Here is a 144,179-nt window from a genome sequence, read left to right as displayed (position 1 = left end):
ATATCTTGTAGGAACCCCCATGGTGATCTTGCTTTCGTTGCTCAGAGCATGGAGGAACACTTCTCCATAGGGGAATTTCGGTGGCTTGTAATGTCTCAAGGAGATATGTTCCCCAATCGATGACGATACCGTTGAACGTTCATTGCCCGACCATGAAAGAAGTCAGAATAGTAATAACCTGGAACTCGAACCTGAAAAAACAACAAAGCTAAGACCCGATGGATTGCCATTGAGCTATTCAACAGGCGATTTCCTTTCGTGTGACACAGCACAAGCTGATATTTGGAGAGGCGAATTCGAGCTGCAGAACTGTACCAGAACTGGTACGAGTGCTTTATGATATTGACATCATTATGGCAGCGTAGCTGTCGCATAAATCCGGTTCTGTTTCTGTGAGAATGGTTAAAGAGCTGACAAAATGCTGGTTTGTGGTAGTGAACAGAAATATCCTAATCCGCATCAAACAATCCGTCACTCAGCGATGCTCTTGCCAGCAGTTTTGCTGCTGGACTAAAGTAAAGTTCTCTCTCGACGAACATAACAAAAACTCGCTAAACCACTCCATTATTCCCGTCCTGCTTTATGGGGTACAGAGGGCATGGACAATGGCAAGCATCCTGATAGAACCAATAAATATTTTGATCAAGCCTGTGATCATCGTCTTTCAAATAGAAATTGATTATGTTTGCAGCGTATTTTTTCTGTCAGTTCTCTCTTAAGTGTGATCTTTCCATCGGCATATTGAGATTTGGTTTCGTTTATTTTCCTCGTATTAGTTTGTGTGGTTGCTATTGCTTTCTTTAAATGTAGCCTTACCAGCCTATTGGACTTAAAACTATATGTAATAATACCCAAGCTAATTGTTGCGCGTTTCAGTCTGATACAAAGTGTAAACTATCGAACTTCATGGGAAAAAATCGGGGTTCTCCCAAGAATCCCACACTAGTTATTGCCCTTAAGACACTGGTCTGCCATTCAATCGAAGATGCAGTCTGCAAGTCTTTGGGGCGACTCAGCTCGCCTTTTCTCCCCTGGAAAATCATACTCCAATTGAAATGTTACTATTAATGTCTTTACGAAGTCTCTATAAACTTAGGTGTCTGGTGAGGTTCTGTGGTAGCGGTCCAAGCGTTCCTGATGAGGCCATTTCTGGATCAAAAACAACAGTTTAGTATCCATATTTCTTCAAAGTGATTGGTGAACTTCAATCACGACAATGGCGATGAAGACATCAAAGCGCCATGATAACTGTTGATGCTTGAAACTGAGCTCGTTATTTCAAACGACAATTTAGTTTCAACTCAGAAACAGCACTCCACTTCCCATCTATAGCAATCAATGGATGTGATGACGAACCCTTCTGGGGTGAATAATTCACGATTTTGGGCCGTTCGATTGTACCAAAGTTGTGTGATATCATGCCCTTAGATTTCTTTCTGTTGGGGATATATAAAATCGCAAGTCTACGCGCTGAAATCCCGCCTTTATTCGGGCCAGCAAAAGCTTCACGGGTGTCATTCACCAGACCAAATGATCCAACGAGTCATTGAAAATTGGACTCAACGGATGGACCAGTTGAAAGAGATAATTTTTAAAATATAAATGCCAAAGAATTTTCTTTTGAATAAAAGTGAACATTCCTCGTTAAAATTGAAGTTTCTCTGTTTTTTCTTAAAGAAGAAGTAGGAAACCCCGAATACAAGTCCACCAACCTATATAATTAATAATAATGAGGAACGAAGCCGAGTTGATTTGAAAGTCATGCCCATCCCAACTTTGCCTGCGCCTCGGTATAGGTAACTAATTCCCTCAATTCTTAACCTCCTCATATACAAGTACTCGTCTAATTTTCCCGCAATTTTTTTCTTTAAGAAGCTGCTCATTCTTTCGATAGAGACCATATAAAGGGCTCGAACCAAATCACGATTTTATATAGAAAAAATTACTGTCTTTTCTTCTTTAAATTACACACGAACCTTCTGACCTTTGGATTTAATAAAGTCTACAAGCTGAAGAACTTTTTTATTGCAGCTTCCGTTATTCTCTCCTTACTACCGCAACTTCATCTTTATCATCTCACCACTGCACACTACTCTTACTTAACCGGTTCTAACTCAATGACTACATGGCACGTATCTTAACTCACAGAAAATATGTAAAGCACAGCTTATTACAACAACTGTAATTGTTTTTCTCCTCATTTACGTACTCACTTCCTGAGCTTAATCCAGTTGCTTACGCGTGGTTCTGTTGTTTTATAACCACAACCTGCCATTTGTCTCACCAGCCTCATTCATATGAATGTGTGTATGTTTATTAATTCGAAGTGGCAGCCAGTCCCGCTTCGCTCCACCTGCTTTGTTCCAGTTATTAATCATCGCCGCCATGTGCCGGGTCCAGTAAAAATCGCCGAGTTTTCCTCGGTTTCACCATTCCATCGTGCCTGCTGTCGTTATGGAATTTCTGCCACTTTTACTTCGGCAATTTTGCCGCACGTGCAAAGTAAATTTCACTCGAGGGTACAAACACGCGCATACATACGTAAGCTATGCAGCAGAGCCTGGGGTTATAGAACCCTAAATGGTGCATAATAAAGTGCGCGAGTACCGGTTAAAACTAAGTAATGGTAAAATTAGCATATGAAAGGCTGTCGCGTGTAAAACGATGCCTGGCAGGCAGTGTTGCCACCTTGGCCAACCAAATATCAGAAATTAATTCGAAATGATTTTTCCTTCATTAGAAATTTTTCATCGCGCTCGTGACTGCGAACAGCCATTCAGCAATATATCACTGTAAACTCAGGCGAAAGGGTATCTAATTCTGGTCATAAAAGCTCAGCAGGAAGCTTATTAAGCAAACTCTAAAAGGTCATATCTCAGGGGCAAAAACCAAATTTAAGAGCTATGGAATATGGAAATGTAAATGAGTCCACATGTAATGGATAATGCATAGCCTACTCCATGAGAATTAAAGCAGGTGTAAGGGTTAAGTGGATAAAACTTAACTAACCTAAGAGTGACCAAAGAAACATACTGTTGTGTGAACGAGTAGAGTGGCATTTAGTTGTGAGAAATCAATTTCGTTATAAATGCATCAGTTATCAACACCGCCTTTAGCGAGTGAACCATGTCAGTAGTAGTCGTTAGGATGCTTTTTAACCACATGCTGATGCTACATTCTTAAAGCAGAGTCTCATATCCATTATATAAATGTGGTGGGTCTATAAACACATTCATTATACTCACATTCGGAAATAATTAAAGAAGCTGCATCGCCAAAGTCCTAAGCGTTCTAGTGGATGAACGTTCATCTAATCATTGCAGCCAGGATTCAGCTTCAACATACATCGTTACGATAGCCGTCTACGCCTCAACGAAAGAGAAGGATGATGGCGATCAGGTAATAATACGCAAAAGCGCCCAGAGCACACTTATGAGGATTTGCCCCAGGCCAATCATGAAATGACGACCACACGTCTCGATAATTACCTGGAACGATACGCGTATGCTCGAACTGAAATGATGACTCGGACAATATGCTTGTTGCCTGGCGAAGGCCACTTTCCTGCTGTTCGGCAAAAAACCGCTAATTATAACGAATAACCGAAGTATAAGAACTGTGGAACGTCATTTCAATCTCGCGCACCGGAACAGCCTCAAAACAAAACGGAACAGCGGTTTTCGGAAGCATAAACTGATGAGGGTGCCGTGTCGCGGTGGAAAACGAGACCTCGCCAGCTTCATGGCTGCATTACAATCGACCACAATAGGTGCGGGATGGACGATGACAACATCTGATGAGCCGGCACGATTTTCGAAAGAAAGGTTCTATGTAGTATTTATAGTCCTTTGCGCATTGAAAGCCGCTTGTAATCAATGGGGAACAATGAGCTGTACGAGATAATACGACGACGTGCTCATGGTCATTATAAGACTCCGATGTACAAAGATCATGTCTTCCGAATGGATGGCTGCATCCAACTCTGAAATTGATCCCGACACTTTGTACCCGCCGGAGAAAGCGTCACTTCGTTGGAAACATAAATGAAGAGACCCCGGAAGGATTGCTCAAAGTATTATTTTCCAGGACCTGAAATCTTTGGTGCCAATATTGAAAAATTCAAAGTCCATAAGTAAAGTTCCATTAAAGAACTGATACTGCACGTTTTCGGCGGGTTCGAAACATAGTTGTTTACCGAACCATGTTTCAGCATATTATGTTAGGTTAAGTAAATTATACCATCCATGAACTTCAAGGACAACAAAAAGCTATAAGGGAGTTGAAAATGAAAGCAGAATCATATTTTGGAACAAAGTAAAAAGAGAGACCGAAATAAATGTGTTTGAAAGTCTAAATTCCTGATGGGTGGGAAAGAGTACTTAAAACACCATCATATGATATAAGGACTAATAGAACTTCATGAGTAAAATTACGCCAGCAGCGTACCAAAGTAATTGAGTTGAGACTTCGACAGTCTTCTACATTTAGCGGACAAAATCATACTAAGACCGAAAGGCCATTTTACTAACATTAAACTGTGATACAATAAATCAAACATAAAGAAGTTTCAAGTAACAAAAGCACGATAAAAAACAATAAAAAAAATTAACTTCGGTTGCAATGAAGCTATAATACCCTTTACATATACAAAAGATTGCTCACAAGAACCTTAACCGGCCAATTTGTATGGAGTTATTTTTATAAGATTGTGATTCCACCATCTATTTAAAGCCATGTGTTCCTCCATTTAGGTGCGAGCTTAGATATCATTGAACCAGATTAAAGCCATTTTCGGAAGTCTAATGGTTATTATGGATTCCGAAAGATTCGCAAATTACTTCTCGAAGGAAGAATAATCTTTTTGTTTTTACGTAAGTACCTGCCGACGACGGCTTTTACCCATCATGGTGCTAAAAACATAACAAAATAATGCGTTGATCAGCTCCAAACAATTCCTGCTTTTTGCAAATAATATTGGTTCCAACTGGCCAGAGTGGAAGGGACGCCTTCTACCTTGGTCCATGACCTACAGCCGACCTCATTCAATGCCTATGGATCCAGCAACCGGCCGCAGTGAGACTCCACACTAAACTGAGTCTTCTATTCTGCCTGCCTTTAGGCTTAAACCACTGCCGCCACGAAGTTTTCAAAGGGACAAAGCCAATGAGCAGATTGAAGAAAGAGAACTCCAAGGGCTAACAGCTCTCCCGTGGTACCGATTTTAAGTCTCCGAGTCAAAACTTGTAAGCCACGAGTTGAAACATAAATCAAACACCATGACTGGTGACATTTGTCAGCTTGAACTTGAATTGTCTTTTCAGTAAAATCCAAGTCAAAGTCTATAATATCAGTGCAAGTTGAGTATTATAGCAATACTTCTGACAAGACTATGCTGAAATTTCGAGGCAAGTCAACAAGTCAATGGATTTTAACCCCTCTTACGACAGACTTATCCTTATCGGAACAAATTCTACCCACCGCCTACTGGGCGAACTTGTCGAAGGAAGTCGGTCCGATATTGGTCGTAATTTGGAATTTGGTCTCGAATCAAATACTTGCGTTACCAACTGCAGGCCTCTAACGACTCCGTCGACTGGCGCCGGTCGTCATATTAAGCAAATATATTTTAAATCCAATCACTTCCCAAATAGCTCCATAAATTGAGAAGTGTGAAAATATCAATAAAACTTTCAATGTTTACTCCAATTTCCATTTTATTTGACTGTGCAAACACTCTGCTGCGCGTTTTCAATTCAAAGCCACACCGTAATCACTGTATTAATACACTACACCGGCGCCATTCATAAATACTTTCAGTCCTTTCGGCTGTACACACATAACTGGTGAAAGCAATTGCTATTTTTGTTTACTACAATCGTTATTGCGTTGAATTTCACACCTCCAAATCGCTCGACGCTTTTGTTAGTTGTTGTTGTTAGCGATAAAAGGTTTACCGAAAATAGAAGCGGAAAAATTACAAAACGAGATGAGCACGAAATATTCATGCGTGCCACGTGCGAATCACAAACAAATTACGAGAGGAAAAATATTTGCCAAAAATAGCGAGCGATATGGGTAAATAATACGAGCAGTGCTCTAGGCTGTGCGGAGAGAAGGCATATACCGACATAGAAATAATATATGTGTGTGTGTAAACATATACATGAGTGTATGTGTGTGCGTGTGTGTGAATATTTCGCGGCTTTGTGGCATAAAAAGCATTTGGCGCAAAACGGAATTGTATTGAGACTGCCATAGAAAAGCGAACAACACTTTGAGATAACTTTTATTTGTAGGTGCGTCCGTAGTGGTTTAGTGTCTGTGTGTCGAGTTCTTTAGTTGGCATGCAAATTTTGCTATAAATATACCAAAAATATATTATTTTCGTTTATTATCATGCACATACCGCCGCACTATTTGGTAAGGTAATGTAACTTTGTTTATGTAACGGATTTTTTGTGATAGATGGAAGTTTATTTAACTGTACCGTCAATTTGTGGAATTTGAATGTTAGGTTAGGTTAGGTTTTATTTCAGATTTCGTGTTAGAATAAACTTTTTGCAATGCAGGCAGCCTGCCTGTGGTACTTTACGTAGTTTCAGTATGCGGAAAAATAAGTTTGCGTTGAAGATAAAGCTTTAAAGCAAATAATGAGGAGCAATGCGCTATGTATGATGAAACACAATCGCTATTATTCTTACCTCAAGATTGCTGCAGAAATCCAACACCTTGTCCAACACATATTTAAGTCTAAGAGGTTGTCTTGACTAGGTAACTTGCGAGTCGTCCATCAATATTATATCATTAGCACTGTAAAAGTTAAAGAAACAGTGCTTGAAAAGCGTTGTTGTCAAAGAGGCAGTAAGGGATCTCAACATCTCTAAGGGATCGACTCAACATATTTTGGTTAATGTTTTAGATATGAAGCATGTCATTGCTAGACTCATACCAAAGTGCCAACAGAGAGACCTATATTTCTCAAACTCATCATTACTGGTGACCAGACATGGATTTATGGATATGAAGTCGAAACTGTGCAACAGTCTAGCGAATAGCGCTCCAAAAATGAACCGAAAAAACCTAGTCAAAGTCGGTTAAAAACAGAATAATGCTCATCGTTTTGCTTTGATTAATGTGGTGTGATGCATCATAAATTCGTTCCACGGGGTGAAACGGTATCCTTGGTTCGTTTGGAGACATATTAATTGCAGCAACTTTTCGTCGTAAACGACCAGATTTGTGGACAGCAAATACTGGGATGATATGTCGTCACATGATACTAACTGACTTTTTGACTAAACACGAAACAACAGTCATTGCTCAGCCACCGCCACATTTGCCTCCCTGTGATCCTTGCCTTTTTTCGGAACTGTATATCCGCCTCGAAGGACGCTCCATGAGTCTATTGAACTAATCAAAAGTTATTCGCAGAGGGCTGAATTGGCCTTATAATATGTGCATGGAATATTAGATTAAGCGTTGTGATGCTTGTATTGGCCCAAAAGGAGCCAAACGATTTTTACGTGAAAAAGTATTTTTTTTTTTTTGGAAGTCCGGGTCAATTTGATCCGACGCTACAAATTAGCCTTGGTGGAAGCATTTCATGTAAGACTGCATGATTTAGTGATAAAACGGTAACTTGGTTAGTAAGCACGTCTACATCAGCAAGTAGGCGACAAGTTTCAACTAATTTTTGCCAGTTAGGCCTTCTTACCACAGATATCAAATTAAATGCAGATTCTTACACGTTACGATATATAAATCAAGAAATAGAGCATTAATAAAGATCTTATCGGCGTTCCACCGACAGTCGGGTCTACGTAAGCGAAGCGGACTCGGATTTCTAACCGGCCGAGTACTTTAAAACCGGGAGCATTCTTCCAAACTACTGCAGGAATGTTTTCTGCCGCTACAAAAACAACAACATCATGAAATAAAACTTTACACAAACAGGTGCCTCGTGGCGTGGAACTCTCATCACAAAATAGTCATATGCAAATAAAACCCTTAGAATTATAATAAAACTTTGAACTGCTGGCAGATTTTTCTCCCAAAATATTAGCTTAGTTTGCAAAAATGATTGTCTTGAACATGCTGTATGAAATCGGACCATGCATCGCCGTAACAATCATACAAGTGCCATCCTACTCGTTGACTGTAGGTTAAAAGGTTTCAAATATTCGGCTGCATCCGAGCTGACCTCTTCCTTACTTGTCTTTTGTGTGCTGTATTGCTTGTATTGCTAGACAGCGGAAACTACTTTGTACCACAGATGAAGTCAAAGCCATTCAAGTGTGCATCTGATTAGAAGAAAACTAGTGCGACTACATATTGTGAGCTGGCGATAAAAACGTGAATACATTAACACACAGATAACAACAAATACCTAGAGAAATAGTAAGTGTTGGAAAAAGAGAAATTTTTTCTGTTGCAAGAAAAATATAAAAAAGGGAGTAAGGATAAAGGAATAATGCAGTTCGTATGGAAATCAGTGGCACACACACTCACACACAATCGGTCTGCAAGAAAGTAATATACTTATACACAAAGAATGTGTATATATTCATGTATGTACATCAGCATACTCTTGAACCGAATTGCGAGAGCAAAATTTATTATATTTCCCACTTTTTATCGAGAAAATCACAAATTTGTTTGCATCCAACAATGCGAGAATGGTAAATATACACACATTCACACACATATATATACGCCCACGCCTACCGGAAAATCAGCTCAACTTACTTATGCACTCACACAGTCACACATATGCACAGATTGTCCCTGCAAATGCACAGAATGCCGACTAAAAATGCTAGTATGTACTGATATGCCTTCCAAGCGCCTGATAGTATGCTAAGCAAAAAGAAAAAGAGGCAGTGGGCAGCAAAAATATGACAAACAAAAAAAACAAATTCGAACCAAGCAAACACTGAAATTTGATTGAAATTTCAATAAGTTACGGCGACAGCAGAAAAAGCATTTCCCAAATGGTTTCATCCGCACAGCTAACTTGCAACATTTGCCTGCATTTCATTGACACAAATTCATATTAGCCGGACTGAACTTGATCCGAATAACTATGTATGTGCTCGGTGGGGATTTCGTATGAGGATTCTCACTACATATTTCGTTGCACACAGCAGCATATATGGTATATACTAACACACCCTAATATATTTGCATGCTTGCATACAAAATGCTGCGCAGTCACCTACCACACACACACACACACACACACATACACACACACACAAATAAACACTTGTGGCCTAACTTGGCAAGCAAAAACATTGAAATGTCCAATGGCAGATGAAGAAATATGTGAGTTTGTAAATTTGAAAGTGAAATTCAATTTCTTTGCTGCCGCCTGGCGCTCATAAATCATCATCATTTCCAGCAAAAATTTTGTCAGCATCATACGCATATGTACTTGTATGTATGTATGATGTGTGTACTTATACATATATAGTATACTACAATATAAGGCTAAACACGTATGAAAAGTTGTATTTGCGGAGTTGTGTATGTTTATAAAAGAGGATGAGGTTTTGAATGACATCGTACTCGTACCAGAGGAGTGCGAAAAGGCTCAATGTAAGAATCTGTGCACTTATAGGTTTATTTAGAAAATTATAGTAAACTTCACAGCAGTTATCCACATTTCGGCTTTGCATTGCTTTGGACAATAATCCAAGGTGAATTTTGTAACGTCAAATACGAAATTGGATCATTCAGTTTGTATGGCAGCTGTATGCTTTAGTAATCCGATATCTGCAACTGGAATGGAATGGAGTACCCAGTCTCATAAAATTTTAAATTGGAATAAATTTGCAAATTACAAAAATTCAGTAATCATAAGATGATAAACTTGTAATGTTGCTACCTAGTAAAAATTTAAAATATTGAAATACAAAAACAAAACAAGAAAAAACGTTAACTTCGGCTGCACCGAAGCTAATATAGCCTTCACAGGTGCATTTTTTTTTAGTAACTATGTGTTCAGTTTATATGGCAGCTATATGCTATAGTTAACCGATCTGACCGATTTCTTCCAATATTACGTTGTTGCCTTAGAAAATAATCTATACCAAATTTGGTGAAGATACATTGTCAAATGTGAAAGCTTTTCATACAAGAACTTGATTCTAATCCTTCAGTTTGTATGGCAGCTAAGTATATGTTACAGTAGTCCGACAAATGAGCAGCTTCTTCAAGAGAAAATGACGTTTGCAAAATTTCAAAACGATATCTTAAAAACTGAGGACCTGGTTCGTAAATATACAGACGGACAGACAGACGGACAGACAGACAGATAGACGGACATGGCTAAATCGACTCAGCTCAACATACTGATCAATTATATATGTACTTTATAGGGTCTCCGAAACTTCCTTCTAGGTGTTACAAACTTCGTGACCAACTTAATATACCCTGTTCAGGGTATAAAAAAAACGTTTAAGGACGTTAAAAATTAGTTAGTGGTTAGAATGAAATGGATCCTTATAAAATTTGTAATTAGCGAATTGTCTGAAAACTAAAAAAATGCAATATTTGCGTTTTTTGAAATAGTATTTTCATGAAACTGCCATAAAAAGGGGAGTGACTCAGCCGAGGTTGCTTTGTACCAGTCCTTCCATATGTCAGTCCTTTTCATATGGCGTGCTTTTTTTACGTGTCGGGTTTCAAACCCAGCGCACAACCCCGGGGAGGGATGTTTAGCCTTAACACTTTAGCTTGCCTTCAAACGGTTGTTTTTTAGCTACGCAGAGGGTGCTTGATCTAAGATTGGACTACGACGACTATAAATCGTAATAATTTCGTCAATCTTGGAACCAACACCAATAACAACGTCAGTCTCGAAATCTGACGCTGAATAACTCCTTCGGACTGAGTAAGCAATTGAGAAGTAAAGTCCTCTCTCGATGAACAAAAACCAAATTCTACAAGTCACTCATCATCCCCGTCTTACCAAATGGTGTGGAGGCATGGAGGATGACAACATATGACGAGTCGACGTTATGAGCTTTCAAGAGAAAGGTTCTGCGGAAGATTTATAGTCCTTTGCCTGTTGGCAACGGCGATTACCGCAGTTGATGGAACGATAAGCTGTACGAGATATACGACGGATGAAGAGACAACGGCGACTCTAGCTAGGTCATATTTTTGTGTATCTGAACTATCGAATTATTTAAAAAAATCGATTTTTCCAACTTTCTAGACTAGATTATCGCCTTAAGTTTGCCCCGCAGTTTGTAACGCTCAGTAGGGAACGTCGGTGATTTTATAAAATGTATGTATAAAAGTTCAAAGTGGCGATATGAACCATTTTGCAATATCTGTCTGTGTATTTTAAACTATTCGCTCAATTTTTGAGATATTGATCCGTAATTTTGGTAACTTTTTGCTCTCCAAGATTTTGTTTTGGAGCTCATTTTTCGCAACTGCCAATATCGGACCACTACTGGATGTAGCTGTCATACAAATCCGTCGATAACCATTTTAGATAATATACCCTTATAAAATTTGCCATAAAATATAAGCGATCAGTATTGCTTAAAGCTGTCATACAATTCACTGGTCAAATAAACATAAGTAGTTTTTGTATACCCTTAATGATGTAAGAAATGCAACAGTGAAAGGTATTACAAAGGTATGTTCCAAAGAAAACAGGGCTTTAAAAAAAAACAGAACAAATGGTTTTTTTTCGGAAAAATCAATTTATTTTATGCAAAATCAAAATTATCGCCATAAACTTGTTTCATCATTTAAAATATTTCGCTAAAAGTTTTAATAATTTTAAAACAAAATTTAATGTTGGCTCTTTGTTCGAAGCTCACTTTCGCACCGATAACACAAACATACTGACACTTAAAACGCAATAACTTCACTTCCAATTTATGAAATGTCATGAAATTCTCACTGGACAATCGATAAAGATAGCAGATTCTAACGCAACAGTCGACATATAGATGGCGCCACCAGGGGGCGCCAGATTCAAAAAGTTCCTGTTTACCTTGGAACGCAGCTTGTATAGCTTCGATGCAGCCGAAGTTAACGTTTTTTTGTTTTAATTTCTCATATTTTGCTCTCTATAAATTCTCCCATTTATGTGCAACTTTTTATTTTCCTTAGTTATTTTTTTCGTAATTTAAAACAATATTTCATTTATTTTTCAAGGTTATAGCAATAAGTAGTCTACTTTCGACATACCCTAGTAAATAAATAATGTTTTTAATTAAAATGTGTGTTAGGCAACTTTTCATCTAACATTCACGCAGTCGTAACTACAGCTGCTTTTAAATACTGCAGTGTTGGGCAACCCTTTATGTAATTTAAATGCGAAAACTTTCTAGGTTATCTGCCGTGAATAATTATAACTATTAGTATTGTTGTAGTTAATAGTAAAACTTTCTGTTATATTAATATATTCATAACAGCACAAATTAGTCCGAAATTCACTCTCACTTTTTCGCAAGTCTATTAAAATTTAACTATTTACCTAGTTGTTATAGTAACAACTTGACCGCAAACTATTTGAAAAGCTGAGAGTGCTCTGCGAGTTAATTTGTAATCCCTTCCTGCTGCCGTTTGATGGGTATGTGCATGTATCGCGAGTGTGTGTGTGTATATGTGATGATTTAAGGCGAGGTGAGGCGGCTGCGGGGTACATTCAAGTGACTTACTTATATTTGTGTTGGTTTACCTAGAGCCAACGAGCACCACATACATACATACTACTACGTTAGCTAAGTCGGCGAAAGTGACCTTTGATTTATAGCATTGCCGTTGTGTGTTTGCATGTGTGCGTTTTATCATAAACTCTTTATTATTTATATATTTTCTGCGACATAAATAAAGGCAGTTTTAGTTAACTATATTTTATTTTAATAATGGACAATAAATTATGGTTAATAAGGGTGGTACTTTTTATAGGAGAAAAAAATTTAATAATTAATGAGTATGCCATATACAATATTTTGGTAGCTAAAATGCAAAAAAATATATAGAAAAAATATATAAAAGGTGATCCATTTCGAGGTTATCTACTTAAAGAAAAAGCACAGAAACTTCAAGTTTGATGGGAATGTTTGATATCATTCAAAAGAACATTCTTTGGCATTAATTTTTTGAAGATTATCTCTTTCAAATGTTGACCGCGGCTCAGTGGCGTAGCTACAACTTCGGGCGTCCGGGGCCAAGGATGTTCTGCCGCACCCCTTTATCTACCTACCTACAAGTTGCAGGAGGTGGTTCAAACAAAAGTGAATTTTTACAAAATACCTTCGATATTAAGTATATAAAATTTAGGAACTAGAAGCCACGCATATTCTGAAGTTCCAAAATTCCCACAATACAGTTTTTGCGGAAATCGATAGTAAATTTACAAGACATCTTATTAAAAGCCATAGAAAAAACCCATTTTCCTATATCTTGTACACTTTTGACACAATTTACAGGAATTTTTGCCCTAATTGGAGTTTTTAAATACCATTTTGCCACCCTCCAAGACGTTGCGCCCGGGGCGACGGCCCCCTTTGAACCTTTGAATAGATATAATGTACTATAGATTCGGGTGTGAGTTTACTTTTTTCTTTCATTGCATTAACTAAATAAACTCTATATACGCCGCCTTTCAGCAAATATTTTGAACTCAACTATTTTCATCAAAATAATATTATTCATATTTCAGTTAGTGATACCGTAATCGACTAAAGCACCATTTATTGCCTGCGGAAATGGCACAAGTGTACGATTTCTTAATAATTTCAATTGTGTGCAATCGCACCACGTGTCAAGTGCTGTGTGGGAGTATTGGAAATCTAACAATCCATATCGACAAGCACTGCAACACTTTCGCTGCTGCTGCTGCCCGTGTGTTTGTGTGTGTGGCAACAACTTTTAATCAACAAAAAACATTCACCATCGATCATCGTGAGCCACCATTTCCACGACGAGTGAATGTCAAGTGACTGGTAAGTGTAAATAAAAATTCCAAAACCGCCAACGTGCAATACCATTGATATATGATCACACACTCCGCAACATAACGCCCACCATGTAAAGCAGCTGACAAACCTAGTCAGCCAGCGTTTTGATGTAACTGATGCTGGTGGCGCACATATTGGAATGTTCAATAAAAATGTTCGATTCAATTTATTGATATGTGCAGACAGACGTAATTATCACGCCATAAAATATGATGGCGAAAGGGGTGGTGTAAATGGTGGAGTTGAAAAAGCAAGGTTAGAAATCAATTATAATACAAGTGTATCAATCGTCATATTTGCAAGTACATCAAAAATAAATTTTAATTGAACAAGTATGTACTAATTCATAAAAATATTTCCAGCTAACGAATTCATTTTTTCACTTAACACAAAATTTAATTTTAATATTTACAAATTTATTCAAGTGTGCTATTGCAGTTTACAAGTCCCCTTAGGTTCACAAATATACATTTCAATTGGGTACATGTAAATCATTTTAACACACCTATGTGAAGGACATTTGTACACATGTATGCTTGGATGTACGTACAGACAAACACAATAACAGTTATTTATGGTCTTCTTGTTTTCCTTGTCAAATAACAATGCGGAATAATAGCAGCTGTTAATGGAGAATGTTAATTCTGCAAACATTTCACTCAATGTTAACTTGGTTAACAGTAAACTTGTACGTTTAACAGAGATGTTGCATTCGCATGCTCTGCTATTCACATTTGAGTGTTCTGCATATTCCATTTTGTTACCGTTACTGTTACTATTAATGAGCAGAATTTTTGATAAAGGGACAATTTTCTTCGAATATGGAGTCTGTTTGATACTTATCGCATGCAATATAAAGAGAAATTTCTACAAAATACAACATAGCTTATAAGTTATGGCAAATAATAATAAAAATTACAAGAGTTTTGAAAACCGGCAGATTTTGTCAGTCAAGTTTACATACATATGTATATCACAAACGAGTTTGAAAGAATATAAAAAGCTCAAACTGGCTGAAATGATTTTCGAATTTTACCATCTCGATATTAAACTGTTTCGAAAATACATATTATTTTGAAAAACTTGACTTGACCTAATTAAATTTGACCCGGTCCCAATAACCGGCGTGCGCTAAGGGATAAATAAATACAAATTTGTATACCATGAATAGGATACATTAAGTTTGCGGCGAATTTCGTGACACCTAGATGGAAACGTCTTTTAATTTGTGGTGTATTTCACGTGACAGGTCCGAAACACAGCGCACAACCCTCGGGAGGATCGACTGAGGCCCAGAGCATACTGATATTATCGAGAGAACACTTCTCCAGCCTTCTGAATGGCAGTGAAAGCATAACATTAGGAGATGGTGAACCTGACTCTCCAATAGATGACAATAAACTAATACGGCTGTGTAATCTGACGTTGTGCAATACCAAAAGCACCGTCAGGATCAGTGTATATATAAATGATCAGCGTGGCGAGCTGAGCCAATTTAGCCATATCCGTCCGTCTGTCTGTCGGTATATACGCAGACTAATCTCTCGGCTTTTGAGATAGCGACTTTTGCGCACGTCTTTTTCTCCACCATGCACCTTTAAGAATAATTGAAGCCTGGCGACCACTTAGTGTCGAGTTAATTTCCATTTATTATGGCTAATTTGCTTACTGCAAACTCCTGGTTCTACTAATTCGAAAAACTTTCCAAGTTCGTTATTTAATTTCTATGAAAACATTAACACTTACGACATGCACACACACACACACATTCAACTGTGAAAATTGAGAATTAGTAATTTTAATGCGTCGTCAATGCGTTAATCAACAGCAAAACCACAAATGAACTAATTGATTGGAATCGTGCAATAGGCCGTCACACATAACTGTATTTGTATATGTTTGCTGTATGTGATAATAATGAGCGAAATGTGTTGCATATCAATTTAACGAATGCAAAGCAATAACAAATATGGATCATATTCATGCCCAGGCACGACCGGTGCTTCCGATGGGGACATGAAATTCTCGCATGAATTGATGTTGGCATCACATGGCTTGGTGTTCTGTAATTTGAGTTCAATTGAAATTTGGTACATTACGAGTATGAATGGGAAACCGAGCACAGTGGCACTTGGGAGGGTTGACGAATTTGGAAAGCCAACAATTAAAAAAATTAGGAATTTCCTTAAGTTCGCCTGCAGATCGATACTATACCAAAACAAAATACACCTAAAAAAATAAAATTATCAGAAATATATATTTCAGTAATAAAGGAAATCTTTTGAAAATAAAGCGCGAAACTGTTACAGAAAGAAGCCAATGGGAATTTGACCAAAAAATAGTGATACATTTTAATGAAGTTCCATTGAGTTTTGCGTGTGGAATCAAATTCCTGGTGCCGAAACGTTCAGAATGTTCGAAAAGACCAACAAGCAAGTGTTTTTGATTGATACAAACTATTCAAGGAGGGTGGAGAACGCGTTGACGATGAACCACGTCCAGGGCGATCATCAACATCAACTGATGATCAATACGTCAATAAAATAAAGGAATGAAGGATGCTTGCTAATCGATGATTAACAGATAGAGATCCTGCTGGCATCGTCGCAATATCGGCAAGATCTGTGAAAACCATTTTAGAAGTGAAATCCCGATTGTTTTCAAAATCAAAAAATTTTTTCGGAAAACAGCGTCGCGTTAACGTCTGTAAAATAATGCCTTCCAACTACCAGGATATCATGAAAAGGATTATTACTGGAGATGAGTCTTGGATCTATGCTTAAGACCTGGAAACAGAATATCGTGTCAAAGTTGAGCCGAAGCTGAAAAAACTACGTCAAATCAGGTCAAAAATAAAGATTATGTTGACAGTTTTCTTCGATTATCGAGGTGTGCTGCACTCCGAATACTTTCCGACTGGACACACTGGCAACAAGGAATACTATTTGAGTGCGCGAAGCTATTCGTAGAAAAAAGGCCAGAATTATGAGCAGACGACTCTTGGTTTTTGCACTACGATAATGCATCGTCACATACGGCATTGATTCTTCGTGAGTTTTTCGCCAAATTTGTAACCACTATCGTGCCGCAACCACCGTATTCACCAGAATTAGCTTCCTGTGACTTCTGTCTATTCAGCAAACTCAAACGACCGTTTCAAGAAAACTGTTTGAGTCAAATGAAATCAACAAACGTAAAGGCTATTCCTGAAATTGACTTTAAAAACTGTTTGGTGTTTTAGAAAAAACGTTGACACAAATGTATTGGGGACAAGGGAGATTACTTTGAAGGGGTCAACATAGATTTTGAAAAACAAATTAAGAATTCTGAAATTAGGCACAAAGTCTTACTATTTTTTGCTCATAGTAGTATATCCCATCTGCTTCAACCCCTCTCATTGAAATTTTATGGGGTTGCCCCTCTGTGTATATATATGTACATATACATATGTACCATATAGTATAAAATTCCAAACATACCGAAAATGTCAAACTAAAATTAAACAACTGTTTTTATGGCATATTCAGGCGTACACAAACAGCGCAAACAAGACTACTACCATTTGGTATGTAAGTATGTATGCATGTGTGCACACATTAGTCATTTACTGCTGATTATAAAATGTGAAAATTAGTAGGTTCCGCTGCAGCATGCAATGAAAACGCATTCCGCTCATATATTCGAATATTAAAATGAGCGAATTTTTCAACTGTCAACTCCGCACTCACGCACACACGCACTCGGTATGCTACATAGCAAATGTACAACAATATTAAATTAGTGCGAACGCTGTTCCAAGTGAAAATGTGCGAATGTATAGTACATATGTATGTGTTTTACAATATTTAAATGAATATGTGTGTGAGTATACTTGTGCATGTGTTGGGGTCACAAAAGCTGTGCCAATGCGAGCGCTTAAATGCGTTTTCGTTGTCAATGCCATTAAGGGATTCAATGCCGGCTATGCTGGTACACAAGGCAGCATGGATACAATGCAACAACAAATGCATGCTGTACATATATACATACATGGTTACATGTTGCATAGTTGAAAGCGTGCGCACAATGCAGGAAAGGTGCCTTTTTGTTGTCGCATATTGTAATTGCCAGCATTCTCGTATGCGCAACCAACAAAAGTTTCCCAGCCGTTTCAACAGTCGTACGCACACAGGCACACAAACATTTGAACTTGCAAATGCGGACATGAATGCAATTAAAAAGTTGCAAAAGTAAATACACGAACGGATGTTTTAATTATATAGACACATGTTTTATATACTTTATAATTATATACACACAAACCAGGCGTCATAAAGACATACCTGCATACAAACGGGCTGATGTTTATTTTTAGGCTCACGTAATTATAATACTTGTACATATGTATATGTGTATGCGTTTGATTCTGAGTGTTGTTGTGTGAGTTTTTAAAAATAAAAAAAAAACAAGAAAAAACGTTATTTTCGGCTGTACCGAAGCTAATATACCCTCACAGGTGCATTAGGGAAGCTATTTGCTATAGTTAACCGATCTATCAACAATTTTTTCGGAGATTAGCATTGTTGACTTAGAAAATAATCATATACCAAATTTCGTGAATATATCTTGTCAAATGTGAAAGTTGTCCATACAAGAACTTGATTCCGATCGTTCAGTTTGTATGGCAGCTATATGTTATAGTAGTCCGATATCGGCCGTTCCGACAAATGAGCAGCTTCTTGAAGAGAAAATGACGTTTGCAAAATTTCAAAACGATATCTTAAAAACTGAGGGACTAGTTCGTATATATACAGACAGACGGACAGACGGACAGACAGACAGACAGACGGACGTGGCCAAATCGACTCAGCTCAACATACTGATCATTTATATATATACTTTATAGGGTCTCCGACGCTTCCTTCTGGGTGTTACAAACTTCGTGACAAACTTAATATACCCTGTTCAGTGTATAAAAATTCAATTATGGTATATTGCAGTAAATCAGTTCAGCAAGTACATATGTGACTATTCGCAATGGGTCGTGTATACTATTTCTGGAAGATCTAAAATGTAGATTAATCTACATCAATGAGTCCCCAATATTCAGAAATATCTTCAATATTGACGTAGACACCGTTTAGGCGGTTATAGCCGAGTTTACAACAGCGCGCCGCCGTTCTTACTGTTCGCAGTCTGAAGCCAATTGGAGATTCCAAGTGTAGCCTTCTCCCCTGGTCTTTTCAAAGGAGTGGAGGTCTTCCTCTTCCTCTACTTCCCCCGGCGGGTACTATCTTATACTCTCAGAGCTGCAGTGTTTTCATCCATTTGGATGACATGTCCTACCCAGCTTTGTCGCTGTCTCTTAATTCGCTGAATTATGTCAGTGTTGTTGTATATCTCTTACAGCTCATCGTTCCATCGAATGCGATATTCGCCGCTGCCAATGCGCAAAAGACCATAAATCTTCCGCAGAACCTTTCTCTCGAAAACTCGTAACGCCGACTCATCAGAAGTTGTCATCGTGTATGCCTCTGCTCCAGGTCGAAGTAGTTCCTGCTGTCAAGAATTATTTTCGTTGGATTTCGAGACTGACGTTTGTTTGGTGTTAATGTTGGTTCCAAGATAGACGAAATTATCTACGACTTCGATTTTATGACTGTCAACAATGACGTGGAAACCAAGTCGCGAGTGCGACGACTGTTGTTTGATGACAGTAGATATTTCGTCTTGCTCTCGTTCAGAACCAAACCCATTCGCTTCGCTCTTTAATCAGTCTTGAGAAAGTTGAACTAACGGCGCGATTGTTGAGGCCAATGATATCAATATCATCGGCGTACGCTAGCAGCTGTGCACTCCTATAGAAGATTGTACCTGCTGGATTAAGTTCCACGGCTCGAATTATTTTCTCCAGCAGTAGGTTGAAGAAGTGGCACGATAGGGAGTCGTCTTGCCTGAAACCTCGTTTGGTATCGAACGGCGAACTGACAAAGCTTTTGCTATAGACATATAGCAAAACAGACATAGCGGCATGAAGGCAGTTCCTTTTCGTGCTGTCAAACAGCTTTGAAATCAACGAAGAGGGGTTGTGTGTCGATCCTTTTTTCACGGGTCCTTTCCAAGATTTAGCGGATGGTGAATATCTGGTGAGTTTTTGATTTTCCAAGCCTAAAGCCACACTCAAAAGGTTCAATGAGTTTGCTGACGGTGGGCTTTAATCTTTTACATAATACGCTCGATAGAACCTCATATGGAATGTTGAAGAGTCTCCACTACCGTGGGTAGTTGTATTATGGGGTCTCCCTTTTTGTGTATTGGAAAGAGCACACTTAAATTGCAATGGTCGAGCATGCTTTCGTCCGCCCATGTTCTACAAAGAACCTGATGCATGCTCCTTATCAGTTTTTTTTTCTAAAAATCCATAGACTATTATTCTTATGTGGTGCTTACACATTGTCAATTCAGCTACTTTCTGCAAAGTGCTATGGCCTTTCACCCCAGTTTGGTGAACAAAAATCAGACATCAGACATTTTCAGTAGGTTCTCAATTGGGCTCGAACTCTACAAGTATTATCCTGCATTTGACATCATTTTACATCAAAAAAAATATTTTTATTGTCTTATTTAATTGTATAACAACTCTAAAATATTGTCTTAAATATATAATCCTACTGAATATGCGTTTTTCTCGAAATGTTGCCTATGTTTCCAAAGCCGGATGTCAAAACTTCTCGCGAACTACTAAACCGATCTTAATTTTACACCGGACTTTACAAGTTCTTGCACAAATAATCTCTTTTTGTTCAATTATTAAGAAAAAAAGGGTTTTATCAGATCAGATCACTTAGCATATAGCTGCTATGTATATAAAAATATCGATCAAAATATAGATAAAGATTTTGTATACTCTTTTATGATATAAGAAAAGCACCGGTGAATGGTACAATAGCTTCAGTGCCGAAGTTAACGTTTTTTCGTGAATAAAGTAATTTTGCACGAAATTAAAAATTAAAAATAATTAATTACTAACAACTAGATACAAGTTATTATTCTTAACTAATTGTACTACTTTTACAGTTATTTTTAATAAAAATAAATCAGCGACTTTGAAGTCAACAATTAGCAGAACAAGGTTTCGATCCTCGGACCTCTGGGTTATGGGCCCAGCACGTTTCCACTGCGCCACTCTGCTGCTTATCTACTAATCGGCAAACGGCAAACACGTTCCGCTAAGAAAGAGACGTGTATACACTTTATATAAACTGATCGAAGAGAATTTACTTTCATTTAAATTCAAGTAAATTTTTAGATGAATGAATATTCGACGTAAATTTCCTTAACTTCGTGAGGACCTTTCCGTTTCTATTATTCAAACATTGAATTTAGACTTTAAAAGGTTTTTAATATTAATTTCCCGAGAGAATAGCGATGCTTGAGATGTACGAGTGCTTCCATAAGTAAAGGCAGCACAAACATACCGTTATTAAGTATAACCTACAAATATTTACAGCACGTGGCCTTACAAATTCATAACTCATGATTCTAAATATTTGTGTGGGAATAGTTTTGAACTTGTAATGAAAATAGATGGGCGTGCGAGCACACGCTTAAGTGTGGCAGAGTGGGCGTGTGGGCGTGTTGCACAGTTGATTGCACGTTGGCGAAAATTGTGATTTCAATTTAAGTGCTGCAAATGTCTGCGTTGAAGCTACGACTGTGAATGGATGCAAGCATTTTAGATGCGATTGCAACGCTGAGTGGCATATAACGGATAACGCTGCTAAGTGCAACATTTGCGTGCAGTGAAGTGATAGTTATTGCTATTGTTTTTTCTTCAGAAATGCATTTGCACTGATTTGTAACGGCAGAATTGCTGCTGTGCCACCTACTTAGAGTTTAGGAAACCCACTTACTTCCGGCAAATGCTTTTATGATTTAAAATCGCATGCACTTACATTGTTGTTGTTGTCGTTCGAATGCTTGATTAGACGCCCAGGTGCAATTATTGGAATAATTTGCGTTGCAAGCGTTCGAATTAACATTAGTTTGTGTTATTTTCATATGGATGCATGCTATGAATATGTCACTAATACCACGTGGTGTACCGCATAATCCTCATTGTTTGTTAACCATATTAGTACTTTTTAACGATATTGTTGCAAAATAAAAAATCGCGATTCCGAAATCTACTATGAAGTTAGAATTAAGTTGCACTTGGAAAATTTAAAATTAAAGACTTTAGTGCAAACTCATGCTTTTTGCTACATTTGACGAACATTTGTTCTTATAATATTCTAAAATTTGAGGCAATTTAGTATTCTAAGAAATAACAACTTAAGTTCTTCGTAGTAAAAGCTTTTAAAATTAGAAATACAAATTTATTTTATTTAAAAAATATTAATTTTCGAAAGAAAATAATCCACGCTGTTTTCTTAAAGAATCGCATGTATACATACATATAGGGTGTGTTATTTGGCATGTAAACAATGTACAACGTTTACATGTACTTAAGATATGACCTTTCGACATGTGTGAAAAGCTCATTATATTGAATCGCTTCACACCCAAATAAGGTACAACGCATCAAAATAGGGACACCTCACCAAAAGACACCAAAAGTAACAGATCAAAGGCGGAGCAATATTTTCATCGTATAGATGTATATAAGTATAAGCTTAACCAAGGGCACTAAATTTAATAGATTGGATATATGAGAGAAAATTCTATCGGAGAGGCGATGCCACCAAATGATGGTATATCCTGGAATACAATGGATTACAAATTCACTTAAATTTTCTAATATAGCATACATACTGATCGGCCTTTACGTTATAAAACCAACTGGAAGTTTAAAAATCCTTCTATTGAGTATACGGAGACTAGACGAAGTATTTACCCGATTTTTTCCTTCTGGTGCCAGGCACTGTACTGTCAAAATAGACGCTTTGAACTAACAGATAGACCGATTATTTCGATGACTCGATTTCGATAATGAGTAATCTGTGGACACTGAAATGCGTTCAGCTTGATGTTATTCACCTAGTCTATGAGGTATTAATCTTTTTGATAATAGGCAATTTTGCTTTAACCCTTTGCAATCCGCTTGATTTTGGACGCTGGCTATCAGCTACTCAGCGCCACTTTAGGGCAGAAACAAACAAACATAATGAATAATCTATTATAATTTTAGAATTAAGTAACGTATTATGATGATGCTGGACTGATCGGAATTGGTTGAGATCGAGGAATGTTTATTAGTAAAAGAAATCAACATTATATTGTTTATAATTTTGCTGAGTATGATATATTTTAAAACACTCCCCAATATGCACTGCGGGCTGGTAGAATCATGTTTGACAATAATAATTTTTTTGTTGCCTACCACCAGATGTTTTCCCGTCAGCACATACGAGTACTATACAGTCTCGTTTTCTAATGCCGACCTTTTTGCTACAAACTTCCCTTATCGCTCTTTTCACGTGGTTCCAAGAAGTGCTCAGACTGTCGTAAGTAAGCGTCTCATCTTCTTCTTTAACACAAAACCCGCCGACATTTCTTGTTTATATCTCTTGGTAATTTTACGATATTTTGATATAATTTCTTGAGCTATTTCAAGAAGAGGATGGAGTCATGTGTAGAAGTTCATGCAAGTGAGGAAAGTTCTCTGATTGCCATTCACTTGGGAGTGGCCAGAAACTATTCTTCTTCTTTAACACATATGACTCAAACAGCTCACGACTTCCGGTCCTAGACCAAGTATCCTCTGAGTAGCCAAAGACCATCCGTTGGAAGGCGAGCTAAAGTGAGAAGACGAAACATCGCCTCCACAAGATTTTGTGCTGGGTTTGGGAGCCGCCACGAAAAGCACACTACCAATGAAAACTAATCAACAGCCTCAGATGAAAGACCCCTCTTTTGATGACGACCTTGGCAAACGAATTAAGGATTACGATTTGAGGGCATTTGATGCACTTGGAATATCGGGGAAGGTGCCCCTGCCCAGCTGGTTAATGTCCTCGTCCAAGAAATGCGATGGACGAGACAAGGACTGAGGCGAGTAGGTTCTTGTGGAATTTATCACAGTGGCCATATAAAAGAGCGCAAATTCGGTGTGCGGTTCATTGTGGGAGAGCGACTCCGTCGCCAAGCAATTCCAAAAGCTCCGTCAGGATCGGGAAGGACCCCTCCGAGCCGTTCGATACCAAACGAGGTTTCAGACAAGACGACTCCTTATCGTGCGACTTCTTCAATCTGCTGCTGGAGAAAATAATTCGAGCTGCAGAACTTAATCGAGCAAGTACAATCTTCTACAGGAGTGTACAAATGTTTTAATTTTATTTAAAATTCATTTTTCTATTTTAAAGCCAATAAATGTATTGAAAAGAGTTTGTTGCTTCGTAGGCCCACTCCGGCGCTACAATCTTTACAGATTTACATTTGCCAAGTTTCTAAATCAGGCCGACACATTACAAATCGTTCGCCCTTTTTAGGTTTATTTCAATTCAATTTAATTCCAGACAAATTGTCAAACAATTTACTTTGGCCCTTGTACATGACCTAAACCCAGCTAACCCATACCACAGCGAGCCACAACTACTCGTTCTTCGTTAGCCAAAGCAATCAGTCCAATAATGACAACAGCTGGCTGCGGCACATTGCAAATAGCTTACCCCAGCCGCTAAACACGAATACATACAGACAAACACACACATAGCGACACATTTATTTACTTAAACTTTTTGCTTTGCGCTACGCCAACGGGATACTATTTGCTCAGCCATTTGCTGTGCAAACTTGCGTGCCTTGTGTTTTTGCGCCTTTTCGCTTCCGCTTGTATTCCGTAGGCAACAACAACTACAAGCGCCTTTTAGCTGCAAACACAATGAGACCGTGTTGCGCGACCGGCGGCAAGCGGTAAGCGAAAGTATTTGTCATTGTCGCAGCCATTTTGCTATTTCTGCTCAGGCATTCGGAGGTTCGCAAGTTCGAAGCTTAATTGAGGGCGGCCACGACGCACCGCTTTCATGCTGTGGCGCGGCAAGCCACGCGGCAGTGCCAGCTGAGCTTCGCAGAACTTAAAAAGTGCAAGTAGAGGAAAATACAAAAAAAAGTGCCAAATCATTGCGCCAATTTCAGCATTGTTTTATCTAACTTTTTGTTAGCTTTGCTGAATGCCATGTTGACTGCCATAGAATGACCCTATCGGTTAAAGGCCGCAATAAAGACAAAACTAAAGGAATACCGCGAGCGCACAACAGTTGAAACATTCCGCAGACAAACAGACAAATCGCTTTATAAACAGACAGATCTTCCCGCGGCCGCGAAATGAAAGCTGAAATGCAAATAAATTCTACGAATGCCGACGAAGCGTCTAACAGGCAAACCGACACAGCGACTGACAAACTGACGCGACTGCCCGTTTACCCGCCAGCTTACAGACAGACAGTGATGCGCGCCAAAAGGATTCCTGCCAAAATTTGTCAACTGCCACCACCCGCCACCTGCCGGCCATATGCCAGGCCATTAGACAAATACGTTGTCATTTTGGAGATTTCAGGCTTTTGATTTACGCAGTTCCACAACAAATGAGGCAATGAGACAAATAAAAGGCGTTCCATGAATAAACAATGGTCACAGGAAAAAGCGCAACACAGTGGAATAGTGTTCGACATGATTCTGTACACCTGTTTTTAGTTAGTTGAGCTGCTGAATTTTAATGACCTTCAATGGTGACAAGCAGTTCACGAGCAACGGTAGTCGAATTGGAGTGTGTGTTTATATACTTAGGAACTGTGTTGACGAGGGATTTTTTTGGCCGACAATTCTTTCCTTTCAGTCAGCCATATATATAGTATATAAAAAAAAAAAACAAGTAGAAGGGGCTAAAGTTCGGGTGTCACCGAACGTATACTCATAAAATAAAGTGATAATCGAGATTTCATTATCCGTCATTTACATATTTTTCAAATACCGTATTTGTGTAAAGTTCTATTCCGCTATCATCATTGGTTCCTAATGTGTATATTATAAAGAGAAGGCATCAGATGGAATTCAAAATAGCGTTATATTGGAAGTAGGCGTGGTTGTGAACCGATTTCGCCCATATTTCGTACATGTCATCAGGGTGTTAAGAAAATATTATATACCGAATTTCATTGAAATCGGTCTAGTAGTTCCTGAGATATGGTTTTTGGTCCATAAGTGGGCGAGGCCACGCCCATTTTCAATTTAAGAAAAAAGCCTGGGTGCAGCTTCCTTCTGCAATTTCTTCCGTAAAATTTAGTGTTTCTGACGTTTTTAGTTAGTCGGTTAACGCACTTTTAGTGATTTTCAACATAATCTTTGTATGGGAGGTGGGCGTGGTTATTATCCGATTTCTTCCATTTTCAAACTGTATGTGGAAATGCCAGAAGGAAACGACTCTATGGAAATTGGCTGACATAGCTATAGTAGTTTCCGAGATATGTACAAAAAACTTAGAAGGGGGCGGGGCCACGCCCACTTTTCCAAAAAAATTTCGTCCAAATATGCCCCTTCCAAATGCGATCCTTTGTGCCAAATTTCACTTTAATATCTTTATTTATGGCTTAGTTATGACACTTTATAGGTTTTCGGTTTCCGCCATTTTGTGGGCGTGGCAGTGGGCTGATTTTGCCCATCTTCGAACTTAACCTTCTTATGGAGCCAAGGAATACGTGTACTAAGTTTCATCATGATATCTCAATTTTTACTCAAGTTACAGCTTGCACGGACGGACGGACGGACGACGGACAGACGGACGGACGGACAGACAGACAGACATCCAGATTTCGACTCTAACCGTCACCCTGATCACTTTGGTATATATAACCCTATATCTGACTCTTTTAGTTTTAGGACTTACAAACAATGTTATGTGAACAAAAACTATATGTCTCTCTCTTCAACGATTGTTGCAAGAAATTAACAATTAATATAACGGGATAAAACTTTGCACAAAGTATGCCCCCTTATGATATTTTAATGAAACTAAATGGACAAGTTTTCTTAAAGATTATGTGGTTTAGTGCAAAATTCCATGGGCTTGGTCTACACCTCATATCCTTAATATAATGAATTCCGACTCTCTGGTTGACTTTTTCCACATCAACTCAGTATATTACATTTAGTTGAGTTTCGGTTGAGTTTGTATCACATTTAAGAATGATTTTAGTGTAATTTTAGCTGACACGAAGTAAAATATAACAACAAGACTCAGTGGGTTTGTGACATTCAATATAAGTCTAGAAGATTTGATTATAATTTATTCACGCTTTCGTTGAAAATTAATATAAGTTTTGCCAACACTTGAATGTATTTCCCAGGTTTTGTTTGTGGTAAGTTGCAAGAGTATAAAATATTCGGTTATACCCGACCTTAATCTTTTCTTACTTGTTTTTATTACCGGCTTAAGGGTGATTCTTGGTTACCATATTTTTCTATTCTGGTTTAGAAAAGAGAAGATTGATGAAATGTTCACTTTATAAACGGAGTTATGTCAAAGACAATGTCTCATCAGTAGCTCTTTTTCTCAGAGATCCTTTCCAGATCTCAATGTAATCAAGTTTCAATCACTGATAGAAATCACGAGCTTGAGAGAACCATATTCGGGGAACTGGACGAAAGAGTACAGACTGGATCTTAAGATTTTAGGTGCTACACTTGGCAGCATGTGTTTCTTCACTACGCACATGACCGCGATTACTGCCAAAGTATAGATCCGCAAAGAAGGCCTAAATTCACTAGTCGGCAGTACCTGGGGAAAGGATTAAGAAAAGTTGCTGACAATATACAAGTCATTCGGCTGGTCAGTCATTAACTACGCTACACCATAGTACTGGATGTAGTGGAATGCAGACGAAGAAGAGTCAGAGACGTGTCAGAACGCTGCACTCCGAACTATTACTCTCCTGTTTTCCTGACCTCTATTGAACTCGTACATAGTGAAGTCTACATGATTCGGGTTAAGAAACACAATCTGCAGGAATATTTTCGCAGAAATTTCACAGGTTAATTAACTCTGACTTATCGAAAACTATATGAGCAATTAATCCCCGCGTGACTCAACCACTTCTTTTCATTTCCAATGAATCCCATTCATTTAACACTCGTCGTCCTATGGTCCGACCCCGTCGAATCAACATGTTTCCTGGGCCTATCGCTAGATGACAACCGACTTGTCCCTTACCACCCAAGTCCGGATTAGATAACCGCTACAACAACAACAATCTCTATGTCTTACAAATATCAAGCAAAGATTTTGTCTCAAAATTTGTATTTCTAACCAAATTTCGTGTGTGGAATCGTTGCGAATGTTGGAAAAGGCTTATGGTGATTCTGTTTTATAGAAATCCAAGTAAACGAGTGGTACAAAGCCTTCAAAGATGGTAGAGAGACCGTTGAAGACATGCCTTTGACCTCTTCAAGTAATGAAAATATTATAAAAGTGAAGGATATGGAAGCCGTCAGGCAAGTGTTAAAGAAATGGCAAGAGAGCTCGACATCTCTTGCGACTGCGTTCGAATGATTTTGGATATTTTGGGTTTGATAAAGTTGAATTTTTTTCAAAAAGAGTACGACACTCTTTGGACAAGCTTGATCGTACGTATTCCACTTCCATATTCATAAAAAGCATTATAACTGCCGATCAGACATGGGTTTATGAGTTTGACAAGGCAACAATAATCAGAATGGAGGGGAAAACACGAATCGAAACCAAAAAACAAAAAAAAAAAAAACAACGCCAAGGCTGCTCAAAAATCAAGACGAAATTCATAGTTTTTTCGATTTTCGTTGTTTGGTGCAATGAATTTGTTCTGGAGGAACAGGTGGTCAATAGGGAGTTCAGTTTGGCCGTATTGAGGCGTTTGATTGAGAACAACCGTTGGAAACGTCCGGAATTGTGGAAGAACTATTCGAGGATTTTACACCATGATAATGCAGCATCGCATTGAACCACGATTCTGACCGAATTCGAAGTCAAAAACGTAAGGAATGCCATCGATCAACCACCCTGTTCACCAGATTTGGCTGCGTGTGAGTTTTTCTTGTTCCACAAACTTGCCGATCCATGGAAGTCGTTTTCAGTAAAATTGTAAATATTTGTTTTTTTTCATTTCCAGCCATTACATGACTTTTCACTGAATAATATAAATAATAAATAAGTTAATCCTTTTCGATCTTTCGTGCGCTCCAAGCGTTAAAATCAGTCAGTTTCAATATCGCATATTCAATTTGATTTACGTGCTCAAATGGTTTTTCGAAATATTTGCTTTAAGTGCAAATCGAAACCTTTGTCGGCGGAAAGCGGAAAGCAAATAAGAAGGTCATAAAATCACTTTCTGCTTCAACAGTACAAATACAGCAATAAAGCAGCGCCACATGCTCAACTGCCAATAGCGCAACAAAAACAACAAAAAGCCAAAGAAGACAGAAATGTTATAAGCCATTTTAACTGGCATGACATTGCAACAAATGGCTATTAACTGCACAAGCGCACACAATCAACTGACTTCCAATTGAATGACAAAAGCGATGAAACAATAAGAAAATATACTACATACATATTTCTTCTTTTCAGTTTAATATATGTATGTACTATAGAAGGGATTATAAATTACGGAATGATTAATTTCAAACGGGTTGTAGTAATTGAATTGGATGACATAATCGTGTATGTGTGGGCACAGTAGATACGGAAGTGATACCCAACACAGTGACTGTTTGTAAAGATACTCGTATATAGCCTGAACTTAGCTTGAATTTTGATTAGTCTTGGACTAACAGGGTTTGTACGGAAAGTAATAGGACTAAGTCGATTTAAAAAAATTGATTGAATCAATTGTTACATATAATTTTTACTCCTACTGTGTCGATGCAGAGCTGCCAGCGCGATTTCAAGCATTGAAAGCGTGACGGAAGGCATTCTCCGAAATAGCCTTGAGTGCCGAGATGCATGCTGCTTGGATCCCTTCTATTGTCTCAAAATGCTTCCATTTCCAAAAAAAAGTCCGAGGGCCACATCTGGACTGTAAGGCGGTTACGAAAGCGTTGTGATGCCTGGCATTGGTTAGGTAGCTGTTCACAAGAAAGGCGGTGTGAGCCGGGGCCTTATCGTGGTGCAATTTCCAATCGGCTGCGATGTCATGCCGGACCCATTTGTCCCTTAGTTTGAGTCTCTTGAGGACTTCCACATAAAATTTGGCGTTGGCGGTTTGTGCAAAAGGAAAGGAAAGGAAATCCGGGTGTTGATAAAATACTGGCGGGAAAAAATTCAATTGAAGCAAAAACTTGATTTGATGACGAGTTTCTGGACATGCCACAGGAAAATCAATCATCAAGGATTGGTATGCCAGGTTTAGACGTGGTGAAATGAGCACCGAAGTCGGTGAACGCAGTGGAAACAACTTTTGCTATTGTGAAAAAAGTGGATGAAAATGAAATCCGGGTGTTGATAAAATATCGACGAAAACATAAAAAAAGTTTACAAAATAATTTTTGATGATCGTGAAGTGAAGTTGTTCGAGATAGCAGATGCTCTAAAGATTTCAACTGACTGTGTACATCATATCATTCACGATTATTTGAGTATGAGAAAACTCGGTTCAAAGTGGGTGCCACGTGAGCTCACTTTTGACCAAAAGCAACGACGAGTTGAAGATTTGGAGCAATGTTTGGAGATATTTAAGCGTAAAAACGAGTTTTTACGTCGATATGAAACATGGCTACATCATTTTACTCCGAAGTCCAAACGACAGTCATCCGAGTGTGTCTATCAACCCAATCAGGAAAAATCCTTTTGATACCCCACAGTGTGAAAATAGATGAAGGCACATAATAAGCCCGTCCTCTCGGTATATAATGGTTTTGTTGAAAACTACCACCAGTGCGATAAATAGAAACAATAAATGGTAAAGGAAAGATGGATAAGAGTGCTTAATAAAATGTAAATTCAAAATTGAACGAGGGGTGTGACCCGGTCCATCTTTAGTGGAAAACCCATATCTCTGCACCGATTTCATTCCAACCATCCTGACATTCTTAGGTTACAGTGCTAATGCGTTGAACGAAATAGGACCATAATCACGCCTACTAGCCAATCAACACAATTTCAATTCCATCTGTTTCTTTCTCCTTTCGGTATAGTTTAAATTTGGCCAAATAGGAACAAAACTGTTTAAGCCTCCAGATATCGAATATGGGGACCCGGTTCTTATTGCTAACTTTTTACCAAAGAAGTTCAAAAAAAGTATTTTCTTTGCAATAGTTGAATGTTATGCTTTAAATAAGAGTGAAAAAAGCCCAAGTGAAAAAAAAAACCCATGGTTTCGAGAACGTTGAAAAAGTTTTTAAAAAGCATAAAGAAATCTACGCAAAAATTTCAAAAGACGGAAAAAGGCTATTCCCAGGAAATCTACAGAAATTTTGGAGTCTCAAAAAGGCTTTGGTTCAAGCAGAGACTTCAATACCAATAGAAACTGTGAGTGTTAAAAAGTTATTATTTCAACACCATTTTTATACTTGATTTGTAAAATCTAAGCTTAAAGATTTTGGTAATAAATAAATAAAACCAGTAGAACATTAGATATGATATAAAATCATAATGAAGGATATTTGATTACGCAGAAGTCTTCGATGGTATATGAGTATACAACAACATGGCGCACGTTACATTACCTACAAACACACTCAGGTATTAAGTGGGCATCTCTTCGCCAGTTTTATCTAAGATAACTTCTTCAATTAATTAGAAATTTAATACGAAAAAGGTCAATTAAATATAGCAATATCTGCAAATAATAGATATGGATTCAATGTACTTGATGAATAATGATGAAGAAAACATATTTACTAACCTGAAAATATTTGCATTATAATGCGCAGATATTTTGTGATAACGTTTTATATTTTCATTGAACCACTGAAAAGATCCATTACTTCAATCGTACATTGTTTATACAAAGCTCCAAAATTAAGTGTTTTTGATGGATATAAATATGCTTCCTGTTGAACGCTTCCTTCCGCTGAAGAGTTAGCAAAATATATACATACATATTCCTATCAATGTTTGTTCGCGTTAACTTATTTCTTAATACATTTATTTTAATTTCACCACTCAACCCGCTTAGTTTCGCCATTAGTTTATACAAATAATGTTAAAGAAACACAAAGTTGCGAAAGTAAATTCTATAAATTTAATTTTCAAAGCACAAATTAAAAAACCAATCCACGATAATTGGATTGTTAAAATAAACTATTGTGAATGTTGTAACAGCGTTGCACTCATAAGATTTTTTTGCAATCTGGAATATGCATATTTTTTTACATTCTGATATGTGTGGTTGTCGCCTTTTTATGTAAACCAAAACGATTTTCCAAATTTGTTATAATAAAATTTTAAATTTTTCATTAAATTACATGCAATTCATAAAAACATAAGCGATGTTATCGACTTCTTTTATTCACCATTGTGAATGGTTGAAGAATATGCCGAACAAAACAAAACTGCGTGAACACATGCTTGCAACAGGCCGTATTCAAATAAGCTAATAATTCAACACGCTAGCATGGATATTTCTTTAAATATAGCAACTGGACCACCTAATGCACGAAATAAATCTGTAAGTTACCACCGAAATTATTGAAATCGAAGATTAGTATTAATAAGCTTATATACCTCAGGTTCCTGCAAAAAAGAAGTCCTTTGCAGGTGCAACTTCGCGCAGTGATGGTGGCTTTGCGTTTTCATTTGGCGGAGCTCAGCATAAAGTAAAAGCAATTGTAGCACGTAAGCGTCCAGTTAAAAAGCCCCCAACAACTGATGATGGCAAAAAAACTACAGAAAGCCCCTTCGTACAACTTTCTGATAGTAAAAACTCGGAAAAGAAAAGTGTCACTACGAGCACAAATATTGTTGAATCGCCAAACACACAAAATGCGTTTGGTAAAATTGAGAGCCCCAAGTCGTCCACCAATTCCATGGATAATGGGCTCTTACTTAATATTGCCACGAATTCCGTACCGAGTGCGCGACCCAAACCAAAGCAAAAGCTTAGTCAAGCTGAGCGTTTGCGAAACATGGCCAAACAGAAAAGTGAACAGACAAAAAATAATTTTTCAAAGAAACCATTTGATAAAAATGTAAAGAAATCTTTCAATCAACGCAACAATTTTAAGCAGAAAATTCCACAAAATGATGAAAGTAGTGCCGATGTCCAAGAAAATGGTGCGAAGTTAGCAGCACGTAAAGCAAATGCATTCCGTGTTGTTAGACCCGAAGACAAATCAGTTAAGAAAGTTGGTCTCTTTGCTAAAAGTCCTAATACACCTATTATGGGCCAGCGTTTTGTTAAACCAATAGCGGAACGACTTTTTGATGGCACAAAAATTGATTCACTCGACATTCACCCACATGCGGTGAAGAATTTAGCAGACGTGCTGAGTATTGTTGAACTAACGACAGTGCAGAAGAAAACAATTCCCCTGGCTCTAGAAGGTAAATACTTATTCAATTAAAAAAAAATAATCAAACGATGATTATAATATTATTTTACAGGCAAAGACTTGCTCGTACGTTCGCAGACTGGCTCAGGTAAAACTTTAGCTTACGCTTTGCCCGTGGTCGAAAAGCTGCAGGCGGTGCGTCCAAAGATAACACGTGACTCAGGCGTATTGGCTGTAATCATTGTGCCCACTCGCGAATTGGCGGTGCAAACGTATGAACTTTTTCAAAAGCTAGTCAAACCATTTACGTGGATCGTACCCGGTGTGCTTATGGGCGGCGAGCGTCGCAAGGCAGAGAAGGCGCGCATACGTAAAGGCATTAACATATTAGTTGGTACGCCTGGACGCGTGTTGGATCATTTGCTGCACACCGAGACTTTTAAAGTACACAAAACCAAATTTTTAGTGTTAGACGAGGCAGATCGCCTATTGGAAATGGGTTATGAACGTGATGTGAAACAAATTGTAGAAGCAATCGATACACAACGTTCCAAACCAGCTGAAGATGGTACTGTTACCGAAGAACGTTTACAACGTTTATTATTATCAGCTACGCTCACTGCCAATGTGCAACGACTGGCTGGTCTCACATTGAAAGAACCCGTTTTCGTTGACAACAGCGATGAAGACGCCTCGAGTATACCTAAAACTAATGGCTATGCTAAGAGCGAAATTGAAGCTCTAACAGCGGACGTACTGGATGACGAAGAAGAGAATGGAATAATGACCATACCAGATAATTTGAAATTGCATTTTACAGTTGTGCCACCAAAACTGCGCTTAGTTACTTTGTGCGCCATATTAGCGCATGAGTTCAGCGATAAACAGCGCTTAAAGGCCATTGTCTTTATGAGCACAATGGAAATGGTAAATTTCCATCATGATTTACTAAATGAATTGCTGACACAAAAAGTGCTCGACGAAGATGACGAGGAAGTAATTAAGGAGGAGGACGAAAGTGAAGATGATGATGAAACACCCTTACTTAAGGGCTTACGATTTTTTAAGTAAGTTTTAAATGGTGAAATTTTTTGAAAAACACTTTTTGATTTCATAAATTGATTAGATTGCATGGCTCAATGACACAAACCGAACGCCAAGGTGTGTTCAATGGTTTTCGCGAGTGCAAATCTGGTGTGCTGCTCACAACGGTAAAATACATACGCGTATTTAATGAAATATACTTCTTTCAATATGTTATTTTTCAATTTGCAGGATGTGGCGGGTCGTGGCATTGATGTGCCTGAAGTTGATTTGGTTGTGCAGTATTCCCCACCGCAAAAGATTGCAGATTTCGTGCATCGGGTAGGACGCACAGCACGCGCCGGTCACAGCGGTAAAGCACTTTTGCTGCTCACACCCTCCGAGGCACAGTTTGTACGTTTTCTGGAGGATAAGCGCATAAGGTTCGCCTTACAAATTTAATTATGAAATAACTTTTTCACTTCACATTTATGCAGAATATCACAAGTTGATATGGACAATTATTTAAAGGCACTCACTGAGCATGACGATGAAGCGAACACAATGCAGGAAGCGGCTTCAAATCTGCAACACAAATGTCAAGAACTCATAGCTGATGATAAAGAAATGCATAGTAAAGCATGTAAAGGTAGGTGACGATAATTTATTGCTACTAGCTGTCAGTGTTTTTTTTTTTTTTTTGTATTGATTAAGTGAAGATAACGATGTGAAAATTTAAAAAAGTGTGTGCTGAAATAACGAAAAATTGTTATATTTGAAAAATATTAATTTTGAATGTATCCAATGCATGACTAACCACAAGTTTTTATTGCGAGTATGTTTACTTTGATGATATGTTGTATGCTGCTAAATATTTTTGTTGTGTGAGTTTTTATTTTGGTGTGTCGTGATTTGTGTTGTTTGTATTAAAAAGAAAACTTTCTAGAAAAAAATTCTATATAACATTTTAAATCCATCCGCCGTCAGCCTTCGTATCTTGGACGAAATTCTATTCCGCCTTTCCGAAAGAGCTTAAACCGATATTTAATATCAAAAACGCTCATATGGGTCATTTTGCAAAAAGCTTCGCTCTGAAGGATCAACCAAAAACATTTACGAAGAAGCATTCGGAACCAAAACCGGCGCCACCTACGAACCGCTTGACTTACACAGAAAGGTAAAGATACAAATAATATTAATCTTAAGCCTGCAGGTAATAATGAAACTTGCCTTTAATATAATACTCCTTTCTTATTTGTAGGGATCCCGAAAAAATTAAACAGGAAAAACGTGCCAAAAAGCGTATGTTCTCCACCACAGTGACCAACGAAGTACGCAATCCCAATCGACAGCAAAGCAATAAGCTGGTGAAAATGTTGCCAGCCTCCCGAGCACTTACCACATCAGAGTTCGACAGTGGCTTGCCTTCGCTTAAAAAACGGAAGAAAGCTTAACACCACTGTTTAAGATTTTTAGATGTTGGTAATTATTTATGTTTGTTTTTTAATCCGAACTAATATGTGTAATTTTGAACATTCGATATACTAAATGAAGATTTTGGTATGGAAATTACCGAAAATGTGAAATAAAAAATGTTTTATTATGTTTAATAATATCCGTACTTTTTTTTCAAAAGAACTTAGCCATCTTGGTGGCCTAGAGCGATCCAATCCAAATTTTATGACCATGTTTTGATGTCAACCGTATTTCAGCGTGGTCGTCCTGCATCGACCGGAATAAATGGTAATGGTGGTCTGAGCTATAAAACAAGTGAGGCAAAACTTGCCTTGCAACATGAGGCCGAGCATTGTCATAATGGAAAACGTGTCTAGTCGGTGGGTTTTGCGGCAATCGTTCGTTTGAATCTAATGAATTGTCGATAGTTCACCTTTAATGGTTTCATTAGATTTTAGGAGCTCAGAGCTTCTAATGCCAAATGCAGAGCACTACTTTTCCCCTTGCTTTGGCTCACTGTTACCAGTTTTCATATATGATTTTTTGCGGTTAGTGTTGTTTTAATTAAAACATTTTTCATCACCATTCATAGCAAAAAAAGCAAAGATTCTACGAAGTCTTTTTGGCAATAATCTTTATTGTGTATTTCTTTCAGTTTCTCATCCCCTAACTTTTTAGGCCACCCAGTACGTTCTTCGTCCTTACTCCCTTTTTCCATCTCTCACCCCAGGCGCATTAAGGAATCCAAGCAGCAAACTAATGGTGGAGACGTACGCTTGGCAGATACCTAATTTCGATAACTTGGCTTCTTTCTACAACACAAATGGTCGCTTGTTTAAGGCTGTGTAAAGTTACTATATATGTTAGGACCGATCTTTCCCAGCTAGACGGCAAGTAAAATCGTCTTCATTATCCTCTTGGGGTTATGGCCTCTACTATCGGAAAATAACTTTTAGTTTTCCGTATGTCTTACAGAATAAATGTTCTACATGCTTGTCCGTCCGCCTCTATTTACACGAATTTACCTCTCAGCTTTTGAGATATTGGTCTGAAATATCGCACTTGTCATTCTCTCCCCCAGAAAGAGCTCACTTGCGCCGATATCGAACCTATATGGCATATTCCTTCAATTGCTTTATATTAAACAAGTGGAGAAGGATGATGAGACGAGTTGAAATCAGGGTGATTGTAGTCTTGTCGTTGGCTACAATACGCTCGTAACTTCAAAACCAGATTTCTCATTACATATTCCTCAATTTGATTGGAATAGATGATATTAGTTCATTGTTTAATAAATTTCAGGTTTTAGTTTAGTCAACTCTATATTGAGTTATTTCTGAACACAAGGTAACAATACTCATAGATTTAGAGAGATATAAATGTGTACTATTTAAGAATTGAAGTTAAAAATCTGTGTTTATTTAATCAATCGCTTCGCCTGCTGTCGTGCCATAATCGTCATTGTTGTGTGAAGTGTGCTGAAAATTACATGCTTACTTTTCGGTCAATTCATTTACCGTCACTGGAACAGTGATGAGTTTTTGGGTACTCATATCGTTTGGTGGTCGGCAATTTTAAGGTTTCTGCGTTGTAAAACAGTTCTGGTTTCTACTTGCTTGAGCACAATAACGACGTTTACCCATATAAAACGAAGAACTGGAAGTGGCTGGTTGTACTTGTATATGTAAAAGACTCTGTAGATAAAATTAATGGCTACGTTCGCAGTTACTAACCTCAAGGAAAACGACAATGATAATTTTGGAAAATTATATTTTCATATTTTTATTAAGTACAAAGGCTGCTCCAATGTTTAATGACCCAACTATCATGAATCAATTTTCATGAAATACGAAGTCCATTTACCCAAAATCTACTTATATTTTGTACGGCTTTTGTGCTCTTATTATGCTTGTCGTGGGTTATTTGAGTCTTAGTTGATGCCTTATAGTAGGTCTGTCTGAAAAAGGCCTCACTCTTCTGTCTCGTATTAAGAGCTTCAACAACACCTATTTATACTAAGAGAAACACCCAAAAGGATATGTCCGAGACCTTATAAGAGATATATAAAAATCATCATTGTGACGACCTGAGTTGATTTCTTTTGCCGTCTGGCCGTCTGTCTGAATATGCGCGAAGTAGCCCCTCCATTTTAGAGATATTGATCTGAAATTTTCGCACCAAAAAGCTGCTAATCGCAACCGGCGATATCAGACCACAATGGTTTCCATACAAATTAACTGATTTGCATTAAATTTAGCACAGATTATTATCTAGATCAGACCACTATATTTATACTATACTTTTTTGAGATTTCTGAAGAAACTCTGGGTGCGTCAACAAAGAATAAACCCTTCAACTGCTAAATCTAAAACTCTTAATTTATTTTCCAAAATCTATGTCGTCCCCCTCAAGGTAATCTCCTTGGTTCCAATACACTTGTGTCAACATTTTCCCAATCCTCGAAAGAGTTCTTGAAGTCAACTTCCGGAATAGCCTTCAATGCGTGTAACGGTTCACGTTTAATAGCTTCAATCAACTCATAACGGTTTTCCGATTCCCGGTCGTTTGGGTTTGTCAGTCAGAAGTCAGTCGTGGTGCGAAAACCAAGATTTGTCGGTCCATAATTTCGGCCTTTTTGTCCTGACACTCAAATATTATTCTTTGCTGACAGCTTGACCGGTCGGCTTCGGCTCACCTTGGCCACAATATTCGGCCGATTGATCATCTTTTTTCCGGTTGTAGCCATAGATCCAAGACTCATCGCCAGTAATAATACGTTACATGACTTCCTATTAGTCGGAAAATATTGTTTCACAGGCGTTAACGCGACGCTGTTTTTCGAAAAAAATTAGTGATTTTGGAACAAATCGTGCTTTCACTTTTCTTAAGCTCAAATAATCTTTCAAAATGGGTTTCACTGATCCTTCCGATATTCCAACGATGTCATGAAGATCTTTGTCTATTAATCGTCGATTCTCAAGCACCAATTACTTTATTTTATTGACGTGTTGCTCATCAGTTGATGTTGATGATCTTCCTGGTTGTTGTTCGTCGTCAACGTGTTCGCGATCCTCTTTGAATAATTTTTACAAATCAAAAGCACCTGCTCGCGAAAAAACAAGTATCACCGAAGGCCTTTTAAAAGCATTCTGAACGTTTCGGCTCCAGAAATTTCATTCCGAACACAAAATTCAATGAAACTTCTTTGTTGAATAATTCCACTCCTCGAAAAAATCGCCGAATGCACTCTAAGTACTTCAGAAAAATGTGATATTTAGCACAGAACCATGGCGCTAGTCAACTAGACAATGTTCCGCTTATAAAACTTTGAGAATAACGGGTGAGCAAAACTAATTCAGATTTAAAAGAGAGATTTTGAAATGATCTCTGAGCCAAACTGGTGGCTATACAGCATACAAAAATACAAAGTAGGAATTAATGTAATCCTCTTAATCCCATACTGACTGCTTAAGAATTTCGTCTATCATTACACAAAAATGCTATTATTACCTACTGGACCGACGAGTAGATTGCTTCGCAACAGAAACTAATTGGATTGCAAAGCCAACGTGTGGCTAATTGTCACATGGCGATGAGCAACCCGAAAGCCATAGACAATAAAGGCGTATAAACGCTATCGCTAACAGCTCTTCCTCGAATCATTTGAAGGCAACGGCGGCTATTCAAGGTCTCGTCAGTTTACGAGTGCGGCTTAAGCAACAATGCAAAGCCAACAGAACACATACACTAAAACAACAAAGGCTACCGCCACATTGGCTGCCTGTCGGCCCGCTACTGCTCAGTTCGCAAAGAGCTTACGCTCACATTTGCTGAGATGAATGCTCCGGCTGGTTGTTCATAAACTTTTAACTTGTTTAGAAACTTATTAAGGAACTTTATAGTGTTGCTACCAGCACAAGCACACTTGTAAGCTATGAAAGAAAGCAGCTATGAAATCCCCTCATTTCAACCGCATTTGGCGTGTGTTTGTTTTAAGAAGACCGTAATGAGACAATGAAAGCCTAGCAGCCGCGGCAGGTGCATTCGAAGTTACGTTCTTCATAAAAAAAGTGGTTTACAGCACTCAGCGCCAAAATGATTTTCTTTCCGCAGTATCATCTTCTCCAATTTTGTGTGTGTAAGTAGTTGTAAGTGGTAGAGTTTTCTCCTTAATATGTCGACTTGAAAGCCGCAGCCGTCAGCTGCATTACATTGCCTCAGAAACTAGAACAAATTTATAGTTTGCTCGGTTTGCTTACAGTTTTTTTGTTTCGAATTTAAAAATTTAGTAAGCTATTTGTAGCATGTGCGGTGGCTATCACTACTGACAAGAATTCTCGTAAAAATCATGACAATATATCCTCTTTATTGATGTAGACTCCGCTTACGTGGTTATAGCGGTGTAACTACAGGACGCCAGTCGTTTTTCCGTTTTGCCATGTGGCGCCAATTGGAGATTCCAAGCGAAGCCAGGATTTTCTCCAACCGGTCTTTTCAACAGAGTGGAGGTCTTCCTCTTGCTCTGCTTCCCCCGGCGAGTATGGCGTCGAATACTCTCAGAGCGAGAGTGTTTTCATCCATTCTTAGTACGTTTGCAGTGGTCGTCATTAAAAGGGGGATCTCTCATCAGAGCCTGTTTTCTTTCTTCCATTGGGGAAGGTTTTTACGTGGCGGGTCCTAAACCAAGCGCACAACCCTTGGGAGGGATGTTTCGCCTTCAGCTCGCCTTCAATCGGATGCTTTTTGACTTTTTGACCCAGAGAAAACTTGGTCTAAGGCCGGAAGTCGTAAGCTAATTACTCATTTAATAAAATGGTTGGTGGGAAGTCTTTCGATTACAATAAGTATACATCTATGATTGGCCCTTAAAATTTCTAGAGCTGGGACTGATCACGAATGGATTACAACTGGGACAGTCACTAACAATAAAATTTGTGAATTCATAGGGTGAACTACTCGGCAATCGACTTCTCGAAGGAGGAATCCATCTGCAACTCATTCGCATCGCAAAGCCTTTTCCTGGTGGTTTCTTTTCTGCTCACACATCTGCGAGGTATTTGTGTGCAGAGCGAAGTCGTTGGAGAAGAGAAACAATGAGTTTTACACGGATATATCGACTTTAATAGAGAGTGTAGGAGGTGGAGTCTTCTGTCAAGAGATTTCCGTCAACTCTGGTTTTAGGATTTCAGACCACTGTAGCGTCTTTCAAGCGGAGGTATAGCTAGGTAAATGAGCATCAAGCTTTTTCCGTATTTGATATACATATATGGATGCCCGTTTGTAGCAGAAACTGCAAAGCCGTTAAGATGCGCATCCTTACCCCAACTTTATCCGATGGGAAGTGAGGAGTAGTAATCTTTTAGGATGTCTGCACTTGACGCAAATTTTAACAGTGTCTGTGGCCTCACACTCGAGACCTCCTCCAGTATATTATACGGTGGAGACCCCACAAGCTTTCAGCGCTGTCTTGCCAATGCTCTATCGTAGGATAAACCTCCTCAACATCGCATATAAGGTTCTACCGAGCGTACTGTGTGAAAGATTAAAGCCCACCGTCAACAAACTGATTGGACCTTATCAGTGTGGCTTTAGGCCTAGATCAACAACTGACCGGATATTCACCAAGCGCTAAATCTTGGAAAAGAATCGCACACACCACCCCTTTCCCAATTACAAAGCTGCCTTTATGCCGCTATGTCTGAATTTGGTATCCTCGCAAAACTAATACGGCTGTGTAAACTGACGTTGAGCAATACCAAAAGCTCCGCCAGGATCGGAAAGATCTCTCCGATTCGGTCGATACCAAGCGATGGTTCAGACAAGGCGACTCACGATAGTGCGAAATCTATTTCTGGAATAATTCGAACTGCATGTCTGAATAGAGAAGGTACAATCTTCTATAAGAGTATACATCTGCTGGCGTACGCCAATGATATTGATATCATTGGCCCCAACAACCGCGCGGTAAGCTCTGCTTTCTCCAGACTGGATAAGGAACCCAATCAAATGGGTCTGGTAGAGAACGAGGGCAAGACGAAATATCTCCTATCAAAGTCGTATATAATTTCGTCTATCTTGGAACCAGTATTAACACCAACAAGGATCCGACTATTTCGGCCTGAATAGCCAATTGAGAAGTAAAGTCTTCTCTCGACGAACAAAGAGTTCTACAAGAATGACTGGCACGTTGTCGTAAACTCGTCTACGCCAATAAAAAGAAGAAGAACGATGAATACTATAATTGCACTTTGGACGCCACTGCAGTCAGAAATTTTCAATAATCAAGACTAACAGACGTTTCAACAATAAGTACCGGCGTCACCTCCGCTGATAAAATGATTTTTGCATGCAAAACAACTTACAGCACTTCCTTGCGAAAATTTTCTTTCTGCTTTTAAAATAATATCTGGCAGCCCTATTTAGCTTGTTAGTCCCTTCCAAGCGAGAACGGGAATCGTGCTGCATGCTAAGGTATAAAAGAAATGTAAATAATGGTGATGCCAAACAATGCAAGCTTACAACCACAAGTGCATGCACACATACACATACACTTTTGGCCAAGTGACATGCGGGCGCACGCATTTTTGCGGTAACAATGAAAAAATCTAAAAACTAGCTAACGAAGCGACAAAGCAGCCGCGGCATAAGTAAATACGAGCAAACATACAGGGGGAGGGATGGTAAGTTAGAAGAAAGTCTGCTGGCAAAGAAGTGCGTAAAAAATGCTAAAATGCAAACAGTTTTACATAAAATACGAACGAGAGCTGCTGGATAAGTCAATTACTTTGAAAATATCAAAATACGAAGAAAGGTTTGAAAAATTTAAGGTCGTATGAACGAGAAACCGAAATTTGTTAAAAAGTGGATGGAATGTTAAGGAGAAGTTTCATCGCAAATTATTTAATTTACGGTTATATATTCTTGTTTCGCTGGGGTAAAAGTTCCCATTTTACGAAGAAACATTCCTATTTTTATCACTGCTACAAAAGAATTAATTAAAATTAAAACGGTTGTTTGGTAACCAAAACAAATCACAATTGGACAGCTGAGAACGTCGGTCTATTGTGAAATCTAAATACTTCCAACTGTTGATCGAAAATATTTTCAAATCTCGGCAAAACGCTTTGTGCATATCCTTTCTTGAGGCGTTCACATCAATTCCGCTTATTTCGTCAAGTTCCCCGAAGATACGACTATCGAGGTGGTTCACTGTCAATTTTGCAAAAGTTTGACAACACGAGAATTCGCTTCGATGTGTCCATCACCCCTTTCTCCATACAACTTTGACAGTTAACGTCCGACAAAACTTTCTGCCTTACCGTATGCATGACTATTATACATACATACTATAACCAGTATGTACTCATTGCAGTAAGATGAATTGCAGCAAGATGGGTTTCACACTAGCCCAGAAGGATCTTGTTGTCGCACAGAAGCTGGTTGTGAGCACCGCCCACTGAGCTCATATAAAGTCCAGAAGCGAATCAAGAAAACGGAGACTTAAAATTGTTTTCATTCCGATTTACTTGAGACAAAAGTGCCTTCTCCTGCGATCTCACTGCGTTTCGACTTACCCGCGCCTCTTCTCCAGCGTCTTTGCCCCTTTCACATATCCCTCATTGGTATATGCAAGAAAAGCTATCAGCAGTAGATTTGAAGAAGTAGTGAATTTCAGACGCAAGCGATAATTTGAGTCCACGACGCTCTGAAACTTCCTGTATAACATAACTACCTTACTTTTTGTTGTTGTCGTAATACTTAAAATCACAGACTTATCAAACTACTCCCATACTATATGTAAATACATACGCCAACACTTGTCTTCGTCGAAATGAAAGCGAAAACTTTCTTTGTTCCTTGCAACAGTTTTTCATTTAATTTGCAACTTCGCATACACATATGTAATATATTCCTTAAAGGATGTATTTTTGGAGGTATATTATTTGGTGGAGCGATAGCTGTCAAAGCAAATACAGATTAACATCTGAGTAACGATTTGAAATCGTGGAAATTAGAACATCTAGAGGGGAGACATTTTCAAGTTAATAAGCCAAAATACCGCATTTGAAGTGCGAACTATTTCGAATCGACCTTTCAAGTCTCTTTTGGTAAGTGTTTTGTCCCATATTTTATTTAAACTAATTATAGAGCCGACCTTACTGCCAATGATGAATGAAGGAGGTAAGTCGTTCGAGCGTTTTTGATTCCTCGGGTCAATATCGTTCCTCGAAACCTTCAGCATAGTGAAACGAACTTATCAATTGAAAATCTAGATCAATCATTGGTATTTTGAGGAGTCTACTTATCACGAATACAAATATTTGAGTGGTACAAAGTATTCTGAGCAGAAGGTCTAGAAGTCATCGAAAACTTGAGACATGCGAGTCGCAATCTCTGTTAATAAAAATCGTAGTGTTTGCATCAGAGAAACAGCAATGAATCTCAACATCTCTTACGGATCGACTCAGCATATTTTGGTTAATGTTTTGAAAATGAAGCGTGTCAATCTGAGACCCGTATCAAAAGATCTAAATGCGCCTTTACATTTTAGCATGATTTGAAATTCCATAGACTCACAAACCACGCCATGCTGTTGTTTTTTTTATGAAATGGCAGCTCTTGAATCCTTTCATGTTGATCTTCGTCGCAAATGCTTGTGCTTGTTCAAATACCAATTGAGCAAGAAGTGGGCCTCATCACTGAACAAAATTTGGCTCGAAAACGTCGGATCTACTTGGAACTTTTCAAGCGACCATAGAGCGAAGCGATGTCGCTTGGGAAGATCGAGCGGCTTACGTTTTTGAACGACGCTAAATCGTCTCTCCCCGATCTTCGAGTACATTCTCAGCTACGGCTGCTTTATTTTCTTCACAGCGTGCTGGACGTGATATATTTGCTTGAATATTATCCAATAATAAATGTTAGGTCTCAAGATAGGTGATGTTGTTTCGAATACTACGCTCAGTAGGCCGATTATGTTGACCATAAGTTCAGCGAAGCGCACGTTATTCGTGTGCAAGTCTTTTTATGATGAAACACCAGATAATACCGAGCAAAAATATCATGACAGCTAGACACGACTGACACGTGATCTGTCAAAAAAAAAAAAGTACTTATACTTGGATCACCCGTTTTTATGCCTTGTAGCAACATTTTTCAAGGGTATAAGAATACGTTTACGTCATGAGTCCGTTGAGTCATTATATAAAAATTGTCAAACAAACTTTTGACCTACCAATCCAACGAAAATTTTTTATCGCACCGGTTTGGACCGGTCCGAGTCAAATTCGATTAGATAATATATAAAATATAACGTGCTAAACCACTAAAAAATCACCTTGTATACATATACCGTTGGAATAAATTGTATATTAATTGTACCACACCCCTTTCCCCATTCAATCCTATTTGTATATGAACAAAGAAACTTTACCCTGCTTGCTACACCCTTTCCAAACACAAACGAGTGGGAAAAAATTTAAATTAAACAAAGAGAGAAATTAACAAAAACTGTTTTGCCGCACAAAAAAATGCTCGAATGCAAAGTAAGCAAAGGACAATGGGAGTAGAAGGAGTTCAAAGTGAAGTGCGCACTTGTGTATGTGTGTGTGTGTGTGTCAAAGGGAAAAAGGTGTTAATGTGAAATGTCGCAAGGTACTCGCACTTGCAAATTACAATATTTAAAATGCATTCATATTTGCATACCAGCACGCTAGCCAAGTCGGTGGCAGCAACGACGGCAGGCCACCAAAGCGACTACTAAGCGACCCCACACACTTAACGGGAACATTGTAACAAAAGCGCCATCAACCAGATAAAATGTGTGTGTGTGTGTGGCGACTTGTATTACAAAATAGTTGCCGACAGCGGCGGCGTCGCATTTTAAAGGAACAAAAGAAAATGTGGCACACAAAGGTTGCAACAACGCTTACATAGTGGCACATTTTCAAAGAAAGTAGCAAAGTAAAACAAAATACATAAAAGCGAAAATTAACAACAATAAAATGTATACTTTGACGACCGGCATATTTGTCAGATTAATTAAAGCGAAAGGAACTCGTGCTTGCTGCCCAGTTCGCTCGCTCGCTCGCTTGTTGACATGCAAACTTGCCATGTAGCGCTGAGGCTATTGCCGTTAACATTTGCGCTATTAACGTTTAGGTTTCAGTAACTTGGCCAGTTGTGGTACATTTGCTTAAATCTATACTCAAGCGTTTAGTTCACACCAGTGTTTTTTAGCTTTTCTCGATATCATGTTAACGAAAGATTACTCATACGTCTCGTTGCACCAATTTTCAAATATGCGCAGAATGTGCTAAAATATGCTCGCATTGTTATGATGTATGTTGTGTTAGTGCAGTTTAGTAATCTGGTTTAATTGTGAGCTTTTTTGGCTAAACAATTTAGGAGTTAACTCGTGGGGTTCCATATATTAATGTCTAGTCTAAAGGCTTAGTAAAAATAAAGTATTATTTGCATTAGATTGAAGGTTTCATTTAGCAAAGTTAGAGTGATCTAATTTTCATCAAATATTCACCGTTTTATTCGATAACTTTTTGCAATTTCGAGGACAATTTTATAATGCAACACTCAAAGGAATCTTTGTGCCTATTGGCAAAAAAACAGTTACAGTCTTTTTTCACCAGCCAAATCATTGGCCATAGACAGGCACAGGTAGTCATACTTGGTGCTAGGTCCGGACTATTAGGTGGATGCATAATAATTTCCCAATCAAGTTACCGGAATTTCTGGGGAGCCATTATCGATGTGTGTGGCCTGGCGTTGTCCTGATGGAACACAATTCTTCGTCTATTGACCAGAACTGGCCACTTCTGGATAATTGCTTCCTTCAGATGCTCCAATTTTTGACGGTATTCATGCGGCACAGCCCATAGTCAACGATTTCGTGGCTTTCTCACCAAATACTTAACATAACCTTCTTGACTGACAAATTCAATCCGTTTTTTTGTGTAATATTTAACACCTGAATAACCGAAACAGTGCCCTTAGGACTCGACGATTTGTGTTACATTATTGATAATTTTGACGATTGGCCCTCCAGAGCTCGTTGGATCCTTTGCGTTTCTCTGAAAAGTTTTTATAATACGAAATCTAAACTTTCTAACGCCATAAAGCCAACAGTTGGAAAAATAATGAATTTGCTTTCATTAGCCTTTATACTTAGTCCCTATGTTATATTTTGTTATTGCTATTATATGAATCAATTAGAAAATTGGATACTGGCTGTGGCGAAGAACTCGAAAATGGCATAATTGGACTAAGATCAAACACACTCCCAATAGGACGGCCAATTTGAACGAAGTGGAGGTCTTCACCTTCTTCTGCCCCTGCAGGTACTGAATCGAATAACTTCAAAGCTGAAGTTGTCTCTTGATTCGCTGAACAATGCAATGTCGCTCATCGTTCCATCGACTGCGGTATTCGCTGTTGGCAATGCATAAAGGCCCATCAATCTTAAGCCTTTCGCTAATTTGGTATTTGCTCGTCGAGAGAAAACTTTACTTTTCAATTGCCTAATCAGTCCAAAGTAGCACTAATTGGCAAGAGTGATTCTGCGTTGGACTAGAAGGCTGAGTTACTTTGTCTACACTCGTCATAAAAAGTGGTGTCTTTCTTGAGAGGCTGTTGATTAGCGGTTTCTACGCAGCGGGTCCCAAACTCAGGCGAATAGTATAAAGTTGATGCACATGTATGTATATAGCCAGCCGCTTGCTTCAAGACCGACACTGCACCTTTTCTGAACAGACGCTGCAGTTAAACTTCAGCGAACCCTTACACCGAACTCAGGTGTATTTTTATAATGTGATACTTTCTCGGAATTATACAGTTAGAACAATTACAACATATATCGCCCATACAATTGGTTATTCAGATTTTTGTGTGACGAGCTGAGTCGATTTAGCCATGACTGTCTGTCTACGCGAACTAGTCCTTCAGTGTTTAAAATATCGATCTAAAATTTTGCAATACCAAAATTGCTCAAAAAGTATTCAGAATGAAATGCAAAATTTCTGTTATCTCAATTTCTCCGCTCATTGTTGCCTTACACTTGAACGATTGATGTTTCCACGAATAAATTGACTTTTCCAAGGAACAATCAATTTCATAAAATTGCATGAATAATTCCGATTCAACAGGTTGACTGCAAAGAAATTATGCAAAATAAGTATGCCAAAGGGAGCCGGTGGAATGACGTTCGTGGTAATTGCAATTTACATCTGATTGGACAAGTGAAAGTATCATTCGCACTCGTGATGTTGACATAAGTGTCATATTGAATTACAAACATCATCGGCTTGATCCGCCTCGTCATAATCAACGCCACGTCACAATCAGTGAGCATTTCAACAAAGAAGGGAAATAAATACTGCAAAGTGCACTCAAGCGGCGCTAAGTGGTTCAGTTCGTGTTGCAACAACAATACGCGCATGTTTGATGAGACACAGCTAAATGATGTCATCATTAAAACTGATGTGTTATCCTCATCCTCAGCACCTACGGTCAACAACCAAGTTGCTAAGCGGTTATAAGAAAACCACAACAACTTTGTTGTGCTCATGTGAATAATCAGTGAGCTCATTGTGGTTTGTCGATGACAATGAAAGTGGTTAACATGTGTGCATGTGGCTAACGATGTAGCTGTCCATATGTAATTGTATGGGTAACCCAATAAACAATTTTAACTTCAAGTGAGGAAATTCAGTAATCAGAAACTACCAAGGCCATCCGACCGATGACCTCTCTTTTGAAATTTCCCAATCAAGGAACTTCTCTACCTTCATAACCGTGAGACCGTAGTAAGACCTCGTCTTTATATCCTAACCTAGCGTAATTAAAAGCTTACCTCCATTTATAAGAATTAATACTCAGTGTTTTCATCTGCGATTGACATATTTTAATAGAACGATATAGTAGATAGATCTCAAGCTGTATTCGACTTAACGATCTTTTTTAACCAAGTGTTTCTTTTATAACGAATATTCATTAGGTCGCTTTATAGTGGCTAGGTATTCTGTACCCCACGTTATAACGTGTGTAACCTAGTAGAGGTACTTTTTTCAATAGCCTTTTTTGACAGATCACACTTGAGTCGTGTCAAGCTTTCATGTAATTATTCGGCGCCTTTCGCACCAACTGAGACTAACGTATAGGAAACTTGTCGCGACTTCCGTCGGTACCTTAAATTGAAAGCGTAAAATATACATCTTACGCAAGAATTGAAGCCGCTCGACCTTCCTAAGCGACATCGTTTCGCTCTATGGGGTCTTCAAAAGTCCCAAGAAGATTCGACGTGTTCGTGCTGAAATTTGTTCAGCGCTGATGCCCATTTCTGGCTCAATGGGTATATAAACAAGCAAAATTATCGCATTTGTGACGAAAACCAACCTGAGGAGACTCAAGAGTTGCCATATCATCCAGGAAATACAACGGAGCTCGTGATCTCGACGACATTTGGGTTCAACAAGACGGCACCACTTCCACACCTCGCATTAATCAATGAATTTATTTGGTGAGCAGATAATTTCACTTCTTGAGTCGTTCGATTGGTCACCCAGATAGTGTGATATCAGTATGGATCACCATACTATAACATATTTTACAGTTTTATTACAGTAATTATGGTCTTGAGACAATAACAGGCAGTTATGGGTTTTATAGTTTCCGTTCCGGTAATTTTGATCCTAGTTGTCGTAAATATCGAGAAAATAGTGGAAATCGTCCAATGTGATCATACAAGAAACTCGATCTAGGGGTGTCACTTGAGTTAATGCAAAAATCCGCTGCTGAATCCCAACACAATATATATATTTTTGAAGTGGACGGTTACTGGTGTTGAAAAATGGGCCACTTAACGCTTAATATTACGACAACATCAACTATAAATAGAAAGTCAAGCCACGATTTACAGTAGAGAAGATTTTGCAATATGCTTACTGAGATTGGCAGATCAGTCAAACGCTTAATTCGGACCTGTACTGTCAACAATTGGATCGTCTGAAGGAAGTAATCGCCCAGAAGCGACCAGAATATTCAAAACTACTATAAATTCCATATTAATGGCGGCCTCGATTTCTGAGTGATTGCTAATTTTCAATTGTGTTGTTCTAAATTAGAACTCTCCGATAGATTCATTAAAATGAAACCTGTACCCTACCGAAGAAGGTCACCCCAAATTTCAAAGTAGTTCATATCATTACGGAAGCATTTCCCGCCAACACTTATCTCTGTTGGCTCGGTGTTTGGGCATTCCTGCTTACTTAGCAGCTCATAGCATATCATGTGTGCATATATACAGTTATCCTTAAAAAATCCGACAACGCAATCAACCAGTTGCTTTAACGGTAAATGCGTTAGTGTACATACTTATGAACATGGACGGACATTCCATCAATTGGCGTGTAAATGGCAACAGGTTATTTTTTTGTAGTTTTCGTTTTTATTTTTGTATCTGACAGTGCGTTTGTGCCACTGGCACTGTGCTGCATCAACTTTTCAGTATTTCTGTTTTAAAAATGTTCAATTTTTTTGCCGCGCAGTTTCCCATTTACCGGCTTTAATTTGCCAGTTATTTTTGCACTCAATACTCGACATTTCTTCGTCACTTATCTTTTTTCTGCGTTTCTCTCAATTGTCTCCTTATTCGTAGTGAAATTGTGATTTCATTACGTTGCTGTGTTACGATGAATTTTCCAACTGCAATTGAAATACAGACAGACAGACCACATAACTTTCAAGGCATCTCACGTTTGCACATCTCTCGAGAATAGTTCCCATTTTTTTTTGTGCTTTCTCCATATTTTGTTTTTCAGCATGATGATATGAAAATTGGTTTTACTTTGCACTTTTTTATTTCCCCGTTTCTCTTCAACACTTTTTTTGGATCACTTTCTAAGAAAGTTTCATGTAGACATTACGTATCACTTGAAAGATATGCAGTTAGACACTTCGGTTGTGTTATACTTGAATGAATAAATGGCTGTTAGGGGAATTGAATAGTCTACTTGAGCTGCTTTGCTACGACCAAACTCTTTCATGAATCGGACCTTTACAATCAACAATTGGGCCGTCTGATGTGGTTACTACTTGAGAAGCTTATGAAAATCGACTGTCCCAGCGTTTTGTCAATAGGGACAAGAATAGCAACGGTGCACTCGAGCCGGATTGTTGTACGTGTTTTGTTGGCGGACATTCCATCCGTTTCTTGTCCTTGACTTTTGGTCCCAGTATTACTGCGTCCATTGACTTACGTTTATCACGTCTACAACAAGCACTATTTTGAAAACATCACTTGAGGTCTTCTCTTTCCTTAGTTGTTGCAATCGTTCGATTCAAATCTTTGTCAAAAAGTCTAGTTACTTCCACAATGTTTGTACTTTCATCACGGAGGTGCTGGCTTGAACCTCCTCTTCTGTTTTGTCCTTTTTAATTCCTCCTAATTTGTTTCTCCAAGATACTTTTTGTTCTCCTGCTTTCTTCGACTTGTTATCAGCTACCATTGGGTCGTGCTCTTCCGATGTGACATCATCTTCAACATCTCTTTTTCCGCATCTTTTTTATCCCCCTCAATAACGAAAGAAAATATTTCGGTGTTCACACAATTATCATCATCGTTAAATGTGTATTGCTTCACAAAACTAATGTGTTCTACGCGTAGTTCCAATTTCCCTTCTGTCTTTTTTTTTATGTGAACTGCATTTTTGTTTTCGCCTCTTCAATAATATATCGAATTCTTTCCGATCTTTTTGCAATTACTTGCTCTAGAAGGTTTATTATTCTATTCGGCTATTCGCTCTTGACCCTACGTCCATCTCTTTGGATGCGAGTTCCTTTTTGAGCTCCTCCTGGGATCGCTTCCTTCCATATGTCTTAACTTTTCCTTAACTTGCCGAAATACTTCCGAATTAAAGTATCGGTATTTTTTCTGCCTGTACTTTTAAAAATATCAGGGCTTAAGTATTTTTATTTTGGCCGAGCACTATGTTTAGTTGTAACTCAAATCACTAAAGATCTTTATTTTTCACCCATCAGCGCGCAGTGGTCGGTCTTGTTTGGAGACAGCGCCCAAACATACTTCCACTGCCTAAAAAGTTCCTGGAGTGGTCTGGAATTTTTATACTCTCGCAACAATGTTGCTAAGGAGAGTATTATAGTTTTGTTCACATAACGGTTGTTTGTAAGTCCTAAAACTAAAAGAGTCAGATATAGGGTTATATATACCAAAGTGATCAGGGTGACGAGTAGAGTCGAAATCCGGATGTCTGTCCGTCCGTCCGTCCGTCTGTCCGTCCGTCCGCCCGTGCAAGCTGTAACTTGAGTAAAAGTTGAGATATCATGATGAAACTTGGTACACGTATTCCTTGGCTCCATAAGAAGGTTAAGTTCGATGTTAAGATGGGCAAAATCGGCCCACTGCCACGCCCACAAAATGGCGGAAACCGAAAACCTATAAAGTGTCATAACTTAAGCCATAAATAAAGATATTAAAATGAAATTTGGCATAGAAGGATCGCATTAGGGAGAGACATGTTGGACGTAATTTTTTGGAAAAAGTGGGCGTGGCCCCGCCCCCTACCCAAAGTGTTTTGTACATATCTCGGAAACTACTATAGCTATGTCAACCAAACTCTATAGAGTCGTTTCCTTCAGCCATTTCCATATACAGTTCAAAAATGGAAGAAATCGGATAATAACCACGCCCACCTCTCATACAAAGGTTATGTTGAAAATCACTAAATGTGCGTTAACCGACTAACAAAAAACGTTAGAAACACTAAATTTTACGGAAGAAATGGCGAAGGAAGCTGCACCCAGGCTTTTTGGTTAAATTGAAAATGGGCAGAACCTCGCCCACTTATGGACCAAAAACCATATCTCAGGAACTACTTCTGACTGATTTCAATGAAATTCGGTATATAATACTTTTGGCCGACACCCTGATGACATGTACGAAATATCGAACTTTACACAAATACGGTATTTGAAAAATATGTAAATGACGGATAATGAAATCTGATTATCACTTTATCATGTGAGAGTATAAAAAAGTTCGGTGACATCCGATCTTAGCCCTTCCTTTTGTTTAAATTAAATTACAATAAAACAATTTTGTTTAAGAAATACCTAATTGATCTTTCCTATATAGCACATAATTTAAAGACTGTCTTTATGTCTTTAAATTATTATTTCCACCAGCACCTTTACGCTCAGGCATCCAGTAGAAAACCGCAACAGCTCTATAAATTTCCTCTCTCCTCTGGCATGACCAATATTTTGCAAAATCTCATCGTCACCACTATAACTACCACGACCTGCCTCCACACACACACACACACAAACAGTCTAATGCTGTCAAAAAGTTCTCATTGTTTACATTGTCACAATTAATGGTTTCGCCTCCATGAATTCAAAGTCACAAGCAAAGAAAGCAAAACTAAAATGTAATGAAATGAAATTGTATGCAGTGAGTAAGGGGGGAGGGGTTGGGAGGGAGAAATGAAATGGAATAGTTAAACAAAGAGGCACTTTTTGTGACTACCGCAATAAAAACAACAGCAACAGTAACAGCAAAAAAAGTTTCACCCGAAAAATGGCGAATTTATTTGGCAACCGTATAAAAGGCCAACCAACTTCTATAGCGCGTGTTGTGGTTGTTGTTGCTGTTGTAATTGTTATACGACTGAAAACGGTTTGTTGCTATTCGATGTGATGCAGCTGCTTTGAATACACTTCTGCTCAAGAGAACTTTTCCAACTTTTATATCCTCTTTGCATTTGTTCCTACTTTGCTTATTCACTTGATTTAATTCTGAGACAAGCAAAATCCTAAAGTGGTTGCTGGTGGATGAAGAAGAAGAAGACGAAGAAGGAGAAGAAGCATAAAAGTAATAGCATTGAATTCCGTCGCATATGCAAATTTTAGATTTGTTGCATATTTTCCGCCCACCTCTGCTCGTTCCTCGATATTGAATGCAATTTAAAATGTGTCGAAGATGCGTCTTTAATTTGAGTGGTGTGCAAAGTAAACAGGATTAAAGATAGGCAGTAATCTTTCAGTGCTTAGCAGTGCAGTTTGGTGTTGTTTTGAGAAATTGTGTCTGCAGGTTTATTAATTAATTTTTGAGGTTGCCCTCTTTAAACGAATTCATAATGGACCTTCGGATTTGTGTGGAGTCTAAACTCGAAATCTCAACTTCATAAAGTAAACATTTCACAGTAATCCCTTCGAAAACACTACTCATAAAGATACAGGGAGGAGTTCTCTCTTGTATATTTTGAACATCCTGCAACCACCAGAGGGAATTTCCATCACCTCATTCGCAGATTTTATTGACATTAGCTAATGGAATTGATGCCATGTGTTCGAAGGTAAACAGCTACCTCATCGATCTTCTCTGCTAGTAGCCTGACACTTTCTCCTCTGAATCCACATTACTATATTCACAAACTGAATGAAGAGTACAGACTGGATCTTAATATCACCGGGATTATTGTCAACGTACAGTAACGTAAAGCCGGCAGTTTGTGGGAAAAGGACAAAGAAAAGTTCCTGGAAACATACAAGGATATCGTGCTGCTGGTCATTGACTATGCTGCACAGTTATGGTCCTTGGATGAAGTGAAACACAGACGTGGGAGCTTTTGACTTATCAGCGTACTGCACTCCGGACTATTAAGGATCTTGCTGTTTTCTGTTGAGCACCTACAAGTGAAGCCTGCACGCTTCCAGTTAAGGTACACAATCCACTCCTCTCCAAGGTACTTTTGCTGGGATGCTTCCGCAGAAGCCTGAAAGTATTTGCGACGAGTGGAGTCATTATCATCTTCACCGATTTCTTCCCAGTGAATATCGTACTTGGAGTTAAGCCAACACCTACGTTCTGGTTGAAGTTGAAGTCTATCCATATAAACTTCACTAATAAAAGTATATCCCCGTACATATTGGAAATGAAGTAATCCACCGCTTATGTGGTTATAGCCGAGTTTACAACAGCGCATAAGTCGTTCTTCCTTTTCGCTGTTTGGCGCCAATTAGAGATTCCAAGTGTAGGCAAGTCCTTCTCCATCTGGTCTTTCCAACGGAGTAGAGGTCTTCCTTTTCCTCTGATTCACCAATACTCTCAAACCTGGATTCTTTTCATCCATTCGAACGACATGACCTAGAAAGCGTAGCCGCTATATAACTCGTACAGCGAATGAGCTATTCGCTGTTACCTAAGCGAAAGGACCATAAATCTTCCGCAGAACTTTTCTCTTGAAAACTCGTAACCTCGACTCATCAGATGTTGTCATCTTACATGACTTTGCTTCATATAGCAAAACGGGAATAATGAGTGGCTTATAGAGTTTGGTCTCTGTCCTTCGACAGAGAACTTTACTTCTAATTTGTCCACTCAGTCCAAAAAAGCACCTGGATTTCGAAACCTAACGCAATAATACGTTCAGATCTCCGCTAGAGATAGAAGAAGGTCTGAAGGATTGTTCAGCAGACATAGTTTTGGTTAGAGGTGTCTTCACAATAAGAAGAGCAAGAAGTTGTACACCAGTACAAGTGTCTTCACAGTTGGAAGAGCAGAAAGCGTGTATGCGAGTACAAGAGTCTTTACAATCGGAGGAATAAGAAGCATGTGTACCAGTACAAGAGTCCTCTGAGTCGATGTAGCAAAATAAATGAAGTGGATGAGTCTTTGCAAGAAGATCCAGATTTGAAATGTGTAATGCATAAAATAAAGATGTACGACGAGTGGAGAAATAGCTGCAGAAAGCCGATTCACAAAAGCATATTGAGCCTAGCAGAGCAGTTTAAAGTTTGTGTGTGGCTGCTTGCATCGAGTATGGAAATTCTAAGATGAGCAAAGTTCCCGAACATTTTTGATCGTTCCGAAGGTTAGAAGTCCTGAAGTTCCAAGCGAGCTTCACAACGTTTCAAATGGAGAGTACTTGCGAATCACGACAACCTTAGAGAAATTAAAGTTCAGGTGCTATTGAGATGTTTGTCGTAAATCGGCTACGGAGAGGTTTGCCAAATTTTTCGAGTTAATTGTAACTAAAAAGTCTCGGTCGATAAGGATCTTAATGATGCGTTTAATAAATGAGGAGTTATGGTTTCATCTCTCACCAATAAATTAGGAAACAGACATGTTTTGATATTCAAGGAAGATTTCAGCGAATTACCACAAGTATACCCAATTCCTAATAAAGAGGCTGAGCCAGTAGTGGAAGTATTCATCAACAAGTGGGTGACGAAATATAGTGTACCAATGAAATTACGTTGTGACCAAGAAAGGAGTGTCGAAACAGCTTTAATTCAGGAGATATTGTGGAAACTGGGTATCCGGAAAAGGGATGAAATTAACTCCAATAAGAAAAGAACGGCTAAGGAAGTTAACAGCATACTCGAAAACGAGATGAGAGACATAAATGTTTCGTGTAATGTGTTTCGTACTGCCAATATGTCTGTAATGTGTTTCGTACTGCCAATATGTCTAATTGGGACGTTCGGACTTAGATGGAAGGCAGTGACGTATCGTAGATTCGACGATAAGTTGCTAGTATTAACTAGACAGCGAAATTCGTAGTCGCCAGAACGTTCAAGTGGCGAAGTTTTGTTAATGATCTTGTATATAAGAGCTCCCGATTTGTGTTCTAGTGAGAGTGCTATTGTGACAAAAGCAAATTAGATATAAATAAGAAGTTGATAATCCGCATAAGAAGTAGTGAAACGTTCTGTTTTTGGAATAAGAAATAAAGATGTCTAGTCATTAAAGTAGGACTTTTATTGAACAATCCAGTGAACGAACTCAAGAGTGAGTTACAAGGTAGGCGATTTATTGAGAAATCCGCTACCATATATTATATTTTATTGAAAGCAACATAAGTAGATTTTTATTCTCGAAAAATTTATGAAATTATGTGAGAAAATCGGAATCATTGCATAAGCTAAGCAATCCGTTTATGTATACTGTATTTATATACCATATATACTATTAAAATTTATTTTGTATCATTTGTAAAAATTAATTAATGCCTTCTTCGTAGTTAACGTAGCTTAAATCAAATATTGAAATTCGAAGAACCCACACCTCATACACCAAAAAAAAAAAAATAATTAAAAATGGCAGCGAATTAAAAAGAAAACGTGATTGAATTCAATGAAGTAATTCAATTACTAGTTTCCCCCACCTTTGTACGCAATAATTTATAATTAACAGCGTATTCTCACGAAAAAATGGGTCAACACTGCATGGGAAGCGCATAAGCAAAAAACGCATAATAATCAGCCAAACTGCTCAAACAGATTGGCTGCTTTCTTTCTTCTTATAAATATTCATTAAATTACGGCTATATGAAGCAGTAAAAAAGTGCAAAGGCCACATACCGCATGCGATAAAAATATAAACTATCAAGAACCAAATATAAGCCTCTGCTATATTTTCTACGCACTGCACAGAGTCCTTTTGCCCAGCTTTTCTTTACTCTCAGCGCGCGCTCTCAGTTTACTCACTAATTTTCTGTGATGTGCTGAATTTGTTTACTGCTCCCTTTCGTGCAGCTCTCACTGCTACTGTTTGTTTGCAGCGCAAGTGTTTATCTCAACATAGATTGAGGTAGTTCCAGGACTGTTTACTGTTATTTTGGTTTTTGCAGAATTCTTTGGGAGACAACATTTAGGGACATAGCAAAAAATGCATGTGCGTACGCTGCTGTTTACATTCATGTGGTCATACACTCATGACATAAAGATATGTCTATGTGTTTTCCTCAAGTGTTGTTGGTTTTTGAACTTGGATGAGCGGATAGCACATCCGTATCCTTTTTACACTATAATTTACTTTGGTACTTTTGCTGCCATCACGTATTATGGTAGAAAAACATTTCTTTTACGGATTAAATAGAAATGTAGTTGGTTACCTAAGCTAATCCTTTTGTTTGATGTTTTCTTAATTAACTTAAATACTCGTAGATATTAAAAGATAATATTGGCACACATCATGTCCTTCTTCAAATCGACGCATATGCGAGTGTATTTTAAAACCGAGAGTTTGAGCGGCCAGTGACATAAATAGTATCCGCTCAGCTCAAAAAGTTCAGTCTAGTTGTCCTAATTTTGTTATTTCTGGCCTATAACACTTTTCTGGAAGTTTCTAAAAATACAGTTGTTTGCTTCAATGGCTACTTCTGCCTTCGTAGGATTCATTCATGTTTTGGTTACTGAATTGTCGGGAAAGGATGCGTACGTCATAGTTTTGTCATATAACGGTTGGTTGTAAACCACAAAATATTTAATCCTTCAGCTAATTGCCTTACGGTATGAGCTTAAAAATGTTTGTCATTTGATGAGTTCACTTTACATACTAAAATCTCTATCCTTATTGTAGAGCACTTAATAAGAATACTGTCATGACAATGCATCCAAACATTCTCAAGTTATTGGTATCTCTGAACGGTAACTCTGAAGCTTCACACAATCGAACTGATATTGAAATGATAGAGCGCCGTTTGAACAAATATATATTTTAACCGTTTAACCCAGCGAATCGAAAAATGAAAAGACTGCGGCTATGCCGTCTTGTTCATGTCGTCCGAATGGACGAAACACTACAGCTCCGAAAGTATACAACGCAGTACCCGCCGGGGGAACCAGAGGAAGAGGAAGACCTCTGCTCCGTAGGAAAGACCAGGTAGAGAAGGACCTGTCTTCGCTTGGAATCTTCAATTGGCGCCACATTGCTAAAAGAAGAAACCACTGGCATGCTGCTGTTAACTCGGCTATAACCGCGTAAGCAGTGTCTACGTCTGTAAAGAAGAAGAAAAACCCGGTGGAACGAGTTTATAGTGAACCACACCAAGGGCATCTAAGAAAGTTATGAGCATCACTTTTATTTGTTTTCGACTTTGACGAGATTTCGGCGGTTTCGGCCTGTGTTTGCACGCTATTCGCTAGTTTGTTGAACACTTTCGACGTCATATTCATAAAGCCAAGTCTCATCACCTGTAATGATGCGTTTGATGAATGTACGGTCCGCATGTACGTAGCCTCTTTAGTAACCTCTACTCTAGCACGAGTCGAGCATTCATACCCAAAACATTGATCAAAATGTGTTGAGTCGATCTATCGGAGATTTTGATTCCTCTGCTATTATTGTTATCATCATTAAGTGAATGTGCGATTCGCCAGAGCAAGTTTTCGCTGACTTCACTTTTTGTCACTCAAAGACTTCTGTTTGTGATAAAATACCTGTAGACTTATCAAATTACTTTTGCAACATTTTTGAGTTTGTAGTGGTGATCTCATTGTAAACACAAACTTTCACAATTTTTGTCGGAACTATCCAATCGTTAGTTGAGTCTGCGATGAGACTATTTTCCAAGACGTCTTTATGCAAGCCATCGGTTACTTGTGTGGTGTGGTGATATGGTGGCATACTTTAAAGGAATTATTAGAGCGAAATTTTATTTCGTTATTATAATTGCTTCTTGATTTGTGTACTGGAAGTGGAAGAATCAATGGAATTTAAAAGTTATATGGGAAGTACATACGCAGTTTCGCACTGTGACATAGGAATATGAGAAGTATGCCACGTACTAAGTTTGGTCGAAATCGGTCAGTCGGGTCCCGAGATATGTGATTTCAACAGAGCTACGCCCATAGACCAGTTTTCACACCGGCTCCTATAAAGCCCTCTCATACCATCTTGGTGGTAAAATTTAGTAGGTGTGGTCTTCTAATATTTTTTTGGACTAAGAAAGCAGCGTGAAAAATTAATTCTTACTTACATTTTAACTTCGACAGGAATTGAATCGCGTGATAATTTCGTAATCAACTAAGGTTGCTTCATCTTGCCGATACTAATCCATGTTCTGAAACGGGACCGATGGCAATAAAGGATGGTAAATAAATAATAAATAAACAAATTTAAATAAACATCCTTTGTTATAAATAAATATAAAATTCAAAATAAATTCGTTAAAAGCCGAAACTGCACAATTTAGCTGCGAACATATGAACTCCGGAATAGAGAGAAAATCTACATAATTGGCCACAACCGCAATGCAACTACAACGAGAAGCAATAACAAGGCAACATGACAAAAGGATTTAAGCTTTCAAACACAAACCACAATGCAGCAATTACAACAATGCAACACAACATTATGTATAAAAGCAACAAAAACAAGGGATACAACTTTACCGCAAGACAGACATTGTGCTAATTGACTGCAAAATATTCCTAGAGTATCCGAATGATACCAAGAAGAGAGAAAGAGAGTTTCTTTGTGTGCATGGATGTCGGAGCAGTTTGGTGCATGGAGTTTCGTTTGAGTAAAATAATAGATTTAAGCAAAATGTCAATATTTTCGAGATGTTATTTTTACAACTCAAGTATATAACTGCACTTTGAGAAAAAATTACAATAATTTTAATTGTGGATTGCGACTTATACCACAGTTTGCTTCCAATTCACTAGCTATTGCAATCATCGAAATAAAAATTCTACTTTTTCTTTCCAACGGGGTGGAGGTCTTCCTCTATCTCTGCCTCCCCGACTGGTAGTGGAATGCTCACTTCCATCCGGACAACATGACCTAGCCAGCGTAGTCACTGTCTTCTGATTCGTTGAAATATGTCAATGTCGCCGTATATCTCGTGCAGTAAATCCATCCATCGACTGCGGTATTCGCCGTTGTCAATGCGCCAAGGATATAAACCTTTCTCTCGAAAACTCGTAACGCCGACTCATCGGATGTTATCATCGTACATGCCTCTGCACCATATAGCAGGACGTGGATGATGAGTGACTTGTAAAGTTTGGTCTTCGTACGTCGAAAGACGAACTTCTCAATTGCCTACTTAGTCCAAAGTAGCACTTGTTGGCAAGAGTTATTCTGCGTTGGATTTCGAGATTGATGTTGTTGTTGGTGATAATGTTGGTTTCAAGATAGACGAAATTATCTACGACTTCAAAATTATGACTGTCAACATTCTTGCGTTAGCCAAGTCGCCAGAGCGACAACTGTTTGTTTGATGACAGATGATATTTCGTTTTGCCCTTGTTCACTAACATTCATTTCTATTCAGATCTGCAGATCGAATTATTTTATCCAGGAGTAGATTGATGAAGTCGCACGATAGGGTATCATCCTGTCTGGCGACCTCGCTTGTTATCGAACGGTTCGGAAAGGGCCTTTCCAATCCTGACGGAGATTTTGGTGTTACTCAACGTCAGTTTACACAGCTATATTAGCTTTGCGAGGATACCTAAAGCTCTGATAAGGTCCAATTAGTTTATTGACGGTGTGTTCAGTCTTTCATACACTACTCTATATAAGACCTTATATGCGATATTAAGGAAGCGTATCACACGGTAATTGACGCAGATTGTTGGTTCCCCCTTTTTGTAGGTTGATCCCAACACACACAAATGCCAATCGTCAAACATACTTTTATCCGACCATATCTTATAAAGAAACTAACGTTTGTACCCTACCAGTTTTTCGCCGCCGCATTTGATTAGCTAGGCCGGTAATCCATCGGCCCCGGGCCCGCCAGCAGGCGGGTAATTGCTTTTAAAACTTCATCATAGTCGGGCAATGAAACATTTATTCCATCGTTGTCGATAAACTTATATACCTGGAAAAAATTTGTAGAAGTTGAACGCTTACATTCGAAAAGTACATAGACAGCGAATGGTTATCCGGATAGTAAAAATGAGCAATTAATCGAATAGTCAACAATTTACGACTATCCGGATACTGCAAACCGAATATTAGTATTCGAAAAATGTCGTATACGGTTAGTTGAATACGTAGAGCTCTACTTAAAACCATTTCAAATGCTTTTGAATCATCATCTTCGAGATATGTCTCGATTGTTCGGCTCATGTTCAGAAACTTTTATGCGAAAAGCCTAACTATTAATTTACATTGTTTTAAGCAAAATTTGGAGGCAATTAACTTTTTTTGAATACAAAATAATTCCTTCTGATCGCTTTGCTGTTCAAACGAAAACTTCCTTAAAACTCAATTTTTTGTCTCCAGCCATTAAATATTCAGCTCGGTTTCCGCTATTTGATTATAACTTATATGCTTTTGAGGTATTAAATTGAATTGAAATCGGAAAAACTTTGTTACAGTAAAGTGGCAGATATATATTTACATATATGATTATATATTCTATAAGCTCTACTAAAGATGACATTATTGACTACAAACAAGATTCTGATGTAATAAGGAACTTCTGTATATTTATTAAATCTCAATGCACAGATATAACGAGTGATTTCCACAAGCGACAAAAGACCTTTTAGAAAGAAAATTATGAAAACCTTCTTCCACATTTAAACTTTGCATGAAAGTTCAGCTTTTAGTTCCACAAGGCATAATATGCAGGCTTGTGCTAACTGTAAAATTTTTGTAGCGATTTTCGTCGTTTTGCGTTTTGGCTCCTAATAACTCAATTGCAACAAGAATATGTAAAGAATAGCACAAAAATGTGAGACATAAAAAATAAAGTATGATCACGAACACGAAACTTTTGTAGAAAAAATTTCACAATTCGCCGTTTACTTACAGTTTATACAGGGGTGGTTAGATAAGTTGGAAAGTTTTCCAATAAAACATTAAATACAATTTTGTCGCCAAATCAATTTGCTTCTTGCAGTATAATCAGTATAATCTATGATATATATATGTTCACTATAATATCAAGAGAGATTTACTTGATTTTGAAACACACTCTACTAACTAGCAATCTACTGCCGCCAATGCTACACTCGATTGTTGATCTATTGAACATTTTCAAACAATCCTTTAAAGTACTCTTATAAGAATTGTCGGAAAACACGTTTTTAACCTAAAAAAATCTGTGGTCTCAACAAGCGCAGATGGTTTTTCTAATGTTCTGGTTTTTGGAACCAGTTCTAAAATGTGCTTTACAAGAATGAAGCAGAATTTTTATACAACTTCCTCCGTTTCAGGCAAACTCTTTGAAGACAATCCGAATATCGTAAAGGTGATTGCTAAATTAATGGACCTAATAAACCCCCTATATCGAAGAACTGGTGTTGGTATTATTTTCTTTATCAATAATGGTTATGTGATAACAAAGTCGCTGGTAATGTTCGGTTGTTCATTAGAATTGACAGTCATTTCAGAATCAGATGAAGCTATTGTTGATTGAAAAAAAGCGAATAAGAAAGGTCTAAGTTCGGGTGTAACAGAACTTTTTAAAATAAAGTCCTCTCTCGTTGAACAAACACCAAACTCTATAAGTCACTCATTATTCCCGTCCTGCTATATGGTACAAAGGCATGGACGATGACAACATCTGATGAGTCGACGTTACGAGTGCTGCGAAATATTTATGGTCCTTTGCGCGTTGGCCACGGCGAATATCGCATTCTATGGAACGATACGCTGTATGAGATATACTACGTCATTGACATACCTGTAGTTCAGCGAATTAAGAGACAGCAGCTACGAATGGACGAAAACACTTCAGCTCTGAAATTCTTCGACGCAAAACATGCCGAGAGAAGCAGAAGAAGAGGAAAACCTTCAATCCGTCGGAAAGAACGGATGGAGAAGGACCTGGCTTCGCTTGGAATTTCAAATTGGTGTCACGTTGCAAAAAGATAAAATGCCAAAAAGACTCTTTCTTAGCACGTTTGGTCAAATTACAGTTTTGTATTTTAATTTAGTGCTTAGTTATAACACTTCAAAAGTTTTCGTTTAAGGGTGTTTTGTGGACATAGCAGTGGTCCGATTACGCGCATTTACAACACCGACCTTCCCTGGGTGCCAAGGAACATAATAAACAAGCTTCATCAAGAAATCCCAGTTTTTATCTGTCATTATTATCTTTTGCACGGGCTGACGGACGTACAGACAGTCATCCAGATTTCAACTCGGCTGGTCACCCTGATCATTTAAATATATATTTTTATTCATAGGGGTAATCTTCGAAGATACCGACATTCTTCCAGACAATATGTACGATTCGTATTGGCCGCTAAAAATACAACACCTTTGGGACCACGCCCAAGCAGAACTTACGGCACAGTATGCCTACGTACTAAACCCTGACCTCCGTCGTAATTGCTTGTATTCGGCCCACGGAACTGCCGTTCCTTCAACTCTTCTGTCATTTCCGGTTAGTCCTTCTGTTTTTGCTGCGTTGCCACTCTTTCCTCCTTAGCTCTTACATAACTCTAGCTGCCTAAACTCTCACTCTGTCTCAGACCACCTTTGGTTGGATCACGATATTCTCCGGCGTCACTCGATCCTTTATTAGGTTGCATCCTTCAAATCTCTCATACTTTGTGCAGGAAAAGAAAAAAAGCCTTTTCTGCGCTGCTGCTGCAGAAGGAGCAGTTTGTTTCGTAATCGTGTCCATATTTGTAGAGATATTCTCCATAACAACCATGTTCTATTAAATACTACATAAGATCGAAAACAGTTTCCCCATGCTTGTACACTTCTAATAAGTATGTTTTTTCGTTTAGGATCCTTTCTCTTTCCTGCTTCCTCTCTTCTTTCGTTAAGCCAGTACTAGTGCTTTCTGTTTTATCAAATACTCGCTTAATTTCCATGGCCATTATGTCTGGTGACATGAGACCTGCTAAGACTCCAGCCGCCCGATGTGATACAGTTCCGTAGGCATGTGCAACCATAATTGACTTAGTCGGATTATTGATTAATTTCTTTCGCTACCACGGTCACTGCATTGCCATCCGCGTATCCAATTATTTGTACCTGCTTGGGTAATGGAAGGCGCAGCATGCCATCTAATAAGATGTTCCACAAAAGTGGGCCCAGGACTGATCCTTGTGGAACTCCGGCCGTCACTATATAGCTTTATGGTACTTCGTCTGTGTCATATAGAAGTACCCTGTCCGACAGTTAATTGAAGATGATCTTCAGCAAATAGAGCGGTGTTTACTTTAGTTGAAGATCTCTCATTATATGGGGCCAATAGCCATTCTTAACATCAAACATGACTACCGCGCAGTACTTTTTGAAGCTGGCTATCCATCTAGTTCTTTCTATTGCTTTATTTGAGGCATTAGTAAGTTTCTTAATTACATCAATTGCTGACCTGTGTCTACTGGGATCCATTTTTGTTATCGACCAGTCCCGGTAGTTCTTCTTCGAGATATTGCTCCAGTCGTACACTTATGATTCGGTTCAGTATTTTTCCCACCGTGTCTAGCATACACAGTGGTCGTAACGAGTTTATCTCTTTTGGTGGTTTTTGTGTTAGAACCAAACGTTGCATCTTCCAAATTTTTAGAAATATGCCCTCTCTTAGGCACTTGTATTTAATCGCGATCTTTAGGGGCTTGTTAGAAATACCGTATAGCTCTGATTTATTTATATATATATACAAGTATATATACTACAGGTAAATGCTATAGTGGTGCGATCTGAAAAATTTGTTCAATTCCATTCCATTCAAAACTTTGTGAAGATGTCTCTTCAAATAAAGAAATTTTCCATGCAAGAACTTGATTTTGGTAGGTCAGTTTATATGGGAGCTATGTGCTATAGTCATCCAATGTCGGTGGTTTCAACTAACGAGTGACTTCATGAGGAGAAAAGGACGAGTGTAATATTTTATGTTGATATCTCATAAACTGTGTACTAATTCGAGTATATACAGATCTAGCTCGACACGCTGATCATGTATATATAGTTTTTATAGACTCTACAATGCTCCTTGCACCAAAAGCCACAGACTCTCAAGTTGTTCTCGTATATTTTTTTGAACGGTGTACAAGTTCTATGCAAGCCACCAAATTTATGCCTTCTGCTCACTTCACTTTCTCGTTGGTTATCACTTTTTTTGCCTCTTTTATTGTGTTTATGCACCTTGCAAAACGAAACCAAATGGATGCATCAACTTGAATTTGAGCACACAAAGTAAAAGATATTCTACGAAGACACACACACACACATACACACTTACAAGCATGAATCAAACTTGACAATAACAGCCACGGTGTACTCAACCAACTCAACAAACGGCGCGTGCAACACATCCCTGCGCCTGGCTAACAATGACACTAAGGCAATGGGAACCACTAGATGCCATGCAATTTCAACAACTTTCTGCAACTTTTTTCATGTTTTGCTTGTTGCTACATTCCAGCAGTGCTATCTTTGTGCCGGTGAATGACAAGGCGCCCGCCACACCCACAAATACTTTCGCTGCACGCTGGATGACGGCGACATGCAACCTCGCGTTCGCGTCATTGTACCGAGCATAGTTGGCTCACTCGCAGCCGGTGTATGGACTGACTGGCTGTATGCCTCAGAGGCTGCATGTTTGTCTCGCTGACAGGCCCACTGCTCCGCACTTGTTTCGTTGGGTTTTCTCTTGCTGTTGTTGTTGTTGTGGTTTTGGTAAGCTGGCATGCTTGCAGGCTGTCCATTCGGCTGGCTGATAGTGGTAACTACCTAAAGGAGATAGTGTCTGCTTGGCGTGGTCTTTCGCCTAAAAGCGCGCCTCGCCTGTCAAAAACCTCCCTCAGCTGGGCGCCTGCCACAAGACATTAAAGGAACAGCGATAGTGCGCGTGCAAGTTTGGCAATGGCGAAATAAACAAGTCTTCGCACAAATGCACGGCGTAATGTTTAAGCTGCAACAACATCAATGACAGTATAGTGGAACTTTTGCTGCCACAACTTAACAACTTTTATCATATTTATTGCCAATGTAAAGAGTTCGACTCTCTAGTGCTTTGGTAATCTTGTGCGGGTGTGTGAACATGGAAGTCCTTACGTTGCGAGCAGCTAAGTATGCCGCCATTTTTCTCTGAAATTAGTATCGTTTTTCCGGAAATTTCACTCAGTTTGTAAATCAAAGTGAAATTTATTTCTAAAGTTAGAAGTTTTGTGACTTTACACATTGTGAAGGTTCGTAAGTTGGATTTGTTATTTAGTCTTCGTCAGGCAATTTTTGTTTGGCTTTTATATTAACTGAGTTGTGAACAAATTCTTGTCAGACCCACTGAATAAAGTGCTTATTATTATTTTTTCTGCAATTGGGCCGCAACAACCAAGACTTAATGTAAAAAATGTCAGGAGATTGCTTCTGGATTCGACCGTATAGCTCTCGTTTAAGTCGAAAACCCAGCTGAAGATCTTGACAGTTATAGTCAGTGATATAAGGGGTTTTTTATCGTTCCTCTTTCCTAATGCTCTCCTTTTCCTTATTTATTGCTTTTTAATGTAACTAAACGAAGGCAAAAAAGGTAATTTTTTTTACTCAATATGTCAAACTGTCTGCTTGAAAAAATGTTTTTCGGCAGAGTTCTTCTTCATTACACTCAGTCCTTTTTTTACGCGATTATTGGTTCTGCCACTAATCGCGTAAAAAAAATCGCGTAAAAATGGTTAGTTTTCCAATATTAACTGACGAATTGGTTCCGAATATAAAAAATATCGCGTATAACAAAATATACGCGCAAAAAAATATTCAAAAACAATACAATAAGTTTCAAATTTCAGACTTATGATTTATTCATTCATAACAAAATAAAAAATACAAAACAAAAACCATATATAAAAGAGAACAAAATAGAAAATAGGTAGATTTATTGAAAACACCGTTGAATGCTGTTTAATCACTGTCATTATCCGTAGTGGAAATTATTCTTAGCCGCTTATTTTGATGGCCGGCACTGATATCACTAAAATTTGTACCAGAATCAATAGTAAGAACTATGGATTGATGTTCTGATTGACTAAGCGTCTCCGACTGAGTTTGCACCAAAAATTCAGTTAATTTTGTTTGAATGCTTCTTTTTGGACCCAATAAATTCCGATGTAGTTCTTTATATCTTAACATGCAGAGACTCAATTCTTTTTGAAAAATTCGTGCACGTTCGGCATCAGTATCATTTGCTACAAAATAATTTGCCAATTCTGCTGCAAGCTTAAGACCTTATTATAGTTAGGCCTTTAGTCTTTTAACGAAATACCCGAAACTGTATACCCATACACTCACACACGCATATCCACACACTAATAGGGTGCGCCGACATATTCAAAAATTATTACGCTTAAAAATATGTAAACAAGCAAAAAACGAAAAAAAGCAATCGCGTTAAAGTGAAAAATTCGCGTAAAAAAAGGAATTTGCGCTGCAAAAATAACCGGGTTAAAGTGAAATAGCGTAAAAAGAGATCGCGTAAAAAAAGGACTGAGTGTATTTTAATATGGAGTTAGTCTCAGCCAAAACTCAACATATTTAGGTGAACATTTATGGTTAATATAGTCTAGTTAAAAGCGGTGATTTTGGCATGCAAGACGGTAATGTCCTGGGCGGGCAAAACAGTTTGAAAATGAGGAGTTTAAAAGCAGCGGGATATATTTAAAAATATGAAAAGGTTGATGATGAAAAATGGATATTTCACCATAACCCTAAATGCAAAAAAATCATATACAAAACCTGGCCAACCACTCAGATCAGCGCCAAAGCTTCATATTCATGACGCCAAGTTAATGTTTCGTATTTGGTGGCAGTAGAAGGACGTCTTGTATTATAAGCTTCCAAAACCGGTTGAAACCAGTAACGTAAAACTCTGACGACAACAAATCATCAAATTGAAACAAGCGATTAAAAATGTTCGGAAATTGCGACTGAACATGAGGAAATAATTTTTTATCATGACAGTGTTTGTCCTCATGTTACAAGAAGCGTTAATGAATTCAAAAAATGAAAAAAGAGAGAAAAATGTTATAACTTCAGATGGGCAATAATTGACTATAGTAGAAATGCGATATTTCATTCTTTAGTCTGGTGACAGCCGCAAAGTAAATATTATTCCATTTTGCCTTCTTTCAGACAACTTTGAGTTTTGGCGACGAACAACTTTAGTCATGGCTCCCTTACGTGGTTATAGCGTGTTCACAATAGCGCGCCAGTCGTTTTTCTTTTCACTGTTTGCCAGCAACTGGAGATTCCAAGTGTAGCCAGGCTCTTCTCCACTTGGTCTTCCTGACTGATTCCACCGTCGGTTACGCGCCGAATACTCTCAGAGCTGGAGTGTTCACATCCATTTGGACAACATCACCTAGCCAGCCTAATTTGCTGAACTATATCAGTGTCGTTGTATATCTCCTACAGCTCATCGTTCCATCGAATGCGATATTCGCCGCTGCCAATGCACAAATGACCATAAATTTTCCGCAGAACGGTTTTCTCGAACACTTGTAACGCCGACTCATCAGATGTTGTCATCGTCCATGCCTCTGCACCATAAAACAGGAATAAGGAAATAACAAGGGACTTATAGAGTTTAGTCTTTGTTTGTCAAGAGAAGCCTTTACTTCTCAATTGCCTATGCAGTCCGAAGTAGCACCTGTTGGCAAGAGCTATTCTGTGTTGGATTTCGAGGCTCACATTGTTGCTGCTGTTAATATTGCTTCCAAAATAGACGAAATTACCAACGAATTCGAAGTTATGACAGTCAACAGAGACCTGGGAGCCAAGTATCGAGTGCGGCAACTGTTTGTTTGATGACAGGAGACATTTTGTTTTTCCCTCGTTCACTACCAGACCCAATTGCTTTGCTTCCTTATCCAGTCTGGAGAAAGCCGAATTTACGGCGCGGTTCGAATTATTTTCTCCAGGATTATATTGATGAAGTCGCATGATAGGGTGTCATCTTGTCTGAAACTTCGTTTGGTAGCGAACGGCTAGTAGTTGGCGCAAAATGTGGGGTCACCCTTTTTGTGGATTGACGCGTGTTTCTTGTAAGCTATTCGAACATCTTCATGGTCGAGCAATGCAACGTGCGCTCTATCATCATCGATTGGGGAATCGAGTTCACCATCTCCTGGTGTTTAGCTTTCACTGCCATTCAGCAGGTTTGGAGAAGTGCTCTGAGCACTAGATCAAGGGTTCTACCAGAGTATGCTCCGGTCTTGAAACCTTTTGTTAGTCGTCGCCTCCTTTCGTAGCATTTTCGAGCATTACCCCTATCGGCCAGCTTGTCAAGCTCTTCGTACTCACGCATTTCGGCTTCTCTCTTTTTTTATCTGCAATTGCGTCTCGCTTACCTCTTCAACTATCGGTATCTATCCCATCCCGATCGATTGTAACATTGTTTTCCGAAAACCAATGGTTTCGTTTGTAACTTTACGTAAAGAGCTTGAAATGCCGTCCCACAGTTCCCTTATACCGAGTTGCTGATTAGTGCTCACAGAGAGCAGGAGTGCAAGTCCAGTAGAAAATCGTTCGGCTGTCTGTTGTGATCGCAGCTTCGCGAAGAACCATATTTCAAGCTCCGGGGAAATCGATCAGCCTCAATCCATTTGGAGTTTGTATTACCTGTCAAATATATCAAGGAGGGTGGTGTGAAATTTCAACCCATCGGTCCAGCCGTTTTCGAGAAATTTTGCTCACCGACTCTGAAAACATGGTTTCGAGTTTAAAATTTTTGGAGCCGATTCCGGAATCAATTTCAAACTAGGTAAATGTTCCCAAATATATGAACATTCGATACATGTGAAAAAAATTTATTTTTTGAAATTCACAAGTCGACATGTCAATTGTATTAATATAATAGCTGAAGCTTAATGTTTTCTGTGGACTAACCTATTTTAGAAACTCCATTTTTGTAATTTTTCAAATAAAAGTAATGTAAACGAGTTTTTATTTCATTGCCTTCGCCTTAATAGGTTAATAACCAACTGGTCAACGAACCTAAATATTAAAGTTTTTAGATGATTTGGTGTTATGAGGATCCCACAGCCGCTTAATCTCACCTGAAGTCGCATCAAAATATGAATTTATTGATGCCAACAAGAACCGTTGAGGAAATCAGCACATTACACGTTGCTTCACAATTTAGGTTGCGCTGCAGACGCCCAAACCGCAAACAATATATTTTTATTGAAGCAGAAAAAAACTGAGCTTTGAAAATGTGGTCAAGTAGCCGTAATATACAAGCATTCATGTTCTTGTCCATCGTTTAACATGCCATCATGTCTTCTTACTTAAACTTTCCACTTAGCAATAGTAAGCTTGTCAACACGAATTTCGCTACTAACCAACAACAAAAACAACCATGCAGTACTCAAAGCTTAAAAAAGTTGCGCAAAGCAATTTCAAAGCGATGTCATCTAGGGTTGTACAAACATAAAATAACTAACCTGAACATTGCTACTGATGACAGCAGCCAACCACTTCAGTGGAACAGTCGCAATGCAGACTCGGCGCTGCAGTCGAACTTCTCTATACGAATGCGATCGATGTTGGTTGGCAGAGCGGTAAGGTGGGAATTATGTATATATATACATAGCAATGTTCCTGGGGATGTTTGTATGTTATATATAAACCGTAAGAGTGCATATGCAAACATATACAGACCAACTAAAAAAACTATTATTTTCCAATACCACTTCCAATTTAAGTTTCACTCTGGCCAAGGAACAATTGAAAGTTTGACAATCTGATATGTGGAATGGACGCAAAAAGTTGTAATAGAAAAGTTAAAATAGTCTATAACTAAACAGTCTAAACAATTTGAAAATCATGTAATTTCACTGGGAAGTACACATACATACATACATATCCATGCACACACACTTATGTACATATCTATATAACCAGAAAAGGTAAAAAGGGTAAATATTTAAAATTGAAACTAGCATATTTTCCACTTTTCACCCTAAATCAGATAGAAAGTGTACTAGTTACAGTTCAATTACGGCAAGTTTTTACATTTAAACTTCCTTAAATATGCTTTAAAACTTAAAACCAAAAAGTCACGTTACAACTGCTTTGATTTTCGATGCACCAACGTGTATTCGAATATACATAAGTACATATACTTCTTTATATTTATATATGTATGTATGTATGTATATTCATAAGGGTGACAGTTATTTCACAAATTAAAGCTTGAGTTATTGCACTAAACATATGTATGTAAGTATTCGACGTAAGCAAGCGCTTTATTTTCAATTTAAAACGTGTCGAATCAAGGCATTTCTTGTTCTTTTGTGTTAAATGTTTTATCTCCAAAGCAAATACTAAATCTACAACTTTGATGATTTTATTAATAACAATATTTTTTTATAAGTTATATTATAATGCATTTAGAGACATGAGACAATCGTGACAAGCAGAATACCGGCATAAAGTTGTGTGTCAAATGTACTGATCATATAGTACACCATGGCGTATGAGCAATACAGAATGTAAACAAATCTTTTTGGTATGTATAAATTTTGGGACACAATCTGAAACTTCAGCAGCATTTGCAAAAATAAGAAATAACTTGAAAATAACAGGACACCCTAATGTACATACACACGTCGCACATAACATCATTACCAACAATTGAACACAAATTGGTTGTTTGCGTGTTAAACGCTCGTAATGAGACGATTGAGTTTTAACTTCGACTCCGCCTATTTAAAGTAGGCGTAAATTGAGCACAAGCACTGTTATTAGTCAACTGAAATGAAAGTGTGCGTTTAATTATAACGGCTTTAATATAAGCCGATTTTTTAATTGAAAACGGCAAATTTCAATTAAACTGTTAAGACGACAATGTGATTTAAATTGTAACTGTAAACTGTATTTATTTGCTAATTCACAAATTAGTATTTATTTCAATGCATTTTCACAATTTCAATTACTCCGAAAACCCAAAAACTTTGAGGTTACCCGCTTCACGCCTTCGGTCGTTACCGTCTTTATCATCGCATGCATAAGCGAGTAAATATTGCTTAGGATGCCAAGCTACTGTAAAAGTTGCTGCATCGACCGTGACATCAGCCACTTTCTCGCCAGTCTCCGTATGCGCAATATCGATGAGCAAATCCTCGCTAGCCGATGCCAACAGTTTACCATCGTGACTAAAGGAAATCGTGCGTACCGGCCAATCTAGGCGTGATAGCACGCGCAAACAAGCTAGCTCGTTTGCATCCCATAGTGAGACGAGCGCATCTGCTGAACCGGTAGCGAAATATTTACCTGTCACAAAAAAAAAAGAAATGTATTGCATTTCTAACCTTAGTTTTTTAAATTGAAATATTACCAGTGGGATCAAATTCGATGCAAATACAAGTAGCAGGATGTGCCTTCAGCACGTGCTGCAATTCTAGACTTGGATAGCTTAAGATGTGCACACAACCCATACCGTTTGTCAAGAAAAACAAATCACTTGTATTATTCCATGCAATTTCATTCACCTGCAAGCGCAATGCATTAATTACTAAACAAATCAGAAGTAACAAAGTAATTGTCGCGTCGTACCTCAAAGTTAAACTGTTCCTCAGCGCGTATTTTATTGGTGCGCGTATCAATGAATGTCACCAGGTCTTCTTTATTACCAACTGCTATAGTTTTGCCATCAGGTGACCATGTGATATTTATATTTTCACCTTTTGTATTCGTGACGGTGGAGCATTTGCCAGCGCGTATGTCCCAAATTCGCACAGTCTTATCACCACTAGCCGTGCTGAGCAAGTCTGCATTTGTTGCATGCCAGCAAAGCTGATCCACGGAACCGGTATGACCACGGTAGGTATTCTCTTTACTCTACATAAAAATATTAAATATTATAAATTTATTTCTCATATATACAATATATTCAAGTACACACATACCACACGATCACGTTCAAGCGTATACACGGCCACCGTTTTATCAAAGGAACCAGAAGCCAAACGTCTGCCATCACAACTCCAGCCAACAGAATGTACCTTGATTGATAAAACAAACAATTATGGGAATTAAAATTTTCAAAAATTATAAGTCATATTGAAATTGTTTAGAGATGTTATTATATGCATTACCTTCGATGTGTGCGCCTTTTGCTCTCGAATTTTTCCATGTGTTTTGAAGTATGCTTTCAAATCCTCTAAAGACATATTAGATTGTCCCATTTTTTGCCTATTTGTGTTAGTTTTTTACAAAAAATTCGGATATGGTTAATTATTTCAAAATATTGCTGTTTTTAGTTGTTTCTAAAAAGCCGCAACAGATGTAAACAAAACACCATTTGACAGTATGCTTCTTCTTACTATGACTAGTAAACATTCACAATCATGTGCGAAAATTTAATTCATCAGTCATGATTGTGAAAAAGGGCGTAAGTTTAATTGGGATAATATTGAAATATTATAGAAGAACCTGAGGCACTCGTGATGGGCACCTAATTGCTTGCTTACACGCAGTTCGGTCAATGCGGTTGTTGTAGCGGCAGAATTCTGCCGAGTTGAAAGTCCGTGGCCAGATAAAAAACCGGGACAGTTCCGTGTACGTGAACCCGACTGTCGACTGAGGACTAGAATTTGCATCATTCTAACCATTACAGATAATATCATAATTTATGAATCTGTAGTTATTAATAAATTTATCAAAAACAGTAAGTTTAGCGTGTACATTACAGATTAACAAGATTTTTTTTTTTAATTATTTCTTATGTTTGGATATATGCGGAATATTTTTTATAATCATACTTTTAGTTGTTTTACTTTATTACTGAATTGTGTTTTGCTTTTTATGTGCATTTGTTTTCTGTATAAATCTATTGGCATTTTGTAATATTTTACATATTAAATTTTAAATTCTCACAAAATTTTTTAAACAAATAGTGATAAAAGAATAATAAAAAAATCGCGTAAGTTTTAAATATGACTACAGTAAGAACTAGTTAAAATTAGCTAAATTAAGCGTAAATGTGTACAACTGCTGCATACGTCATATTCTGCATTTGTTTAATATAGTTACATATACATATATGCGTAAAGAGTATATAAATTATATTAAATTACTAAGTTCTCATCCCTTTAGAATACCTTCCCACTGTCTAAATTACGAGTATAACCTTTACTATACATTGCCTTAAATGTAATTTCCCTAAACAAATAGTTCGCATGCATTTTGTAAATTGCCATCGGGGCTACCAATCATTTCTCACGTCTAAAACAAACGTTTTTGCACAATATAAAGCACACAAGCTAGAAAAAATGCAAACGCGAAAAATAGCAACATCTTATCTGTACACTCACGACGTCCATATTTCTTTAAAAGCTTTCCAGACTGCGAAATCGAACCGGCTGTGTTTTGCAGTTCATCACGTGTCGCTTCTACATTTTGCGATGACGCCACCAAGTTTTCCAATGTAATAGCGCTTTTTTGGGTTGTTTCAGACAGGTGTCGTGATATGGCAAGCATTTTCTCTGTTACATTGTTCTCCTGTGATACTAAGCTACCACGATTATGGCGTGAACCCGCACCAGTTGTTCTTTGCCGTAAATCACTTTCACCCGTTATAGCCATTAGCTCCTCTCGATTAGCCTTTTCAATTTCTATGCGTGTCGAAATATTCGCTTTACGAAATGCTTGCAATGTTTTGGAAAACTGATCTCTGTGCGAGTCCACCTCCTTGCACAACTCGGCATCGCCAGTATCTCGCGCCCAGTCATCGAGGTGTTGTATACTTTTACGCAAGGCCGCCAATTTAGCACGGCCAGCTTCATTTAACGCTTCCAATTCGTGAATACTCCCACGATATGTTAATATATCCTTAAAAACATACTTGTTAACAAATTCAATACAAACGTACTTTGACCAATCATACCTGTATTATTGCTTTGACCTGTAGATTGTTATCAATCAAATCTTGTCGTATTGACTGCAATGTATACTTTTGAATATCCATTTCAATTAAACTGTATGTACTTCTTGATTTATTTTACTATCTAAATTGCTATTATTTGACGCAGAAAATAAATAATAAAACGTAAAAACTTTTGCTGCTCTTCTTCTTCTTGCCAATTAGTGTGGCATTCAGAATAGTTACAGTGTTGTGCCACAGCGGGAATTTGTACTGGTCAAAATACTGGTTTTCGTTTTTGATATTTTATTTGATTAACGTAATAAATTATTTTAGCAAGTTTAATAATTAATGTCTTAACGAATTTTAAAATGTACTATATTTGTAAATATATAGTTATTTTCACATTGAAATTTTCTACCTTCGAAGCTACATGCTTATATGTATATAAACTCTAGCATGATTTTAGGGTTATTTGATAACAACAAAATGTCTCATTTCCGTCAAGGCAATTACTATAACGATTTTTCAGATCAGTTTCGACTTAGCATCAGTAGAAATGCAAAGTTTGATCCAAATGCGGTCTATCTTTTCTAATATTGTATATGTGAGTAAACCGTTTATATTATACCAATACATATCAGTGTATGTATGTATATACATAATGATGTATTAAGACATGTTTTGTGTACTAGCATACATAGATAAGAAACATACATACATATGTACATGTACAGCCTTCATAAAAGAAGCAAAAACTAAACTTGCAGAAGGTATAATCAAAACAAAAGTGATTATTCGGCATACCAGAGTTACAAATAAAATATAAATACCAACGCTCATATACACATATACCTTATATATATATATTCTCTCTCATCGCACAAAAAGTTTCTCTTCTGAGTTCTCCACTTATGCTTTAGTTTCCTTTTTACTTATATTCTCTTATTGCAAATCAAACATTTATAACGACTGAACTGAACGCTACACCTGTAAGTAGGCATCCTGTGGAAATATTTGATATTTTTAGTTTATACTTTTTATTAAGTTTTATATACGAAATCAAAAGTAATAGCTTCTATGTATTGGTGAGATCAATGTAAACTTGTATATGCAACGTTAGTATTGTTTACCGTGTTCCGTTTCTTTTTCATGTATCAGAGATAATTTGAACGAAATAATACCAAAGTAGTGTCCAGACATTGGAACGTTCTCATGTCCGGTTATAGGGTTTTGCATGAAAATATTAATGGGAACGTTATGTTCCTAAAATTTGTCCAGTTATTGGAGCTGTCCGATTATGAGGACTGTTCGTACTGGGGAATTTCACTGTATATACATACATATATTTAAAAATGTCTCCGTTTCGTTTCCTTTTGGTTATAAACATCATAGAAAACTTAATATACCCTGTGCAGGGTATAAAAATGAGGTAATTACAATCAGTACACTTTCAATTAATTCTTATCTACTTTGAATTCTAGTAAAACAGCAACAACAGTCAAAGAAATTATAAGTAACATTAACTGCGCCATTCACTTTCTAATCTTCCATCACACCTGCCACTTCTTATTAGGTATCTTATCAAACGTGCACGCTTATCAGCAGCGCTAATATAGCCGTCAGTAACATTGGTAGCACAAACGTTGAGTTAACCACGATACCGCCGGGATTATTGCGAGCGTTCGCATAATTTTTGCAATTCGTATTTGTTTTGTGAGCGCTTAGCTTTTTTCGTCGCCGAATATCGCTGAGCACTGTTTTGCTCTTTATGCTTTCTTGTTAATTCTGTACATGCATGCATCGACCGATTTTCAGCATTCGAATCGGACTCCATCATTTCGTGCATTCACTTCAACGCGTACGGAAGGGTGGTGTTGGCGCACTTGTCAAGTCGAAATTAAACAAGTTTTTGCTGAGCAGCTGTTCGCTTTGACGTTGACGGCACATATCTACATACCCAAAGGGGACATACCTTCACTAGGTATTGAAAATATTTTCTACATTCTTTGCCTATTCTACGTGTGTTTTCACATTTGTTGTTGCATGCATATAAAGTGCAATGCTGTTAAGATACTTTGCAGAAGTGACTAGAAAAGTTTTTATGAATTAAAAGTTGTACGCTTATTTATATGTAAACAATAAAAAAAAAAGTGCAAAAAATAATTGACGTGGCAATGTGCAGTGCAAAGACCAAACAAAGCTGTGTTACAAACAATTTAACAAATGCTAGTAGCACCTTCTCGTTGCGCGAAAGATGTAACAAAACAAAAGAAAATGTTAAGGAAATAGAGCAGCAACGAATATAAGTGCAAAATATTTGTCAGTTTTAATTTTGAAACAACGAAGTTGCAGTGAAAAATCAAAAATGCAAAAACTTTTCTAACCAATTATTTAAAATCACTAGAAATAGGAGTATTTGTAAATAAAGTTGGTCAAAAATGCCTGCTTTATACATATGGTATAAAAGACAAGCAAATAAAGATTTAGATTTAAAAGTGTTGAACATTTAGCATGTCAAAGCTTCAGGAAATCAATTGCGCTTAGATTGCAACGAATTGCCAACTCGCTAACCGCCATTTTTCCGCAGCCAATCGGCTTGACTGCATGGCCCAAAGCAAGAGGTGAATGGCAGTGGCACATTGAAATGGCACTAGTGCACGTACATACGTACATATGTAAACTATTACAAATGTATGTATATGTGGTATGTACGCACAGTTCGCTGACCTTCGCTTTTCAATTAAGAGCGAAAGTTCAAGTCGACAATAAGAAAAAACGTGATTACTTATACAAAAAGATTGCAAAATTAGTTGAAAGCGAAGGAGACATACATACATAAGTGTTTTTACTAGGTCAATAATACTAGAGTGTTGTTTCGTAAGAGTACACCGGTTTTATAAGTGTAATGGCATATTTCTTGCAATAAACAAATTTTTTAATAAACAAAAATGCCCAAAAATTTTGCCGCGTAAGTTAGTTTCAATAATCGTGAATATTTGGTTGCAACCACCAGTTGATCGCATGCACAGTGCAAATCATACACTTTTTTTTGGTTTTACATATTTTGAAAGCTGTTTTTTATTTGTTAGTGACTAATGTAATGCCATTCTTGCAAAAGCGATACTTTTAACTGCTCAAATTACAAGTACGAACATGAATAAAGAATAAAATAAATGTATGGTTTGTATTTTGTTATTGTCTTTTGTGAAACCCAATAATTTCAACACATTTATACCAACTTCAAAAATATAGAAACAATAACGACATTTTTTAGTGGGATCTGTATGAAATTACTGCAATTTTATTACTAAACAGTTTTTTTTCGTTTCTTCGGTAGTTGTTGAACGTGGAGTCTTGATATTCGGAGATTTCTGAATTATTAATTAATTTTTTGGACAAAAATGAAATATTTCGGTGGAGTTGAAGGGTGAGTATAAACGATTTGAAATAAAGTATTTATGTATTTACATATATATTGAGTATTAAGTGGAGTTTTTTCAATGACTGATCAGCAGCCAGCTGTCAGTTAAGTTCTGGTTAATATAACCAAAAACAATATATCGGTAAAGAACCTTTTTTAACGACCCTAAGCCTAGTCAAATTAGACAAAATACAGAAAGGAAGTTATATTATATAAATTTATTACAAATTGAATGCTGGAATATTTCTATTTTACTTATTGGCACGATTAAGACTTTTAGTATGTTATCTTAAACATTTTCACTAATTTTCGGCTCGTGGGAAATGTATGTGATCGTGAAAGGCTATTTTGAACGGATTACATATATGAGATTTCAAATTAAATATAGAAAACCCTACCAAACATAATGATTTTTTTAAATTTAACCTTTTTAATTTTTGTTTCAGAGTGAAGTTACATAAATTTACAAGTTGAAAATTTGTAAATATGTTAAAAACATGATTAAAAACAAGAAAAAACTTTAACTGCGGTTACACTGAAGCTATATTACCCTTCACTAATATTAATTTGAAATTATTGTTCAGAGAGTACACCGTGGCCTTGTAATAAAAATTTTGCAATAGTATAAAAATATACAGGCGATAAGTAAAAAATTTCCCTCAAAACATAATAAAAGTGTAAAAATAATAAAAAAAAAATATTGAATACATGATATACATATGTATGTATGTAAATAGAAGAAATAGTTCACCTACCTAACAGTTTTTCACTCAAAACTCTTTTTGTGCAATTCTCAACGATACCAAACCTTTCCTTTGTATGCATGTGTATGTAAATATTTGCGAATATCGCTTATGATATCATAGCGATCGATTCATATTGTATTTGTCACTCGATTATAATAATTATTTGAGACAATAATTGACAGCAATAACAGCAATTATTGATGTTGGTGTTTTATCGAAACAAGTGGTTCGTATAAAAACAGCCTTCAGTTAACTAGATAACAAAAATGTGTAGGAAATTAATATTATGTGTGTACATATTTATGTACTTATTTCATCAGCTAAATATCGTTATGTGTATAAAATGAAGAACAACGTATCGTTAAAATATTAGAAATTGAGTTTTTTTTTTATCGATTCACTATATAATTTTGCATGTGTATATGTACGGGGTCGGACCATGGAGAGAGGGGTGTCATATGTGTAGGGTTAGCTGGGAATGCAAAGAAGTGGTTAGAGGTGGACCTCTTGATGCTCCTAGGAGCGGGTTCCGCAGCAAGCAGGTGACTGCAGGGATGATTTCTACGAAAACACCACAGAAGAAACTGTTTGGAGAGAAGTTTTTATACTTTTTAAATGGGAACATACGGGTCTCACTGTGCAGATGTTCGATAGGAGACATCAATGGGTATATAATACTATAGTACTACTGTATCTCGCAGCAATGTCAGTTACTATCTCTTATCACTAACTGTACTACAGCTTTGAACCATTGTTGAACTTGTTGTTTATTGCATTTACCTTCTATTGTATATACTAAGTGAATCGTCGCAATCGAAGTATATTATAATAGATTACAACAAAAATGCACTTAAATTATATAGCTGTGAGCTTAAATGGGTTCTGAGTGGGATTTCAATTTAAGGCAAGTGGGCATTTGAACGTTATTGCCACAAAACATAGCTGCATTCTGGCAAATGCGTCATAAAGCTTTTATTTATGCAAAAATAGAAAGTAAAGCGCAATAAAATATGATAAGGAAATAAAAAAATGGCAGGGAAATATCATATATGTGATATAAATTTCATAAAAGGGATTAAGTTTAATACATTGGGTATGTGAGAAAAAACCAGAGAATCGTAAATCAATATGTTAAGGATATGGTCCATTTTATTCATATTCAGCGATAAAGTCACATTATATTTAAGGAAACAGGTTTAGTTAATTTCTTGAAAATAACGGGTGTTTTGCGGTTCCGGCATCGCGGGATGGATTCAATATTCGGACGCCATAATCGCCCAGCAGAGTCCATAATTCGTACCGTTCCCACGACAATCGGATCTAAGTAATCGGAACTGACCCGAATTTAAATCCGGGCAAGGACTGTCAAGTCGGCACCATTCGTCGAAATTACTTCAGGAATGCTTTCTGCCGCTACAACAGCAACAACCCAATTCGTGCAACCACAGATCGGTTTCAAAGCCAATGAAACCATCAAAAGAAAATGAAAAACCAAAAGGTGTGAGACTTATTCTACGTTATCTCCCAGATAGTGTTATTCAACATCGATGCACTAATATTTTTTGTGAGGTATTGATGCAATCGGAGAGAATATTCGGCGCATTATTGCTGAATTTATCCGAGCGGCGGTTTTTTTCATAATCATTTTTGAAACTTGATGGCAAACCCTTATCTTTATAATAAAGATAACTTCTTGGCCATAACATTTAATTATGTTTTACTTCTTCTTGAAAACCACATATCTAAAAAAAACCCTTAACACATATGTATTACTCGACATAAACATTGTAATGTTAGGTGGAAAGGTGGAAAGATGGAAATTCTTATATTAGGTATATTATAGGTAGGGTTGACCCGATTTCAATCAAAACACAAATTTAATGGGGAGTGTTTATTTTCATTCGAAAGAGCATTCTTTGGCGTTTTTTTTTCTGAAGATTATCTCTGTTTGGCCATGGCCACGACTCAGATGGTTCATCCGTTGAGTTCAACTCTCGATAACCGTTCCAGCACTTCGACTGGTAACTAGCGAATGACACGCATGATGTTTTGCTCCAAGGCCTGAATGGAGGCGGAATTGTCCGCATAAACTTTAGACTTTAAGGCAAATCGACTGGCCCAAAACGTGAAATCATCTGCTCACCGAAATTTTATCTCAATAAACCCATTGATTGATGCGATTTGTGGGAAGTGGCGCCGTTTTGTTAAAACCAAATGTCGCCGAAGTCACGAGCTTCAGGTATTAAATAGTCGGTTATCATCGACATCATTTTTGAAGAAATATGGTCCAATGATTCCACCTACCCACAAACCACACCTGACCGTTGATTTTTCTGGATGAAATGACAACTGTTGAATCTCTTCAGGTTGCTCTTTGTCGCAAATACGGCAATTTTGCTTGTTTACATACTCATGTAGAAGCTCAAATCGCTGAACAAAATTTGGCTCGAAAACGTCAGATCTTCTTGGAACATTGGAGCCCATAGAGCGGAGCGTTGTCACTTGAGAAGGTCGAGTGGCTTCAATTCTTACACAAGCTGTATTTTGTATGCCTTTAATTTAATTAAAATGTACCAGGTTGTTCCATACGTCAGCCCGAGTTGCTGCGAACGGCGCAGAGCCGACTCTAACCGGTCTCCGTGTACATTCTCAGCTACGTCTTTTTCACTATTCGGTCTAATATCATACAATAATGATTGCTGCGTCTCGAGATGGGTGATGGTATTGTAAATAATACACTCACTAAGCCGGTTATGTTGGCCATAAGTTAAGCGAAGCGATCGAAACAGATACTTTACAGAACGTGAATTTTCGCAAATAAAGTAGAACGATTTGTAAACGTTGGTCGGATACTGAACAAAAATATCATGACAGCTTAACTCACGCCTAATCCTAAAAAAAAATTGAAAAAGTACCTTGACTTTGATCACCCGTTATAAAGTGAAAACCTTTATATTTGAGAATGGGGGCTAATGGAATTATTGGCCAGATTTTATTCATTTTTGATATAAGGAAATATTATCGGGAAAAGATTATTTCTGTATTTAAACACATATCACAGATTAAACGATATTTTCGGTTAAAAGCCAGCCATAATTTTCGGGAGTATAAATAATATTGGTAATAACACATTTGTGGTGTACTATGTATATGTATATCAAAAAAAATTAAGTTTTCACTTTATTTAATTTTCACTTAATTTCAACGCAATTTTCAAAAATCAAATTTAAATTTATGGTTAAAAAATTAATAAAAATAACAAAGCAACATTATTTAAGTGAGTGAAATTGTACGCGTTAACCTTTTTTGGTTGCTCAATTAAAGCATTTGCCGCGTACGTCACAATTAATGTTGATTGATACGGAATTCTTTCAATTAAAAAATCGACCAATAACTACATATGTTTTAATACATATCTACAGCATTTATGCATGAATGTAAACACTGTTGTACACTTGTACTTTCATTGGAGGACATATTCATCTATAATATTTCATCAATTCAATTAACCGCACGAGTTACACGCTCATTCACAAGCACTCCAGCATCTACATACGCGCATATATAATATGTATGTACATACACACTGAAACACTTATTTAGATTCATTGTTCTTTTTATAGACACTCTCAACGCTAGACACTTACAATAATTGACAATTACAAACATTTGCATAAAAATAAACCTACAAGCAGTTAATAAATATATATAACCATAAATGCACACATTTTAGACTTACATGCGCCCACATACATATATACATATTAATATATGTACATACATGAAAGAAGCCATTAGCTTGACCGGCCTCTTAATTGGCAAAGGCAAAGATTTTACTCGGCAACAACACAGTTCGCCTTTTTTTTATACTCTCGCAACAAAGTTGCTAAGGAGAGTATTATAGTTTTGTTCACATAACGGTTGTTTGTAAGTCCTAAAACTAAAAGAGTCAGATATAGGGTTATATATACCAAAGTGATCAGGGTGACGAGTTGAGTCGAAAACCGGATGTCTGTCTGTCCGTCCGTCCGTCCGTCCGTCCGTCCGTGCAAGCTGTAACTTGAGATATCATGATGAAACTTGGTACACGTATTTCGTGGCTCCATAAGAAGGTTAAGTTCGAAGATGGGCAAAATCGACCCACTGCCACGCCCACAAAATGGCGAAAACCGAAAACCTATAAAGTGTCATAACTAAGCCATAAATAAAGAGATTAAAGTTTGGCACAGAGGATCGCATTAAGGAGGGGCATATTTGGACGCAATTTTTTTGGAAAAGTGGGCGTGGCCCCGCCCCCTACTAAGTTTTTTGTACATATCTCGGAAACTACTATAGCTATGTCAACCAAACTCTATAGAGTCGTTTCCTCCAGGTATTTCCATACACAGCTCAAAAATGGATTCGGATAATAACCACGCCCACCTCCCATACAAACTTTAGGTTGAAAATCACTAAAAGTGCGTTAACCGACTAACAAAAAACGTCAGAAACACTAAATTTTACGAAAGAAATGGCAGAAGGAAGCTGCGCCCAGGCTTTTTTTAAAAATTGAAAATGGGAGTGGCGTCGCCCACTTATGAACCAAAAACCATATCTCAGGAACTACTCAACCGATTTCAATGAAATTTGGTACATAATATTTTCTTAACACCCTGATAACATGTACGAAATATGGGTGAAATCGGTTCACAACCACGCCTTCTTCCAATATAACGCTATTTTGAATTCCATCTGATGCCTTCTCTGTATAATATATACATTAGGAACCAATGATGATAGCGGAATAAAACTTTACACAAATACGGTATTTGAAAAATATGTAAATGACGGATAATGAAATCTCGATTATCACTATATCATGCGAGAGTATAAAATGTTCGGTGACACCCGAACTTAACCCTTCCTTACTTGTTTCAATTAGAGTTCAATTAAAATGTTTGGGCAGGCCCCTCATGTGAATAAGATAATTATCAAAAAGCAACTAGTTACTTACATACATAACAGTAGCTATCGCAATACAGTGCCCATATTGTTGATAGTAGGGTAGAAGGGGAAGCATTCGCCTCTTTTTTTTTGAGGTGCTCTCATAAAAAATCTGTTAATGGTTTTTCAAAACTTTTTTTTGTTTAAGAGCTTATATTTGTTGGCTTTAAATTTTACCCGTTTTATTCTGATTACCTCGCATATTTATACCTATATTACAACAAGTGAGGAAAGACTAAATTCGGGTGTAACCGAACATTTTCTACCCCTGTAACTTGCAAGGATCACAGTCGGCTAAATACATTCTGATGTTGCCAATATTAGAAAATGTAGCGAAAGCGTTCCACTTCATTGTTCGACGAAATCTTGAACATACATAAAATTTTCTCTGTGTTTCTTTAAGGTACCTCACATACGATCACCAATCCATATGGAGTAAAGTCAGCCCGATCTTGATATTAGTTATATGGAGGCGGGGTCATGTTTTCGCCCAATTTTATTCATTTTATTCACAAATATAGACCGTTGTGAATTAAACACGCTTTATTTTTGATCTAAAGCCAACTATAGGTTCACATATTCGGTACCTAGGAGCTTGAACAGTTTCGGTTCGATTTGGAAAAGTTATGGTCATAAGATTTCACACTACGAAGCCATTATTCATTCAAAGATTTATCTCTTTATTTTAATTGGTGCTTTATTTGTATCCGGGAATGTGAAAGAATCAGTTTTACATAGAATTTCATATTGTGTTCTACGGAAAGTAAATGTGTCTGTAATCAGATTACCCCCGTTTTGGCACGGTAACATAAAAATCTCAGAAGAATGTTATGTACCAAATTTGGTCGAAATCGGTCGAGCAGGTCCCGAGATATGTGATTTTACCACAAAGTGATCGGTGCCGCGCCCATTGTCAAATTTTGGTATCGACGCCTATAAAGCCTTCTCGTACCAACTCAAGGTTAAAATTTAATATGTCTGTGTACTTTTTGTTATTTTTAAGAAAGCCGTTATAGAGAGAGTTGTAGTCTGATTGCGCTTTTCATACTGTTGTAAGAAAGGTTGACAAAATTAGTATTGTAAAAATTTGGGTGATATAGCTTTATTGGTTTGGAAGATACGAGTTCATATATGCATTAAAGTTATTGGGGGCGGGGGTCACTTTTTATAAATTTTTCAAACCAAAGGTGCCGCTAGTTAATGGTTTTCGTCGTGCTAAATTTTAATTCTTTATAGTTTAGTTATGGCACTTCGATAAAATAGCGTTTTGTGGGCGTGGCAGTGGTTCGATTACGCCTTACATCTGTCTCGATTAGTTTTATGCGATTCATACAGCCGTTAGGTGAACAAAACTATAATACATTGTAGCAACATGTTGCAAGAGTATAAATATATTCATAAATGGAATGTTTAAGGACACAAATGAATGGAGGGATTTAAGATAACTGCCAGACATGATAAGCTAAGAGGTTATATCTGTCTGTGAAGTGGAATATTTTTACTTTAATTCAGCTTAGCAAACACGTTTTTAGCGAGTAACAAAGCTGGCACTCATGTAAACGTGACGTTACAGACGTGACTACGTGACGAGATAGTGGTCTGGAGTGGTGAATTAGCTGTACACAATACTTAAACCAATAATTCCTCGATACACTTTATCGGACATTCAAAAACTATACCAAAATATAAGAGACTTTACTGAAGGTTGCAAAACTGTTGCGAACAAATGTAAAGATGAGAGTAGGGAAGCAACTGAAGGTTAGGAGAACAAAAAAGTGTAAAGTAGTCCATATCCCTTCTCCGGACTGTAATGAATTCCACTAGTAAAGCAGTAGGACGTCGATGCGGTAAGAGCTAAGCGGTTCGAAGTTGAAGTTGAACTATGGGAACAAAATCATTTCGTCAACTTGGACCCAAATTTGAAAATTATTAGCTCTTGAATTTATTCAGGTTGCTCTTCGTCCCAAATTGAGTCAGAAATGGGCCTCATAGCTAAATAAAATTTGGCTCGAAAACGTCGCATCTTCTAGGAACGTTTTAAAAGCTCATTGCGCGAAGCGATGTCGCATGGGAAGGTCGAGCACAAGCTGTATTTTATCGTTCCATACGTCAGTGCGAGTTGCTGCGAAGGCGCCGAATCGGCTCTCCAATCAAAATCACTTCGCGTTCAAGTAAGGACTAATATTCCCTCACTCTATTGTTCCCTCTCTGAACCACCCCGTGCTTCTGATATAGTTCATCAGTACTTTTATATTTGCAACCTCTGAAACGTCATCCAAAAACTTCCGACCGGCAGTTGCAATTCTTTTTCTGTACAGAAGCCTGCATTCGCATAGAAGATGTTTTACTGTCTCCTCTTCTCCTACGTCTAGACAAGTCCCTCCAATTAGACAGCGATCTATTTACACCTCCGACTGGAATTCTTACACCATCCTTTTTGAATAGTCGATATGTGCGTCCCCTGTTCCATTCATGCCACGTTTGCCTGCTTGCTGCGCAAGTCAGGGCTGGACTTCACCGAGATGCAGCCAAATTTATAATACTTGCATGTTCGTCTATTAAATAGTGACCAGAGGCATGTAAAAACCCTCTTCTTCGAGGTCTAAGTAATTGTAGGTTGATGCGTGCTGAGATTAGTTCATCTGCTTCACAGTTTTTAAAAAATGGTTGAATGGGAGGACGTAAAAGTATACTGGTATTAGAGACCACTTAATAATTTCAATAAAAATAAATTCAGTAAATATCCATTAATAGGTTAATTTTCAAAATTTTATGTTGAGCTTCAGCACATTTCAAGCAATTTATGCTCATTTCATTACAGTGGTGCCACACATTCACGTCTGGTAATCTGCGATGAGAGTGGGAAATCGCTTGCGCTAACCTCCGGTCTCGGCACGAACCATTGGATGGTCGGAATACCGGAAGTAGCGCGCAGAATAGCCGATATGGTGGAGCGCGCCAAAGAAGAAGCTTGTATTGCGCCCGAGGTGCGTCTAACCAGTTTGGGTTTGAGTCTTAGCGGCTGCGAACAGGTGAGCGGCATAAAATACAGTTATGAATAAATTAGCATTTCTGATTTGGCGATCCGCTTAATCTCGTTTGTTTGCATTTAATATCGTGTGATTAGCAAAAAAAGCGAATATATTGAATTCATCGTTTTCAAGGTTATCTCAAGCGTGCGTCATCAGCGTAGTTGCTCATTTGTAATACAGAGTTTATGAATGAAATAATGCTTGACCTTGATCACAGTTAAATTTTTCCTGATAGCCAAAATAATTTGAGCTTTTTTCTTTTGTCCAACAGGAAGCCACAAATGAAGACCTTAAGAAGGAGATGTTCAAAAGTTTCCCTGGTATTGCGGCGAGTTACGTAGTTTGTAGCGACACCATGGGCAGTGTTTTCACCGCCTCACCGATTGGTGGTATGGTCGTGATTAGCGGGACAGGTTCGAATGCTCTGTTACGTAATCCAGATGGCAGCACATATACTTGCGGTGGCTGGGGACATTTTATGGGCGATGAGGGCAGTGGTGAGTACAGAATGTTATTCTCAGTGCCTTAAAACTTTACAACAACATGAACTTTGCCTCATCTTTGTTGTCAAGAAATTTTCATACATTTCTCAATGCTAAGCTGATACCTAGGATAGAAATACTATGATATTTTAGGAAATTGCATAACTGAGGAGTTTGACAAAAAAAGTCGGTTTTGAGAACTTCTTAAGACTTTAATGACTTTATGCCCAGTCTAAGCCTTCGACCAAAACAACAAAGTTCTTATAAAATGTGTCGACAATACGATTTTTAGTTGGATCAAGTTATTCTTATTAAAGAATCCCTACGTTTTGCCGATCTGTAAGTCCGAACACGGGAGTTCTATTTTCTATGACATCACAAAGGACTACGTATAGTCCACGTGCGATCTTTGATCAGCCATCTAACCTAACCTAACCTAACCTAACCGAATCCCTACAAATCTAATTCGCTCAGAAGGGACTGATCCAGTAATTGAAGACAGCGCATGTCTCATGGAACCTGAGCTAAGAGTATAGGGGGCAACTCGTAGGTCAGATTTCTCCTATTCAACAGACGAAATATCTAGTATTAGCATAAAGTAATATTACTTCGACTTTAAAGAAATTCCTGATATTTGAATGCTGTTAGATTTTCATAGACAGTTAAAAGAGAGCAGGTCTGACATACATAATTTTTTCTCATATATCTCCGATCAAAGAAGGTCTTGGACGTCGTTATAAAATCGAAAGAATCTTCAAAAAGCTTGTAAAACCATACAATTATCGAATAACATCCCTTCAAGCTGGCTTTGGTTGATATCGGAAACATGTGGTCCGAATGTAAAGCCTTCTGTCAAAATGTGTGGGGCTCGTTTATAACAATAATGCAGAACATTCAATTATATTATATTAATTTCTTTTTTTAGTCAGACAGCCGTAAGGTTTACCAATAACATTTTCACAGCATATAAATTCGGATCTGTTTCGATTACAAAAATCTAATTTTCTACGGAATGGTTTAACCCTTTTAATCACGGCTATCTCTGTCACATCATTCATTACTTCAAGCCTGCTTTCTCTATTCCATCTTTAAATATTAATTTCCTTCATTTTCCCCCTTTGCTAGCCTTCTACATCGCACATCGAGCCATGAAAATTGTTTTCGACGACATGGACAATCTGAGAAAATCACCTTACCCAATCGAACGCCTCTGGGAAGTTATCAAGCAACACTTCAATGTCGACACACGCTTCGACCTACTGCCACACTGCTATGCCAACTTCGATAAGCCCTTCTTTGCGAGCCTCTGCAAGCAAATCGCACACGCAGCCGATCAAGATGACGAGCTCGCCAAATCCCTATTCAACGATTCCGGCGCATGTGTAGCGCGCAGCATAGCGGCATTGACGCCCAAAGTACAAGATGAGCTAGTCAAAACTGGTGACCTGAGCGTGGTGTGTGTGGGCTCCGTATGGCATAGCTGGCATTTGTTGAAGGACGGTTTCGAGCATGAAATGAGCAAGCATGACGTGCCGTTCAATCTGAAATTGGTCACCATAACGAAGAGTATGGCATATGGCGCCTGCTATCTGGCCGCTGACGCTATCAACTATCGACTGCCGCGCAATTATCTGGACAACTTCGATGTCATGTATCACTACCGCACGAAACAAAAGACAACAAATGGACACAGTAATGGCGGACAGTGTGTTCCATCGACGGAGAGTGTTTCGGTGCATGCTTAGAATCGAGTCAAGAACACAGTACAGTAGTATCAATGCTATAAGTTAAGAATACCGAGTAACTTTGAGTCGCTTCAAATTCCATAGGTTAGTCCGTACACATACATACCATATACACATGCTTGTATAGACAGTTACAAAATTTACTACGTGTAGTTGTAGCCTTAGTTTAATAAATAAACAAATATACAAATCGTTAATCACTTTTTATCAAAATCAATTTGATTCGTGTCAATCAACGTCACTTCGTCAGCTGTTCGGTTTTCCACGCGGCGACGCCACACTTAACACTGAATTTATGAAAGTCAAGGTTAGTGCGTCATGGCTCCGGCTGCTATATTTTTCTGATAAGCAGCACTAAACTCTACAACAACAATGCAATAATATGAGCTCATAAGCAGTCTGATAATGCTTGCTGATTGAGGAAGTGCAGTTGTAGCATTTACAGTATTTATCAGCGATGCACAGTGTGAAATTTATGTTATATTGTGATCGAATTCCTCATACCACTTTTTGACAATTCCATAATACCAAATGTTTTTACGAATTCTGTTGGATTTCGGGTCTTTGTGGTAAGAACTGTCGAGGGAAGTGAAGTGGGAACTGCGCTAATGCGGCGATTAATGTAAATTATTGACCTCACTTGGTAAGTGTTATAAAGTCAACCAAAGGACGGAGAATCTCAGCTGGGAAAATCCATTACAATTTCTCAGCACCTACGGCAGCTCTGAAGAACAATGCGCCTATTGAAGGCCAACCGCCTCAGCCTGCGGTCTAGAGCTCCAGCGCCTTTCTTTTCAACCAGCCATTCCATCATCGTCTACTCGACGCTTCAAAACAGGTCATTCATGAATTCCGACTTCAAATTCCGAACCTCAATCAGAAGTCCGCTAACTGTTAATACAAACCAAAGAAATGTACGACAAATTTTTTACCAATAATCCACTAGATCCTTCGGCGAGTAACACCAAATGCTCTCATCATTCATTCTTTTCTTCAACATAATGATAAATGAGTAATGGACTTTGTAAAAATACATGTTTGTCATATTTTGAGAACCTCGGACCTCTTAATTATAACAGACGTTTTTAAATTCCGAAATGCAATTTTTCTGTACTGTTTTCTTGTGTGCACTTTTACGTAACCTGAGTAATCTGAGCAGCCGGAGGCTGATGTAGAGTTTCAGTAGAAACAGTAAAGTTGAAATGATGTAATCTGTCTTAAAACAAGACCTCTACATCAAAAGTCCACAATTTCTTTAAACTGATCCACTTTTCGTTATATGTACAACTTACTAAAAAAAAATTATGCGTGACTGTCAACTAAGAAGAATGGAGGGTTCGAACGACATTCGGGACTATGTAACCGAACTCATGTAGTAAGGTCTAAAGCCTGTTACAACTATGGTATAAAAGAAAGATTTCATGGAAATATTATCAGACTTCTCACGCTGGCGATAGATCCATTGATCAATTAGCATAATCATTTCTGAAAGCATAGAGGATATTTGCTTTTATTGTTGTTGTTGTTGTTTTAACGGTTATCAGTCCCCGTTAAGATGGTAAGGATTATCCAGGTTGTCGTCGTCGTCATCTAGCGGGAGGCGCAGGAAACGCGGTGTTTCGACGGGATCGGACCAAAGGGAAAGGGGTGTTAGAAAAGTGGGGTTGGCAGGGTATGCAAAGAGGTGGCCAGTGTCATGCGGAGACTCATTGCATGCAGGGCATATATTGGATACGTCGGGGTCTATTCTGGACAAGTAGGAGTTTAACTGGCTAAAGTATACAGAACGAAGCTGCGCTATCTTTCAATTCCCACGGCAGGCGGTTCTACGCACTGGAATGGACCCGGATTTTATTCGGCCAAGGGCTGTTTTTTCGGCGATCGAACCCCGTTTGGACCGGATCTTTGCTTTTATATTTATGTGGGCTTGTATTTTATTAATCAAGTTTTATTTTATTAATTTTACGTTTAAAGTTTATTTAAAAAAAGTTCGATATTTTATTTTAACAAAAGTTCGATATTTAAACTGCTCAGTGTCTGACTGTTTTTTCAATACCATTCATATCCAAAAATTTTAATTTTTAGCTGTAAAAATTCACACTTTTCCCATTTGATACGCACACCGTATCGCGATGCTAATTCTAAAACTTGTCTCAGTTTCATTATCCCTTCATCGATGTCTTTGGTTGGAATAATGATGTCGGTGATATGTATACCAATCGTTTTGTCTTTTATAAGGTCTCCGAAAACATAATTTAAAAATCTAGAAAATGCATCTCGTGAGTTACGTATACCGAATGGTACGTATTTAAATTCGTAATGTCCATCTTGAGTAACGAATGCTGTATATTTTCTCGAATCTTCAGCTATAGGCACATGACATTCTCCATCTTCCAAGACCAATTTTGTAAAAATTTTTGCTTTCAGCAACATGTCGAAACTGTCCCACATCGTGATTACGGGAAAGTTATCCTGAACGATTTTCTTGTTTAACAACCTGTAGTCGCAACATAACCGTTTTGATCGTTTTACTATAACAACTGCAGATGCATAATTTGAAAAACTTGGCTGTATAATGTCAGCTTCTAGCCAATTCTCCACCTGTTGGTTTACGAAATTTCTGTCTTCTAAAGACAGTGTTCGTGGACTTTGGAATATTGGTACTTCATCGCTTAAAACGATCTTCATTTCATATGGAAATTTTTCAATACATTGAGCTTTATAACTATTTATCAATTCTTTAATAACTACGTTATCGGTATTTTCCCCTGCCCTCGAACATATCTCCTGAAACTCATCTAGTAACTCGATTTCTCTTTCTTCCACCTCGTGTTGAACATTACTTATTTTTGCGAATTCAAAACCTTCTGGTTCCACATTCATATTGACTTTATACACATATACATATATGAAAGTTTTACAGCAGTTTCACAACACCAGCGAAGCTTATCTGTCCGTTCTCGCAATGCACTGTTATAATTCAAAATATTCACTTATAAATATGAATGTATCTTTAACAATAGTTAGGGACCATTCAAAAAGTTTTACAGTAACAAAAAATAGTTCGGAACAAACTAGTAGAAATGTCAAAAGTAATTAATAAAAAAAAATATGTCGATCTTATAGTTTTCTGCTTTCCTCGTTCAACGTATACAACTTTTGTTAGTTTCAAATTGCCAGTCGATGTAAAATATCGGTTTCTATTGTTCTAACTTCAATTCGCTGCTTTACTAGTATGTAATTACTTCCTCGCTTCACTCGCACTTTACTTCTTTCGTTTCCCCCACTCGTTTAGCAATTGGGGTTTCACCTCCACATTATCGTCTTTTGTTCTCGTATTTTGTGCTTGCGACTACTTGAATGCGTTGCTAACACTCCTCCGTTGGATTTTTATTTCACAAGAATTATCGCTTTATCGCCGTTAATTTCAAAATGTTGTTTCGTTAACTACGCCTGAGCGTTTGATGACGCTTGTTGTTAGCAACGCTATTTTTCCGACAGTCTAAATTTGTTTGTGTGTTTGCCGACGCTGACTAATACAGCGGACGATTAATTGTTGTAAAAAACAGCAAAGCACACTTTAAAATTTTATTCACAATTTCTCCGGTCTGAGGCCACAATTTGTGAGTGCCTGTTTCATTTATTAAGTTTTAATTTATTAACATTAAAGTTTATTTTAAAAAAGTTCGACATTTCACCTGTTCAGTGCTTGTTAGCGTGTCGGCTCACTACGTTTTTTTCCATAGTCTTCCGTATTCGTCATTCTTTATCGCTACTCGTTGTCTTTTTAAAGTCAGTGTTGTCACTGTCCGTACGTACGTCCGTTCGCATGTGTGTATGATAACTTACAAATTCAAATGCTTTAATACTAGAAGTAGACTAATGCAGAAGCCTTTGAAAATGACAGGAAAAGAAAGAAAAGGATGAAGCCCAACGGAAACGAAAGTCAAAGTAACAAAAGGGAAAAAGTAATTTACCGTGATCTGTCGTCGGGAAAAGGAAAGGGAGGGACGTGAATTTTTAAGCATTAAGAATAGCTGATCCAATTTCTACAAACTCTTTGAATTGGCAAGCCGACCATTCGCACGAAGTAGATCTTCCGTATATATGAATGGATTTAGTACTAAGAGTGAGCTCCTTTTATAAATTGGCTTCGATTATCTTAGTAATGATATCCCTCGGCTGAAGTACCACGCTTGAGTAGATACGATAAGAGCGTCCTTTGTTTTTCGCCACTGTATCGCCTTGGGAGTATACTGTGGGTAATCCCTAACTTTTGAATTTGAGTCGCTCTAAAGACTTGAGCATGTTAGCGATTACTCGGCAGCTCGGAACCACCGTTATCGGAATGTTGAGAAGTTTTTGCATGTTTTTTCTCGTCATGTTTTAAACATATTCACCAACTCAGCTAGCACCTTGTAAATAACCTTGAAAGTCTATATTGGCCGGTTTGTTTTTTATTAAAAAACCACTGTTAAATGCAAAACCCGCCTATTCGCACACAAAAGACTTCCGTTTCGTTAGAAAATGTGTAAAACGTTTATTTATCAGCATTTTTTAAATATTTGGAATAATGTTTTGCCTACTCTGTCATTTATTAATTTGACGTAAATGCAATTGTTATGCGCACGCGTACTTTCCTTGCTTAACATTATGTTATTTAATTATCATTTTGCTCTCAGACTGCAGCTTAAACAATTCCATACAAGCGAAATTACTGAAAAACATTTTTGAACTTTTTTGTTGATATTTTTTTGCGCTATAACGGTACTACATAATAATGTGTGTGTAAATAATTGGTTATTATTGTAATTGTTGTAAACATGGTTTGCTATTTAAAGCCAAATACATTTTCTTTTTGTTTGCCCGTTTCGTTTTTGTTTTTGTTGTGTAATCTTTGGCCTACTTATCAACTCACGCCCGCCACTTCCCTAGCATACAATAGCCAATCAATCGCATATAAATTTGTTATATTTATATGATAAATTGCAAATTCAAATGCTTTAATACTAGCGTACTGTTTGTATAAATAAATATTTTCTTTGAATTTGAGAGAATTTTTCATTGTTTGTGTATTCCAAGTATTCGTTTCTTGCATATTGTATATTATAATGAACTTTGTGTGTGTTTGTGAACGAAATGCCTACTGCTTAACTAATACATACGAAATATTATAAATTCATTAAAGTTTATGCTTATATGTATGTGTACCTAGCATACCGTTACAATAGTTTATAATATTAATAATAATAATAATATGTTAATAATTAATAATAGTTATAGATAGAGGTTAATAATTAGAGTGGTGTATTCGCTCAATTGTTCGTCATGCTCTGACGCAGTTTGTTCGGATCCTGGTAGTGCGATGAAATCATCGTCGGATGCTGTGGCGGCGGAAAACAGCGCACGTGCTCCACATTCGAGCCCTCGCCGTCGCCACCCTTCAGATATTTATTGAGTATAGCAAATATTTGTGAGTTTAATACTTGGAAGCGGCGAATGCGATCGACCATACGTTTCAGTTTCTACAAAAGCAAATTTACCTTAATAAATACAAAATTAAATTTCCTTCGCACTTACAATGCCCTTGACGTCTTCGTCCTTGCCGTCGACGCGTTGTACGCGCAGAATGTGATAGCAAAAATCTAAAGCCTCAAAACGTCGCTGTTGACCCAGCAATACGATCATGGCGCAGCCGGCCCAATTTAAGCCCTCGCCGAAGAGCTCCTCGATGGTGTACTCAGTGCCGCGTACCGGTATGCAGTAGACAAACTGCAGTGCCGACCATAAACGATGGAATTCCGAGCATTCGTCAACGTGTATGATGCCGTTAGCCGGCGGTGGCCCGCTCCAAACGGGATCGTCCAAATAGCTTTTGATGCGGTTCAGTATTACCTCGAAAATGCTCAGGCCACAGCAGAGGCGTTCGCGTGTTAATAAATCGCCTTCACGCGCGATCATCGCTTGCTGGAGGCATGGCATAATAATGAATAGATAATTAAAAATAATAATAAAATTAAACAAACACTCACTTTTGCATTGCCAATTTTCTCCACATTCGACACGATCTGCAGGTTTGCGAATTGCGCCTCGAAACGTTTCTGCTTGGCCTCGGGCTTTTCATTTTCTGCGCGGAGAGTTTCACAAAATTGAAAATGCATAAAAAATATTGAAGCTTTAAGCAATAAATACCTTTGCAGAACGGACGCGGGAATATATTCTGGAAGAGTGCCGCATGCAGCAGATCACACACTTCTTCCTGCGAGAGCGCCTGCTCGATGAGCAAGCAGAATATAATGCAATTGCCCAGCTCGCGGAAGGACTGGAAAAGATCGGTCTTAGTTTCGGGATACTGCACGATATCGGTCAGATGCGCCTGGTAGTAGCTGAGTACGCCCGGCGAGCCATACTCGCAGCGCGGCAATTTGCACGACTTCGGCATAGCGCCCATTAGGGTTTTGGTGAATTGCAGCAGCGTGCCCTGTATTTGCAGCTTCACAATATCTTTTAGTATGATGTCAATAACGACGGCGATGCCCTGATAGCCGAGCAACCGACACATGGCGTGGAAGTGTGGCGCACCGATGAAGCCGGTGTACTGACCATATTGCGTCGAATAGGCGGCATTCAACTGCTTCGAGCCCCACAGATAGAAGTGTGCCATTTGCGGTGGCTTCTCGCGTTGTATGGGCTGTGAAGAGGCCAAGTTGACTTTGCTACGTACGAAGCTGAGTACAGAGAGAAAATATTAGTAGTAAATATTGGAAAATAATATTAAAAAATAGAAAAATATAAGAAGAAGAATACAAAAATAAAAAAATATTAATAAAAAAATATTAATAAAAAAATATTAATAAAAAATATTAATAAAAATATATAAAAAATATAAATAAAACAAAAATTAAAAAAAAAAAAAAAACATTAAAAAAATTAAAAAATTAAAATAAAAAAGGTAAATAAAAAATAATTAAAATTAAAAAATAAAACTATTTTGAAAATTACAAAATAAAAAAATATTTAAAAAGTAAAATAAAAATATTTAATTAATTAATTAACTATTTATATGTAATTAAAATTATAAAAAATAAAAAATGTTAAATAATAAAAAATAAAAAAATAATATTTAAAAAATTTAAAAAAATATATTTAAAATTTGAAAAAAATTTAAAAAGATAAACTATTAACTAAATTAAAAAATAAGAAAAATATATAAAAAATTAAAAATAAAAAAAATTTACAAAAATTAAACTATAAATAAATAAAGATTAAAAAAACATAACATAAATAAAAAATTAAAAAAATATAAATATAAAATAAAAAAAGATTAATAAATATAGTAAAAATAATAATAAAACAAAAAAAATAAAAAAGAAACCAAAAAAATAAACATTACAATAAAACAAAAAAAAATAAAATAAAAATTTAAATGAAAATGTAGAAAAATGTAGTACTAGGTAATTGCGCTTTTAATTATAATTAAATAAAATTTAATATTTAAAAGTAAAAGTTTAGTAGACAACCTACCGATTGGTGGCCGCATTGTAACAGTAGTTAACCAAAAAGTCATAATTTAATTCCACGAACACATGCAAAGTGATACGCCCATAAGGTGCCAAGACGTTGTGGTTTGCCTCCTTCACCATAGCATCGAAATTATCCAGCGCCAAGTGCTTGCTGAGCAATTTGTGGCAAATGCGGTTAGCCTCCAAAAGGCCCTCGAGTTCCTATGCATTACAAAGAAAAAAATCATTTATATTATTAGAATAAATTTCGCTAAGGCATGACGCGCAAAATTACTCACCACAATCCCCGTTATATCATTGCCTTCAAATCGACAGATTGCCAATTCAACACTTTTGTGCATATTTGCATTGATGCGCTGATTTATGAGCTTATTCAAGTCAATGGAACGACCTAGAGACAAGAGATATCAATAAATTGATATACATACATACATACATATAATATTATATTGGAAAAAAATAAATAACTAAATAATGAAGGAAAAAAATAACAAATAATGAATGAAATTTAAAAAAAGTAAAAAAAAAAACAAACAATAATACAAAAACAATTATAACTGAAAAAACTAAATAAAAAAATAATAATAATTAAATAAAAAAAAAATAATTATTATAAAATAAAAATATAATTAAAAAAATACTAAAAATTATTAAAAAATAAAACTTTAATTAAAAAAATAAAATTAAATAAAAACTTGTAAAAGTTAATTAAAAATATGAATAAAAAATAATAATTATTATTTTAAAAGTTAATTAAAAAGTAAAAAGAGTATTAAAAACTAAATAATATACATATAAAAATAAAATAAATTCATTTAAAAATTAATTAGGTTAAAAAAATTAAATAAAAAACATTAAATAAAAATATTAAATTAAATAAAGAGAAGGATAAATTAAAACAAATGGAGTTTGAATTTAATTACAAAAAACAACCAAAAATAAAAAAAAAAATATTAAATTAAACGAATTAAAAAAGGTAGATTAAAATAAATGAAAATTAATTTTAATTACAGAAAACAATTAAAAATAATAATAATATATATGTACATATGTATGTATGTAAGTGTTTAAAAGGAAAATTAAGTTTAAAAAAATTAAATAAATAAAAAATTAAATTAAAATAATATAAGAAAGATTTAATTTATATTAAAGGAAAATTATTTTGAATTAAAAAAATACATAAAAATTAATAACATTAAAAAGATCAAATGAAATAAATAAAAAAAATCATAAAAGTTAATTAAATTAGAATGCATAATGCTGATTTTAGCTACAAAATAAACACTTTTTCTGAAAATCAATAATTCATATTTTTTATAAGGACTACTTTGTAATAGAGTTACAACAAAAAAAGATGTAGTGCTACCAGGATGCGTGTTTCTTTATTAAAAAATTATGCATTAAAAATTAATTTTTATTAAAAAACAAAAAAAATTATTAAAAAAAATAAATAAAAAAAATAAATAAAAAAAATTTATAAAAATAATAATTTTTATAAAACAACAAATAAATTTTTATTAAAAAAACATAAAATTTATTTAAAAAAAATTATTAAAAACAAAAAAATTAAAAAAATAAGTTTTTACTAAAACAATATTATTGAAAAATTTAATCTCTTAAATATTAAAAATCTTATATTTTGAATTGAATGAGGAACGCAAACGAGAAAAATTATTAATTCTAAAATTATTTTTTCTATCTTCATCAATCTGGTAAGTGGAATTAAAATTTTTGGTTTTTTTTAATCCCCATTAGCCATACGAAAAATTCGTGGCAACCTATAAGTGCACCACCGTAACTTTAGCTGCTGATAACATTTATCTGACCACTATTGTATCTATATTGCGTCTACTAACCTAACAATTGCACATGCCGTTGCTTCAGCAGCGTTTCATAGCGGTTATTACGCGGATACGAATGAAAATTAAAGCCGAGCACCTCGCACTCCAAGCGAAAACGTTTGTCCAGAAAGATGCTAGAATAAAAAAAATAATAATAATACTTTCAATTCCTTTACGCCGTGCACATACCTGCCCGCCAATTGCTTGTAGTGTGCGAAAATCTGTTCGCTCAACTTATAAACGAATTGATCAAAGCACAAATTGACCTCGGCCTCTACTTCGTCATACAGAAATTGCTTGCGAAACACGGTTAAGGCATAATGTGCCGAATCGTTGTACAAATCCAATGGGTATAGAACGAATCTGCAAATAAATTGTAATATAATAAATATGCTACTTGTTTCTATCACAACAACACTCACTCCATCATCGATGGCTCCTTCGTTTGCAATATGTGATCGGTTAATATCCATGGCATAGACATCTCAATCGGGAATTGTATACGCTTCTCCATAGTGATTAGATCTTTGCATTCCTCATTGTGTTGATGCTTCACCATGCACTTGTTCACTTTACGACCCATTGTCATTTCCAAGTAGAACTCACGATACCACAATTGTGAAAGATCGCAGCATTTTTGTAGCGTGTCGCTGAAGTTAAGCAGATAGCTCCAATAGAATGAGGTTTTGTGAAACGTATCGATTTGCATGAGGCAATTGCCATCAATATCTTTACGTAATGTACGTTTGCCACCGCTTTTATCGGCGATTAGCGACTCCAGCATAGTACGCACCATATACAGCTGCGTCGATGATGGACCGACATTCAAGCGTGGCACTTGCACGCGAAAACCGCCATCCGGATCCTTCTTACCCTTCGCAGCTGGGTCGTCCGAGGGCTCATGGCCTTTCTGCCAATCGGCAGCGGTCTCGCGCACTGACATTATAATACTGCGTATCAAATCCTTTTTGTTCTTCACCGATTTACGCAGTGGTTCACGAAGCGTGAGCTGCACAAAGTCCTGCAGCTCCGCGTATATATTGCGACGTATCGCCTCGCACAGCACCGTCTCGATGCGTGCCATCAGAACCTGAAATATTTGCAAAAATTATGATAGCTAGTATATTAATTGGGGGTTAAGAATGCTATATGCGACTACCTGTAAGCCCTTGATCATTGCAATTACTTCGATAAGAGCGAATTTCTCTTCCGAAGTATAATTGTAGCGTGTTGCACGTTCATATTCCTCAGCCTCTACGGGACATTCTTTATTCTGATGATGATCTGTTGGATGCAAGAGCTTCCACGAGTACAATTCCGTTACAACACTGGTCCACTCAGAGAGCAATTGCAGTCCACGCAGCGCCAAATCAGATGTGGCACGATTTTCGGCATCTGTGGGATTTTCTTTCACTGTCGTAGTGACTTCGTTCGTGTAGCGTGCCAATTCAGAGATGTATTTAACGTGATCTTCACGTATTTGCGGCAAGTGCACCATCAAATCGGCTTGTGGACTAATTGCATTCGAACTAGACAAGGGCCATTTGCTCGAATCGTAATGTTTGCTGCGTTTGATGTAATTAAAGGGTGCAATTTGCATATCACCAAATAATGGTACAACTTCCAAATTTTTGAAAATTCGATCTATGCGGTCCAAGCGTATTTTTTTCTTTTGATCCAATTTATTTATATTACAACCATCGCTATCCATGAGAAAGAGTCCGAAGCCCATTACTTTTACGAGCATGTGTTTTTCTTCGGGCGTCAAATACATTTTGGTTTCAAACATGTGCACACAAATGTTTACCACATCCGAGAGCAGATCTTCGTAGCCAATAATTTTTTCGAGTGTATCTTTAACGGTGTCTCGTATTTTATTTTGCGTGGCAAGAAACATGGACAAATTTTGTGACTCCTGCAGCGTGTGTGAATCGGACATCACTTTGAGAAATTGGGCCGCACGTCGATATGTACTGTAGTCATTTTTCACGCTCGATTTCATATTTTTCAATTCGTCCAAGACAGCAAACATGTTGATAAATTTGCCCAATGTTAAGAGATAAGCTTCTGATACGAAATCCTTCCGCTTTTCTGTATGACACAGACGTTTCACCTCGCCTGAAAATGCTTCAATAGCTTTACGCTGCAAAATATTTAGGAATTATTTAACTATTACAGTGTAAGGTACTTTGTTTATTTACTCACTTGGAAGTACATGAAATTGAGTAATTTGTTTACTTCGGGTGCCAGTACCTCGACCGTTTTTTCATAAATTTCCACACGATTGGGTTGCTCATTGGATTTCGGTTGAGGTATGGCACGCGAGCAGCAGCGCCAAGTATAAAGCATAACCGCATGTTTCTGTCCCTCCTCAAGCAGAACGTTCTGCAAATAAATAAATTAAAATTTTATTTTTGAGTACAATTATATGTGCATATGTATATATATTACTCACAAGATTAGCATGAGTTGTCGCTTCTTCAATATATTTTGCTATACCCGTTACAAATCCATTGCGATCTTCAAAGTTCGTGTCAAAATTGGCTTTATAGATGATTGAACAAGGTTGCGCCTCAATGCAGGGCTGCTCATCGGGCAGCGACAGCTCGTCGAGTACTTCCACATTGGATAGCGCATCGGCCAATGTGATCTTTTCCGTCATTTTGAAAAGTAATTTACACTGCAACGAATTTAGAATGCAAATGAAAACATTAATGCGATGATGCAAGCATTGATGCTGTGCTCATTGTATGCAACAACTGCAAGTGCAAAAATCATCGATTGGAAACTGGGCGGGTCTCGCGTCGGCCAGCGAGACAAGTGTTTATATTACTGTTGCACGCTTTGATATGCCTTATTTTTGCTTATGCTTTTAACGTGGCGCACATGGTACAATGGGAAACTGAACTTCAATGGTTAACACACACTTTTCGATATGTTTTCTTAACTTTTACTCACATTAAATTTTCTAAAATTGTTATTTATTTACGCGACTGCCATTTGATGTGTAAGCACAAACTGATAATTTTTTGACGTGCACAACACACACACTCACAATAAGAAATTTGTCAAATTGGAAATGTCATTCAGCAGTCAATGCCTGTGTTCATTGCATACTACATTACACTGAGAGTAACGGGTGATTGCCATTCCACTTAGTGTACTTTGGTATGTAAAATAATTTGGAAATCATACTAATTTTGAAGAAAAATTAAAAATCTTATTGTTTAAGAAACTAATAATTCTCATTACTGCAAGTAAAGCTATTAATTAATAAGTAAGTATATAACTGTCGTTTAAAATTAAAATAATGTTAATCGATTACTAAGAGTGAATAATCACAACGTGCAGTGAGCACTGCCAGTTTACGCACTTACATATCGAATATACTACTGAATACTGGCATACTTTTAGGATCACATTGTCGATTTATCCACTCGTGTTTTTCTCGCCTGCATTTGCTGCAAAAACTGAAAACAAGCAACTCAATATCATTAATCCTACCAATTAAACACGTATCCTTTACCCCTAAACATCCAGAGACTTAATGCAATATCATTTACAAGGCTCAGTTATAAATTTAAGTGAAGTATAATATCGCAAGCTACTAGAGATAAGTGAAAAAATGGCGAAAAACAAAAGTACTGTCTACCTTGGCTTTGAGGATGAGGAAATTACCAGCAAACATGGATCCATTTTAAATAGCACAGTGAACAAAATCGGAGGAACACCTGTGAGTATAACACTAATATGGTAAACTTCGCTCCTATTATATTAAACAAATTTGTTAAATTAATACAAAACATGAGCATAAAGTGACAGATTTATATCACTTGCACTGCGACTTCCGTTCTGTCGCCGCAGGCTCCGCTGTGATGCGACATGATGCGCAATGCTGACGCATCTATTGAAGAGTTAATTAAAATTGATTTTTCTTTATTACCAATATACTTATAAACTTTTCATCTCTTTCATAAAGGATTGGCCCACTGGAGAGATAAAAGTGCCTTCGTGTCCGCTCTGTGGCACAGCACGTCCACTGATCGTACAACTTTATGCACCCTTGGAGCAGTCCAAATTTCATCGCACTCTGTATGTGTTTGCATGTTTGAATCCGGCTTGTTCTCAAGATTGTAAGAGTTGGCTGTGCATTCGTACGCAGCATTTGGACACACCAAGTGAGGCAGAATTAATAAATGCAGTGCCTCCACCTCTGACAGCCGGTGGAGGTGGTGGAAAGAAAAAGAAGAGTTATAAACAAGCGGCAAATGCAATGCAGCCGCAAAAAATTGCATGGTGCAGCGGTGCCGATGACTGGGGTGAAACTGTGGAAGAGAGTTGCATAGTGGCAGACAGTGGTATTGAGCGTATGGATACAGGTGCTGATGAATTACAACATCAGAATGAGGAAAACGGTAATGTGGTTGGCAAGAATGATAACTCGCCCACACGTTCTGTGCATCTACCACGTGTAACCGACTCGGGAAATAGTGATGCTGATGAGGATGAGGATGACGATGAGAGCAACTCAATGGATAACGAACTTGTTTATGGCTTTGGTCAGCTAGATATGCAATCGCCACAAAATGCTGTTGAGGATCCAAATGCCAATTGTGCGGCTGGAAATGCGGCAGCCGCAGCTGCTGTGGAAGGCGGTGCGATGATGGGCTTTGGCGGCGCTACTGCTACCATCTGCGCCGAAATCGAGGGCGCTGAAACGGATGTAGTGCTGGTGGAGACACCTGTAAAGCCTGAACGTGACTTGATTGCACTTTTGAAGCACACTGCAACACCTGCGGCGCTTGGTCCACTCGCCAAAATTTCCGATGTCACTATAAAAGCATTTTTTATCGCAGTGGATATGGAGCAGCGCCATAAACGTGGTGAATATGAAAACTATTGTGGCGCGCTATCAGCGGATCATATACGTGAATTATACCAGGAGTATAAGCGGCAGGACGAGGCGGCACATTCTCCGAATGGCGCTGGCGCGATTGGTGGTGGTGTTGCCGCTGCCGGTGATGATCAAGAGGCCTATGAGAAAGCTTTACCAGCACATGGTGATATAATTTTCCATCAATTCGTTAGTGTTATACAGGAAAACCCAGGACAAATCATAAGGTACTCAACTTATTAGTGTTGAATTAACATTTTTTTTAATATTTTGAATTTTTTAGATACTCACGTGATACACTACCCCTCTTGATGGGCCCATTATCTGAACCAATACCAAAGTGCGTCAACTGCAATGGCGAAACCATATGTGAGATCCAAATTCTGTCTACACTCATACCAAAGTTGCGTTTGGCGCAAAACAGCGAACCGGCACCCATAGAATACGGCAATGTTTTGGTGTTTACTTGCCTAAAATGCTGTTGGGATACACCAGACAAAATGCGCTACGAGCGTGTTATCGTACAAGCCGAACAATAAGTTTGCGTCGAAGTCAAATCGTGAAGACTCTTGAATAGCTCATTGTGGATCCTAATAACTAGCGGAATGCTTGATTTTATTTGTGAATTCCTTAGGTTTAGCTTACAATTAAACTAACTAAAGTACCCGTATTTAGGTCGGACGACATATTACAATGAAACTATTGAAACGTTAAATTACGAAAGTATGTACCTAGATGCGTTTACAAAGTGAAACTACTTCAATTAAAAATCTTATAAACACCCTCTACATGCATACATTTAGTCTAGTATACAATATATATAAATACTATGTATATTAGTCCACGTTGCTACAACGAACGCAGGACCTTTTAAAATAGCAAAAGAAAAATATGAGCAAACAAAAAGCTTATTTACCAGTTGAAAGTTTTAAATTATAACCATCAGACATTTGAGTAAAGATCATTGTAGCATAAATTTAAGCATAAAGTAACAGTACTTTCAGAAATGATTAGATAATAGGTTTCTCTCAGCGAGTTAGTTTTAGGAACAAAGCGAAGCTTGTCAATTTTAATAATCTATTTCAAATCAAATTAAACTAACGACTTTCGAATTAATATTTTTTATGTCTCCTACTCTTACACATTTAAAACCGTTTCTTTTCATTAAAAAGTGTTTGCAAACACAAAGCAATTTCGGGAAGTTAATCCAAACTTTAAAGCAATGTATTTAAGAGTATTTCATTTGTAAGGTACATAAATTGTATACTATTTATGCATTTATTTATTGTTGTATAGTTAATTTATGAATTTACATAGTTTTATTATTTATAGTTGTTGTTTTTTATGACAATCTTATTATATTAGTTTTAAAGCAAAATATTATAATAATTTTCAAAAAGCTAAACTAATAAATAAATTTAGAACGTAATGCTCGAAGACTATGTAATGAAGTGGTAATAAAAGACGAGAAACTGAAAACGAATGGATTTTTTGTATAGTTCAGTTTAAATTTAAATTTCTAGTGATGCTAAGGGATCGTGCACAAGGCGTAATTCTTCCGGGCCACTACTTCTCCGGGCGTCCAATAAAAAAATTTCCATACAAGAACTTGAGTTGGGTCGTTTAGTTCGTAAGGCAGCTTTATTCAACTCCAAAACACCTGTTAGTTGACTGCATAGCAGTCTGCAGACGCAGAACAAAGGCCCTTAGATTCATGTTTCCAAATAGAGATCACATCGCCTCACTAGCACTTAGCAGTATATTGGAATTTATCAATTTGCTGGGGCTATGTGGGTCGTTGTGACTTAGAAGAGGGCTCAATAGATCTTAGGTCGCGGTGCAATCCTCATCTATTCATCTTATTTTTTCTTATAACAGTTATATGCTATAATGGTTCGATATCGGTGGTGTTGACGAATGATTGGGGAGAAAAGAACATGTGGACAATTTAAGATCGAGATTTCAAAAACTTAAGAACTAATTCGCGTAGATACAAAAAGCGAACATGTCTAAATCGACTCAGCTCATCGTGCTGATCATTTATAAATGTATGTACATATACATATATCTTTCGCCTTATAGCAAACTTAATATACCACAAACACAAAACAACTTATTATTTATGAAACATTGACTTTATTTTATAATTATATTTCCATTAGCAACTAAAAAAGCTTTTCTTATTTGTGTTAGCTGTTTTAAATTTGTATTTCTCATTTCTTTTTATATTATTACTATATTAAAATTTTACAACCGTTTGCACAAAAAACTGACGTTTACATATACTTACATACATATATTACGTTTACCATATACATATACATATTTTATAAATTTATTTAATAACTAGCAGTTTGTAGTTTACCGAGCTCATTAAGAAAATCACAAAAGGAATTTAAATGCATTATGCCAGTTATATCTTAATTAATTAAAATTAGCTGTGTGTAAATGAAAAGTAAAAACTTCGTTGCTAAGCAGATGTGTAAAAACGCCGGAAATTTTATTTCAAATATCGCTTAGCTGTGCTGAGCGAAAGAGCTTAGCATCAATCAAACATCCATTTTATGTAGTAACGTACATTTGGGCTTTAAAAAACTGCTGCAATTCATTTCATTCTTGTTTTGCCTTTTATTATCGGTGTCTACGATGATCGTAATGCTGCCATTTGCGATGATTTAGTTTAGTAAAGTCGTCGCAATCATTTGCAATATCGCGCAGGTACTTCGAAAGCTTGACAAGTTCTTTGTCAGTATGTCGACTTATGTGTGCCTGGCGGAAGGGTCGTACACGTAAACCTGAACGAGGATTCATTAGAAAGTTACGTTGTATATCATCGAACATGATGGTATTTTTGGCACTATATTGCGGATATTGCCCCCAAATTAAACCGAGCGGTTTCACATCTACGACACCACGTTCAATCGTATATACTGAAATCATGGCAGTAGAGTCCAAGTAGAACATTATTTTGTAATTAGGATTGTTGCTTACACCTAGCAATTTCATTTTTTCCTCAATCCAACGCATACCAGTTGCCGACCATATAACAATATCATAATTTTCGTAACTAGATTCCAAAAATTCATGTAAATATGGTCGCATTAGCTCCGAAGCATTTTCGGCGGGAGATCGATGATCGAATAAGGTGTAATCAATATCAAGTACAAGCAAACGCTTCCCTTCCCTTGGCGGGTTAAGCTCAGTTATTTTATATTCTCTAACGCGTCGTTGTACTTTCGCCAAGTAAACGGGCGATTTCTCTACCAAGTCCTCTTCTTCGGCTACATCAAAATCATCTATCACCTCGGCAATATCATCAGGCAGTTGACATGCAATCTCTATAGCTGCCTCAGTCGAGCCTACCATCATTAATTTGAAGTTGGGTTTCAACTCCAAGTCACAAATTTTAGTATCATCAGGCGCCACTTTGTTTTCTGCATATAATAATTACAAACCGTTATATGTATGTCATATTTTTGATGCATAATGCATAACGGACATGACGGTGTTTAACCTACCTTTATACTTGAGATTTATCAATTTTTGCCGCTCCGGTCTCACCTGTGTGAGTTTGAAGATTTCATGGCGCAGCACAGCCACAGTATCCTGATCGGTTAAATCTGTAATTGGATATTCTTTGCCACCCCATTTTACAATGATCGAAGCTTGGAGTATTTCACTAACTTTTTTGGAAGTTGACGGTTCTGGCTCGGTTGCCATTGCGAAGTGCAATTTTATGCGAATTCGGAGCGCCGGGTAGAAATACAAATCCACAACAGAGGAACAAAAGAAACAAATAGGGTTACCGTGATTTGCACACTTTGAGAGCCGTACCAATAGGACATTCGCCTATATTTATGTTTTGTTTAAAACAAATATTCACTGTTTTATTGAATTGTGTTCTGAATTTCATTAGGACTTTTTATTTTTTGGTTTTAATTTAAATTGAAAAGAAAGCTTAATCGGATTTTTTATGGACAACAAAATTTGTCCATATATATGAGGAGATCTTTAAATGTTAAATGAAATGTTAAACATTTTTTTAATTTCCCCGAAAGTGTAGTCACTGTCAACTTTTCGCGCAACAATCAGCGCTGTCAGCTGTTAGCAAAGTTGTCGACGTCAATATATTTGTTGTTTTGTTTTGATCACACCGTAAATAGCCATTTTGATGTAATCGAATTCCGGAAAAGAGTGTAAAAAAATTTTATACGATGGATTCAGCGATAACCGGAGAACAGTTTACCGCTTATAAAACACAAGTGCAACAATTGTAAAGGTGGGAATCCTTAAGGAGTCAAGGACACAAGAAGCCGAGTACATGCATGTACCTATACCTACTTAATAGTGAAAATTGTTAATGCGCATTTGGAAAGCGCAGGTGAAAAGAACCGAACTTCTGACAAAAAATATTTAATAACTAAAGTTTTGCTTAATATAATATATAAACGTCTTTTAAACATTTAAGAAACTACAGTGCATCGTTCTTAAATAGCCAAACAAAAATTTTGGTGCCTAAGAAAAATATTTAAGAATTTAGCTTTGAAGAAAGTCGGCTATTTTTGAAAGTGAAGTGTTGTGTATCTTTTAACCTTGACATTGATTGCCCGAAGCCTATAATGGCCAATTGCTTTGTGATTACGCCTAAAGTGTCGCCGGTTCTATATCTCTTCACCGCCAAGTTCTCCAACGTGTCAGCTACCGTAGCCGCCGCTGCGTGCGAAATTTTACAATTTAAGTTGAAGTGCCGCCGCCTCCTGGTGTCCGCAGTGTGCCAACAATATTCGCGACCCTTCATCATACGATACAGCGACCGTGAACTAGCCGAACACGCCTAAATTGCAAGCGCAACTTCTGTTCGAGCAGTTCGAACGCCATAATCTAATATTTAGCAAAAATAAAAGTATTAAGCAAAACATTAATACAAAACAGTGTGCAAAAAAAAGTTAAATTTATATTGGTACCCGCATAATTTCACAACCTAATCAGCGGTGCGTAAGCCGATAGTCTCTTCTTCTTAGCGCGCACAGATAAGGTACATATGTAAAACATATACAATGCATATGTTATTTATTTTCAATGAGTGTTTTTGCTTATTAGTGTAGAAATAATCATGTCGAAACCGGTACCTTTACTTGGTGGAGAAGAGGATAATGTGAGCCGACAACCGTCAACTGTATCGCAACCGACAGCAGAAATGAATGACATGGATTCACCATTACATACATTTACTACCGACATACGCGTAGAGCTGGAAGAGTTTCGTGACAATTGGCAACGTGAGCTGAAGGGTCAGAGTGAAACTGTAACATCGAACAGAACCGTAGAGCAAAAGCAACAGTTGACCAATAATGTCACCGATGTTGATCAGCATAAGCTGGCAGAAAATCTATTCCGCAGTGCCGTGGAGCTAGAACAGCGAGGCAAGGTTTATGATGCTGTGCCACTATACCGAAAAGCTGTGCAAATCGTACCGGACATTGAATTCAAATACTATGAACTACAGAAGAAAAAGTCGACAGCCGCTTCGAGCGGTAATAATGCAGACGGTATTCGTTTGTTAGAATCTGTGCAAGCAAAAGAAAATGCAGATGAAATAGCAGATAATGAAGAGATTATTGAAGATTTATATGAGAAGTTTCAATTGGACTTGGCGGGTGCGGGTGGACGGTTACTACAGAGCAGCCGTGATCCGAGTGTAATTAGTACGGAAACACATATTTCTGAATTACCGCCGGAAATATTATTGTACATCTTACGTTGGGTTGTATCGGCGCAGTTGGATATGCATTCGCTGGAGCAATGCGCTACTGTCTGCAAGGGACTGTATTTGTGTGCGCGCGATGAGGAGCTGTGGCGTTTAGCGTGTGCCAAGTAAGCCATGAAATTAAAAATCTATGACAAAATAGTAACCTCATATTTTAAACAGAGTGTGGGGTGTTAATCTTGGTTCCTTGGGTGAACCAGTTAGCCGGTCAGCTGAACACCTAACAGAGACTACAGACACAACCCCCATTGTGTACACTTCGTGGCGTCAAATGTTCATCATGCGTGAGCGTGTTATCTTTAATGGCTGCTACATAAGCAAGACAACCTATTTGCGTATGGGCGAGAACAGCTTCCAGGATCAGTACTACCGTCCGGTGCAGCTGGTTGAATATTATCGCTATGTACGATTTTTAGGGGATGGACGTGTGCTCATGATGACCAGTGCCGATGAGCCAGCACAGGGTGTGAATAAGCTAAAGAATGTGAATCAATTGCGCCCGGAAGTGCTCTGTGGCCATTATCGTCTCTACGGTGACTCTATAACTATTATGCTAAAGAAACAACAACAACCGTCACATAGTAACCACCATCAATATGCGCGTCATCGTCGCGGTAGCATGGCTATATTCAACGATGAGCCAAATTGTACAAAATATTGTATTGAATTTCGTATAACAAATACGACAAAGCGCAAATATGCACGTCTACTATGGGTGCACTATTCCGTGGTGCAAACGCGTAATAAAGTGGAGACTTCGTCACAGTTCGAATTGACGCAGTCAAAGTATCCACCGCTGTGGTTCTCGCCGGTTCGCAGCTACCACTTGGATACCGATGCGCCAATCGCTTAAAAGCGCAACTTACAAACAATTGTATATCCAGAATAATTAAGTAAATTGAGATTTTTCTGCGTACAAACATACACAGTCGTAATATATACTTATAATACAAAACATAAATTAATTTTAATTAAAATAAGTACTCCTTGAAATACATAAAAAACTAAAAAGGGGAAATATGCGGTGGCTAAACGGTTGCTATATATGGTCTACTAAGTATATAATACTATATTTACTAATACACACAAACTATATTTGTAGAGGCTAGTCTTTAAAGCTTGAATACTGGAATTTTCTAATATTAAGTATGGGACTCGTTAAGTCTGGATTTTAGTTTCCTATTGGCTGTTGATACAAAATATTCATATAATAAAATTATCACATAACCTAAAATTGCTGGGTTCGAACAATTTGTGTGCCGTAAGAAATATGCATAGAGATAAATTTTTTAAAGAAAAACAACAAAACAAAAAATTTTAGCATCGTTTGCATTGAAGTTAAAATATCCTTCACATATACAAAAGATTCCATACAAGCACTTGTTTTTAAACGCGCAGTTTGTATGATAGCTATATGTTATATGCAAAAACAACAGCAACAACAAAATTTTTATCCGCCCAAAGACAGTCAACTCGGCACCATGCCCCCAAACTACCTGAGGACAACAACATAATAATAATAATCACTGCCAAATTTCGCGAAGATATCTTGTCGAATAAAAAAGTTTTATACAAGGCAATAATTTTTTATGGCAGCTATATGTTATAGTGATCCGATATCGACGGTTTCTACAAATGAACAGCTTCTGTGGTGAATACGTCCGCAAAATTTCAGATGTTTAGCTAAAAGAACTGAATTACTATTTCACGGACCTCCGCCGACGTTTCTTTCTGGAAGTTTTAAACATTGTGGCATACTTATTATACCCTGTTCAAGGCATAACTAAGTGTCCTTCGGTTGATTGATTATTACACGAAGATTGCCCCGCGACCTTAGGTCTATTGCGCCCTCTCATAAATCACAAAGACTCACATTGCCCCATATTGATAAAGTCCAATATTCTGCTGGGTGCTAGCGAAGCGATGTGATCCTTATTTGGAAACATGGATCCAAGCGCCCTAAGCCTGCGTCTACAGACTGCTGTGCAGTCGATTAGCAGGTGTTCTGGTCCTTCGGTAATTTTAATTAATAATTTTTATGATATACTATTGTACCTAATTTTTCGCCATTACAGAAAGTTAAGCTTTGGACTTAAATATTACAATCAAAGTTTATTTACAATGAAATACAAAATACGTTAATTTAAGTATATTCGCAATCAAAGTGTGTAACCGCCTTGATCCGCCCAGTGCACGCGCCGACTTTCAAGGTAGTCTAGACTCTCTTTGATCTTGCGGTGTTCCTCGTCCATCATCGCCAAACGTTTGTACTTCTGTATGACATAGCAACAGCTGAACATTAGCGCGACTTGGAAGATTAACCAGAATATCAATAACGCTATGAGAAGACTCTGATTCAAGCAAAAATTATCCAATTGCATGTGATCTGAATGAAATTAAAAGAAAAGAAAAAAAAATTGACTACAAAATGTGGTAAATTAATTTTAGTGCACACACCAATGCCCGCAATCAGCAAGATGCCTCGCTCGCCATAAATAAAGCTGTTGCTGTTGACCTGATCGGGGCCACGCACGTGCAAATTAAAGTTCAATGGTAGTACGCCCAAATCCTGCATGGACATATTTTTCGCATTTAAATCACGTGTTAAATTCATCTGCTCAAGCTGATCCTCAGCCACATCCATCACTGTCGAGACGTAGACGGGATTTTGTACTTTGAAGCGTGTGGAGAGTGGCGGCAGTGGTTCCTGTGCTTGTGGCGGCGTTCGCGCTTGCACCTGACGTCGACGACGTCTCACACGATTATTCGATGCGTTGCTAACATTTTCACTGTCATTGGTGCTACCATAGCGATAGCAAATATCCTCCGGACAACGTTGCATACAAAAGCGTATTTTTACGTCGAAATTCACCAATGAGGAACCGGCAAACTTGAAAGCATGAAAGCGTGCACGTAGCTTATTTTGTGTGGTGGTGCGTACACGCTCTAGCGCCGGAAATACCGTTACATCGACGGGGCAACCGCGTTCATCGATCAGTTTTACGAAATTTTGATTATCCTGCGTTTTGGCGATCAACGAAGTTGCGCGAAAATCGGGCAATGGCGGCAGTGCATAATTGACTAACTGTTGCTGATGTGGTGAGTATTCAGCAATGATTTGTAGTTCTAGATTTTGCCCGATTTGCACGTCGTTCGTTTCGTGTTGATGTGAGATATCGACAATTTGTAGCGTTACCTTCGGCAGCAGTGGCACGTCGGTGCTATTGAAGAGCAGTGCACCCTCATTTGGCAGCGTGCTGTGATGATACAAAAAGTCAAACTCATTTTAAGGTTTAAAAATTTGTATTATAGATTTTATTTTCTATCGTCGGCTTATTCAAGATTTTGAAAACTATAATTCCTTGTATTCTTACTTAAATTAGACAACACAATTGGAAGTATGATATTACAGGTATGATATTACAGGAATTTTACAGGTACTTGAACGAAAAACCCAAACCTTGAGATATTAGAATATAATAAATACTGTGTTTAAGATAGATTGGGAACTACTATTCTCTCTGACGCATATATTCTTATTAAAGTCTAGTATCCTGTAATAATATATGTTAGTTTGAAACGATTTGACTTGAAAATTGTCAGCAGAACTATCGTTTAGCCACCCTGTTTTACTCCAAATCTATCTTACAGTTCCGGTTTAAAGTGGGGTTGCCTCCTAGGTGCATCAATAGGTCTTTCCTTGATTACGTCTATGACTTCGAACACTACGCCGAGCACGTTACGTACGCAGCAAACTAGACATGTACTGATCGCCATTCACAGTGGAGCCATCAACATCTTCAGCGTCTCCCTCTCAGTGAATGTACTTGGACTTAAGCCACTACCCATAGTAGATGTATAATGATGTGACATTTGCCCAACTTCGTCCTGCATTCCAAATGTATTTTTAGCATGTAATGAGCCGCCGTATGACTATAACCACCTCTTTGTATGTCCAGCGAACCCCATTCATCTAAAACTCCTCTCTCTTTGATTCAACGCCGTCGAAATATCACGTTTTCTTTGCCTACCGTTAGATGATTTCGATGACAACCAACTTGAATTTTCCCACCTATGTTCTTATGTCCGGGAACCCTAATATAAGCGGCAAATGTAGGATTGTTTAGGAACTTGGTTTTCAGAAACTGTAAATTTTTTGGGCACATTTATTTCCTCCTCGAAGTATGAGTAGATCGTTGAAAAGCCCATGTGGGATCTGAAATTCGATAGTCCGGACTCTTTTTAACTTAATTTTCTAGAAAAGGTGTATGGGATAAAGTTTAGGCATTGTTAGGATCGAGTGAGTTTTGTGTAAACCTTGTAGCCCTGTCCACATTTTGCCACATCAGCCTTGATAAGATGCCAAGTTACAGTTAAAAATGTGGTACTTTGGACTAAGTGGTCAATTGGGAGTAAAATCAAGTTAAAATTTGTTTTAAATGTACTTGGTCAACATTTACGGATTTTTTTAGACTTTGAAAGACAGCGAAGTGTAAGACACTGCTTATTTTATCTCTTGGGACATTGATAACCTTTCTGAACCTGTTTAAGCTATACCTCCCGGAAATAATCTCGTTTCGCATAACACCGACGTGCGTAATCGGTCTAATATACAAACAGCGTCCGCGCTGGCTAGAATCCGTCGTGAGAATAGATGCAAATTTTCCGATTCTCTAAGTTTGATTTGGTACCGTTCACTGGTATCAGAGTTATAGGAAGAATTCTTCGACGAAAGTGCTGGGTATTTCGTAATGGCGGCAACTTATGAAGTGAAAAATGGTTGCGCGGACGGAATTTTATAGGCAAAGCTCATTTCACACACTAACTGCACTAATTTCTTCATTTGAAATAAATATTTTGCTGGAGTGTATGCATTCAAAAAGCACAGAGCTAAGCTTCTATCTACCCAATTTCCACTTACTGTTGTGAAAACTCCAGCGATGATTCCAATGCTATGGCATTCGGTACATCTTCGCCCTCAACCTCATCCTCATCATTGCCATCCTCATTAGTACCTCCTTGCCGCATCGTCGAGTTACTCATTATGCAACCGACTTTAATGAGACGGTCACCTTGTGTTTGCACATTCGGATTATTTTGAATTACCACAAGAGCGGATATAAAGATTCTGCAATATACAGTAAGTAGCCAAGAGTAATTGGTTATTTAGATAGAAAGAATAACAGACGATGCGAAATATGACAAATTATTACTTTGCTTCGATGATTGCGAATGAAGCGAATATGGGTACACGCTTATTTACCTCTGATATGCTTTGGTGACTTCGTAGGCACGCAATATGCCGCAGCGATTCTCTTTGACCTCGGTACCGATCGGCAGGCGGAGCACGGTGCTTCTGGTGCCGTTGCCCTGTGCCATACAGTGATCCGAATGCATACTCACATACATTTTGCCGTGAAACCAATCTTTCGGCGTATACTTGATGGTCATTTCGTCTTGTGTGCACAACACCTGCACTGTGTGGGGAGGAGAAGGGAATCGGTTGGGGTGTTTAGTTATTACAGACATTTATATGTGTATTTTAGATTTATATTTGTATTAGTTACCATCCAAGCACTTGACGCGACGCATATAGACAGATTTCTCACGCAACTTCAAGCTGCGCGGTCCCATGGAAATTATGTCCTCGGAGTGCAACAGACATTCCGAATTGCTTAGATCGTGCTCAAAGTAGAATGACACACCCTGGCAGTAGAATTTCGTCTCATGCGAACAGTATGCTTGGCACTTAAAAGAAAAAGAACAAATGCTCGTATTTTTCAAAATTGATTACAAAAATTAAGAAGAGGTTATTTGAGGAATTTTAAAGTTTTAATTTTTTTTGTACGTTTCTTTAAGTTTTCAATAAAGGGAAGGAATTGTACAAGGATGGTCCCAGAGTTATCTCACTTAAAATTTAGGTAGGACAACGTTATGGTGGAGGTAATTTTGATCGTTGAACGGATTTCATTCTACATATAAATTCTAGATAGCCTAAATATAAAGCCAGCACCCTTTAGAGTTTCCAAGTTTACAATATTTATTAGAAAGCTTATAATAACGCTAATGAAAAAGAAACACTATTTTTATAAGTCAACCTGACCATGTCTAGATACAGTTAATGCATAGAGAAACATCAGTCTAAGAAATTGTATTATTTCTATCAGTATGCTTCGCTGGAATTTCATCTATTTGCAGTTAGATCTAACCTGCAAAACTCACATCTATACAGTTAAGATTAGTGGGCCTTGGCATTTCGAAGAAAAATGATAAAAAGACAATTCTTCTGTTAAGTTCCTTGTTGAACTATATTTGATCACCGGAAATGAAGTTGTTCAAGATAGCTCTGAAGGTATAAAAGGGTCGCATTCGGACATACCGTTCATAAATATTTCGGCATGTGCAAACTCTACGCAAATGTGGTGTTGTCCGCGCACATAATCGACACAAGCACATTGTCAAAAATCAACTAAAGTGACCTTAAAGCCATTTTCCAATTATTTTTTTGTTATCAAATATCAAGAGAGAGGTCTCTGGGAAAAATCTCGCAGGGACTGAAGTCTATTTTGTAGCAAATTGTACTACAAAATGATACTACAACAAGTAAGGAAGGGCTAAGTATGCTAACTGCCGAATGACGCGCGTGATGTTTTGCACCAAGGCCGGAATCGAAGCGGCATTGTCCGCGTAGACTTTAGACTTCACATTTGCCCACAGGAAACAATCTAATGGTGTGATATCACACGATATTGTTGGCTAATCGACCGGTTCAAAACATGCAATTATTTGATCACCGAAATGTTCTCTCAATAAATCCATTGATTAATGCGATGTGCAGAAAGTGGCCTCTTCTTGTTAAAAGCATATGTCACCGAGATCACGAGCTTCAATTTCAGGCATCAAATAGTCGGTTATCATGGTGCGACAACGGTCACCATTGCCGGTTTCGTTCGCACTGGCATCATTTTTAAAGAAACCAACGGCCCATAAACCACACCAAACCGATTTTCTTGATGAAATGTTAGCTCTTGAATATCTTCAGGTTGCTCTTCGTGCCAAATGCGGCAATTTTGCTTCTTTACATACACATTGAGCCAGAAATGGGTCGGAATTGAGTTTGGGAAGATCGAACGGCTTCAGTTCTTGCAAAAGCTATATTTTGTAAGCTTTCAATTTAAGATCTCGATGTAAAATGCACCAAGTCCATACGTCAGTTCGAGTGCTGCGAACGGCGTTGAATCGTCTATCCACGGAGAGACAACTTCGTGTACACTCTTAGCCACGACTTCTATATTTTCTATTCGGTCGAATACTATCCAATAATTAATGCTGGGTTGCGAATAGTAAGCTCAGTAGGCCGATTATGTTGACCATAAGTTGAGCGAAGCGCGCGAAACAAAGTCTTCAAAGAACGTGAATTTTCGTAATAAAATTGAACGATTTGTAAACATTGTCCACGCGTAAGTCTTGTAAGTGTTTCCATGATGAAGTGGCAAACAATACTGAACAAATATATTATAACATGACAGCTTGACACGACGCACGCGTGATTTGTCAAAAGAAGGCTATTGAAAAAAGTACCGCTACTTGAATCATCCGTTACAATGGCTCCCATGCTATCCATGCAGCGCCGGTAGGGGTACATAAGAGATTTCTACTGAGCAAATTTCGGTATCATAGCTTGAATAGTTTAGGAGTTATGTGCATTAAACCTCTTCGAGTGCGGGGCCACGTTACAGTTTGCACGGACCGACACAGTCACCCGGATTTCAACTCGTCTCGTCATCCAGATCATTTATATATATGTATGCAAACCCATATCTACCTCAAACAAAACTATTGTACTGTATACAACATCTTGTACCTAAAGGTTGGAAGAGAAATACTTGTTTGTCCTCGCACATTTTTTTGAAGAATTCCTAAATAAATCGGGTGTTTTATACCAATAATTTCGATATATGAATTGAGTACTTCAGTATGACATAAGTAGCGGAAATCAATTCGTTTCGCCCAGATTATTTTGGTGGACATATATAATTCTCTATCATTTTTGGCTTTTCGGGGTCTTGAGATTCTAGTACCGGTGGTTTAAGTTAAAGAATGGATATGATATACAGTAAAGTCTTAAAGCGAGGTCATAACATTTCAGCATTTATTATTGTAAACTTTTTGGCATTTAAATTCGGTGTTGCCATATCAGAATAATACTAGTAAGTATGTATTTTAATTTGTACTTATTTTTTTAGCAACATACCCATCCATATTAATTATCAAGCATAGATGGAATATTTTTCAAATATTTTATATCATATTAGTGCCTCTAACTAGAACGTCATGTTATAACATGATATACATACATATATGAACATACATATGTAAGTATGTATGTAAAAATTAATTTACACTGACTTTCCAATCAATTTCCAAACGATTGCATCATGCACGAATCACTGCACGAGTTTCTCCACTTTTTACAACTAATTTCCAATGTTTTTGTGTTTGATTTTTTTCGAAATCAATTAATACCTCGCTTAACAAAATAACACACACCTCTTTTTGGGTTAAACCCAAATACTTTGCTTCCGCATAGATGAAGCTACTGTTCGCATACAATTCGTATGAACAGCTATCGTTCTCGATCGGTCGTTCGTAACATTGGTTTTCCATGTATTCTTCATCGTAGGGCGCAGCCCGGAAGGCATCGGGTTGTATCATTTTATCTTTATCGCTCAGTATGCAACGGCCCAATGTATTCTGCTGCGTTTGTTGTTGGTGCTGCTGTTGTTGTAGTTGTTGATTGTTACTCGCATGTTGCTCGGGTGGCACATGTTGGCTGAATCTGTTTAAATAAAAAAATTAGAAACATAAAAATAGTAATTGCGGTTAACATGATTTGTGGCATCTGTGCAATAAAAAGTATAGAAATGTTTGTGTGGATGCAAGTATGTGTGTGTGCACCAGTGTTGGGATTATGTTGTTTAACAAATAGTTCTGTGTTTTGTTTTTAATGATAAGCCTTATTTATGCGAATCCTTTTTTATGTTTACATTTTTGGTGTGAGTTGTGTTATAGCTCCTAGCTGGTCTTATGGATCGTAAGATATAAAAAAATAAGGTCCCTGAAAAGCGGGGGAAAGTGGTAATAACTTTCAATTTCCTAATTTGATCCGATCCATGTCACACACATTTTTATTAAAATATGATAACTAGCTTTATTTGTTCAATATCGCCAGTGGCAGGAGATCCACTGAACTACACGCTCTCAATAAGATTTATCTTGCCACAATTGTAGGCGTCCATACTGTTTATTGCCCAAAAGGCGTGTATGCGGTAAGGCTGAAAATTTGCTCGGAATCTAGCTGTTAAAGTTGTATGGATGAAGATGAGTTGGAAATGTCCAGGAACTTTCTCCTCGTGTCGAAGTTTTGCATGAATGAGCATTAAACAACTCGGCAGTTATATTTTCGGTGAACTTGGCGAAATGCCGTAACTGATATCAGTCGCCTCAACAAATTTGTAGCAGGTTCAAAGTGCTTTGTCTATTGTTGGGGGGTCTTTCGATCAATACTTAAGAGTATTGAAGTTAAGTATCCCAATGGTAGGACGCTGTCCAAGTGGGTTCCGTTTTTGGATCAAACTTTAACTTTAATTTAACTTATATCGCCAGAACTCTATTAGAAACAAACATAACCTACAAAAACCATAACTTTCGTGAATGTTTATGATGTTCAGGGATTGTCCTCTTACTAAATTTTAAAGTTTTTCTTCTTCTTGTTCTTGTTTATTGGCTTAGACACCATTTATGCGGTTATATCCGAGTTTACAACAGAGCCCAGTCGTTCTTCCTTTTCGCTGTTTGGTGCCAATTAGAGATTACGAGTGTAGTCAGGTTCTTCTTCACCTGATCGTTCCAACGGAGTGGAGGTCTTCCTCTTCCTCTGCTTCCCCCTACGGGTACTGCGTCAAATACTCTCAGAGCTGGCGTGTTTTTATTCATTCGCGCTACATGATCTAGACAGCGTAGCTGTTGTGTCATAATTTCGCAAAGGACCATAAATCTCCCCCAGAATCTTTTCCTTGAAAACTCGTAACGCCAACTCATCAGCTGTTGTCATCGTTCATGCCTCTGCGCCATAGAGCAGGGCGGGAATAATGAGTGACTAATAGAGTTTTGTCTTTGTTCGTCGAGAGAGGACTTTACTGCTCAATAATATAAAATTTATATAATTTTGTACTTGTCACTCAAAGTCCTTTTCTGCGCGGAGTATCACTTAAGATGGTAATAATGTATAGCTTTTAGGTTTTTTGGGGAAACTCTCCCCAAATATTGAAATTGGTAAATTATAAGGATAAGTAGCAAAATCTTAATCAAATTTCCAGTGTTTACCTTAAGCCCAATACCTCCATATCATAATCCCATCTTGACATATGAACTATGTTTCCCTATTTTTTCTTAATCTTGAGCTTGAAATAAGTATGATTATATTAAGGCTTACGTCATTCGTTGTATGTGCTCTAAAACAGGAAGTAGTAGACATGGCTTCAGTTTAGTAAATGTCTTTAGAATGCTTTCCTGACACATTGCAAGCCTCTATTGATCAGCAATTTACCCAAATTTGAGGCTCAAAATTCTAATTGACAACGGAAGTAAAATAGGCAACATAATAGACCCTAAGCAATACTTATAGCAGATTAGAGCCTACTCGTAGCATGCCAAAACATAATAACAATTAATGAAGTTAAACAAATAATTAGCGCTCTTCACAAATGTCGAATTTTAATTACGGCTTGTGTAAATAGAGGCCTAAATTAATTGGTGTTGGCTTGCTTTAAAACTCTTGATTTCAACTTTAGTGCTATCTTAGCTTCAAGTTGGTGTGTGATGTTCGAGAGTAGTTTAAAGTAGAGGCTCTCAAATCGATGTCTGATCCTCTAAGTTAAGCTAAAGAAATTATTTCGAAAATAATTAAATCCAGACATGTAGTTTAAGGAAGGTTCCTTCAAGTTATCTAAGTCTACTTGTTATCATTTGATTCTTGGAAAAACACATTCTTTCCATTTGTTTTTATAACGGAAGTACCGAGTATGGTTACGAACAATAGTTAAATAGCAAAAAAATACCATACATTCTGAGAAATTCGTATCATTGTAAACAAAGATTATCACCGTCTTAATGAAGAAATCGTGGATTGAAGTTTGAAATTAGTCAAAATTTTACTTTCTTGAGATCCATTCAAGTTTTCTGGCCAAATGGTTTGATTTGGCTTCGAGTTCCGAGTGAAAACCTTATTGTGGGTTAACATTTTTATTCATCAGTTATAAATATTTTTGGCAGTTCATACGAGACCGGATGTATTACTGTTGTAGTTGCTGTAAATTGTAGAATTTTCTGCCCATTATTAAAGTGGAATGTGTATTCGAAGTTTAAACTTAAACTTATTGATTCGGAACGGATTCGGATTTTATTCGGCCAAATACGGCCAGTTCGAAAGCATTTCTCAATATCATTTCATTACACTAGTTTACAGTCATTTTTTGACTGTGATGTTAGAGGCTCTTTCTGGTCAATTTTGGGTTGCTAAAACCGCAAATGATAGTAAAAATTGTGCAAAAAATAGTAAGACTTTTTAATTTAAAATTTCGCGCGAAGACCTCTTTGTCGAAAACTTTTTTTTTAGGTTCATATGACTGCCAGTGACCTCTGCGCCAAAAGTCATATCAAAATAATCATTAATGTTTAGTATATGCTTCTCTTTCTGAAGTACCTAAATTGCATTCGGCGTTTTTTTACGATGAGTTAGATTATTCAGCAACAGCTGTTCCATTAATTTTTGTGTGTGGAATCAAATTTCTGGTGCTGAAACGTTCAGAATTTTGGAAAAGGTGTTCGGCGATAACTGTTTGTCGCGAGCAAGTGTTTTTGATGAATACAAATTATTCAAAAAGGGTCGAGAACGCGTTTACGATGGACCACGTCCAGGACGGCCATCAACATTAATTGATGATCAACACGTCCAATAGAATAAAGGATTTGGTGCTTGTGAATCGACGATTAACAGTCAGAGATCTTTTTGGCTTCGTTGGAATATCGGAAGAATCAGTGAAAACCATTTTCAAAGATCATTTGGGTCTAAAAAAGAGGAAATCACGAATCGAAAGACAGCGTCGCGTTAACGTCTGTGAAACAATGCTTTCCGACTAACTAGATTTCATGAAACCTATTATAACTGGCGATGAGTTTTGAATCTATGCTTTCGACCCGGAATCAGACGTTTATCGGAGGATTATCGTGGCAAAGGTGAGCGAAAGTCAATAAAACTAAGTCAAAGCAGGGGTTATGTTGACATTTTTTTCGATTATTGAGTGCACCACACCACTCCAAATTCCCTCCGACCGACCAACTATGAACAAGAAATACTCTTTGAGTGTTATGTGTCGTTTGCAAGAAGCTATTCGTAAAAAGAGGCCGGAATTATGAACCAACCACTGTTGGTTTTCCTACGACGATAATGCAGCCTCGCATACTGTAATGATTCTTTGTAAGTTGTGTGCAAGCTGCATGTTAATTTTAGGTTTGATGTCCGGCTAAAACGTCCTCAGTGCTATGAATTAACTCACTAGATTTGTATCCATCGCTTATACTATACTTTGATTGCTAATTCGCTGATTCCACTGAAAAGGGAGGGAAGCTCGTACTACTACTACATTCCATAAAAATGACGTAGTGAAAAGTAAAATATTTTATCGGCGAGCTATCACTTGACTGCTCACGTAAAAAGGTTTTCGTGAATCTGTGTGGGCGTTGGGAGGTGGTCGAGCGAAAAAAAGTGGCCGTGGCAATTCGTAAAACGTGCGATTTCGTCAAATTAGCATACGTATATCGTATAGATGTCACAAACTAATATGTGTTTAATGTATGCACTAGGGTGTGTCAAAATCGTTTTTTTTTTCGTTTGGTACTCTGAAAACTATGTACGGGAAGGCTTACAGCTTTCTATTTTTTAATAGAGAATTGGAAGCAAGATACTAACTATTTGAAAAAAATATCTCGTTAATGTCTCATATAATATATATTTGACTGAAAATATTCAAATTTGCTTACAAAAAATCGTCATAAATATTTTCTGAAGATCATATAATTTCCTATAAAAGCTATGAATCGAGATATATTTTCAAATACCCTGAAGTGCATTTAGCTATCTGATGATAAGAACAAATAGAAAACAGAAGAACCTTCACGTTACAATTAAGAGCTCATACCTGGAGTATCTCATGGAGGTATCTGTGAACACATTTAAGAGTACCAAACGAAAAAGAAATAATTATTTTTCTCCCACCCTAATATACATATCGGCCAAGTACATAAATAGCCTCGACCTTGCCTATAATGAAATAATTTATCAATTTACAAATAGTAAAATGCAAATCACATTTGTATTGAGGATGAGCAAATATTCGCAAATAATAATTATTGAAATAAAATTAGTGAAGCCTAGCAAAACATATGCGCGCAGGCAAATAGCGGGCTGAAATGAGCTACTGCATCGAATTCACATCGCATATACAAATGCTAGCAGTATTAAATAACCGCTAAAAAGAGCTAACTAATTGCGATTGCAATGAGCTCATACCTGACAAACAACAACAATGTGGCGCATCTTTTTCCATTTTCAGCGTTGACAATATAGCCGATAAAGCCATAGAACTCGCATTTGGAATTTCTTTCCGTATTGTGTCGGTTTCGCTGGAATTTAACACACCCCACCACCCTTGAATGTATGTGCTTAGTAAAATTTAAAAGTTATATAAACATATAAGGGCTGTGTTTGATAAATCATAGAATTATTGAAGAGCTTATGCTTGCTCTTCAGAAGATACTCATTTGAATGGGAAAATACTCGTATTTTGCGTAATTAAATTCTCGATTTATGAATTTTGATTTCTGGTTTGGTTTTAGTGGCGCCAGTAGCAGAAGTATCAGCGGATAACACCCATAACATCGAGAGAATGTTCATGGAGTTTAAGAGCACGATAGTTGCTGTCAATGTTCCTGTTGTTGTAATAGCATAAAACACCTTGGATTGAACCAAACCTCAAGTAAACCGATAAATCTGAAAAAATACCTGTCGGGGGCACAGATTTCCACAATCGAATATAACGGGAATCAAAAGGTTTTCTCTGGGCTCAATTTTTAAATGAATTTGAGTCACATTGTTAAACTGGCAGATTCTTTCAGAGTAAATGAGTACTAAAAGTGGGCGTTCTCTCTTGAAGATATGTTGACGTATTCAAGTTACACTCCTTTGATTTCAAAATAGATTCGATTTTTCAGAAATAAAATTTCAATCAACAAAATAAAATTAGGAATACATTTTTTTAGTTAAATATTCGATTTGTATGAAGAGGTATCCACTGAAACTAATATCGATAGCAAATACAATCTTGCACGAAGAAGTGGAATTTATTTTGTAATTTTATTAAAAATTTCGCAGATTTATAAAACTACCCACGTACACCATCCGAACAAACGCACACATATGTATCACGCATACAATGACTCACCTCTCTCGATTATTACGGTAGGATGGCGCAAATGATGCGGACAAACACTTGAATTCGCTTTCAAAGAGACAACTTTCGGCGCATTCACGTCGCGTGACCAGCGTTGCTATTGTCTTCTTTCCCTGAAACACCAGACTCGTACCGGGAATTTTTGTCAGCGTCCATTTGCGTTGTTTGCACACCTCGGGCACTGCACGAGACAAAGGAAGCGGCAAGCAGAAACACAGCCAAGCACATGCAAATGGCGGTTCAACAATTTCCAAGTTAATAAATGAAATTAGCTTCAATTCGTTTTTTGTTTTTTGTTCTGTCATTTGTCACTCACCCTTCAAACAGGTTTTCTCATAGAAAATCGCTTCAGCATCCGCCACCAACGGCAGTTCATTGGCAATCGCTTGGTAGCGTGGCTGACGGTCAAAGTACGTATAGCCATAGCATTGGTTCGTGTCCAGCAGATGGACATAGGCAATACAATCGCTGTCCTCATTACATAAACGCCAACAAATGGCGCTCGCGGTTTCGCAGGCTATCGCCAGTTCGTGACTTTGACCATCTGTCGCACCTACAACGCTGTAACTTTCGCGTCTGTGGCGATTGCGATCCTTGAAATTATACGTCGGCGCGTAGATGAGGTTTTGTTCGGTTAGATATTCCAGTGGCGGCCGGAAGCCAACAATTTTCTGTAGGCGCATTTGATAAAGTGGACACTTGAGTAGTAGGGCATCTGAAAAGAGACATGGTTAAATGGTTAAATAAAAGTTTGAGTTTATTGCAGAAAAGTAGCAAAGAAGTTGACAAATAATATTATTAGAGTAGTCATTAGGCATTTTTTGACAGATCACGTGTGAGTTGTGTCAAGCTATTTGTTATTTTTGTTCAGTATTGTTTGGAATTTTCGAAAGACTTACAACTGGAAAACGCTTTTAAACAATTCTACTTTATTATAAAAACTCACGGTCTGTACCGAAGCGCGCTTCGCTCAACTTATGGCCAACATAATCGGCATATCGAGCATACTATTATACTTATCCTCACCCACCTTGAGACCCAGCATTCATTATTGGATGATATTCGACCGAATAGGCCATGTCCAGCATGTAGTAACGAAGATATACCGGCCGTAGCTGAGAATGTACACGAAGACCGTGGAGGCTCGATTCGGCGCCATTCGCAGCAATTCGGACTGACGTATGGCATTGCGCATTTTACGTCGAGATCTTAAATTGAAAGCATACAAAATACAGCCTGTAAAAGAACTGAAACCGCTCGACCCTCCCAAGCGACATCATTTCACTCTATAGAATCTATGGAAAATTCCAAGAAGATCAATGGCGACCGTTATTGTACTATGATAACCGACTCTTTGATGCTTGAAAATGAAGCTCCCGATCTCGTCGTCATTTGGTTTCAAAAAGACGGCGCCACTTCCCACACATTGCATCAATCAATGGATTTATTGAGAGAACACTTCGGTGAACAGATAATTTCACGTTTTGAGCCAGTCGATAGCCATCAAGATCGTGTGATATCACTTCGTAAGAATTTTGCATTCAGGCCTTGGAGCAAAACAGCACTCTTGTTATTCACCAGTTACCAGTAGAAATGCTCGACCGATGCATCGAAAATTGGACTCAATGGATGGACTGTCTGCGATGTAGCCGCGGCCATTTGAAAGCGACAATCTTCAAAAAATTAATGCCAAAAAATGTTCATTCGAATGAAAACATTCTTCAATAAATTTGTAGTAGAGAACGTCGAAATGGATTACCCTTTAGTAGTCAACACATTGTTTATGTTATGACCAAGGCACATTCGTTTCGATAACTAGACTACTTCATATTAGCCGAATCGAAGTTCGCTAAATAGTACCTTTAAGCTTGAAATAATATGTTTCTTTGTTTATTAGCTGTCATCCATTCGACCTTTCTCGTAGAACAACTCTTGTCAACAGGTGCTACTTCGGACTGAGTAGGCAATTGAGAAGTAAAGTCCTCTCTCGACGAGCAAAGACCAAACTCATCATCCCTGTCCTGTTATATGGTGCAGAGACATGGACGATGACAATCTGATGAGTCAGCGTTACGATTTTTCGAGAGAAAGATTCTGCGGAAGATTTATGGACAGAAAAAAGTGTAGTCCGTAGGAGTAATTTTAAAAAGAAGTTAATTGAAAGTGTCAACAAAGAATTGAAAAAATACAAAATCACAAAAAAAATTATTTAAGTCGGTCCATTATAGTGTGACTGTTATTGAGAGTGTGTTAGAATATAGTACATATATTTTTCCCCTTTGTTGCCTAAAGAAAATTTACTTACTTCCTTTCTGTTTTTCTTTAAACATTGCAAAAGAAATTCCAATCAATTTTAAAACTTTGAAAAAATTTTAACTTGTAAGTTTTCTTATACTCTCTAACTGTACTCTATATACTAACTGTACTCTATAGTACATACGTTACATATTATATGTATATGCGGTGCAGGAATTTAGATCACTCATACGCACCGTCTTTCTCTTTTCAGTTTTAATAATTTCAATTAGTCAACTTTAAACTCTAAAAAAGCGGAACAATTTTCTTTATACCGTGCTATTAAATCTTTCTTCATTTAGAATACGGTTTTAACACACTTTTTTATTTCAAATCATTATTTATTTCTCTGGCCTTGCATTGAAGTCACAGCGTACGTATAGAATGCTCCGTGCTTACTCATGGAATATGCGTACAAAGTTTAAAATCTTTTTGTTGTTAAAATAAAGCAATTTTATTGTGTGAAGTTTGCATGCAAATAAATTAGTTGGAGAGAATTAGATGAGAACAAGAGAATATCTAAATGAAGATATGTTTTTTGTGCCTACAAATTCTATTTGTAGCTCTATGTAATCGTACTTAGATGTGTATTGTAGAGCTAACATCTACTAAGCAGTTAAAAATACATTTCGCTTTAATTGAGCAAGTGTAGTTTATATGTATCTATGTGCGTATGCCCGAGTTCCATTTAAACTTTAGACAGAAAATAAAAAAATGATTAATGCCGTCTAGTGCCCTGAACTCTCATTGAATCATTTTATGAAGTAATAATGTTTTTCTATAAACTATGAGAGAATATAGAAAGTTAATTCGTTTCCACTAAATTTTTCAAAGATATTACTGCAGGCTACCAAATGGAAAAATGGAATAAGTTTATATTTACTTCTGAAAATTTTCTAGCGAGTATTTTGGGTTGAATAGAATATTAGCTATAAAGGAGGCCGTAATAACACAAAACAAGAGAAAGTGTTAACATCTGTTGCACCGAAGCTGTAATACCCTTCACATATACAAAATATTCATCAAAAGAACTTTAATCGGTCTTTACAGCATATGTTATAATGACTCGATCTGGACAATTTTTGCGGAGATTCCACCATTACCTTGGACAATAAACCGTGGCGAATTTCGTGAAGATATTTCCTCAAATGGAAAAATTTTTCATACAAGCACTTCCTTCCGACCGTTCAGTTTGTATGGCATCTACTTATATATGCTTTAGTGGTTTGATACATTTCACAAGTAGCTTTACTATTCACCCCGGCAAACTTATTTTTAAAGAAAATGTCTGGGTTTTTCAAATGTAATGGGTAAATCCGTTGAGTCCAATTTTCGATGATTCATTCGAGCATTTCGACTTGTAACTGATGAATGCCGCGTCTGATGTTTTGCTTGGCCTGAATTGAAGCGGGATTGTCCGCAAAGGCTTTGGACTTTACATAAGTATCTCCACAGATTAAAGCGATGTGTTGGAAGTGGCTCCGTCTTGTTAAAACTAAATGTCGCCGAGAAAACGATTTTCGATTGCAGGAATCAAATAGTCGATTATCATGGTACGGTAACGATCGCCATTGATGGTGACGTTCTCAATGGCATTTTTTGAAGAAATATGTACCGATAAATTCAACAGCCCACAAACCACACCAAACAGTTGTTTTTTTCTAGATAAAATGGCAGCTCTTCAAGTTGTTCTTGAATTGCTCAGAATCCAACATTCGAAGGACATCATTAAAGAGGTCAAAAAGGACAAAAACTTCCTTTACAAAATTGCGACTGGTGACGAAACGTGGTGTTTCCAATATGATCCGGAATCGAAACGCCAGAGTGCTGAATAGAAGGCACCGGACGAGCCGAACACACAAAAAATCGCGCATGGAAAAGTCCAAATTGAAGACAATGCTGATTTGTTTTTATGATTCCAAGGGTATAGTCCACAAAGAATTTGTTCCACCCAGCCAAAACGCTAATGCGGTATTCTACCTTGTAGTTTCGAAGCGTTTGGTGCGCCGTGTTCGGCCCGAATATCGCGAAGATGAAAGTTGGCGTTTGTTGCACGATAATGCGCCGTCTCATCGATCGACGCTTGTGACCGATTATTTGACCAAAAATAACATTTTAACCATTAACCAATCCCCGTATTCACCTGATATAGCACCGTGCGACTTCTTCCTTTTCGAAGAAATGCATTTGCTCGTGAAAGGAATGCGCTATGTAGACGTAGAGGCCATTCAAAAGGCTTGCATCGGCATACTGGCGGCCATACCGGCCAACGAGCTAAAACACTCGTTCTACATGCTTTTGGACCGTGCAAAAAGCTGTATTGAAGCAGAAGATGACTATTTTGAATAAAATAAATTGATTTTGCCGAAAAACCATTTGTTCTGTTTTTTTTTCTGTCCTGTCCTGTTGACTTTGGAACGCACCTTGTACAATGGAAAAACGGAATCTTTAGCAAATTCGTTCTTAATCTTAATTTTTTTTTTTCAAATCGTCAGAAATACTGTTCACGTCATAAAAAAGCAGTTAGCCAACACACACTAATTGACATATGGAGATCAAATTTCACATGAACTTAAGAAAGAGGAAAAAGAAAAATTTTTGGTCGTCGATTCGAAGTTTCATTGAAGACCGAGTCCGACCGATTTGTTCAAAGGATATATTTTAACTTCTGTTGAACCTGCTAATGAATGAATTTTCCTAAAATGGATACCTTCGTTAATAAATATAAAGTTTTAAGCATAGGGTAAGTAGTTGTCAAAAATAGTATTGTCGGTCAGCAATGTTTCTAATAACGAGCACTGATCTCCAACGACAAATTTCTTCACCAAACTAAGTGTTTTCTTCTTCTCTCGAGCACATATGTATGTAGTAATGTCATTAGCAAGTTCGGTTGTCATTTTATTATAAATAATTTTGTGCTCGATTGCAAATGCCAGTCCGTATTTGACTGATAACATGACATTATTAAATAAATGGTCAACCAAAAGCATAATTACCGAAAATTTCGTCTAAAATCAAATAAAACTTACGGCAGTTGATGTGCAACAATTGCAGGCAGCAAAGCAGCAACACTGTGGCGAGTAGGCGTTTGAAAGGCTGTCGCTGTGACAATGTGGACAGATGCAGCTGAGCGGCTGGTGGCGTCGATGACTTTGGCATTTTGGTGCTTACGCTCGTTTGTGCAGCACAAATACTATGTTGCACTGTGGCTTTTTATGTATATGTGTGCGCGTGCATGAATTTCTGCTTTCAATTTGAACACTGAACACTTATTGATTAACTGTTGCACCGATGTAGGCGGCATTCAAAACTAAACGATGATAGCAATAATGATTTGCAAACACAGAGCACAATAAAAGCCAACACACACACACGCATATACATATAAGTACGTGAGTGTGTGAAAATTCACAATTTGATAAAACTTACGCACACATACACACACGTTTGCAATAATTTTAGTTTGACAATGGAATTTATGGTAACAATTGTATTTGCAAAATGGCGCACAAACAACATTTAGTGGGTTAACTGTTTATATTTATACGTTTTCATTTAAATATATGTATGTATATATGTACATAAGTATATTTGTATTTGCGAATTCGGCACAATTAGCACTTTTGATTCGTAAAGTGGCAGTCACGTGTGTAAATATGTAACATTGTAGATTAATTTTACTCAATATATATATCATTTACATGCATATGTATATATATATGTATGTACATATATGTATATGTATGTTTGTTTGCATGTGTGTCGATGCTGCATGCAACCGAATTTTGTTGGCACATTTAGTGAGCTTTTGTTGTTGTTGTTGTTGTTGTCATATAAATTACAAATATTCAATTTGCAACAATACATCTATATATATACCTTCATATACATATATTATATACAACAATTTACATAGGTATATGTATCTAAATGTTTACACTACTGTGTGCCTCATAAAATTTTCTCGGTGTTTGCGGCGTTTCGAATTTACCATGATTTCACAAGCACTTTAAATAAATTCAACAAGCAATTAGCTTTTAGCTAAAATCCTATGATTATATACCCTTGAGAATTGAATAAATATGCCGTTATTAAATTATGTATGCATGCATATTGTAATCGAGATTACACTATTATTTTAACTGATATTGAAAATTCTGATTGATTTATGGAGAGAAAAACATATGTATGTATTAGTTTGGAAAAAATTATGGAAATTCATATTCTGCATATAAATTTTGCAGAAATTTATTTCAATTTAATATGAAATTTTATTATTTTATATAGTTTATTCATTTCTGAGACAGTGCAGAGCAATAGAGAATCACTAAATTAAGGTTTTATATTATTTTATTCGTAGTCAGCGATCCATAAAACCCCTTACAATTTTTAATTTTTCGCTCGCCATCTTGTATTCACCATTTTGAATTTTCAAAAACAAAGGTCAGATTCGTAATCAGCGACTTTGAAAACCTTCGTATAACAAGTTCCAAGCAAAATCGTCAATAATTAAAAAGTTTTAAAAGTTGGATTTGCCACTTAAAGTACACCATGTCTTTTGAGGTTAGAAAAAAATTATGACGTCTTGATCGGCTAAAGCGGACTTCGGATACTTGTTTAGCGACCCTAAAAATAAATAATATGGCAAGTGTGGTGAAATGAACTCCTCAACAATTTTTTTCGTGGACCTGTATAATCGTTTGAATATCCGACCATTGCTCTAGAGTATTAAAGATGATGATGGTATTTCGGACTTAAAATTTATTTTTGATTTTTCAATACGGTATTTGGGTTTAGAGAATGGAAAATGTTTTTAATTACAGATTTGAAAAAAAAGGTATTAACACCCTGCAGAATTGGTGTATGGGTTTATACCCGTTAAAACCTTAGCTAAGTGGGCACCCAATAGCTGTGAATAGTAACATATAAAATAAATTAAATAAGGACGTGAGGGAAAGCTGATCGAAACTGACCGCGGTTAAACTGAACGGTCTTAGGAGATCGGTCTAGGGAGATGAAATCTACCTCTGCTAAGTTCATGGGAGTCTCGGGGTCTCCAGCGAACTCTTAAGGCCTTGTGAGGAAACGTGTGACGGTAGCTAAAAAGCTCTGTAGAGAGATTTTTCACGGATAGTTCGAAGCTAGGAGGGAAGGTTGGAGGGGAATTTTCTATAGGGAACATTCCGTCAATATTAGCTTTAGGCTATCGGATCACTGTAGCCTTTATCAGACAGAGGCGGTAGACGTATTGCTGTAATGTTCAGCCTCTTTCAGGGAGACGAACATTCACTCCGACAGCAGAGGGGAAATATTTGCGCGTTCAAAGCTAGTGAATCAGAGTCGTTTGGGTGCCTGGTCGCAATGGTATTGTTGGCAACTGCAAAGTCGAAGACCTAGCCAGAGATACACGCTTGCCCTGCTCACAACGGAATGGGACCGTGTTGGATCACCATTGGCGTTTTGCGTTTTAGCACAGGACCGATGGACCATGCGTGCGCCTGGCAGTCGCTGATCGATGACCGCTTAATGTGCGATTGCGAGATAGTTTTTAACTAAAGCAGAACGCAAGATATCTACTGAGCTACTTGTCCTCAGCAAAGTTCCAACACTGGTGTTTAATATCGAAAGGGCTCTTGAATATAAGGAATACGGAATCTATTCTGAACAGTATCCAGTCAATACGTATTGGTCCTGCTATACAACGTTGGATCAGAAGTCGTTTGGCCTTTAGATGGATAAGAGCAGAACGGAATGACGCTAAAATGACCAAGGAAGTTTGTACAGGTATTCTCCAAGGTGGAGTGCTATCTCCGCTTCTATGACCATTAGTCGTGAATAAACTGTTAAGGAACTTTGAAGGCAGAGCCCCTAAGATAGTGGCATATGCAGACGGCATTGCCATCTTAATAGCGAGAACGTGTCTGCAGAAGATTAGCAGTAATATGACCACCATTTTCAATACAGTCCAGAACTGGGCAACGCTAGCGGGTCTGAGGTTGAACCCGGAGAAAACGGATCTGCTGGTGTTCAAAAGAAAGCACAAAGTTCCTCTATTGAGGTTCTCGTCTATAAATGGGATACAACGCTCTCTCAAGGACCGCACCAAGTACCTTGGCGTAGTCTTGAACAGCAAACTGTTGTGGAAGCACAACGTCGAAGAAAGAGTGAGGAAAGCTTTGTATGCGTGTAGACAGATGCTTGGTATAAGCTGGGAGCTCTCTCCCTCTCTCATGCATCATAATAATTAATTTATACACATATATATATTTGCATTATATTGGTAGTCGAAAAAGTCTTTTCGTATTTTGTTAATAGATGTCGTTGTAGTCGTTTGTATATCTCCAGTGCTGCCAATCCCATTGTGTCATACCATATAGTGTTGGAAAGGTGAGATTTTAAGCTTCATTTAACCAAAAAAAATTAAGTTCGGGGGAGTTGAAAATGGTTACAGGTGTTCAAAAATGAGTGAAAATAATGAGAAATTCGCTATATTTTGAAATGTTTGTATAAACAAAAGGGAAGAATGCCACACAAGCCACCAATGAAATTTGTGAATTTTATGGAGACGATGCTGTATCAGCACAACAATGGTTCACTCGCTTCCGTTCTGGTAATTTCGAAATTTCGATTTACACTAATGAAAGTTTTACTCTGATTGAATAATGTCTATAGCAAAAATATGACAAAAAGTGGTAGATCAAAATGGTACTTATTTGTTTATTTATTTATTACTATAAAAATTAAAAAAATAAGTTGAAGTTTGATTAGAACTACGAAAAGACTTTTTAGACTACTAGATATCATTTCTTTATTATTTTTGTTGTTTTTCAGATTCAACGAAAACTCGTCCTCGAACCCATATAACTAACAAGTCTTATGTACTTCTAGGTACTTCCCAAGCTTTAGTCCTTGCAAGTTTCAAAAGTATAAAATGTGTGAAATGTTCGATTATATTTGAACTTAGCTCTTCCTAACTTGTTTTTCATTAATTTTTTGCAAGTTTAAAGGGACTCATACACAGTTTAATTAAGTAATAATTATTGCACTATACTTTCATACTGAAATCAAATCCAGCGATTTTCTATGAAATAACATTTATTTGTCAAAATATTTAACATTTTTTTTGTTTCAATATCTTTTTTATATCGCAGCAGTTTTATAACTTTTCGCAAACTTTTAACACAATTCTTGGCCGTTGCACGCACACTTTTCTTAATTAACTCACTTCGGCACCAATTAAATATTGATAATTATGCAATAGTAATTAGTTATCATTTCGCTTTTAACTATCGCATTTGCATTCTTTGGATTTCATAAAAACTTTGCAGCTAAACTTTTACAATTTTCAATTACATAAACTTTATCGCGACGAACGCGCGCCGCGCCAGTTAAGCTTGTTAAACGTTGCGCTTTTAACTCGCAAATAAAATTGTAAATACAAAAACACAATTTTTCAAGTTGACAATTCAATTCAAATCAAATACTCGCGCCCAACACTCAGCTTAGCCTCTGTTTGCTGGCACGCACAAGCTTAGAGCCAAACGCTCAGCGTGCACTCACTTTCGTTGGCCGCAAATCGCGCTCACTTTTAACGGCGCTAACAACATTTAAAGAAAAGCATGTGTATGTGTGTGCATATATGTATATGGGTATTTGCGTTAAAAATAAATTTATTTTGTTTACCTACCTGTGAGGGGGTGTGGGTGGGCAAGCCTTTGAGTGGCATACAGCGGACAGTGGCTTGATAATGCGGTCTCGCTGGGCGTGCTCTCTGGCGTATGAGTACTCACTCCTCTCCAGTGGGGAAATTGAACCTAGGTGTGCAAATTCTAATTGTTATGGGATACTCGAGCCCTGTTAACTAGCTGAGCTCAGCATCCAGTTGTGTCAATTAACTCGCTCGTCAAATGATTAGAGTCTAAGGTATATGAGTGCAGTTAGTTTAAGCTAAACACATTTTTAACATATTTGCAACTAAAAACGCACACACCGACACATATATTTTTTGTATTTGTGTACTTCTCATGTTGCCTTGCGAATTTCACGTTCATGCCAAGTCGCTTAATGCTAGCGTGGAAGGGTACGGCGGGGGTAGTAAAAGGGAAGTACTAGCTTCTAGCGATTCTAAAGGGCATTACATGAGCTATTCGCATTTATATGCGCTTTTTAATTGATTACCTGAGAATTGCATGCGAGTTAGCGTACAGTGGTGTGAAATAAAATTCCTGAGGGAGATCAGCTATTACCTTTGAACTGAATAGAACGGTAGGTTAGGTTGGAGAAAAATTGCACCAGAGGAATGAAACTACAAAATAGTCAGTTACTTGTTAGCCATTTTAAATTTCCAGTCATAGAAAATACCAATTTACTGCTAGAAATCAATTTAAAACGATTTCGTTAAAAAAATTAATTGTTTTGCACTAATCTCAGAGTTATTAAACTGAGGTACAAATTATATGTAATGTAAAATATTAAAGGATGGAGCCATGTATAGAAGTTCACGCAAGTGAGAAAAGTTCTCTGAGCGCCATTCACTTGGGAGTGGCCAGACACGATTCTTTTACATATGGCTCAAGCAGCTCACTACTTCCGATCTTTGACCAAGTATCCTCTGGATAGCCTAAGAACATCCGTTTGAAGGCGAGCTAAAGTGAGAAGGCGAAACATCCCCTACACAAAAGGAGCGCATGTTCGGTGTGGGATTCGTGGTGGGAAAGAGACTCTGTCGCCGAGTACTGGCATTCACCCTGATGGATGAACATTTAGCCACAATTCGCATGAAAGCGAAGTTCTTTGACATATCGCTGATTTGCGCCCACACTCTGTTGGAAAAGAAGAACGATGTGACCAAAGATGTCCTATATGAGCGCTTAGAGCGTACTTATGATAGCTACCTCCACCACGATGTCAAAATTGTGCTTGCCGACTTTAATGCCAGGATGGGCAAAAAGGTGGCAAAAGCTTCGGTAAACTTAGCGTCCGTGAAACATCCCCAAATGTGTTGAGGCTGACCGACTTCGCCAGGGCCCGAAATATTGTTATCTGGAGTACTAATTTCCAGCATATGTAGAAAAATTCATCAAGCTACCTGGCTGTCTCCGGATCGAAAAGCCGAAAAGCAACCAACCAGATCGATCATGTTGTGATAGACGGAAGACACGTCTCCAGCGCTTAGACGTGCAGGGGCTGAGAGCTCCTAGCATTGACTCGGACCACTATCTTGTTGCAGCAAAGATACGCAGCAGCCTCGGTCCAGCAAAAAACGTACGTCAACAAACACAAGAAAGGTTCGACGTAGAAAAGCTGCAATCACAACAGACAGTCGAACAGTTCCACTCGACCTACACTCCTGCTCTCTGAGAGCATTCGTCAGCAACTCAGTATAAGGGAACTGTGGGATGTCATTTCAAACTCCTTACGTACAGCCGCAAGCGAAACCATTGGTTTTCGGAAAATGACAAAAGAACAGCTGGTACGATGAGGAGTGCCGTGTAGTAGTGAAAAGAAAACAGGCTGCCTAAATCGCAACGTTACAATCGATCACAACACGTGCAGGATGGGATAGATACCGTGAGTTAAAAAGGGAAGCGAGATGCATTTGCCAACAAAAAAGAGAGAGGCCGACATGCGTGAGTACGAAGAGCTTGACAAGCTGGCCGATAGGGGTAATTCTAAGAAAAGATGCGGCGACTAACAGAAGCTTTCAAGCTCGGAGCATACTGTTGTAGAAGCCCCAGAAGTGATCTAGTGACTGATGCCCCGAGCATACTAAAATTACGGAGGGAGGCTACTAAATAGGCAATGAAAGCAGGACACAAGGAGGTGGTGAACTCAATTCCCCAATTGATGACGATGGAGCAGACGTCCGAAGAACAATAAAGTGGCGGGGCTGAAAAAGGCCAGGTGCAGAAGGACCTGGATACACTTGGCATCTCCAATTGCCTGCAAAAAACAGCGAAAATAAAGAACGACTTGAGCGCTGTTGCAAACTCGGCTATTAGGAAGAGAATTTCAATACAATGTTAGATCTTCCACGAAATTGACTTGTGAGGAGTCAAATTTATGTTCAATGGGTTGCACAACATCGAGGAGAAGCAAGTTCGTATATATCCAAGATTTTTGATTTCCTTTTGAACGCCCTTAAGAAGTCTTTATAAGTTCTTCCTTCTTGCTGCTCCCCAGGAGTATTGTTCGAAAATGAAATGAGTTCATGAAAAGCTTTTTATGCAAATATATATTTGGATATGCGCTTCTCAACCGTTTTTCCCGCAAAATTAGGTTGATAGACTAGACAGATTTCATTTCATCTTACTAAGAAAAGGTTATAAAGAGCATGGCCGATTTCGGTTACGTAATGGTTTAATATGCTATGTGTATAAATATTTTGTAATTTGTTGATTTTTTGCTCGGAAGTTTCGGTTTCTATTTTATTACTACTGCTATGTGGTGCCACCGGAATGTGGCATGCGACAAATGCGGTAGCGATCGTTGTCAACGCTGCATTGTGAGTATTTATTCAATTGCGACGATGTCGCTCATAGCGTCTATGTTTTCATACACATGCATATACATATAACTGTATTTACAAGCGTACTACTCAGATCGTTTGATCGCATTTACAAAAACAAAACCATATTTGTATCGTCGTTACTTGCCACATGTTTTGTTTGCTGTTCAATGATGTTGATATGTGATGACACATTTGCTGATAATAATCAAGGGGGTGCGACAACATGTGTTGCTACGTTTACAAATACATACGTACAAGTATTACACGGTTCAGTGATTTAATCACATTAAAAAGAAAATTCAAGGAAAATTACATGTATGTCTTTTGTTATGTACTTATGTGTGTATGTATGTATGTAAAAATTTGCACAACCTTACGTAGCGTTATTTGTATGTACATTTCTTGGTATTAAGGTATAGAGTTGTGTAATACCTACATATTTATAAAATAATGAACAGAACCGAAATATATCCCAAATGCATTTGAAATCGAAATCATTTTTGTATGAAAATTTAAGTATTAAATTTTATATCATCATTTATATAAATATTAAAATTGTGTGGCCACCTTCTTTCTCTGAATTTTTGTAATAAAAAACACACTTTTCACCACATTTTCTGTACAAATTTCTTTCTAATCTAATTTTCGATACGCATGTTATAAGCCTCGGCTGGGAAGGCCTTCAGTGCAAGTTTAGGATTTGTAGGTTTCGGCATATTCTTCATTACTTTAAAATGAGAAAATATCAGTCGAAAGTCATCCTATATGATGAACATGTTCTGGCTCAGTAAACGTCCCTAAAGTGGTTTGCACTATTTAAAAGTGATGATTTTGGCTAAAACGAAGAACGGCCAAAAAAAGTTTGGTGATAAGGGGCTGGAAGCATTACGCCAGGAAGTTACTTAGTTGACAAATAGGAAAAGCTTCCAAGATTTTCGGGATATTGGGTGCCATGGGAATTGAAGCCAGTACACGTTGAAAGACTATTTTGCATGCCAGAAATCTTGCTTGGGCGCTGCAAACCGATGTTTTGTTTGCATTTTGCATCGAGTTAACAGCAACGCGCCAGTCGTTTCTTGTTTTCGCTTTTTGGCTGCGATACTCAAGGACACTTCAGACGTGTCGTCCATCTATCACAACATGATCGATTTGGTTACGAGCTTTTCGATCCGGAGACAGTCAAGTAGCTTGATGAATATATTTGTGCTGAAATCTAGTACTACAGCCCACCATATCTCGGTCCCCTACAAAGCTGATCAGCCTCAACCCATTTGGGAGTGTTTCAGCACGGAGACTTAATTCACCGACTGTTGCGCCAAAGATACCTTTCTTGGCTGGCGTTAAAGTTGCCAAGCATAATTTTTACAACGTGGCAGTTGTCATAAATGCTTCTAGCCGCTCATAAAAGGCACCTTTGATCATAACGTCTCTCTCTCTTCCGTCGGGATGTGGGTGCAAATTAGTGTTTTGTTGGAAAACTTTTGCTCTGAAACCTGGTTAAAGAGCCAAATCTACGGCAAAGGTCTAATAAGAAAATTTTATAGCTTCAGATGGCCAAGATTTTGAATAACACTATTGTTCATGTTTTTCTTAAATAAACGTTAGAATGTTGCACTAATAAAGTAGAACATATATATTTTATAGAACCTTAAAAAATTTCTTACAAAAATTTTGCAATATAATATAAGTAATATTTATACCCTGAACAGGGTATATTAAGTTTGTCACGAAGTTTGTAACACCCAGAAGTTGGAGACCCTATAAAGTATATATACATATATATAAATGATCAGTATGTTGAGCTGAGTCGATTTAGCCATGTCCGTCTGTCCGTCTCTCTGTATATATACGAACTAGTCTCTCAGTTTTTAAGATATCGTTTTGAAATTTTGCAAACGTCATTTTCACTTCAAGAAGCTGCTCATTTGTCGGAACTGCCGATATCGGACCACTATAACATATATCTGCCATACAAACTGAATGATCGGTATCAAGTTCTTGTATAGAAAACTTTCACATTTGACAATGTATCTTCACAAAAGTTGGCACAGGTTATTTTCTAAGATAATAATGTAATATGCGAAGAAATTGTTCAGATCGGCTTACAATAGCATATAGCTGCCATACAAACTGAACGATCGGATTCTGGTGCTGGTATGGAAAACTTTTGCATTTGACAAGATAAATTCACGAAATTTGGTGTAGATGATTTTCTAAGACAACAATGTAATCTCCGAAGAAATTGTTCAGATCAGTTAACTATAGCATATAGCTGCAATACAAACCGAACGATCAAATCAATGGCTTGTATGGAAAACTTTCGCATTTGACGTGATATCTTCACGAAATTTGACATGCATTACTGTTTAAGGTAATAGCATAAACTCCGAAGAAATTGTATAGATCGGTTAACTATTACATATAGCTTCCATACAAACTGGACACTTAGTTACTAAAAGAAATACACCTGTGAAGGGTATATTAGCTTCGGTGCAGTCGAAGTTAACGATTTTTTTGTTTTACTTTCTTTCAAAATTCAAATAATCAACATTTGGCCTACATGCCGATTTTATTCTACTACCACCTGGTCCGTTGTTCTATAATTGCCAATATGTTACTTTTCACGGGCATCTCATGACAAGCTCTCCGGCAGTCTATCATTGGATGTTTACTATTTTATAAATATATATTTGCATTGTAAAAAATATTTACATATGTATGTATGTATGTATGTATATAAATATGTTGCACGCCATGCTAACTCGAATTGTAACCGATACCACGCACAGCATGCATATGACATGTGTATGTGTATGTATGTATGTGCTCATTCATACATAAATTTGTGAATGCATACAACATGAATAATTTATTGTGTACATATGTATGCATGTGTGTTTATACTTATATGTATATATGTACATATATGTATATACATACATACATATATATATGAAGATACAAAATATACTATTTTCTTGAACGCTTTTCTTTTGTTTTAATTTGTTTGCATACTTTTCACGCCCGCTTTGCACTTGATTCCCATTTATATATTTACATACTTGCAAATAAGTTTGTGTGTATATTTCACCGTGTTTATTTATTGATTTTGTTATCATTCAAATTCGACATTTCTCGCACCATTGCCGCTCAATTGCAATTTTATGGATTGTGCATTACTCAAATACTCAACACATTCCGACAGCACAGCAACACACACACACACATGCAGGCATAGTTAGATTTCTAATACATACACATATATGTAAGTTTTTAGTTATTCCATTGACTTGGCTTTAATATATGCAACAGCTATGCATATATTACGGTAAATATAACATATGCACATCGCATAGCGAAGCATAACATAACATAGCACAGCATGGCATGGCCCAGGCGCTAGGCGCTTGGCGTTGGGCGCGTAATTTGTTTAGGCATTTCGTTTGCATTTTTTGCACAAGGTTAAACATTTCCAACTTAACGGCTTGCATTACAAATAACAATGCGCCACCCGAAAAATTGTTTACACCTTACGAAATGCACGCGACGCACGTACACACACACCTGAAAACAATAAAAACACTCATTCATGCATATGAGCGCTGGCTGTTTGGCAAATTAAAGTGATGACCTCAAATGTAAAGCTAATTTGGCTTCTGTTTTTAATGCAAAAACATCACGAAATTCGAAAATCAGGCGCTTGAAACAAATATTATTGGTAAAATAATTTGTGGTTTGTGACTTTACGCTTATTTGCTACTATCGTTAAACTAAAAATTTATTATTAGTAGTTATGTTCTAGTAGGGACTACCATATTTAAACAAGTAAGGAAGGGCTAAGTTCGGGTGTAACCGAACATTTTGCACCCTTATAAATTGCCAGAACTAAAGCCAGGGGAAGCCCTTCAGCTGCTAGCAAATTTTATATTAAACAGGTACGGTTTGTTAGAGTAACGGAAATAATTATATATTATATGGGAATGACAAAAAAGTACCGGGAAATTGTAAATAAGACGTGAAATATTTAATTATTCAACAATATTTATTTTGTCGCCTTCAAAGTAATCCCCATCAGATGTAATAGACTTATGCCAAGGATTTTTTCCAGTACTCGAAACACTTTCCATAAGCACTTTTTGGCATAGCCTTTAGTTTGTTCAGCGAATTTTGTCTTATCTCTTCGATTGGCTGAAAACGGGTTCCACGGAGCGGCAATTTCAATTTGCGTAACAAGCAAAAATCACACAGAACTAAATCTGGTGAATACGGCGGTTGATTGATGGTATGCATTGCGTGCTTGGCTTTAAATTCGATCACAAACAGGACTCGATGCAATGGTGCATTATCATCGTGAAAAATCCATAAATAATTCTTCCGCAATACCAGCCGTTTTCGACAGATATTCTCACGCAAGCGCCTCGATACGGCCAAAAAGTACTAATTACCACCGGAATTCACGATGCACAAACCACGAATATCCAAAAAAAAACAATGAGCATCACCTTGATCTTTGAGCGGCTTTGGCGTGGTTTTTTTGTTTCGGCTTGTTTTTTCCCCTCCATTTCGATGATTATTGACTTTTTGCGTGTCAAACTCATAAATCCATTTCTAATCGGCAGTTATCTATGAAAGCGGGATCGGAACTCGCACGACCAAACATGTCCAAAGCGTCCTGTTTGCGGTACGCATTTTGAAAAGAGTTCAGCTTAATCTGAACGTGTCGAGCGAGAAGGCGTTGCATAGCGAAAATATCCACTAAAATCATTCGAACGGACTTGCGAGAGATCTCTTGCCATCTCTCTGACACTTGCCTGACAATTTTGAAGCACCATATGCTTCACTTTTTAAATATTTTCATCAGTTGGAGAGGTCGAAGTTAGTCCAGAAACTCAGGCATGTCTTCAATTCCCAATTTCATCCATTTTAGACATAAAGATACACCGTTATGAGTAAAGTAAGCACTCTTAATTTGATGAAGATAGCTAACATATTTCCATATATGCGGTCTAAAGTCATCCGGTAGTTCAAAAATCTTTATATTACGTATACGTTGGCTAAGGGAAGAGGTGATCCGCTTCAACGTATTTTTGGCACATAGACGTACTATTATCAGCATATAATTATATTTGCATTTCAATTATATATCTCAGATACTGTACGATATTTTCTGTCAAAAGTCAACTATTATATAGTATATTGTGACATAGCAATATTAAAATTGTATTATAAAATGTATTGGATTTGATTAAAATCGGTCGAGCAGTTTTCGAAATAAGTAATTTCACCAAAAAAAGAGCGACATTGCCAAATTTTGACCTGGTTTCTATAAATCTGTCTAATACCATCCCGGTGGTACAGTTTATTGTCTCTGGAGTTTTTTGTTATTGATTTATCACGCTTTTAGTAATTTTTAACAATACCGTTGTATGGGGAGTGATCGGGTTTATGATTCGATTTCATTGATTTCACTGTGGGTAAAGATTCTTAAGGACGGACTGACAGACAGTCGCTCGAATTTCAACTCGTCTCATAATTCTGATCATTTATATGTACATATATAACCCTGTATCTAACACGATAAGTTTTAGGTGATACATACAACCGCTAGGTGAACAAAACTATTTTACTCTGTAGCAACATGTTGCAAGAGTATGAAATTAGAAAATAATTTATGTTGTTTTTCCCGGAATAAAATATTTTGCGATAAAAAATAATATGGGTCCCAAAATAGTGTTCGACTATGAAATGCTTAAGTCTAACCGTGTTAATGAATACTTTTCGAATACTGTCAATACATTATCTAGTTTATTGTTTATTATATATTTTATGTGTGTTTAGTAATTCAGAAATATAAGTATATTAGGTTAGCTTCCTTAGCATCATACATACCTGACACATCCTTAACTAATAAAAAATAAAAATAGTTTCCCATACAGAAACGATCGGAATCGATCTTCAGTAGTCGAAGTCGATTAAGAATCGATTCTTGACATTCGAAAAATCGATTATTTTACGAGAAAACTCGATTTTCGAGTAAAATCGGAATCGAGTTTACCATCCCTACAATAACCACCACAAAAAACATGATTTTTTTCCATGTAATTTATATGGAAAACAGAAAATTTGAAAGAGGCACCTCTTAATATTAATATTAAGAGCTCATCTTTTGAGTGACTTTTTTTTACACATTTCGAAAGTTTTGAGCCTGTTTTTCAGTTGAAAAAAAATGGCACACCCTAATGTATATGCTTTAGTGATACGACACCGGGAGTTCCGACAAATGAGCAGCTCCTTGAGAGAAATATGACATATGCAAAATTTCAGATAGATATCACTGAGGGACTAATTTGCATTTAGGGATGAGTAGACAAACAAATGGATGGATGTTAAAATCTATTCAATTTGTCATGCTTATATTTATGTATATGTATAAATGGTTTGTCCGGAAAGTAATAGGACTGAGTCGATTTAAAAAAAAAATATGTTTACAACTTTTTAAAAACTTTCAAAATAGCCTAATTCTGCGTCGATGCAGCGCTGCCAGCGCGATTTCCAAGCACTAAAGGCGTCACGGAAGGCATTCTCGGAATAGCCGTGAGCTTGTATCCCCTCTGTCGTCTCAAAATGCAAAGCCTTTCATCGGCCTTTAATGGAACGGTAACAAAAAAAAGTTTGGGAGGCCACATTTGGGCTGACGATCATGACTCGTCTACTGTTATTACGTTATTCAAAAATTGGGGGTCATTTTCACACATGTTAAAATTTTCTTGGCACACTTCCAATCGCACACCTTCCGCATGTTCACTGTCACACTGACATTGTGACTCGTGTACGTACAATGTCATGAACCACAGATTTT

At 37.5% G+C, this 144,179-nt stretch overlaps 9 protein-coding genes across 10 annotated transcripts; 4 read left to right on the top strand and 5 right to left on the bottom strand.

Moving 5' to 3' along the window:
- The first annotated feature begins 32,515 nt into the window (after nucleotides 1–32,515).
- LOC120782582 (probable ATP-dependent RNA helicase CG8611) lies at nucleotides 32,516–36,067 on the top strand. The gene is made up of 8 exons (XM_040114929.1): nucleotides 32,516–32,608; nucleotides 32,670–33,483; nucleotides 33,544–34,498; nucleotides 34,558–34,642; nucleotides 34,707–34,897; nucleotides 34,952–35,103; nucleotides 35,442–35,631; nucleotides 35,716–36,067. Exons 1-8 carry the CDS (start codon nucleotides 32,555–32,557, stop codon nucleotides 35,906–35,908), a joined length of 2,634 nt encoding a protein of 877 aa, XP_039970863.1. The 5' UTR covers nucleotides 32,516–32,554; the 3' UTR covers nucleotides 35,909–36,067.
- A 36,431-nt stretch (nucleotides 36,068–72,498) lies between these two features.
- LOC120782398 (THO complex subunit 3) lies at nucleotides 72,499–73,937 on the bottom strand. The gene is made up of 5 exons (XM_040114643.1): nucleotides 73,743–73,937; nucleotides 73,554–73,649; nucleotides 73,201–73,485; nucleotides 72,983–73,136; nucleotides 72,499–72,918 (listed from the first exon to the last, which is right to left on the bottom strand). The coding sequence occupies exons 1-5, from the start codon at nucleotides 73,830–73,832 to the stop codon at nucleotides 72,578–72,580; spliced, it is 966 nt and encodes a 321-aa protein (XP_039970577.1). The 5' UTR covers nucleotides 73,833–73,937; the 3' UTR covers nucleotides 72,499–72,577.
- Nucleotides 73,938–74,392: 455 nt separating this feature from the next.
- Nucleotides 74,393–75,738, bottom strand: LOC120782399 (vesicle transport protein SEC20). The gene is made up of 2 exons (XM_040114644.1): nucleotides 75,533–75,738; nucleotides 74,393–75,477 (listed from the first exon to the last, which is right to left on the bottom strand). The coding sequence occupies exons 1-2, from the start codon at nucleotides 75,611–75,613 to the stop codon at nucleotides 74,872–74,874; spliced, it is 687 nt and encodes a 228-aa protein (XP_039970578.1). The 5' UTR covers nucleotides 75,614–75,738; the 3' UTR covers nucleotides 74,393–74,871.
- Nucleotides 75,739–77,330: 1,592 nt separating this feature from the next.
- On the top strand, nucleotides 77,331–90,117 carry LOC120782354 (N-acetyl-D-glucosamine kinase). 2 transcript variants are annotated; one of them, XM_040114589.1, is made up of 5 exons: nucleotides 77,331–77,492; nucleotides 78,849–78,938; nucleotides 87,483–87,693; nucleotides 87,965–88,190; nucleotides 89,301–90,117. In XM_040114589.1, the coding sequence occupies exons 2-5, from the start codon at nucleotides 78,913–78,915 to the stop codon at nucleotides 89,918–89,920; spliced, it is 1,083 nt and encodes a 360-aa protein (XP_039970523.1). In that variant the 5' UTR covers nucleotides 77,331–77,492; nucleotides 78,849–78,912; the 3' UTR covers nucleotides 89,921–90,117. The 2 variants fall into 2 exon arrangements, with proteins under 2 accessions (XP_039970523.1, XP_039970524.1); XM_040114590.1 differs by lacking the exon at nucleotides 77,331–77,492 and adding an exon at nucleotides 78,229–78,479.
- Nucleotides 90,118–94,873: 4,756 nt separating this feature from the next.
- LOC120771039 (cytoplasmic FMR1-interacting protein) lies at nucleotides 94,874–102,327 on the bottom strand. Its single transcript, XM_040098839.1, has 13 exons — nucleotides 102,243–102,327; nucleotides 101,740–101,964; nucleotides 101,490–101,669; nucleotides 100,444–101,427; nucleotides 99,707–100,374; nucleotides 99,474–99,647; nucleotides 99,300–99,418; nucleotides 97,722–97,834; nucleotides 97,445–97,644; nucleotides 96,113–96,648; nucleotides 95,953–96,047; nucleotides 95,501–95,887; nucleotides 94,874–95,445 (listed from the first exon to the last, which is right to left on the bottom strand). Exons 2-13 carry the CDS (start codon nucleotides 101,944–101,946, stop codon nucleotides 95,236–95,238), a joined length of 3,873 nt encoding a protein of 1,290 aa, XP_039954773.1. The 5' UTR covers nucleotides 101,947–101,964; nucleotides 102,243–102,327; the 3' UTR covers nucleotides 94,874–95,235.
- Nucleotides 102,328–102,681: 354 nt separating this feature from the next.
- On the top strand, nucleotides 102,682–104,830 carry LOC120782564 (programmed cell death protein 2-like). Its single transcript, XM_040114905.1, has 3 exons — nucleotides 102,682–103,017; nucleotides 103,264–104,405; nucleotides 104,462–104,830. Exons 1-3 carry the CDS (start codon nucleotides 102,910–102,912, stop codon nucleotides 104,715–104,717), a joined length of 1,506 nt encoding a protein of 501 aa, XP_039970839.1. The 5' UTR covers nucleotides 102,682–102,909; the 3' UTR covers nucleotides 104,718–104,830.
- A 1,791-nt stretch (nucleotides 104,831–106,621) lies between these two features.
- On the bottom strand, nucleotides 106,622–107,937 carry LOC120782558 (ubiquitin-like domain-containing CTD phosphatase 1). Its single transcript, XM_040114892.1, has 2 exons — nucleotides 107,697–107,937; nucleotides 106,622–107,612 (listed from the first exon to the last, which is right to left on the bottom strand). Exons 1-2 carry the CDS (start codon nucleotides 107,896–107,898, stop codon nucleotides 106,810–106,812), a joined length of 1,005 nt encoding a protein of 334 aa, XP_039970826.1. The 5' UTR covers nucleotides 107,899–107,937; the 3' UTR covers nucleotides 106,622–106,809.
- Nucleotides 107,938–108,290: 353 nt separating this feature from the next.
- Nucleotides 108,291–111,196, top strand: LOC120782548 (F-box only protein 9). Its single transcript, XM_040114881.1, has 3 exons — nucleotides 108,291–109,213; nucleotides 109,279–110,052; nucleotides 110,108–111,196. Exons 2-3 carry the CDS (start codon nucleotides 109,292–109,294, stop codon nucleotides 110,796–110,798), a joined length of 1,452 nt encoding a protein of 483 aa, XP_039970815.1. The 5' UTR covers nucleotides 108,291–109,213; nucleotides 109,279–109,291; the 3' UTR covers nucleotides 110,799–111,196.
- Nucleotides 111,197–112,030: 834 nt separating this feature from the next.
- On the bottom strand, nucleotides 112,031–134,218 carry LOC120782164. Its single transcript, XM_040114300.1, has 10 exons — nucleotides 134,036–134,218; nucleotides 129,840–130,120; nucleotides 124,832–125,230; nucleotides 124,507–124,696; nucleotides 118,496–118,784; nucleotides 115,513–115,693; nucleotides 115,209–115,422; nucleotides 114,867–115,073; nucleotides 112,403–113,202; nucleotides 112,031–112,331 (listed from the first exon to the last, which is right to left on the bottom strand). The coding sequence occupies exons 2-10, from the start codon at nucleotides 129,967–129,969 to the stop codon at nucleotides 112,105–112,107; spliced, it is 2,637 nt and encodes an 878-aa protein (XP_039970234.1). The 5' UTR covers nucleotides 129,970–130,120; nucleotides 134,036–134,218; the 3' UTR covers nucleotides 112,031–112,104.
- Nucleotides 134,219–144,179: the final 9,961 nt, after the last annotated feature.

Source organism: Bactrocera tryoni, chromosome 1, assembly GCF_016617805.1.
Source record: "Bactrocera tryoni isolate S06 chromosome 1, CSIRO_BtryS06_freeze2, whole genome shotgun sequence".
NCBI classification, from domain to species: Eukaryota; Metazoa; Arthropoda; class Insecta; order Diptera; family Tephritidae; genus Bactrocera; species Bactrocera tryoni.
This window is presented reverse-complemented; position numbering and strand designations above follow the sequence as displayed.

What these genes read in the sequence shown, in the direction of transcription:
- LOC120782582 (XM_040114929.1), top strand. Translation starts at nt 32,555, where the DNA reads ATGGATATTTCTTTAAATATAGCAACTGGACCACCTAATGCACGAAAT. An exon ending in CTAATGCACGAAATAAATCT is followed by an intron (nt 32,609 to 32,669) that starts GTAAGTTACCAC and finishes TATATACCTCAG; the next exon opens with GTTCCTGCAAAAAAGAAGTC. An exon ending in CTGGTGTGCTGCTCACAACG is followed by an intron (nt 34,643 to 34,706) that starts GTAAAATACATA and finishes TTCAATTTGCAG; the next exon opens with GATGTGGCGGGTCGTGGCAT.
- LOC120782398 (XM_040114643.1), bottom strand. Translation starts at nt 73,832, where the DNA reads ATGGGACAATCTAATATGTCTTTAGAGGATTTGAAAGCATACTTCAAA. An exon ending in CGCTTGAACGTGATCGTGTG is followed by an intron (nt 73,486 to 73,553) that starts GTATGTGTGTAC and finishes ATTTTTATGTAG; the next exon opens with AGTAAAGAGAATACCTACCG. An exon ending in CATCGAATTTGATCCCACTG is followed by an intron (nt 72,919 to 72,982) that starts GTAATATTTCAA and finishes TTTTTGTGACAG; the next exon opens with GTAAATATTTCGCTACCGGT.
- LOC120782399 (XM_040114644.1), bottom strand. Translation starts at nt 75,613, where the DNA reads ATGGATATTCAAAAGTATACATTGCAGTCAATACGACAAGATTTGATT. An exon ending in AGGTCAAAGCAATAATACAG is followed by an intron (nt 75,478 to 75,532) that starts GTATGATTGGTC and finishes TATGTTTTTAAG; the next exon opens with GATATATTAACATATCGTGG.
- LOC120782354 (XM_040114589.1), top strand. Translation starts at nt 78,913, where the DNA reads ATGAAATATTTCGGTGGAGTTGAAGG. An exon ending in TATTTCGGTGGAGTTGAAGG is followed by an intron (nt 78,939 to 87,482) that starts GTGAGTATAAAC and finishes ATTTCATTACAG; the next exon opens with TGGTGCCACACATTCACGTC. An exon ending in GTCTTAGCGGCTGCGAACAG is followed by an intron (nt 87,694 to 87,964) that starts GTGAGCGGCATA and finishes TTTGTCCAACAG; the next exon opens with GAAGCCACAAATGAAGACCT.
- LOC120771039 (XM_040098839.1), bottom strand. Translation starts at nt 101,946, where the DNA reads ATGACGGAAAAGATCACATTGGCCGATGCGCTATCCAATGTGGAAGTA. An exon ending in TACAAGCAATTGGCGGGCAG is followed by an intron (nt 99,419 to 99,473) that starts GTATGTGCACGG and finishes TTTTTATTCTAG; the next exon opens with CATCTTTCTGGACAAACGTT. An exon ending in CCCGCGTCCGTTCTGCAAAG is followed by an intron (nt 96,048 to 96,112) that starts GTATTTATTGCT and finishes CTCTCCGCGCAG; the next exon opens with AAAATGAAAAGCCCGAGGCC.
- LOC120782564 (XM_040114905.1), top strand. Translation starts at nt 102,910, where the DNA reads ATGGCGAAAAACAAAAGTACTGTCTACCTTGGCTTTGAGGATGAGGAA. An exon ending in ACAAAATCGGAGGAACACCT is followed by an intron (nt 103,018 to 103,263) that starts GTGAGTATAACA and finishes TCTTTCATAAAG; the next exon opens with GATTGGCCCACTGGAGAGAT. An exon ending in AACCCAGGACAAATCATAAG is followed by an intron (nt 104,406 to 104,461) that starts GTACTCAACTTA and finishes TGAATTTTTTAG; the next exon opens with ATACTCACGTGATACACTAC.
- LOC120782558 (XM_040114892.1), bottom strand. Translation starts at nt 107,898, where the DNA reads ATGGCAACCGAGCCAGAACCGTCAACTTCCAAAAAAGTTAGTGAAATA. An exon ending in GATAAATCTCAAGTATAAAG is followed by an intron (nt 107,613 to 107,696) that starts GTAGGTTAAACA and finishes TATTATATGCAG; the next exon opens with AAAACAAAGTGGCGCCTGAT.
- LOC120782548 (XM_040114881.1), top strand. Translation starts at nt 109,292, where the DNA reads ATGTCGAAACCGGTACCTTTACTTGGTGGAGAAGAGGATAATGTGAGC. An exon ending in TGGCGTTTAGCGTGTGCCAA is followed by an intron (nt 110,053 to 110,107) that starts GTAAGCCATGAA and finishes TATTTTAAACAG; the next exon opens with AGTGTGGGGTGTTAATCTTG.
- LOC120782164 (XM_040114300.1), bottom strand. Translation starts at nt 129,969, where the DNA reads ATGCCAAAGTCATCGACGCCACCAGCCGCTCAGCTGCATCTGTCCACA. An exon ending in TCGCGTCAAGTGCTTGGATG is followed by an intron (nt 115,423 to 115,512) that starts GTAACTAATACA and finishes CTCCCCACACAG; the next exon opens with TGCAGGTGTTGTGCACACAA. An exon ending in TCGCTGGAGTTTTCACAACA is followed by an intron (nt 113,203 to 114,866) that starts GTAAGTGGAAAT and finishes GTATCATCACAG; the next exon opens with CACGCTGCCAAATGAGGGTG.